The sequence below is a fragment of the Petromyzon marinus genome, chromosome 27 (assembly GCF_048934315.1).
Source record: "Petromyzon marinus isolate PM22_M1 ecotype Great Lakes invasive population chromosome 27, UKy_Petmar_22M1.pri1.0, whole genome shotgun sequence".
NCBI lineage: Eukaryota > Metazoa > Chordata > Hyperoartia > Petromyzontiformes > Petromyzontidae > Petromyzon > Petromyzon marinus.
Genome location: NC_133693.1, coordinates 3,507,961 through 3,628,413, shown reverse-complemented (window position 1 = coordinate 3,628,413; position 120,453 = coordinate 3,507,961). Strand labels below are relative to the sequence as shown.

The 120,453-nt window shown below is 50.5% G+C and overlaps 3 protein-coding genes and 1 pseudogene across 6 annotated transcripts; 1 reads left to right on the top strand and 3 right to left on the bottom strand.

Moving 5' to 3' along the window:
- Nucleotides 1-1,125: 1,125 nt before the first annotated feature.
- On the bottom strand, nt 1,126-15,451 carry BAALC (BAALC binder of MAP3K1 and KLF4). The gene is made up of 4 exons (XM_032961716.2): nt 15,231-15,451; nt 11,353-11,602; nt 7,663-8,027; nt 1,126-6,212 (listed from the first exon to the last, which is right to left on the bottom strand). The coding sequence occupies exons 2-4, from the start codon at nt 11,549-11,551 to the stop codon at nt 6,060-6,062; spliced, it is 717 nt and encodes a 238-aa protein (XP_032817607.1). The 5' UTR covers nt 11,552-11,602; nt 15,231-15,451; the 3' UTR covers nt 1,126-6,059.
- Nucleotides 15,452-29,476: 14,025 nt separating this feature from the next.
- On the bottom strand, nt 29,477-30,809 carry LOC116946710 (regulatory-associated protein of mTOR-like; annotated as a pseudogene).
- A 16,192-nt stretch (nt 30,810-47,001) lies between these two features.
- Nucleotides 47,002-101,150, top strand: LOC116946625 (solute carrier family 45 member 4-like). 4 transcript variants are annotated; one of them, XM_032961717.2, is made up of 10 exons: nt 47,007-47,106; nt 50,639-50,764; nt 61,712-62,690; nt 74,137-74,325; nt 79,836-80,015; nt 81,801-82,855; nt 84,304-84,453; nt 85,983-86,082; nt 88,203-88,414; nt 89,297-101,150. In XM_032961717.2, exons 3-10 carry the CDS (start codon nt 62,027-62,029, stop codon nt 89,870-89,872), a joined length of 3,126 nt encoding a protein of 1,041 aa, XP_032817608.2. In that variant the 5' UTR covers nt 47,007-47,106; nt 50,639-50,764; nt 61,712-62,026; the 3' UTR covers nt 89,873-101,150. The 4 variants fall into 4 exon arrangements, with proteins under 4 accessions (XP_032817609.2, XP_032817608.2, XP_075926133.1 ...); XM_032961718.2 differs by lacking the exon at nt 50,639-50,764 and having other exon boundaries at nt 47,002-47,106; XM_076070018.1 differs by lacking the exon at nt 74,137-74,325.
- On the bottom strand, nt 99,943-120,124 carry EPHX2 (epoxide hydrolase 2). The gene is made up of 19 exons (XM_032961724.2): nt 119,424-120,124; nt 117,436-117,523; nt 116,667-116,823; nt 115,254-115,444; nt 114,397-114,519; nt 113,139-113,219; nt 112,893-112,988; nt 112,285-112,363; nt 111,173-111,207; nt 111,008-111,034; nt 109,456-109,541; nt 108,224-108,338; nt 107,080-107,148; nt 106,509-106,551; nt 105,808-105,910; nt 105,216-105,285; nt 104,805-104,885; nt 103,897-103,955; nt 99,943-103,636 (listed from the first exon to the last, which is right to left on the bottom strand). Exons 1-19 carry the CDS (start codon nt 119,516-119,518, stop codon nt 103,552-103,554), a joined length of 1,683 nt encoding a protein of 560 aa, XP_032817615.2. The 5' UTR covers nt 119,519-120,124; the 3' UTR covers nt 99,943-103,551.
- Between the last annotated feature and the right edge of the window lie 329 nt (nt 120,125-120,453).

The following is a 120,453-nucleotide window of genomic DNA, read 5'->3' as shown; positions in this document are numbered from 1 at the left end:
TTGTGCCGTGTGAACGATGGAATTGCCCCCCTTCCGCTTTGGAAGCAACCCTGGGTTTATCGCATCTTTGGGAGGTGATACCATTTGTAGTCGTCCGGAGTGGGATACTTTTTTTTTCCGTCGTTCATTCTAATATTTTTTTTACCTCTAAATCTCACTGTAGTCGGTTGACGTTTTCATGTCCGTACGTTTGGTTGCCATGTATAAATAATCATTTTCTAATAAAAAAAAATACAACAACAAAAAGAGGAAAGGTGTTCATCTGCTGTCTCGGCGGCTGTCGGTGAACGTGCAGGGCCCGGGGCTGCTCGCCCCACGGGTTCGAACCGATGGCACTGGTTGCAGGCACTCTGCAATGCAAAAGGGTTCTCAAAGGAACTTCCGGTTTCCTGCTGAAACTGAGCGTCGAGGTGTTCTCGTCTCTTGTCTGCAGCTCTGAGCCAGTGATGGAAATTCCACAATCTTATGGCGGGGAGGGTGGTGGAGGGAGGCAGTCTGTGCAGAGGACAACGACTTTTGACGACTCCACAAAATCGTAGTTTTTTTTTATCGACCCGAGAGGGATGATTAGCTGAGTCAACAAGTTTTCGATTGCAAATTGCCGGCCCTGCAGTTGAGCCTCCTCGGCGGATACATTCATGTGCACACCCCATTGTATCGACTCGTAACCATTATAACTCATAAGCTTACATCATGCGTTGGTTTATTTTACTTTATCTTTGTTAAAATCTTTTATGCAATAAATGTTGCAAACTGATTTCATTAACAAAGGGACAGTGCAGCAAAATCCGTTTGTTGTACCGAGCCGTATCCCAACGTGTGTGCGGCCCACTTTCATTAACCTAAACAGACCAGCGTGGTGAAGTATGGCCATATAAACCACCATGACCTGTGGAGGGCATGGGAGGAGGCCCGCATCCAGCAGTGGATTGACAAAAACGACTGCTTACGCGTACATTACGTGATAATTGCAAACGGTGCCCTTGTAATGGCTTTCCATGTTACGGTGCTATTGATGTTGATTTCAAGATAACTCTAGACGAGTGGCATACGTTTCCAGTGAGTCGTGTTGCAAAAACCTCAGTAAAGTGTCCGCAATACTGAGCGAATACTCAAAATGCTCTGTGCGTTGAGAGCTGAATTTATTATTCTTGCCATCACCGGAGGGATCAAGGGGGGTGGAGGCGGAGGGTTTCCATTTGCACAGCTGAATTGGTTGAGGGCTGTAAATTGGCCGCAAAGGTCACACTGGTCCATGTGATTATCAGACACAATGTCATCGTCACGTGTAGCTGTTTTACATCAAAATATACAGGTTGTGGTCTGGGTGTCGTCTCCATACAAGCAAATAACGAGTGAAACGCTGTTCTGTTTATCCACACGCAAATACAGATGTGGATTAGTCCATCGGGCTACTCACTGGCTTATATAATCAAACCAATATCCATCTGCGTTTGCTTAAGCAAGTAAACTGTGGAATGGTTTCGACATTCTGGGTCTCGTCAACAGGTTTGTTAAACAAATGTTGCGGAGGTTACCAGCTGTTGTTGGCAAGAGCGCTCCACCTAAACTATTGGACCCTGTGCAACGCAAACGGCAAGATTGTCAAGACGGTGTCACGTATCTCTTCGCCGAACCGGGTACTGCTTACAACCATCGTTTTATCATCGTGCATGTTTATCCAGGAAAGGCTCAACTGAGTCTCCAAGACACATTTTCAGGAGGGTCGTGGCAGATTTTTCGCGGCAGTAAATCATGCCGTGCGTAATTCCAATCGAGTCATTTGCAAGTACATGTTTCAGAAATTTGGGATGTTGTGACCAATGCCAATTACGTTGCCTATTTATGTTCAGCTATGGGGAGCAAATCGGTAAACCAAGAGGAAACCCCACACAGCTCTACGCAGAAAGGCTCCCGAGTCGAGAATGTTTCACCCAGAAGCGTCTTGCTTTGAGACACGAGTGTTCGCGCTGTACCATCTTGCCTCGCCTTAATGTTCCACAATAGCGCATCATGCCCAGTAAATACGGATGAAGTGGTGTAGTGGTTAGGGGCACTGCGCTATTGATTCGGTGACCTGAGTTGCTACACTACCGTATATTTCACAAATACTCTTTGGTTCTTTCGGTAAAATCACGTAGGTACCTACGTATGGATTCCTGCAGTCATGAAAGCTTCAATCAAGATATTTCAAAAATGTAACATACCACAGAGATGTAATATACGGCATGAAAATGCTCGACATCTACAGTTCAACACTGCACATCTGACAATTCCCGTTGATGAGCGAGGCATAAGATTCGTTTGTGTCCATGCAGCATGACGATAAAAGCACCTCGTGTTTAAAAAAAAATGTTATTTGAAGATTTGTATTAAAATAGAAAATAATTAATGATTTAAATACGTGACAAGCAACGATAATTGAATTTGCAAGTGCCCAGTGTGTGTGTGCTCGCGTGGTGATTATTGTATTTGCAGAGTTGAACGCAATATGCAAAGGATTACAAACACGACTCACCTCTGGGTTATAAGCACCATTTGCCTTCGCCGGGCATGCAATTAAACCGTGCCTTTTGTGTGTGTGTTTGGGGACACATTGGGCTATTGTCCAGCTGTAGAATAATAAGAAAAGAGGCGGTGCTATTCTCAATGCGTAAGCTTATTGTTTCTTCTGCGCCGCGTTTTAGAGCCATCGAGTCATCGCGCCCGTGTGTCACGCGAAGATAAGTGTGTTTATGGGTGACCGCAGCTGTGTCGCCCCGGGCCTCATTTCAGGTCATTGCGCCGTCCCGACCGCAGGTGAGAGAAGTGTGCGAGCAGTGGTGACATCTTTAGAATTTTAAAATATATTCATATTTCTTCTAGCGTCTGTAAATTAACCGTCGCACGCGCTAGAGCCGTGTGAGTTTATTTATCCGAAGAACTATTTCACCCGATAGATAGCTCGTTGTAGCTCTTTTTTTAGCCGGGAGCCCCAGCTATGGTCACGTGTCCTGAAGCCACAAACTGCTCCGTTGTTCCTTTCTCAGCCATGGAAATACCCCCACCCATGCCACCTCCATCCAATGATAAAATCATGATTTACATTTATAAAGCGCATCTAATCCATAGATCCCACCAATGCGCCACCGTGTATTGAAAACAGAGAATAAACGGAACCTGCAGGGTAAACGGGCAGGACTATTAGGTTTAAAGAGGTGAGTGATCAAGACGGACTTAACATATCTAACGACTCTGATTGTCCTGTTCGCAGAGGCAAAGCCTCGTTCCAAAGCTTAGAGGCTGCACTGGCAACAGCCCGATCACCCTAGCGACAGAGCCTGTGCCGTGGAGTACTTCGAAGAACGACACATTTGTATTTATATTTACGCGATCTAACTCAACAAAAAAACCTGTATGATACTTAAGACGATCCGAAGATCTCAGGGACCTCGCTGGAGAGTGAACGTGGATCTGTGTTCCCTGTACATACTGCAGAGATGGAACCCAGTGAGTGCCTGCGCCCAAGTGCGCTCCTTAAAATCTGACACTCTCGTCCCACCATCCCATGTCGTGTCTCACACTCGTCTCCCCCCCTCCCCCCCGTCCTGTTGTTGGTTTTGCCAATCTCTCGTCTGACATCCTCGCTAGATTTTTCTGCACATCGCCATTTTCGTACGTGTCACTTTGCGAAGTCACATCTCTTGTCCGAGACTTCTAAAGATTGTCGATTATAATTTGTCCCACCTCGCTGCGTTCAAAAACACTTATAATGCTGCTCCATGGAATGCCAACTCACTTTTACTCTATAGTTCGCAACCATGTTTGTCCCCAGTAGGTCGTTAATTGGACAATACATTGCATGCACTCTTGGGATGCTCCTTTGGTGCAGTGATGGTTAGCACAACTGGACTTGCAATGCGGACGTCACCGCAGTTAGTCGACGGCAGAACATGCGATGTGGTCAAATTTGGGTACTCCCGCCTCTTTAAAAATTGCCCTGGCCAGCGTGGAAGAGTAGGCCAAATACCCTCTACACAGGGTCTCTCTCTCTCTCTAGAGCTCCCCTCTAAGCCAGTGTTCTTCACTAATTTTCAGGAGTGGGGGTCACTTTCGCCGACGAGACATCATCAGTGTGAGGGATGCCACATTTGAAACCATTGGGGTCAGACAGCACGATGAGGATGGGGGTTGTTTTCACTTTTGTGCATAGGCAGAGTTTTACTGCTATATTGGGGGGGGGGGGGGGCAGGGGGGGCAGGGGTTCGCTTTGTTTCTTATGATGAATTGCAGGTGCACATAATTTATTTTACATTTTAATCGTAAACGACTGAAAATAAATTAACAAAGGTGCCCATTTTGGTGGTGGAGGAGGGGGGGGGAAACACTCCGCCCATGTATTTGTGTATAGTCAGGGCGGGGGGGGGGCGCACTCAAGGCCACCAGGGGCCGCCCAGTGGACCCCCCGTGAGCCTTGCGATGAAGAACGCCGCTCGAGGCAGAAGGGGCCCCCTTCCCACCAGCGGTGGCTTTCGGCGAATACTTTTCAGGCGGCTGCAACATCGCGTCGAAAAGAACATTGCGAACGGTTGCCCGTCGGGTTTCGTAGCAATCGACGGTGCGTTTATTCGAGAATATGGTATTAAAAATAACTCTGAGCAAGAAAAAAAAAACAAAATTTTTTTTTTAGTTTAGGCCTGCTTGTTCAGTAGGCGGCCCAGGGGCCCGGCCACGTGGGGCCGTTTGGGACGCCGTCGCGGACGAGCTGGTCAAACGATACCAAAAAAAAAAGCGACTTTACAACACTGCAGCGACGACGACGTTCAACGACGCGACCCGAAATAAAGAACCTCCTCCCCCGTCATTGACAGAATACGTGACGACGGCACGGTGTCAAAAAAAAAAGAAACGACTCCACGACGATTCGAGACGGTGGGGGGAGGGAGGGAATGGTACAACGCAAATAAACGGTGGACTTTGCGAGTCCCCTGCTGGGCTTTGCGAGTCGCCTGCTGGGGATTTGCAAGCCACTTGCTGCTGTTGCTCCTGCTGCTTTCACACTTATACGACTAAATATATATGAATAACTTCGTGCCTCTAAAGATGTAAGCCACAACCAGAGTGGCTTTTTGAGAAAAAAATACAGAAATAAGGGTTGGAGGGGGGGGGGTTTGGGGAAATTCGTTTTTGGCAGTGAGATTTCAAGTTTAACCCCTCTTCTAAGTAACTTTGACATTTTTTTTGCATGAATGTCGAATGATCGACATACATCATGAGCACTTGGGAAACCTCAACGAGTGGAAACACCTCCCCTATTTGGCAAGGCAGTCGATCGCATTCAGTTTGTGCATTCCTATCATGGCTCGCCGCTCTACTTCACATCCCTTGTGCACAATCGGAGACAGTAAAATACTGCACGTGCTGTTCACGAACAGCACGTTTCTGAAATATTGCCTGCTGCTGCTGCTCAGGCCCGTCCCGTGTTAACACTTCATATAGTAGCCGTGAGACGTTTTCCTGTGGCTGGCGGCTTGTTTGGCAGTGTTTGCTTGGCAGTGTTGAACTCTGCGCGCGATGGTGCGCTAAGAAGTTATCACAGCATTGTGTGTGCATGCGAGCGAGCGAGTGTGTGCGTGTGTGAACGTGTGTGTGTGAGCGTGCGTGTGTGTGAGTGAGTGAGTGTGTGAGTGAGCGGGGGAGCGGGCAGTAGTGTAGCGGTTACGAACCTGGCGACCCAAGTTCGATTCCCGCTCGCGGCCAACCACCAGCGACTGGGTTCTGGGCCTCCCCTAGGTCGATTCGGCCTTAAATGAGTTCCTGGTGCGGTGTGTAAACATCGCCACTGGGGAGACAAAGGCGGTCGGGCGGTGGTGCTGGCCACCCACCCCCTCGTGTACCGTGCCGGCCTTCATAGGTGCTCGCCAACAGCACTTGCCCCAACAGTCTCTTAAGACGCTTACGCGAGTATCTTTGTCTTTGATGGATACCGAAGGAGGGGGGGAGAGGTCGACATTGCCGGCAGGATACAAATCGGACCCCCCCCCCCCCACGCCCGACTCCACTTCCCTTCCTCCTCGCCCTTAGTTCACGGGGCCTGCTTTGCTTGTCTGGAGCTTGGTGGCACAGGCGGCCGTGGCCTCGGGCTTGCGTCCCGATTTGCCGATCTGCCGGATGCTCTTGGTGATGGTGATGGTCACCTGCTTGGTGGACATGCGGTTCGCCTGCCATTTCGTCTGCCGGCGAGAGGAGGGCGCACATTGCCATTACAAACAAACCACAAACGGGACACCCCCTTTGTATTTTTATTGCAAGTATTAAAGTATGAAAAATAAGAACGCCTTTTGTTCTTGATGCCAATAAAACACAACGTGCGGGAAGCAGTGCCGGATTCAGCTCTTGCGGGGGCCTGGAGCATGTGCGAGCGGATTTCGTCCATCAACATGGAGCTCCGACCACTCATCAATAATCATGACCTTGCACCCACCTCCTCATTTAATCATCATGAGCGGGTCATTATTTTCGGTTGAATATTGCAGATTAACTGCAGTATACCCATCCTTGGACGGGCTATAGGCTAGTGTGCTATAAAGGGGTCCCAAATAAAATGAAAATTAAAACACAATTATTACTTGTATAGTAAAGTAATTGTATTTTTTTCAATTGCTATACGGCCAGATGATGCGACAAATCGCTAACCTTAAACACCCAGTTGTTCATAAAAGTTTAAAGCAGTATAGTACTATAGTAATAGAGCAAGTGCAGAATCACTGAACCGGAATTGATAGCTTGAAAGCGTTTAGCGAAGGGAGCTTGAAAGTGCGGGGCCCGTAGCTAGTAGTAGCTACTACATGTGTAGTAGTAGTCACTACTTTTGCTCCGAGGATAATCCGGCACCGGGTGTTAAGGTGTTCAGACACCAAAATAGATACTTTTTTGCAAGGAATCAAGATCGCACTCGCCACACACATGCTTATGGCAAACGCGCTAACAAATAATATTTTATATAATCAGAGCAGTAAATATTTTAGTTTTTTTTTTAACAGAACAATGGACATTGCCCCAGGGCAACTTGTTTTTCACGCGATGCAGCCAAGATCCCCGCCACCGCTCTAAGGGGATGGGAATGCAAAGAGAGAAAGCGGAGCTGAGAGCTGTTGCCCGACACCCGATCACATATCGCAGATGTTGTTTCCCGCTGTGAAACGGCCCCAGACCCGCTTGTATCTACACGAAGACGACCACGCGAGCGAGTGAGCTGTGGTTCTCAAAGTTGAGTCGTGGGCATGGTCCACACACAAAATAAACAACGGCCGATTCGAGGTGGGACTGCGTGCGCAAGGCGCTCTGAGATGCTGGGGGAGTTTCAGCGACCAGCAAATCCCCGACCCTTGCCTCGCCCGGCTTGCTATGCTTGATGTCAGCTACGGTTTTTGGGTTTTCGGTATTCGTAAACGTTCGCCCGAACACTTTTTTGTTCGTCCATTTCGTTACACCTAATCGCGGTTCACAAATTATTGCAGTTTTGGCAGTGAATGTCACGGCGGTGAATTGTTGCCGTGGTCAATTATCGCGGTGGCGAATGGTCACGGCGGTGATTTTTCACGGTGTTGAATCATTGCGGTGGTGAATTATTGCGGCGTTGACTTATCAAGGCGGTGAACGATCACGGCGGTGAATTCCCACCTCCTCGGTGCGGATGACGCTCTTCTTCTCGAGCGTGGTGATCTCGGCGCCCGTGCTGGCGTGGTGCGCGTGCGTCCTCGTGGCCGGGAAGAGCTCCACGGAGAGCGAGGAGCGCTCGGGAGAGCCGCCCACCGCCTCCGCAGCCACCGCAGCCGCCGCCTCGCCGGTAGTGGCGGCGCCGCCGACGGGGGGCTCAGAGGGGCGTCTCGACCCTTCGCCCGTGGCCGGCGAAGGGTCCTCGGGGGTGGAGGCGTCGGCGTTCTCCAGCGCGGAGTCCCTCGGCCCGGTGGCCTCGTGCAGGTGCTCCGACTGGCTCATCGTGACGTACGCCTGCGCCGGGTACGCCAGGCCGTCGTCAAAGATCCCTGCCGGTCGAGTGACGGGAGAGAGAGGCGCGGGCACGGCGCGTCAGTGTCGCGCGGGGCTGCGCGCTGGCGGATCCCGCTCCTTGAGACCCCCCCTCTCATTCCTTTCCAGCCCTCCAGCTTTCTGTCGCTCCCCCCCTCCCCCAGCTATGCCCAGGCCTATCCCAACCCCTCCTTATCAATCCCTGTTGTTTTTACCGCATGAAAACTACACCACCGCTTACAATGACCCCGTTTCTTCATTTCAAACGATTATCATGCGACGTCCAATTTTATAATTGCTGTAAAGCGCCTTTGGTGAAGGTAAAGGCGTTATATAAATGACAAACACGATAAGAGAGTTATTTTATTGGATCCCTGAGCGCGCACGGCACCCTACAGCGGTGAGCTTCGCCCTCGGACGGAACCGAATTCAGCGGCGAGTGGTCGTGGGGGCAGCAGGAACGCCCTGCTCCGGCTGCCCATGCGGAGCGGCCTCTCTCGGTAGTTCGTGATTTGAAGGAAGCGCGCAAAGTGTTCGACACGTCGCCGAGTTCCGAAGCCGAATATGGAAATTCCACATTCCCGTGACGGGTTGTTGGGGCGGGAGGAGGAGCGAATGTTAGATATTCACACGCAGCAGCAGCAGCAGCAGCAACAACAACAACGCCCTCCTAATGCGAAACACTCGGCAGGATCCTTCTAAAAATCTGGCTTCAAATCGAGTGAGGCCTTGCTGGATAGACAAGCGGAATTATACTAATAATGCTATTATTGTTATTCTTGGTTCTTTCGGTAAAGTCACGTAGAAAGGAAACAATAAAATAATAAAAAATATTAATATAATGTTTCCCTTCTACGTGACTTTACCGAAAGAACCAATAATATGAATCCCTGCAGTCACGAAAGCTTTAAATAAAAATGTAAAAGCTATTATTGTTTCGATTTAAAGCTTTCGTGACTGCAATGATTCATCTTCTTTGGTTCTTTCGGTAAAGTCACGTAGAATGCGAATAAAATAATAAATTGATAAAATAAAATAACACAATAATATTCTCACGACGTTTCGGCCACAACACAAGCGGCCTTCATCAGGTGAAAGGACGAGACGCCGCTTGTGTTGTGGCCGAAACGTCGTGAGAATATTATTGTGTTATTTTATTTTATCAATTTATTATTTTATTCTCATTCTACGTGACTTTACCGAAAGAACCAAAGAAGCTATTATTGTTGTTATTTGATAGTTAACGTCATCCAGAATAGAATTGATTTTAAGATTGGCACCCTAACAGGTATATGCTACACAGGGCCCAATAGGTGGAGTTGATCAGCACAGTTGTTCTAAGCATGTATCTACCGCTCATGTATATAATCAATCACATTCCTTTGTCAATCCACTGCTGGATGAAGCCAACTCCCTCCCCGCTGTGTCAGTAATGGGGTTGGTGACCATACTTCACCACGGCGGACAGTCATACAGGACGGTGAACGGGAAGGGTGGGCGGTATAGATATCACTTTACCACTGATGTTATCCATTGCCTGGAATCGAAATCGTGTTGCTGCTGAGTTTGAAAGCGCAGTGCACTAACCGCTGCACCGCCTCCACTCAAACACCCCCCCCCCTCATGTGTGTGTGTGGGTGTGCATGACCCCGCTGTGGTTTAATCTGGTGCTCTTTTTAGGGCTGAGTTGACCTAGGGGAGGCCCACAATACAAAGAGACAAAGACAAAGATCCCCCGTGCAGCCTTAACAGACTGTTGGGGCAAGTGCTTTCAGCGAGCGCCTATGAAGGCCGGCGTGGCACACGAGGGGTTTGGTGGCCAGCACCACGCCCGGTCGCCTTTGTCCCCCTCATGGCGATGTTCACTACACACCGCTACACTAAGTACTCATTTGTGGCCGAGTCGACCTAGGGGAGGCCCAGGACCGATTCTGAAAATCGTCACTGGTGTTGGCCATGAGCGGGATTCGAACTCGGGTCGCCGAGTCGGTAGCGCAGCGCCCTATCCGCTACACGACCGCTCCCCACATTACCCACACACCAATACCAGTACCTGACCATTCGCCACTTCGTGACGGTGACGTCACCACGGCGTCTGCCAGGCTAGGTGCACTTTGGGGCCACGTGAAGTGTCGAAGGCTAGCTGACAGGAAGAGGTCTCGGGATATCCCCAGCAGGTGCCATGGGTTGGCTGACTGATATGACTGGTAGATGCACCACCAGCTATACCCCATACAGTGCCAACTTGCTATATTTTAGCCGGCCCGGCGCTCCGCTCATTGTAAGCGTGGCTTCTCTGCCCTCCGTTGTTGCTGGAGGGCGACTGACCCACATCGACAAACGCACGCACAACGTGAGCTTGCAAGCCTTATGCAATTGCATATGTGCTCTACTCATGTCCATCGTGCGTCAATTGTGAGCAAGCGCGCCTCCGCCTGGTCTTTTTTTCTGAGTAAATCATTGTGAGTCTGTCATTGTCTGATTTCAGTATATAGTATGTATTGTAACACGGTGTTTGTGTGTAAATTATGGTCCTTATGTAACCATGGGCCACGAGAGCTCCCTCACTTCTCGCATTGCAACACATCAGCCAGCCAACTATCCAGTGAGCTTCCAAGCAGCCTGCCAGGCAATTAAGCCAATCTGCAAACCGCCCTTAGAATCAGCTGTCCAGCTAGTCAGTCAGAAACCCAGCTATCCAGCTCTCCAGCTGTCCATCCAGTCAGACAGCCAGCAAGCCATCTAGCTGCCCAGTTAGTCAGGTAGCCAATTATCCAGCCGGCCATTCAGCTAAACAGTCAGTCTGCCAGTGTGCAAGCCTGTCAGTCATCCAGCCAGCCAGTCACCCGGCCAGGTCGTCAGCCAGGAAACTGGCTTGTCCACCAGACAATCAGCCAGCCAACTTATCCATCAGCCAGCTAATCACCAAGTCAACCAACCACCTAGTCCGTAAACCAACCATCCAATGTCAAGCATTCTATCCGGCCTGTGAGTCAGCGAGCCGGAAATCCAGTGCAGTTAACCAGCTATGACTGTATATTCTTAGCTCTTTCGGTAAAGTCACGTTGAAGGGAAACAATAAAATAATAAGGTGACTTTACCGAAAGAGCTAAGAATATGAATTACTGCACTCACGAAAGCTTTAAATCAAAATTCAGCTATGACTGGTTTATCCAGTCAGCTAGCCACCTAAATATCCACTAATCCAACCAATCAGTCATTCATTCAGCCAGACAGCCACTCAGCCAATCAGCCGGCCACCCAATCAATCAATCAATGGACCATGCACGAGGATATGACAGTGATGATGGCCGCGCGGTGGTGCGGCTCCGGCTGACTCACCGGCGCTCATGAGGCTCAGGGAGCCGCCGTCGCCGCTGTCGGCGCAGGACGCCGCGTCGAGGCTGCCCGGCGCGGCGGGGATGGCGGAGAGGGGCACCTCGGACTCTGTGCCCGTGAGCCACGTGCTCTCCGTCTCCTTGGTCCAACTCTCGTGGTAGCGCGGCTCGATGGCGTCCGCTTTGCTCCCTCCGCATCCCATGGTGGACGAGCCTCGCCTCCCCCCTCCACTTCCCCCAGTGCGGACAAGTGCCTGCAGTGGGCGCGTAAACACGCGTGCTGCTGTTGTTGTTACACACGTGTGTGTGTGTGTTGTTGTTACACACGCGTGTGTGTGCTGCTGTTGTTGTTGTTGTTACACACGTGTGTGTTGTTGTTACACACGCGTGTGTGTTGTTGTTACACACGCGTGTGTGTGCTGCTGTTGTTGTTACACACGCGTGTGTGTTGTTGTTACACACGCGTGTGTGTGCTGCTGTTGTTGTTACACACGTGTGTGTGTGCTGCTGTTGTTGTTGTTACACACGCGTGTGTGTTGTTGTTACACACGCGTGCGTGTGCTGCCGTTGTTGTTACACACGTGTGTGTGTTGTTGTTACACACGCGTGTGTGTGCTGCTGTTGTTGTTACGCACGTGTGTGTGTTGTTGTTACACACGCGTGTGTGTGCTGCTGTTGTTGTTACACACGCGTGTGTGTTGTTGTTACACACGCGTGTGTGTGCTGCTGTTGTTGTTACACACGTGTGTGTGTGCTGCTGTTGTTGTTGTTACACACGCGTGTGTGTTGTTGTTACACACGCGTGCGTGTGCTGCCGTTGTTGTTACACACGTGTGTGTGTTGTTGTTACACACGCGTGTGTGTGCTGCTGTTGTTGTTACGCACGTGTGTGTGTTGTTGTTACACACGCGTGTGTGTGTTGTTGTTACACACGCGTGTGTGCTACTGGTGTTGTTGTTACACACGCGTGTGTGCTACTGGTGTTGTTGTTACACACGCGTGTGTGCTAATGCTGTTGTTATTACACACGCGTGTGTGTGTGTGTTGTTGTTACACACGCGTGTGTGTGCTGCTGCTGTTGTTGTTACACACGCGTGTGTATGCTGCTGTTGTTGTTACACACGCGTGTGTGTGTTGTTGTTACACACGCGTGTGTGTGCTGCTGTTGTTGTTACACACGCGTGTGTGTTGTTGTTACACACGCGTGTGTGTGCTGCTGTTGTTGTTACACACGTGTGTGTGTGCTGCTGTTGTTGTTGTTACACACGCGTGTGTGTTGTTGTTACACACGCGTGCGTGTGCTGCCGTTGTTGTTACACACGTGTGTGTGTTGTTGTTACACACGCGTGTGTGTGCTGCTGTTGTTGTTACGCACGTGTGTGTGTTGTTGTTACACACGCGTGTGTGTGCTGCTGTTGTTGTTACACACGCGTGTGTGTTGTTGTTACACACGCGTGTGTGTGCTGCTGTTGTTGTTACACACGTGTGTGTGTGCTGCTGTTGTTGTTGTTACACACGCGTGTGTGTTGTTGTTACACACGCGTGCGTGTGCTGCCGTTGTTGTTACACACGTGTGTGTGTTGTTGTTACACACGCGTGTGTGTGCTGCTGTTGTTGTTACGCACGTGTGTGTGTTGTTGTTACACACGCGTGTGTGTGCTGCTGTTGTTGTTACACACGTGTGTGTGTGCTGCTGTTGTTGTTGTTACACACGCGTGTGTGTTGTTGTTACACACGCGTGCGTGTGCTGCCGTTGTTGTTACACACGTGTGTGTGTTGTTGTTACACACGCGTGTGTGTGCTGCTGTTGTTGTTACGCACGTGTGTGTGTTGTTGTTACACACGCGTGTGTGTGTTGTTGTTACACACGCGTGTGTGCTACTGGTGTTGTTGTTACACACGCGTGTGTGCTACTGGTGTTGTTGTTACACACGCGTGTGTGCTAATGCTGTTGTTATTACACACGCGTGTGTGTGTGTGTTGTTGTTACACACGCGTGTGTGTGCTGCTGCTGTTGTTGTTACACACGCGTGTGTATGCTGCTGTTGTTGTTACACACGCGTGTGTGTGTTGTTGTTACACACGCGTGTGTGCTGCTGCTGTTGTTGTTACACACGCGTGTATGCTGATGTTGTTGTTACACACGCGTGTATGCTGTTGTTGTTACACACGCGTGTATGCTGATATTGTTGCTACACACGCGTATATGCTGCTGCTGTTGTTACACGCGTGTATGCTGCTGTTGTTGTTACACACGCGTGTATGCTGTTGTTGTTACACACGCGTGTATGCTGACGTTGTTGTTACACACGCGTGTATGCTGCTGCTGTTGTTGTTACACACGCGTGTATGCTGCTGCTGTTGTTATTACACACGTGTGTATGCTGCTGTTGTTAGGCGTATGTTGAACTTCCGTCGCACCGTAAGTACATAGCTAACCATGCTAATCACTGTCGTTACACGCGTGCTACTGTGTTGTTATACGCGTGTGTGTGCTGCTGTTACACGCTTATACTGTGTTGTGAGTGTGCGTTGTGTATATGGTGTTGCTGATTTGATGCGTGCGCGTGGATTTGCCATTGTTTATGATGCTCCCTGTGTGTGTATAGAGGTCGGCACCTGGCATGGTGTGTAAGCATCAGCATTGGGGAGACAAAGGCGGCCGGGTGTGGTATTGGCCTTCATAGGTGCTCGCTAACAGCACTTCGCTCAACAGTCTGTTAAAGGCTATGTGGGTTATCTTTGTGTGGATGTGTGGTGCTGTTTGTCTGTACCGTATGGATCGCTGCATGTATTTACACTGCATGGTGCTTACTGTGTGTGCATGGTGCTGTGTGTACGCTTGGTATTACACTGCATGGTGCTTACTGTGTGTGCATGGTGCTGTGTGTACACTTGGTATTACACTGCATGGTGCTTACTGAGTGTGTGCATGGTGCTGTGTGTACGCTTGGTATTACACTGCATGATGCTTACTGAGTGTGTGCATGGTGCTGTGTGTACGCTGGTATTACACTGCATGGCGGCTTTCTGAGTGTGTGCATGGTGCTGTGTGCACGCTTGGTATTACACTGCATGGTGCTTACTGAGTGTGTGTGCATGGTGATGTGTGTATGCTTGGTATTACACTGCATGGTGCTTACTGTGTGTGTGCATGGTGCTGTGTGTACGCTTGGTATTACACTGCATGGTGCTTACTGTGTGTGCATGGTGATGTGTGTATGCTTGGTATTACACTGCATGGTGCTTACTGTGTGTGCATGGTGCTGTGTGTACGCTTGGTATTGCACTGCATGGTGCTTACTGTGTGTGTGCATGGTCCTGCGTGTACGCTTGGTATTACACTGCATGATGCTTACTAAGTGTGTGTGCATGGTGCTGTGTGCACGCTTGGTATTACACTGCATGGTGCTTACTGAGTGTGTGTGCATGGTGCTGTGTGCACGCTTGGTATTACACTGCATGGTGCTTACTGTGTGTGTGTATGGTGCTGTGTGTACGCTGGTATTACACTGCATGGTGCTTACTGTGTGTGTGTGTCCATGGTCATGTGTGTACGCTTGGTATTACACTGCATGATGCTTACTGAGTGTGTGTGCATGGTGCTGTGTGCACGCTTGGTATTACACTGCATGGTGCTTACTGAGTGTGTGTGCATGGTGCTGTGTGTACGCTTGGTATTACACTGCATGGTGCTTACTGTGTGTGTGCATGGTGCTGTGTGCACGCTTGGTATTACACTGCATGGTGCTTACTGTGTGTGTGCATGGTGATGTGGGTGTATGCATAGGGGTGTATTATGTACGGGGCTGTGTGCACGTGTGCGTGTTTGGCTATAAGCATCTATGTTTACTGTTTGGTGCTGTGTCCGTATGTACGTACTGTAGCTATACAGTATATAAATGTATACTGTATGGCGCTGGCTTGTGTGGGAAGAGGCTCCGAGATGAATCCCCGTGGACGCGCCGCGGCAGAACTGCGACTCCCTCCTCACCGCTCCATCTCCGCGCTAACAGTTCCACGGCTCCACCGTGTCCACCGTCCGTCCAGTCACGAGCAGGTTCTAGGGCTCGAGCGCCCCCGCGGGATCCCCTTTAGTACCCTCTAGGTACCCCCTCCCTCCCTCCCCCCGATACTGGACCCTTCTCTGTACGAGCGAGGCCCTTGACATTCAATCAGAGCGTCGTCCCCTTACGCCGCCGTAATGGTCGCGGGCTGAATCGGCACCGCGGATTCTCGCTGCCGGTACGGAAGCCGCTGTCCTTGGTACCGATGCCGCTCGCCGACTGTCGCCTCGTCGTTGGTCGTGCAGATCTTAATGATGGACTGTCGACCGTGCGCCCTCTCTCTCTCTCTCTGTCTCTCGTTAGGAGCTTGTCCTTGGCTCCACGCTGTCTTTATTCCCACCGCAGCCCTCGTCCCATCTCATTCCCTACCCCCACCCACTCTGCCACACCCCACCCCCCCCCCAAAAAAAAACAGCTCCCCACCACTCACTCCAGCCTCCCCCCCCCCCGCCACACACCACCCACTACCCCCCTCCCTCCTGTGACGATCTGGGTACCTGTTGACCCACACGCGCTCCTCAGTGACGCACGCCGCGATGGGCAATCGCGTATCGAGGTTCCCTGGCCGGCGTGCGCGCTTTGATGTTATCCTTCCAGGGGAACGGGAAACATTGTCGCTGTGGAGAGGCGGGGCTGTGGTGGCCTGTGTGGAGAAGTGGGGAAGGGGGGCTGGGAGTGGGGGGCGGATAGGAGGGAGGACACTGCCCAGAGATGCGACGTCGATTCGCTGCCTCCGCGATCCACGTCTCGGCCGTGCATCTTCCTCCTCCCTGATTCTCTGCGCCCACGTCGACAAACGTCGACTGCACAGAGAGGGAGAGAGAGACTCCTTCTCTTTCTCTCTCCCACCCACCCTTTCTCTCTCTCCCACTCTCTCTCTCCCATCCTCTCTCCCTCCCACCCTCTCTCTCTCCCACTCTCTATTTTCTTCTTTTTTCTGCTCTCCTTACCCCTTCCCTCTCTCTCTACCCCTCTCTCTGCCCCTCCTCTCTCTCTCTACCCCCCCTCTCTGCCCTCTCTCTTCCTACTCCATTTCTCTCTTTTTTTCCCCACTCACCCTCTCTCTCCAGCTCTCACTCTCCCACTCTCCCCCCCCCCCCCCCAATCTCTCTCTCCCTGCTGAAATGCAACGTCATATTTCGTTATATGTTTACATGCGAGTAGAGCAGTCGTCCTGTGTTTGTTTCATGTTTCTTTAACGTCGTTGCCCTTAGATTTTTATATTCTTGGGTCTTTCGGTGAAGTCACGTCGATAGGTTCAAAGAAAATAACCTAAAAATATCAGTTGTACTCTACATCGTTTGGTGATTCTACGTTACAAGTGGTGCTCAAGCACCAATGACAACGTAGAAGTCAACACATAGGCCTTTAAATCAAATATAAATATAATGTGCGACGTATCGGACAATTACGTGCTAGGATGAAGGGCTATTGCCCGAAACGTGATCTATTTTATATAAAATATATATAAAAAATGTATCAATGTGTTATACCACAGTGTTATTGACGAATGCGTTGAGTCATTTAGCAATTGTATTATGGATCAATCTAAAAATAAATCAGCTGAACGAGCCTACAGAAACTGCATGGAATTTATTATTTAACAATGATTCACGTTTGTACAATTTGTTTCGATTTCTTATGCGACACAGCAGTTGTTTTTATCTCCGATTCCCACTCGCTTCGTTGCTGTGATTTCATGTGTTACTTTATTTATTTCTAGTTTCGCGATTATGGTGACCCAGGAGGCCACCCTTGCAAATGCGCCCTCGCCCTGCCCTCTCTCGACCTGGAACCCCTTCGCTCTCCCTCCTTCCCTCCTCTCCACCCACCCCTCCCTGCCTTTGTCTGCTTCCCTTCTTATCTCCCTCTCTCCTCCCTCCCTGCCTCTCACATCACCTTCGCTCCCATTCTGCCCGTCTCCCTACATCACGATGGCCCATCCACCCTCCCGTCATTATTCCCCATCACCCTATCTCCCTGCTTCCCTCGCTACTTCCCACACACGCTGCCTTCTTCACTCGAGTATTCCCTTCCTCGCCTTCATCTCTCCCTGCCTCCCCACCCCCTCCTATACTCCGTCTACCTCCATCCCTCAATATCACGCATCCTACCTACCTACCTTCATTATTCATTAGCATCGTATCCCCCCCTCCCGTCTACCTGCCACGTTCCTACCGCCAGTGGCGCCCTTGCGTTCATCCCCAGCGTACGCCTTTGCTGTTGTGTCTGTAATCAACTCAGGACGCCTCCACCGCCCGCTATCCCCCCCCCCACCCCCCGTGAGGGGTGGACGTGGGATCAATTAATATAGGCACGAGGGGGGAGGACGTTTCGAGGCGCCAAGGTCCGCCTCGTGTCACCGCGGCTGCGTGGATAATGAAACAAGGGGACCGCATTCAATTCGCGTTCACCTCCACTCATCAAACATGGGATAAGAGGGCGGGCGGTAGGGGTGCTTTGCCTCTGCCCATCAGCAAGGCGCAGCCCTGCAATTGCTCGCTCACGCCTCTGCTATCGGAAGGGGCCTCCTGTTAGAGGCTCGAGGGACGCTCGGGGGTTGTTGTTGTTGTTGTTGTTCTCTTCCACGCTGGCCGGGCGTGTTGGGAGAGGTGGGGTGTACCCACACTTTACCCACCGCACGCGACCTGCCGATCATAGACTGACCGTGATGTGCCCATTTATACTGCTGGGTAGGCTGGGGGGAGCGGGCGGGTGGGCATTGAAGGGACTTTGCCAAACCGCGTCAATTCTTGATCGTAATATTCTCACCTTTCTTGTCAACGCCATCTAATAAAAACAATAACAGCAATAGATGGATGTTGAGGACGCTCTACAAATTAAGACGCACCCAACACTGGTGCTCGCCGTCAATGAATCTATACACATCTCACACACACACGCAAAAAGACAAAGATTCCCCCGTCTAGCCTTGACAGACTGTAGGGGCAAGTGCTGTTAGCGAGCACCTACGAAGGCCGTCTCACACACAGACACACACACTCCGGATTGTAATACTCACCCCCCCCGTGTTGCTTTCATACACAGGGTGGTGGTTACAGGTAAGGGGGAGTGGGGCAGTGCGTCCTATAATCCGCACAACGCGGTAGTTCTTGCAATACACGATGCAGCGAGCATAGGATCACGAGTTTTTTAAAAAATCTATGTTTTTTTTTTAGATGTGTGCAAATGGTATGCTAATGTCACGTTTTCGTCGAAGCGATGAGCGAGCGAGGCAACGACGCGGATTTGACGAGGACCGCGAAAATGCGCCTTAATTGTCACACTTTACTGCCGTAATTCCTTCCGTTGCCGTGGCAACAGCAGAAGGTTGTGCAAGAGCTATGTGTGTTATATGTCAAAGATATCGGGTGTGTGTATGTGTGTGAAATATTGAGTGGGAGCCGAGCGGTGGCACAGTGGTTAGCGCACTGCGCTGCGATTCCCTGCCGACAGAGTTTGATTCCCGCTCACAACCGGTAACAATCTGTGACCGTTATCTGAACAGGTCCTGGGTCTCCCCTAGGTCGACTCAGCCTTAAGTGAGTACCTGCTGCGGTGTGTAATACAGCAGCACTGGGGAGACAAAGGCGGCCGGGAGCCTGGCGATGCCCCCCCCCCATGCGCCGTGCCAGTCTAAACGAGAATCAAAATATGTATTTGTAATTTAAGAATCCGATGAGCTATAAAGCTCTTTTGCACAGATGTCCAGTTGATGCTCACTAACAGCACTTGCCCCCAACCGTCTCTTGAATGCTATGCGGGGTTAGCGGCGTCTTGTACATCGCGTGTGCACGTGGAACACTGATTCATCCCACGAGGGAACATTCGCAAATGCGATCGTATCGAGTGTGAAGAAGAACCACTCCGTGAGGGCTTTAGGCAGAACCCAATCGTGGCTATAGACGAGATTGGTGACGGAGTGACAGCCGAAGAATAGGGCTTTGGGAGGAAAACAAAAACTAAAACCTCCTTTCAAAGTAACATCCTTCGCGGAGACGGAGCGATGACATTAGCTCGGTGGAAGTGTTGATTTCATCGCGAGACCGCAAGAGTCGGCGACGGATTCGGGGAGGCCATCAACCAGCAGTGGAGAGATCAACGCCGATGATGTTTGATGGCTAAGCTTCGGTGGGCTCGATCGGGGCTGTGACCGTGCTGGGGAAATTCGAGTCAACTGCAGGAGGTGTCATTGTTGAGCGTTGGGGTGCGTTTGCTAATCTCAGTTACTCGCATGTGCACGTGGCTTTTTGTCGTTATTAACTACGGGCAGAAACCGGAAAGCCCGGAGGAAATCCACGCAGACGAGAGGGGGAGAACATACAACGATGCCCCAGTCGGGATTTGAACCAATGATCCTCCTTGTTGCGAGGCGCAAGTGTGACTGGAATGACAATCGAGCCTGCATGCGATGTGACGGGACTAGTGGCCACGGGAGGTAGTGACAGGGAAGTCAGCCTACGGTACGAGTGCACTCGTGGCCACGGGAGGTAATGCCAGGGGTGTCAGCTGTGAGTGAGAAGGAACCGGTGGCTACGGGAATGATCGAGAAGAAGGGAGCGTGGTCAGGTGACGGAAGAGAACGGTGGAGTCTGCCGGTGGAGCAAGCGTCCAGAGTCAGCGAGAATGATCGAGAAGGGGGGGGGGGCGTGGCCTCGTGTTGGTATATAAAAGGTTGATGCGCGGGAGACTCGGGGCTGTTGCAGTCGGGGTCTCCGCCTGATGTCAAGTGAACGTGTCTTCAATAAAGTGCCATCTCCAGAGGAGTGTGTCGAGTCGTCACTACATTACCAACTGCAGCACGTAACCTGCTTCAGCGCCACTGCCAACGCAGCATCGTACTGCAGGATCATGAGAATAAGTTTTGCTGGCTGGCTGGAGGGAGGGAAGGAGTGAAGGACGGCCACGTGCAAAGGACGTGCAGGCTGCAAGCTAACCTTAAACGAATCATATGGTGGTGATGCTACTGCTGCTGCTGCGCTGTCTGTGGTGCACAATTCACAACAACACTCAACACTCGTCAACAGCACTGCCTTCAAAGGTCATTGCTCAGAGCGCATGCATGATGTATGTGCATGATGTACGTGCTACATGCATGATGTATGTACATGATGTACGTGCTACATACATGATGCATGCGCTCTGAAGAAGGACCATTGCTAAGGTCGTCGTCTTATAAAGATATATATGCCTACTATAATCACCCAGAAATGTCTGTCCGTCCCGCGCGTGACGTCACTTATTATGCAAAGTCCATTCAAATATTACGTTTTTTTTAACAGAAAGTGACGGTAAAAAATCAATCTACACAGCACAGTGCGACATCCGTGCGTGGCGTCACTGCAAAAAGCCGCCCCCGCCTTCATTAATATTCATGCCCGCGTGGAAATTTACACATCATTAATAATCATGAGCGGATGACGTCACTCCACATGCCGCACCCCTTCCCAATAACCATTAGCGGGTGCCCGACATAGGCAACCTTACGCAAATTTATAATCATGAGCTGAACAATTTCTCTATTGAACATTTCAGATTTACTGCAATATACACCCGTCCTTGGGCAAAAAAAAGAGAGTTCATATATAATTTGTCCTTTTAAGGTCACGGTGCTATTACTGACGAACCGTTTTCATTGAGCACCACAACAGCGCCGTTGCTCTGCACGAGTGCAGAGAGCGCGGCGAGCGTGCGGACGGGCGGGCGCCTTGACCGCGCGCTTTGATTCACGACCAGCGGCGATTATCTGAACCGGTCCTGAGGCTTGCCGAGGTCGACTCAGCCTCAAATGAGTGCCTGGTGCCTGTGTGTAAAAACGTCGCCGCTAGCGAGACAAAGGTGGCCGGGCGCGGTGTTGATGGCCACCAAATCCCATCGTCTGTCCCGTGGCGGCACCCTTCACCGCGCGCTTTGATTCACGACCCCCGCGAGTGGCCGTGGGTTGTCCGCGACCGCCGTTCCACGCGACCAACGACCCCGCCGCGCGTCGCTTCAGCCGTGGGGCTCGAACTTTTGCAGCTCTCTTACGCCGGGCTTCTTGTGACCTTGACATTTATCCCGTCCGGCAAGCGTTTTGTTGTTGTTGTTGTTCATATTCTTAGCTCTTTCGGTAAAGTCACGTTGAAGGGAAACAATAATATTTTATTATTTTATTGTTTCCCTTCAACGTGCCTTTACCGAAAGAGCTAAGAATATGAATTACTGCAGTCACGAAACCTTTAAATCAAAGGTGTTGTTGTTGTGCGTTGCTGTTACTGCCATATCGTCGTGCGGTTGACCTTTAATGGACTGAAATTATAGAGCGCTGAGTTGCTCTCAGCACGCTCAGAGATGATGCCGGAGTCGCTTAAAAGCCTGGGCAAGTGGTGGTTGGGGGGTCGGGGTGCTCTGGATTTCAGAAACGATAAACGGCCCCCCGGAGGAATAATAATAATAATGAAATGGGCAAATAAAGCGACGGAGAATGGAGGTCGAGAAGCGACGGGCCCAAACGAGAACCTGAGCTGACGAACCACTTGTCCATTGTTCAAGCCATCTCGCTGACCCCTGAAGCTAACCATAACCAACTCGCCAGTCAGCCACTCGTGAAGTCAACTAGCTCTCTCACTGAAGCTAACCCTAGCCAACTAGCCACGCGTACTAACACTACCCGTGACCATGACTAGATAACTCACCAGCCACTGGTACGAGCACTGAACCTAACCTTACGTCAACTAGTCAACCAGCCGATAATCTGACCATAAGCAAGCAGACACCTATCAGAATCAGAATATTTTTTTTATACTGGAGGAATCCGGTGAGCTATAATGCTCTTTTTCACAAATGTCCAGTAGGGGCGGATAAGAACGTTACAACAAACAATACAAAAAACACGACAGTTGTTCAAACTCCAAGAAAGGTCAACAAATCACTAAAACGCATACAAATACAACTAGACCATCCCCCATCCTACCAGGCGAAGCCCACTGAGGTATTAACTTATTTTTCAGAAGCGACCAGGCTACCACGAATGGTAGCTCAACAAAGTGCCCCATCGTTTGGACATTTATATCACCAAAATATTCTAAATAATCTCAGATTGCGTGTTTCTAAACGTGGGGTTGTAGGATTAGTAGTTCCACTCCAACTCACTGTGTCCAGCCCTACCCGACCCCTAAACCCCAACCCCCAGGAATCCCCTCCGCACGTTCTCATCTCTCTTCCGCTGTTCAGCATCTGACCCTCGCAGCGCTCAGTCCGCAACGCCCCCACGGCCCACGCCCAAATGTCCGGGGCCCGCGAGCCGATAGCAAAGACCACGACGGCAATCCAATCCCGACAGCCCGGCCCTTCCGATGACGATCCACAGGACCATGGCAGTGCATTCTGGAATCTCGTTCAGACAATGCTAGCTCTGATGATTATTATTATCGTCGTATAATATAATCATGATAATAATCACAATCATTTTATTATTGTTGAGTACGTTCGCTATGCACGTGCTTTTTACCCAAGTCAGTATTTTTTACAGGGATTTATTTTTTAACGCGGTATATAAATACTCTCTGGTTCTTTCGGTAAAGTCACGAAAATAGATCAAATAATAAAAGAAAACACGACGTTTCGGTCGCGACACAAGCGGCCGTCTTCACCTGGAAGCTTTCGTGACTGCAGGAATCCATACTCTCTGGTTCTTTCGGTAAAGTCACGTAGGTAGAAATAATAATAAAAGAAAACACGACGTTACGGTCGCGACACAAGCGGCCGTCTTCACCAAATTACGGTATATAAATTTGGCTCATTTAATACGGTGACGCCAGCGCATGCGGCTGTCTGCTGTGGACTCAACATGCGAGCGAAGCGCGGCTGGGGTTGAAGAAGGGCACTGCCGCATATTTGCCGGTCCAGTGGCACCACGGGCAGTAGCAGCAGAGCCGACGGCGCTCGAGCCGTTACCGTGATCGGGCCCGCGATAACGGCGATAACGACGATACGTGGGACGATATGAGGGCCACGATAATCGTATCGTCCCGATCTCGTAATTTATCGTGATATATCGAGGCCATCGTATTATGCTCTTCATTTATGTAGCAAGCAATGCGTTCATTAATGTTACGAATTAAACAATACTTAGCCTACTAATTAGTGGTTTGAGAATGTGTTGTGTTTTTTTTTTTACGTACGTAAATATATGTTGAACTTTTTTCGCACCGTACGTAGCCAACCGTGCTAATGGGAGGTGCGAGGGATTGGTGCCTTGTGTTGGGTGCATTGCGTTGGCTGTGTGTCTTTGCGTTGCTGTGGTGGTTTCAGTTTTGTTGCCAGAAACAAGGGGAAGAACCTTATTATTAAACCGAGGCTCTCTTAGCTAAATGAATTTCATAAACGCCTCGCTGAGAGGGGTGGGGGGGGAGAATTGGGATGTTAAGTGACGAACGCTAATGAAGTGGCCCCACGCTGTCGCTCTCCGCCAGTTCAACGAAGTCACAAACCCTCTCCCCGTCGTGCAGCATCGAAAGCCCGGGCCAGCCACGGCATGGACTATTGCCCCACTCCTTCTGTCCGCGTGTCGTCCGCCCTCTGTGTGTGTGTGTGCGTAACGTGGGGGAGCGGTAGTGTAGCGGTTATCCCGCTGCGCTATGAACCCGGCGAACCGAGTTCGATTTCCGCTCACGAACAACACCAGTGACGATTATCTGAACCTGTCCCGGGCCTTCTCAAGGTCGACTCAGCCTCAAATGAGTACCTGGTGCGGTGTGTAAACATCGCAACTAGGGAGACAAAGGTGGCCGGACGTGTTGATAGCCACCAATCCCGCTAACAGTACTTGACCCAAAAATATGTTCAGCTTATACGGGGGATCTTGTCTTGTCTCCTCTACCCCTGGAGGCTGCAATGCAATATCGCTCGGCAAACGGCGCGTTATTGCATTAGCGAAACGCAGCCCAGCCACGGCCACATTTATCCTCGCGGCACAGTGGCTGATGAGCTTTGCGAATTCTCTCAAGCGATACTGATTTGACAGCGATTGCTGTTTGTCCCCTCCCCCCATCTCCCACACCACCCCACATCTCCCGTGTTTATTTGGAGCCAGGGTCTGCGCCATATTCCATGCAGGTGTTGTTGTTTTACGAATACCCCTGATCATGGAGCGGGTATTGTTATATGTCTAATTTGACAAATGCACGCCACTTAAAATTCCAAAATACTTGTTCTCAGAATCATAATTTTGATTCATATTGGAGGAATACGATGAGCTATGAAGCTCTTTTTTTCATTCGCTACAAACGCGCTCGCTAACACTTGTGGTTTTGCCATGACGCATTATGACATAGCAGACCGGCCGTCTTGTTGAATTTGTCTGAGCCCATGGTGTGTGTCTGTGATAAGGATCAAAGCGCATTGGGTTCGTGTCTGACATCTCCCCGAGTGCCCATTGTGTCCCTCGTTATAGCAGTACAACAAAGGGTTTGCAGCTCAAGGTCTTGCAGTGAGTGTGTCTGGACCGACGCGCTAAAACTAAACCCGCTCCTAAGCTACGTGCGTGAACCTGGGTTCGGCTCGAGCGGCGGTGAATATTGTGAGTAGCGCAGCCTTAAAAAAACAATTTTCACTATTTTTGTTTGTGTTTAGCTTAAAACGTTTGAGTGAATTCTGTGTGGAATTACCGAGCAAGCACCGAGGCAGCTGCCAAACAAAAGTTTGGCCCAAGCCGTTTTGCGGTGCTCTCCAACGAAAGTATTATCCTTCCCGAAGCTTCCCCATATGGGTTCTCAATATTGGACCCATTGTAACTCTCCTCCCCGCATCGTTAAATTTGCTCACATCGACTCGCATGTGGCCCCAATGGTGTAGTTGTCGGTTTGGTTTGCATCCGCGGGGTTTTTGTTGTTGTTATCGTCAGAAGTACGTACTGCTAAACGTTCCCACATGAATTCTAATGGGCAGTGCATGTGGAGTCATGAATAACAAGAACAACCAAGATAATTTGAAACGCGCACATGTCTCGCAAATCGGCTCCAATACTTAATTCGAAAACTTAGAGGTGCAGAGCTGTGGTGGTCGTTTTTGGGTTGGGCCACGTGGTGGTAGTTTTTGGGTTGGGTCACGTGGTGGTAGTTTTTGGATGGGTCACGTGGTGGTAGTTTTTGAGTTGGGTCACGTGGTGGTAGTTTTTGGGTTGGGTCACGTGGTGGTAGTTTTTGGGTTGGGTCACGTGGTGGTAGTTTTTGGGTTGGGTCATGTGGTGGTAGTTTTTGGGTTGGGCCACGTGGTGGTAGTTTTTGGGTTGGGTCACGTGGTGGTTTTTGGGTTGGGTCACTTGGTGGTGGTTTTTGGGTTGGGTCACGTGGTGGTAGTTTTTGGGTTGGGTCACGTGGTGGTAGTTTTTGGGTTGGATCACGTGGTGGTAGTTTTTGGGTTGGGTCACGTGGTGGTAGTTTTTTGGTTGGGTCACGTTGTGGTAGTTTTTTGGTTGGGTCACGTGGTGGTAGTTTTTGGGTTGGGTCACGTGGTGGTCGTTTTTGGGTTGGGTCACGTGGTGGTAGTTTTTGGGTTGGGCCACGTGGTGGTATTTTTTGGGTTGGGCCACGTGGTGGTAGTTTTTGGATTGGGCCACGTGGTGGTAGTTTTTGGATTGGGCCACGTGGTGGTAGTTTTTGGATTGGGCCACGTGGTTGTAGTTTTTGGGTTGGGTCACGTGGTGGTAGTTTTCGGGTTGGGTCACGTGGTGGTAGTTTTCGGGTTGGGCCATGTGGCGGTAGTTTTTGGGTTGGGCCATGTGGTGGTAGTTTTTGGGTTGGGCCATGTGGTGGTAGTTTTTGGGTTGGGCCACGTGGTGGTATTTTTTGGGTTTGGTCACGTGGTGGTAGTTTTTGGACTGGGTCACGTGGTGGTAGTTTTTGGGTTGGGTCACGTGGTGGTAGTTTTTGGGTTGGGTCACGTGGTGGTAGTTTTTGGATTGGGCCACGTGGTTGTAGTTTTTGGGTTGGACCACGTGGTGGTAGTTTTTGGATTGGGCCACGTGGTGGTAGTTTTTGGATTGGGTCACGTGGTGGTAGTTTTTGGATTGGGTCACGTGGTGGTAGTTTTTGGGTTGGGCCACGTGGTGGTAGTTTTTGAGTTGGGTCACATGGTGGTAGTTTTTGAGTTGGGTCACGTGGTGGTAATTTTTGGGTTGGGTCACGTGGTGGTAGTTTTTGGATTGGGTCACGTGGTGGTAGTTTTTGGATTGGGTCACGTGGTGGTAGTTTTTGGATTGGGTCACGTGGTGGTAGTTTTTTGTGTTGGGTCACGTGGTGGTAGTTTTTCGGTTGGGTCACGTGGTGGTAGTTTTTGGGTTAGGTCACGTGGTGGTAGTTTTTGAGTTGAGTCACGTGGTGGTAGTTTTTGGGTTGGGTCACGTGGTGGTAGTTTTTGGGTTGGGTCACGTGGTGGTAGTTTTTGGATTGGGTCACGTGGTGGTAGTTTTTGGATTGGGTCACGTGGTGGTAGTTTTTTGGTTGGGTCACGTGGTGGTAATTTGTATGTTGGGCCACGTGGTGGTAGTTTTTGGATTGGGCCACGTGGTGGTAGTTTTTGGGTTGGGTCATGTGGTGGTAGTTTTTGGGTTGGGTCACGTGGTGGTAGTTTTTATGTTGGGTCACGTGGTGGTAGTTTTTGGGTTGGGTCACGTGGTGGTAGTTTTTTTGTTGGGTCACGTGGTGGTAGTTTTTGGGTTGGGTCACGTGGTGGTAGTTTTTTAGTTGGGTCACGTGGTGGTAGTTTTTGAGTTGGGTCACGTGGTGGTAGTTTTTGGATTGGGTCACGTAGTGGTAGTTTTTGGGGTGGGTCACGTGGTGGTAGTATTTGGATTGGGTCACGTGGTGGTAGTTTTTGGATTGGGTTACGTGGTGGTAGTTTCACAGCAAAATTATTGTGGTTTACCCTCCACTACCCGACAAGATTGTCACATTTTACAAATATATTATTGATACATTCATACGTTCCGGTGTATTAATGAAATTCTGACAATTGAAGCTCACTACACACCGGTGGCTGGAGCATTTTCACGACTGAAAAGGAATATTTATATCCATGGTCTCTGCATGTTTGCCATGTGTGCGTCAGTCGACATCCTTGACTACCCTCGTGAGTGGAGTGCTCCATCGCCATGGATTATCCGGGTGAAAAATTTTCGTCGTAATAATAAAAAAAGTCCAGTCTCCTAATCCGGATAAGATCACAGTGGGAGAAAAGACCCATAAGCTCCCAAAAAACATGTAAAGACGAATACAGTAATGGAATAAAAATGTGCGAGGCCTTGAACCTGCAATGGGAATGTACAGGCTGAAAGCAGAAACAACAACAACAATCCACATTGCATCGTGGTTGCATTGAAAAAGCCCGCACCTCCGATTATATGTAACACGATTTTTGTTCCTGTGTAGTAAGTGTTATCTTCGAACTGCTTATGCCTCAAAAGTATAGCAAATGGCTGTTAATCCCCACAAACTTTGTTTTTGTGACCAGGACTTTACGTGAAGGAATGACACAAATGCACACCACATTTTCTAATTGACAATAGGTACATTTCAAAATATCACTGTCCTTGTCACAAAAGCAAAGTGTGTGGGGAATAATAGCCATCTTCTATACCTTCGAAGCATAATAAATTAGAACATAACACTACCCAGGAACAAAAAAAATAATATATTTGTTGAATAGTTAAATCTTAACTTAAAGCTTTCATGACTGCAGGAATTCATATTCTTTGGGTATTTCAGTAAAGTCACGTAGATAGGTTCATTTACTTACTTTGAACCTATCTACGTGACTTTACCGAAAGACTCCAAAAATATTTGTTACATAGTGCTATTAACACCCCTCTGTGTGTGTTAAGGATTGTATGAGGAAAGAATAACAATAAACAGAGTGTGCCTCCTAAGAAGTTTACTCGTCTTTATAAACACTACACCATCATCACTGTGGCTATGAGATGTTAACTACCTCGCCTGGTATACAGGAGGCCATGGATTCGACCCGATCCTGACGCCTGCTGTATATTTGGAGTTTGTGTGTGTCTCTCTCTCACCATCATCACGGTGGCTAGGAGATGTTATATACCTCGCCTAGTATACAGGAGGTCGTGGGTTTGATCCCGACACTGACACCTGCTGTATATTTGGAGTTTGTGTGTCTCTCTCTCTTACCATCATCACGGTGGCTAGGAGATGTTAACTACCTCGCCTGGTATACAGGAGGTCGTGGGTTTGATCTCGACACTGACGCCTGCTGTATATTTGGAGTTTGCGTGTCTCTCTCTCACCATCATCACCGTGGCTAGGAGATGTTAACTACCTCATCTGGTATGCAGGAGGTCGTGGGTTTGATCTCGACTCTGACGCCTGCTGCTGTATATTTGGAGTTTGCGTGTCTCTCTCTCTCACCATCATCACTGTGGCTAGGACATGTTAACTACCTCGCCTGGTATACAGGAGGTCGTGGGTTTGATCTCGACTCTGACGCCTGCTGCTGTATATTTGGAGTTTGCGTGTCTCTCACCATCATCAGTGGCTAGGAGATGTAAACTACCTCGCCTGGTATACAGGAGGTTGTGGGTTTGCTCTCGACTCTGACGCCTGCTGCTGTATATTTGGAGTTTGCGTGTCTCTCACCATTATCACTGTGGCTAGGAGATGTTAACTACCAAGCCTTATATACAGGAGGTCGTGGGTTTGATCTCGACTGTGACGCCTTCTGCTGTATATTTGTAGTTTACTTGTCTCTCTCTCTGTCTCTCTCCCCGTGGTCGCGTGAATTTTCCTCCAGGTCCTCCGGGGTTTTCCCTCCACGTTTAGAAACATGCGCTTAGAGTATTCGGCCGCTATTAATTTCCACGTGATAAGCCACTTAATTGGACTATTATTTGTGGACAGGCAGCTTCTGAAAAAGAGCTATACTGAATAATTTAGCCGCATTTTTTTGAGCAAAAAAATAGTTTAGCAAAAAAAATAGTTTAAATTATTTCAGGGCGATCCGCATTGCAGCTTTGTCGGCGAACTCCGTACCAGGGAAGATGTCGTGGTAGAGTCGCCCCTGTAATCACTTCCTGTTTCCATACGACAAAAGAAACAACGGACAGGTTGAAGAGACTGGGTGATTCCGTTGCGTGCCACCGAAGTTGAGCGATGGCTCACCGATAGTTTTTTTTCATTTATTAGGTATAACCCTGTGAGCCATGCGGCTCTAGGCTCGGGTGCAACCGCAACAAAACAAAAACACGAACAAGAAAACATCTTAAAGTGACTACACGCAAGAGGAAAAATCTTTGGAGAATATGACAAAGCAAGAGGATAGGCTCCGACTTCTCGATGAGGTCCAGGGTGACACCAGGCACCAGCTTGCCACTGCTCTGGCAGCGCAGGGAGATCTTGACGGGCGTGGTGAGGCAGGAGGTGAAGAGGTCGACGGGCAGCTCGGGGTTCATGGGCAGCAGTTGCGACGACTCGCAGGCGGCCGGCTGGACGCAGCAACGCATCGACGTCGGGGGCATCCCCACCAGCGACAGCGGGTGGCTCGGGCTGATGGTCGACACATTACAGGAGCCTTGGGATGAAGAGTCCGCAGAGAGGAGAAAGCACGAGTCGCGGTGCGGACCGACAGTCTCGAGCTCCTGCTCCCTCTGCAGAGAGAACAGCAGGAGGGACTTGACGATGATCCTGGCATGGGAACAGTCGTACACGAAGATGGAGGGGCTGCCCATCCACGTCAGCAGGTGGTAGATGAACAGCGGGATGTACTGCGTGAAGTTCTTGTTGAAGACCCAGACCTCCCCGTTGGCGGTGGGCCGTGGCACACCGTGCACATTGTAGTGGAACAGCACGCGCTCCTCCTTGGCGTTGCGCCGCAGAGACATGCACAGCTTCTTCACCTCCTCCACCGTGGGGTCGAGGCACTGCTTGTACCGTGCCCGTGGCTGCCAGCACTCGTACTGCTTCTGCAGGTTGGTTCCGATGCGGGCCCAGCGAGTGGGGGGGGGGGGGATCGATCCAGCACTCGAGGCAGCAGCACGGCGTCGTCTTCACCACGTCCGGGGGATCGACGCCCACGTTGAGACACAGAACCAGCGACACGCTCACCGCCTTCATCCGGTCCTTCATGCGCCAGGTCTGCGTGGCCGCTCGTGATGCGGGATGGGCAGGGTTAAACACTAACAGAACTTGCCCCAACAGAGCTGTGTGGGTGACACGGGGGAGCTTTGTCTTCTGTGTAAAGTGTGTGATTTAGTTTGCGTTGCTATCCACGCGTGTGTGTGTGTGTGAGATCAGATTTGTGTATTGACACCGGAAACAGGTGTGGCTTGCGTCTTACTTTCCGAAGCGTCTTATAATCCAGAGCATACGGTAATCTTGGCGGAGTCAAACGCGTTTTGCATCTAACGGTTAACAAGAATCCAAGACGTTGTTATGGTACTGAAAACTGCAGGGGGCAGTGTTAGATTATAATGATGTCCTCAACGGTTATTAAATCGCGATTCGAGGAACTTCAACATGCATGCGTTCAAAGATATTAGCGTGGCATTAACTAAAAAAAATACGTTTGAACTAAAATCAACTAGTTTCGTTTTATTTTACCAGGTAAGGCCCACTGAGCGACGTAAATCTTTTTCAGAAGTGACCTGGCCACAAATGATAGCTCAAATAAGTGGCTTATCGCGTGGACATTTATAGCAGCCAACATACTCTAAACGCGTGATGTTGATTTTAAATGTGGAGGGAAAACCCGGATGACCTGGAGAAAAATCCACGCGACCACGGGGAGAGACACGCAAACTTCAAATATACAGCAGGCGTTAGGGTCGGGATCGAACCTACGACCTCCTGTATACCAGGCGAGGTAGTTAACATCTTCTAGCCACGCTGATGATGAGAGAGAGACACGGAAACTCCAAATATACAGCAGGCGTCAGGGTCGGGATCGAACCCACGACCTCCTGTATACCAGGCGAGGTAGTAAACAGCTCGCCACCGGAGTTATATATATATAGTTCAGTGGTTCTTAACCTTGTTGGAGGTACCGAACCCCACCAGTTTCATATGCGCATTCACCGAACCCCTCTTTAGTGAAAAATAAAATGTGATTTTTTTCAAATTCAAGACATAGATATGTTTTTTACTGGTACACAAAATGAGCCGTGCATGAACATTACCTTGTTCAAAGAATAAACCAACACAATGCATAAACTCACAACAAATTACATACCTGGAAATCAATGTGACTTCTGCTGTTGCCTTTGAGAGATCAGTTCAGATATGCGTGGCTTCACCTTGGCAAGTGCCACTCTCATGTCATTTTCACAGCAAAGTCTGTTCCTTTTCTTCGTTTTTATGTCCAGCATCCTCGAAAAGGATTGCTCACAAAGATATGTTGTAACAAATGGTATAAAAAAATCCAGGGCTTTCTTAGCAATAACTGGATACTTGTTCATTTGTCGACACCAAAACGTTGAGAGCGTTGTTGTTCTGAAGAGTTGCTGTTGAACCTGGCTCTGCTGAATTTCAATGATTTCGTCGAGGAATTCATCATTGACATCTGCTGTTTCAACAGCAAACGTGAACGGCTGTCTCACCCATGCTGGATATGACTCTCTTGTAGGGAAATATCCGTCGAGAGACTTTGCAAGCTCATCTAAGTGCGTGGCAATTGTTTGCTTCAGTTCCGTGGATACAGAAATATCTCCGATTCCAGACACATCTTCGATCTTACTTGCACAGTCGTCCAGAAGCGGGAAGTTTGCGAAGTTATTGTTCTCTGTTCGTCGTTTCCATAACGGTAGCTTTTTTTGAAAAGCCTTCAGGTGTTCTTCCGCTTCCATGATATTGACTCCACCACCCTGCATCTGCTGATTGAGATGATTGAGAGCTGCGAATATATCAGCCATGTACGCTAAAATGAGAATGAACTCAGGATTTTTGAAGCAATCTGCATGGCAGTGTTGGTGCTCTTGCAAAAACAGGGCTAATTCCACACGCATGGCAAAAACACGATTCAGCACCTGTCCCCGGGATAACCACCGAATATTAGAATGGAGCAGAAGTACCTCAAATTCAGAGCCCATTTCTTTACACAGCTCACTGAAGATGCGGTGCCTCAGAGCACTTTTTCGCACATAGTTCACACATTCCACCACAGTTTTTAATACTTCTGCCATTTTGGAGGTAAGGTTTTTGTTGCCAACGCATGCCTGTGCAGAATACAATGCGTCACAATGATGTGTGGTGCATCAGCCTTTACTAGCGCACCAAAACCAGACTTTCTTCCCAGCATGACTGGAGCTCCGTCCGTACAAACTGCAGAAACCATATCCCATGAAAGATTGTTGTCTCTGAAGAAGTCATCCACAAGCTTCTTCACATCGGCTGCCTTCGTTGTTGTTGTAAGAGGCTTACAAAATAAAAACTCTTCTTTTATCATGTCGTCTTTCACATAGCGTACAAAAACAGCAAGCTGGCTTAGATCAGAAACGTCTGTGGTTTCGTCGAGTTGAAGGCTGAATTTTGCCGGGCTTGAAATCAGATCCGCGACTACTTGAGCCAAGATGTCTTTACTCATGTCTTCTATTCTGTCACTGACGGTGTCATTTGAAAGGGGAATTTGGGATAATTTACCTTCGGCCGCTGTTCCGAGTATCAGATTCGCCATCTTTAATGCAGCTGGTTTCACAAGTGTTTCACCAATGGTGTGTGGCTTGCCCTGCTTTGCGATCAGGTAAGCAACTTCGTACGATGCTGTCAGGATCGGTTTGTTAACAGGTACAAATCCAAGAGCAGGCAGAGTGGCCCTTTCATCGAATCTGGCTCTCTTCACCCTGAATTCAGCAAGTGTTGTCTTCTTGTATTCCCCGTCTCCATGCAGCTTCAAGAAGTGTTCCTTTAGTTTTGCCGGTGCAAGACTAGAGTTGCTCAACTTGGCGTTGCAAATCATGCAGATAGGACGCTCACTCCCATCACGTTCCGTGATACATGAGAATCCATGTTATACATATTCGTCCGACCACTTTCTTCTTTTGCCCGACATAGTTAGTATGGATAAAATATTAAAGAAATCACACGACGTACGACAACAACAGTCACACGTTGACTACTGAGTACGCACTAAATTCCCCGCAGCGCTGATTGGCCAAGCAGTGTAGCATGATCATCTGCAGCCAGTGATGGCCAAGCGGGCCGTGTGTGTCATCACAAATTTACACAATAATTCAAGTGTGTCCGGACCTCCGTGGCGGGGGCTCTGCCGAACCCCTGAGATCGACTCACCGAACCCCTGGGGTTCGATCGAACCCAGGTTAAGAACCACTGATATAGTTATATATAGCGTCGTCCGTTCAAATTGCGTCTCACAATCGCCGTGGAACTACAGCCAAGCTGGGAAGGCCACCAGGCGGGAAGACGGCGCCAACAATTTTGCTCTGCAGTTCTTTACGTATTAAGTTGTTTCCAGCCAATTCGTGAGCGTTCATCCATCGCGAGGTTTACTTCCACACTCATCGCACCTGCGGTGGGGCGCCCAGTTCCAACCTCACTGTGCTCGGCCCCTCTCTCGCTGCGCCTGAACTCAATGTATAGCAGCGGGCAGTCACCCCCTCGTCCCTCTTCTATCGCTACTAGTGCTGGGTTCGTAGCGCAGGCCATAACAACGCACTCACCCACTCACTCACTCACAAACTCACCCACCACCCACCCACTCACTCACTCACAAACTCACCCACTACTCACTCCCTCACTCACCCACTCACTCACTCACAAACTCACCCACCACTCACCCACTCACAAACTCACCCACCACTCACAAACTCACCCACCACTGACCCACTCACAAACTCACCCACCACTTACTCAATCACAAACTCACCCACCACTCACCCACTCACAAACTCACCCACCACTCACCCACTCACAAACTCACTCACTCACAAACTCACCCACCACCCACTCACTCACTCACAAACTCACCCACCACCCACCCACTCATTCACAAACTCACCTACCACCCACCCACTCACTCACAAACTCACCCACCACCCACCCACCACTCACCCACAAACTCACCCACCACCCACCCACCACCCACCCACCCACTCACTCACAAACTCACCCACCACCCACCCACCACTCACCACAACTGCAGGTCACATCGCGCCTCTTCCTCCTTCTTCCCTCGCACCGCTCCACTTTGGAATCCCCGCGTCCGTCGTCTCTTCTATCATCGTTCTCTACAACAACCTCGCTGAATGTGACATTTGAAGCTAACTCCTATATAACACGGAGATCGCTGTTATGTAAACCAGGAAAGCCTCGCTGAGACTCGACACCTGCCAAGTGGAGCAGTAGGGGTCGATGTTGCTGCATTGTTTCCCCAATGGCGTAATGCAGAATGCGAGTGATATTTTAGCTGTTTGTTTAACGTTGGCAACACAACACACGCAAGGCCTCCTCTTTTCGTCAATATATTTCTTACCGCCACTTGTGAAACAGAGGGTACGTACATATATGTACTCTACATGCTTCCCCGGCTATTACACGTGCAATGGTAATGTTGTTTGTTACTAGCCGCTTAAAACTCAAAAACAATTTTTATTTTTCCAGGTAAGGCCCACCGAGCTGAGTAGCTCTTTCTTAGAAGCGACCTGGCTGTCACGAACGACAGCGCAACGAAGCGGCTCATCATCATCATCACGTGGACGATTACAGCAGCCAAATGCATTCAATGCACCTTGCTAAACGTGGAGGGGAAAAAAAAAACACGGAGGACCCGGAGAAAAATTCACGCGACCACGGAGTGCGAGAGAGACACGCACACATCCAAATACACAGGCATCAGGGTCGGGATCGAACCCATGACCTCCTGTATACCAGGCGAGGTAGTGTGGACCTTCGACCTTTTGCTCAGCACCCGTGATTGTTTGACATTCGCAAGCTTAACATTTCCCCAGCCCCCCCACCACCCCCCACATTTGGTTGTCCCGGCAAACCGAGGGATTAGGAAGGATGGGGAATGGATGGCGAATGGACGACCCTCCACTGGGACACGTGGGAGGAGGAACCCCGCGCGTATATTTTAGCAATGGACGAGCGAGGCTGGGCCCAGATCACTGTCGGTCGTTTCGACGGTAACTCCAATTTGAAGCTCATAAGATGATGCCAGTCGACATTGCTTCACTGGCTTGGGGCTTCGATTCGAAGTGAGTATGGGCGTTGAGGTGTCCAGTGCCCTTCCCAGGGCTAATTTTTTAAAAATATGATCCTCATGGCGGTATCCCGGGGTACCAAATAATACAAAATGGGCCAAGGCAATTAAATATGTTATTTCTGGGACACTATTTTTTTCCAGGGGTGTACTTAACTCCGCGACTGGGGTACCAATCAATCCGAAATCAGTGCCACACTCCGCGATGTCGAAACGCAGTGAAGATGATTGCGCCGAAATCCTGAACGCTCGTAATGCACCGTAGTGGTGCATCGTGTACAGCTCGTCGAGTTGAGTCGATTGCCGCATCGCCGACCATCAACAGACTAAAAATGACTGCATCACGGACATCGTGCGAGAGCCGGGCTACTATGGTACCCCGGGGTATCGCCATAAGGTTCAAATGTAGAGATGTGTACGTACTCTTTGGTTCTTTCGGTAAAGTCACGTAGGTATACAATAAAATAAATCACGACGTTTCGGGCGCAACACAAGCATCCGTCATCAGGTGGGAAAGCATGGTCTGCTGCTGAGGCAGACTGTTTTAAAATATGTTATTTCTGGGACTGTTTTAAAACAGTCTGCCTCAGCAGCAGACCATGCTTTCCCACCTGATGATGGACGCTTGTTTTGCGCCCGAAACGTCGTGATTTATTTTATTTTATACCTACGTGACTTTACCGAAAGAACCAAAGAGTATGGATTCCTGCAGTCACGAAAGCTTCAAATCAAGATATGTGTACGTGTTCAGATGGCCCTTTGAATAGCTCAAATATTATGGGATTGTTTACGCTGGTTAGTACAGAATTAAAACAATGTGTTTCACAAGGCAAAGCCCACTGAGCTTTTAGCTCTCTTTCAGAGGCAACCTGACCCACATATGGTAGCTCATCGAAGTGGCTTAAATCATCATCACACCGTTGAGCAGCAAAATAATCGGAAGGCATGTTTTTCAAAGTAGTGGGGGAAACCGGAGGACCCGGAGGAAAAAATCCACGAGACCACGGGGAGAAAACAGGAAAGTCCCAGCTCCGTCAGGATCGGTATCGAAACCCACGGCCCCCTGCAATACCAGTCGATGGAGTTACAGTGAGGGAAAACAAGTATTTGATCCCCTGCTTATTTTGTACGTTTGCCCACTGACAAAGACATGATCAGTCTATAATTTTTATGGTAGATTTATTTGAACAGTGAGAGACAGAATAACAACAAGAAAATCCAGAAAAACGCGTATCAAAAATGTTATAAATTTATTTGCATTTTAATGAGGGAAATAAGTATCTGACCCCTCTGCAAAACATGACTTAGTACTTGGTGGCAAAACCCTTGTTGGCAATCACAGAGGTCAGACGTTTCTTGTAGTTGGTCACCAGGTTTGCACATCTCAGGAGGGATTTTGTCCCACTCCTCTTTGCAGATCTTCTCCAAGTCATTAAGGTTTCGAGGTTGACGTTTGGCAACTCGAACCTTCAGCTCCCTCCACAGATTTTCTATGGGATTAAGGTCTGGAGACTGACTAGGCCACTCCAGGACCTTGATGTGCTTCTTCTTGAGCCACTCCTTTGTTGCCTTGGCCGTGTGTTTTGGGTCATTGTCATGCTGGAATACCCATCTACGACCCATTTTCAATGCCCTGGCTGAGGGAAGGAGGTTCTCACCCAAGATTTGACGGTACATGGCCCCGTCCATCGTCCCTTTGATGCGGTGAAGTTGTCCTGTCCACTTAGCAGAAAAACACCCCCAAAGCATAATGTTTCCACCTCTTTGTTTAACGGTGGGGATGGTGTTCTTGGGGTCATAGGCAGCATTCCTCCTCCTCCAAACACGGCGAGTTGAGTTGATGCCAAAGAGCTCCATTTTGTCTCATCTGACCACAACACTCTCACCCAGTTGTCCTCTGAATCATTCAGATGTTCATTTGCAAACTTCAGACGGGCATGTATATGTGCTTTCTTGAGCAGGGGGATCTTGCAGGCGCTGCAGGATTTCAGTCCTTCACGGCGTAGTGTGTTACCACTTGTTTTCTTGGTGACTATGGTCCCAGCTGCCTTGAGATAATTGACAAGATCCTCCCGTGTAGTTCTGGGCTAATTCCTTACCGTTCTCATGATCATTGCAACTCCACGAAGTGAGATCTTGCATGGAGCCCCAGGCCGAGGGAGATTGACAGTTCTTTTGTGTTTCTTCCATTTGCGAATAATCGCACCAACTGTTGTCACCTTCTCACCAAGCTGCTTGGCAATGGTCTTGTAGCCCATTCCAGCATTGTGTAGGTCTACAATCTTGTCCCTGCCATCTTTGGAGAGCTCTTTGGTCTCGACCATGGTGGAGAGTTTGGAATCTGATTTATTGATTGCTTCTGTGGACAGGTGTCTTTCATACAGGTAACAAGCTGAGATTAGGAGCACTCCCTTTAAGAGTGCGCTCCTAATCTCAGCTCGTTACCTGTATAAAAGATACCTGGGAGCCAGAAATCTTTTTGATTGAGAGGGGGTCAAATACTTATTTCCCTCCTTAAAATGCAAATCAATTTAACATTGTTGACATGAGTTTTTCTGGATTTTGTTGTTGTTATTCTGTCTCTCACTGTCCAAATAAACCTACCATTAAAATTACAGACTGATCATTTCTTTGTCAGTGGGCCAACGTACACAATCATCAGGGGATCAAATACTTTTTTTACCTCACTGTAACATCTCCTAGCCACCGTGGCGCCCTGTGGTGCCTTGTACGGCCGTGTTCCACTGTTAGCTCTAAAAAGAAATACGATTTTTCCGCCCCGGCGTATACGGTTATATTTAGAAGTTGGTTCTTAATGCGATGCGATTAATAATGCACGGGGAAGGCACTCTGTGTGTATTGCCGCACAGGAGAGAGAGAGAGGAGAGAGACAGAGAGGCCGTTTTGCGAGCGGGTGCACAGACCGATGTTTGTGTCACGCTGAGCGCAGGCCGGAATTCCCGTGGATGCATTCGCCCTCGCCGCCGTCGCGCTCAAACAGAAGGCTGCGGTGGGCTCCTGCTTCGCCGTAAATAAACAAATCATTTCAGTGACACTGCCGCATGGCCAAGAGGCGCAGCCATGCAAGTGTCTCGCTCGCGCCAACGTCGATGGAAGGTTCCTCCCGCTCGTGGAATCTTTACGCAAACCCCGTCCATAGCGTATTGTTGGCCTACTTTCACACTAAAACAGACCCTTTGGAATGTGTGAACTGCTAGAATGTTACCTGTGACACCTTTGTCTTGATATCTTTCCTAACCATGGGGACACAATCCTCAGTACATTTCACATGCGCTCAATAGTTAACACGGGTCTACATATTTCATGGCCACGCAAGTTAATTCGCTCGACTGGTACACAGGAGGTCGTGGGTTCGATCCCGACCCTGACCCTTGCTGTATATATGGAGTTTGCGTGTCTGTCTCTCACCATCATCACGGTGGCTAGGAAATGTTAACTACCTCGCCTGGTCTACAGGAGGTCGTGGGTTCGATCCCGATCCCGACCCTGACGCCTGCTGTATATTTGGAGTTTGCGTGTCTCTCTCTCATCATCATCACCGTGGCTAGAAGATGTTAACTACCTCGCCTGGTATACAGGAGGTCGTGGGTTCGATCCCGACCCTAACGCCTGCTGTATATTTGAAGTTTGCATGTCTCTCCCCGTGGTCGCGTGGATTTTTCTCCAGGTCATCCGGGTTTTCCCTCCACATTTAGAATCAACATCATGCGTTTAGAGTATGTTGGCTGCTATACATTTCCATGTGACGATAAGCCACTTCGTTAAGCTATCCAGGGGCGGAGCCAGGGGGGTGACAGGGTAGACCATTGTCACCCCCGAAAAAAAAATCAAAAATCAAAAATCTGAAACATTCTGCGTATAAGTGTACGATTCTCGGTCTGGCGAACTCCGTGCAACTGAATTGTCAGAGTGTGTTGCCAACCGATGGCGTCGGGTATAGCCGATTTCTTAGCGTGTCGTCCTTGGCCTGCTCCTGAAGCGCAAGACGAGCCTGCCCTTCAGCGGAGGCGTGATCGTTCGCCTTCGCCGCCGGATGAAGAACGGATTTCGCCTCGACAGCTACGGCCTGTTCGCGCTCTGGATCGCGACCCCGCCACGAGGCTACCGATGGCGGCGATGGCGTAGTCGGACGCCCAAGTATTGCGCTACGCGTATCTGCAAGCGGGACGGTTCGTACCGCCTCCGGCTCCACAACCTGGCCTGACCGGGACGTTGAAATACCCGTCCAAGTTCGTTGGCGGCGCTGCCCGCCGCCCGACGGCGTCTTTGTTTGTTCAGTTCGACCGGCTCGAGTACTCATTCATCAGCGAGTCTGTTTACTGCCTCTATTGCTACCTCTTCCCGCCGTCGTCAAGCACAGATAACGTTGCGTCGGCATTCATCTACTCCCCCGGCTCCTCAACCTGGAATAAGATCGGTGGCAAGAATTGCAGCCTACTCACGCATCAGGGTGGGCACAAGTCGGCACACAACATCGCCGTGAAGAAGGCCAGGGACCTTCTGAACGCCCGGCAGCACGTCGTCACAGGCGACGCTGGGCTGGCCCGACAGAATACCAAAACTATTGACGGCAACCGCAAGCACCTGGACGCCTCCGTCGACGTCATGCGCGTCTGCATGAACCAGGGCATTGCGATGCGGGGAGACGACGAGCCGCCTGGCTCTCTTAACCGGGGCAATTTTCTAGAGATTCTCAACATGTTACGCAAGCGCGACGCACTGCTGCATGCGGCCATCACCTGGGAGAACGCGCCGCAGAATGCGACCATGACCAGCCCCGACGTTCAGAAGGACCTGATCCATTCTCACGCTCAGCTGGTGCGCCGGCGCCTCGACACCGAGATTGGCGACGCGTACTATTGCATCATGGCGGACGAGTCGCGTGACGTCAGCAAGAAGGAGCAGCTGGTCGTCGTCAACCGCTTTGTCAAGGTCAGTACGGGCATCCTGCACGAGCGACTCATCGACATTCAGCATGTGTCGGACACGTGTGCGCCCACCCTCTGCAGCGCCATTGTCAACCCGCTCTCGAGTCGCCAGCGCCCTATTGAGACCTGCCGCAGCCAAGGATACGATGGCGCGTTGAGCATGAGCGGTGAGATCGCTGGCTTGCAGACCTTGATCAAGGCCATGAACGACATGGCCTACTACACGCATTGCTGGGCGCATAAGCTGCAGCTCACTCTCGTCGCTGCCTGCACAAATGGCGTCGCCGACATTGCCGCGTTCTTTGACCTCGTCCAGGACATAATCCACACTGCCACCGGCTCGTGCAAGCACAACGACCAACTGCTCGCCGAGCACAAGAAGCTCGTCGACGACCTGGTCGATGAGCTGGCAGTCTCCACTGGCCGCGGTCAGAATCAGGAGATGGCGTTGTTGGCGGCGGGCAACACGAGGTGGTTGTCTTTCTGGTGCTCGCTGCACCGCCTGATTGAGATGTTCAACGCGACTGCCGCCGTCATCCAGAACGTGGAAGAGGACGGCGCCAAGGCAGAGCAATGGGCCGAAGCTCATCGCCTTCTCAACGACATGTTCTCGTTCAAGTTCGCGTTCTGCCTGCACCTGACGGAGCGCTTGCTTAAGATCACGAACGATTTGCACGTGGCGCTGCAGAAAGAGGACCAGGACGTTGTCAATCCGATGCGGCTTGTCGATTGCACCATTGAGTCGCTGAAAGAGCTGCGCGAGAACGGCTACGACGATTTGCTCAAGGACGTCAACGCCTTCTGCGACGTCAACGAGGTACCCGTCGTCGACATGAACGCGATCTACACCCGCCCTGGACGTCCTCGGCGCTGCACCTACGTCATCACCAACGACCACGTGTTTCACATCGAACTCTTTAGCACCTCGATCGAGAAGATGCTGGTCGAGCTCGATCTGCGTTTCAGCACGGAGTTGATGAAGATGTTGCGGCTGGCGGTCCATTTATCGCCCCACAATCGATTTGAGTCGTTCAACGTCAGCAAGATCCTGGAACTGGCCTGTGATTTTTACAAGCGCGATTTTCCTGATCTCGACATGCTTCTTCTCGAGCAGCAGCTGCTCCACTTCGAACAGGAAATCCGGCGAGATGAAGAGCTGAATAATGTGAACACGCTGCCAATGCTGTCCATCAACCTGGCGACAAGCGGCCGCGGAGATTCCGGCTTTCACCTGGTCTACCGCCTGGTGCGCCTCGTGTTGACGCTACCGGTGGCCACCGCCACAGCCGAGCGCATCTTTAGCGCGATGAAGCACATTAAGACCCGATTGCGTACCACCATGGGCGCCGAGTATTTTACTGACGCGATGCTCCTGTTCGTCGAAAACGACGTCGCAAAAGGCGTCACCAATGACGAAATCATGGAGCAGTTCCAGTCGATGCGCCCACGTCGCAACCGTATCGTCTGAACTCTAGTTCATCAGCCTGACTCTCTAAATCATTCTTGAAATTAAAATTTGTTGAATGTCACCCCGGGCTGAAAATCCTGGCTCCGCCCCTGAAGCTATCATTTGTGGCCAGGTCGCTTCTGAAAAAAAAAAGAGATCCATTTAGCTCAGTGGGCCTTACCTGGTTACGTAAAAAGTTTATATTTTCAGTTTCATCGTTCAATGACACAGCGAGTGCGTCTCTCGCTGTTAGGGGCATCGCGGGAGACATTTGTCGGTCCCCGCTTGTCAAAATCGTTCACGACATGTTGGTTATTTGCGCCATTCGTACAGAGACTGCAACAAGACTCTGGCGAATGAGGTCCTCCTTGTCAACAGGCGACCATCGTCTGCAGGAGTTTCACAGTAGGTGAGGAGGTGAGGGCGAGGTTACAATAATAAAAATAATAAAAATGTAAGGCGCACAAAAAATTGTAACGCGCGCAATTTTCACTCTGCCCGACGACAGCGACCCTGAAAGTGCCCAGCTAATAGATCAGCTCAGTTAAAGTAAAAACAAAATATGTGGGGTGTGGGAGGGGTTAGAAGGCGCTTAAAGGTAGGTAAAGAGTTATAAAGTGGCTCGACTGCATTCAGCAACTGGAGGATGGGTCGTAGAGCTTTACTCGATATTCTTTTTATCTGTCAATATCAGCGGGTTTCTTGTCTTCTTATTCTTCCTCTTCTTTTATCGAACATAATCCCCTGGACCTGTGGTAGTGACGTGTGGCACTAAAGTCACAAGCACAAGTGAAATAAATATACAATAACGTGGTTTAACAATTCCAATGTTATGCAATAGCAAGAGGCAACAATACCGCGGGTTACATCGTGAGCCCTGCTGAATCAGAGAATTAGAATATCGATTTATACTGGAGGAATCCGATGAGCTATGAAGCTTTCTCTCAACATCTCACACCCCACCCCATGGATGCTCACCAGCGCATGTGGAGGCTGTGGCGTTGCTGTGGTGGACTTGTGGTGGACTCTGTCCCTCCACCAAATGTCCCTTTGGCTTAACCCAAGTTCACGCTCCTTAGCGGTGTCCCCACTTCTACTGGGTCCCCGAATCTGAGAGGCACTGGAGCCAGACTTTATGCCCACCATATCGCCCGCCCATACTGGACATGTGTGAAGAAGAGCTTCATAGCTCATCGGATTCCTCCAGTCTAAATAAATATTCTAATTCCGATCACAACCTCTCTTTATTATTGCTCATGTGCTATGAAGGGCCATTGCCCGAAACGTCGCCAATTATATATATTTTTTTTATTTTAAGGCAGTGTTGTTGACAAGTGCGTTGAGTTTTCTTTGTTTTGTTTAATTTACCCACTTAATTTTTTTCTTCTGTCATTTTGGTACCTCGGGTCACTCCTGCAAATAAGACTCATCCTGGTGTCTTGAGTTCTCACCTGGTTATAAGAATAATATTATGATATTTTATATTGCATGAGTCACGCTAATTACATCTCAAAACGCTGCTGTATAATCTGGTGCCCACAATTGCTCAAGATTCGTGGTCCTATATTTGGATGTTTGGGTGAACACATGGACTTGAATGATAAAAAAATGAAAACTAGTTTTACAATTTCCGGCAATAAAACAGGTGTTAAAATTTTGATTTAAAGCTTTCGTGACTGCAGTAATTCATATTCTTAGTTTTTTCGGTAAAGTCACGTTGAAGGGAAACAACAAAATAATAAAATATATATAAAACAATAAAAAAATTCTCACTACGTTTCGACCATAACTCAAATGGTTGTCTTCAGGTGTGAAGACGACCATTTGAGTTATGGTCGAAACATCATGAGAATTTTTTTATTGTTTTATATATTTTATTATTTTGTTGTTTCCCTTCAACGTGACTTTACCGAAAAAACTAAGAATATGTGTTAAAATGTTCAAACACCAAATATATTCCTTTTGCAAGGCAAACACTTTTTTTGTCTATTGCTTGAGGAACTGCCGAGTTTCGATTGGAATTGGCCATTATTGGCCATTTCATATCACACTTAAAAACTCTCTAGTTTACTGATGCTGCCATGCAGCGGGTAGATGCACGCACTTAATGGTGTCCTGCGTTTTGTGGTACCATTTGCACGATTGACTGCATAAGATCAAAGAAACTGTTATCAGGATCATCGTTTAAATATTTTTACTTTAGCCGCTATCAGGAGCTTTATTGTCCCGCCATCCGGTTTTGTGTTGGGTTCACCTCCGCACACGTGATCGTGTTTGCGTTGTGTCTCTCTGTGGTGTTCTCTCTCTGGCTCGTGTTGTGTTCGCCCTCTGTACTATTGGTCGTGTTGTGTCTCTCTGTGGTGTTCTCTCTCTGGCTCGTGTTGTGTTCAACCTCTGTATCCTTACTCGTGCACGTGCTGTGTCTCTGTGGAATGTCTCGTGCCAATTTTGATGTTAATGTGGTTCGTAATGTTCTGTTTTTGCAATGCAATTTGCATGAATGACGTGATATAAAATAAGAGTTAATATTATTATCACACGATACACACCTTAACGCTGAGTGATGGTGCTAGCCCATTGGGGACTTGGGGACCCATACATTATTTTGCAGCCCCCCGCCCCCCCCCCCCCATTTAAATGTATACATTTATTGTGATATGAACGAACATAGACAGGATATATATTGATGTATGTATGTATGTTGAGCCTCTTTCACACCGTACATAGCCAAACGTGCTAATCGGAGCTGCGGTGGGGGGGGGGGGGGGGGCAATAATCTAAAAACTAAAAGTAGTTTAAAAAAATACGTTTTCAATCTAGATGATATAAAAGTGCATAGCTCCAGTGGCTTTCTAATGTCGACAGGAAGAGCGTTCCAGACGGCCACAGAAGCGCATCTGAAAGCTTGCGACGATACAATGAGCGTCTTTGTTCCCTGGCTGGTAGTGCGATCAAAGAAATGTAGACAAACTTGGAACAGTAGAGTAAGACGAGAAGAGATACAGACACGATGGAGGTTGCAGTCAGATATGAAGAGAGATACAGTTGAGACAGAGAATCAGTGCGATGAGAGAGAAAATATACAAGAGGTAGATGTCGCGAGATGAGAGATATTCGTTGGCTTTCGTCAGTGTGTTATGCTTCTTAGGATTTGAATTTGAGCTGATATTTTATGCACCCCTAATTATTTTTTCTCCAATAATCCAGGGCCCCCTGGCTTGGATCCTTGATAATGGTCTCAACAAGGAAGCAAGGTCACCTCCAGAATGCGACGATTGAAATCAGCTGCTCCGGTGCGAAATAATAGAGCCAACACGAGTTCACACGTGATAACGTTCTGTTCTCTCTTTGAACCCCCAAAAAAGTCTGAAAAATAACCTAAGGGGCGGAGGAGGAAGACGTGGAGGTTGGGAGACATCGATTGACTTTATGCAACGTGTCACGCAGCGATGCGGGGTTGTTGGGGCGTGGGTTGGCGGGTAACAAAAAAAAATCGTGGAATTCACGTAACCCTTTGGGCTGCTAAGTGGCCAAGTAGTTGCCAGTCCAGAAAGTGGATTTAATCATGCACCTGTGCCTATACTGTGAGTGTTATATTACTATGACGTTTACAATTAAATTGGCCAAACCACCTACCTTTATTAATCATCGCACTCTAAAGTAGAGCTGGGATTGTGATCCGATTAATTAAGTAATCGATTACTCTTACAATTATTGAGCTCGATCAACACGAAAGTAGTTGAGAACGGGAGGCGATGGTAGGGGCTTGGCGATGTCGTCAGCCGCGTCACGCTGGGTGTGGCTTATAGGGGTTTCCCGCCTTCAGGAGACAGCGTGTTTTGTTAAAGGGGGCCCAAGTGATCAACCACAAGACGTTGGTCTATTGTAATTTTCCGTCAGTTAAGCAACCGAAAAGACAGTCCCAGCCATAGTCTTAAGACTCAGTGAGGCTTTCCTGCTTAGTCAAGAAGGCACTACTGCTATTATCATTATCACCGCGTAATATAATTCACGTTCTCCACAATGGCCATTCAGCATCGTGATGGAAGATATAAATAACGAAAGAGATAGGCAGACAATTGTCTCCCCCGGGGGGCCAATGGGTTGCGTAAGAAGACAAGCGGCGGATGGTCCTCACAAACTTGTTCTTCTGGCATGCATCAAGATGACGTCAGATCTGTCTTAGCCGCAGGCAAGTTCAGCCACTCTTGAACTCACCATCTATTCAATCTTCACTTAAAGCTTTTCGTGACTGCAGGAAGTATCACGCGCGGATCGGAGAACCACACCGCAGGTTAAACACGCAATTGTTCACGTGACGAAGAGCAAGTGAGCGTGGGCAAGGCACGCCGCTTGAAGGGACTGGCATGGTGGGTTTGGGGGTCGAGACTAGCGATGGAGTGGCAGCCTAATGACGGTACACGCCCGAGAAGGATGCTCGCCAGGGAGATGGAGCGATGACATCGGTTCGCGTGCATTCGCGTGACTGTTTCCGCGAGGGATGGCGGTGGCTTGATGGGATGCCTCCATCCAGCAGTGGAACGATCATGGCTCACGATGATGACCAGAGCGTCGAAGCTCGAGGCTATGTCTGGGGCGGAGCTTTGGTTGCAAGGGGGCGGGGGCTCGCTGAGTCTTTGTGGGCGGGGCTTCAGAAACTCGTGCGGATCCTTTTGCGCCGAAGGGGGCGGGGCTTCGACACTGGACGGGGCTTCAGCACTGACGGGGGCCGGGCTTCAGCTCTACATGGGGCGGGGCTGCAATCCTGAATGGGCGAGGCTTCAACACTTAAAGGGGCGGGGGGCTTCAACACTGAAAGTGGCGGGGATTCAGCGCTGAAGGGGGCGGGGTTTGAATACTGAAGGGGCAGGGCTTCAACACTGAATGGGGCGGAGATTCAGCACTGAAGGGGGCGGGGGCTTTCAATGGGTTGTGGGCGGGGCCTTCGGAGGCAGTGGGCGGGGCCTAATTATTGGTGGGCGGGGCTCGGGCACCGCACTGCGCCTCCCCCGTGCTTACCCCCCCCGGCGACTGAAGGAGGTTTGGTGGTGGTGAGGAGGTTTGTGGTGAGGAGGAGGAGAGGTGAGGAGGTACGTGTTCCCGTAGTCTGTGTGGCACCGCGGCTCGGCCGTTCACATCGTCAAAACTGAGGATGGATCGTGGTGGTTGTTTGGTGGTGGTGGTGGTGCTGTTGGTGTTAAGTGGGGGAGCTTACGCGGCGCTGATGCAGTCACCACCACTACCACCACCACACACGGGCCCTGTCATCGGCCATGCGGGTACTGCCAGTGAGTGGCCTTGAACCTTGGCGGCCCGGGCTCTTCCCTGCGGGTGGGGGTCCCTCTTGACGTCCAACCGGGCCTCTTGAGGCATCTTAGGGTCCTGGATCTGGGGGTCTCCTACAGCGTTTTGTTTCTTCCCTTGACCATGGGAATTTGAGATTGGAGTGTTGGCGGGAGCTGATGTGGTGGTCCTCACCTTGAAGGGCCTTTGGCGCAGGGGTTTTTCTGTCTTGTGGTGTTGTTGTTATTTGACTTGCATCCCACTGGGATTTTTGCACACAGCGTTGGTGTACGGTGCTATTTCAGGAATATTTTGATATTTTTTTCCTGTATTTTCTGTTTGCACAGTCACATAATCACTTTAAGATGTTTTCTTGTTCATGTTTTTTGTTTGTTGCGGTTGCACCCGATTCAAGAGCCGAATGGCTCGCAGGGCTATACCAAACAAATGAACTATGAACTATGGTAATGGGATGGGATGTCACGAGTTCTAACGTGGGTCCGTGACTTGTGGGGTCCACGTTTCACGGGGGGTCTGTGTTGTAGGGGCTCGTGTGGAGGTCGACTCTTGGTCTGAGCGGTCCAGAGGATTTGGGCTTGTGGGTTGCAGGTTCCACGCGGTTTCATGGTGGGATTCTGCGTGGGTCTGGGTCATTGATCGCCCCGTGGTCTCCTTGCACGCCGAAGACCCAGAGTCGAACCTGGACCACGCGGCCGTCCTCGGTTTGCATCGATCAGCTGCTGTAGTAGCTGCTTGGACCCAGGGCTAAGTGGTGGGCAGCTGTGTGTGTGTGTCTCTGTGTGTGTGTGAACTGTGTAATGTGTGTGCACTTTTTGTTAAACGTGTGTGGGTGCGTTGTGTTTACTGCGCGTCTTGCGTACGTTGTGCGTGTGTGTTAAGTGCTTATGTGTTATCCTGTTGTGTATGTGTAGCGTGTGTGTGTGCTCTCCATACTGGTTGTGTATTTTGTGTGTGTACTGTGTGTGTGCTGTGTGTGCTCCTCGTGTGTGTTGCGTTACTGTGTTTTGCGAGCTGTATCCGTGCGTGCTGCCTATGTATATTATGTCTAATGTGTGTGTATATTGTGTACTCCACATGTATAATTGTATGCCGTACAGTGTGTCTAATGTTACGTGTCAGCTGCCATCAATGAAACTACAACAAGTATACTGTCTAAGGCTGTGTGTGTTGTATGAAGCTGTACGTGCGCACTGTGTGTGCCTTGTGTGTGTATTTGTGTCGCATCAGGGCTATGAATTCACCATCTTATGTTGCTGTGCCGAGTCCAATAATTCTGTGTGGTGCAACGTGTAAGTGCAGAGCTGTTTGAATTTGTCACAGTATATTGACACCTGCATGCCATTCCTTATTCAATACTGCACGGCAAACCTTCGAATACAGATTTTCAAAATCTTAAAATAATTCCGGAACACTTCTGTTCAAAAACAACCTTGCCTCACTGTGCCTCGGCGCCCAATTGACATTTGACCCTTATGGTGGGACCCCGGGGTCCCATAAGCCCCCGGCTCTCGCATAAACATGTTATAATGTTAACACAAACTTTGCCCCTTTTTCACCAATGGGTTTAAAGGATGGTGGCAAGTGTTGTCTTGTTGAACTATGTCTTTAAAACTGAAAACTACTTACCTGCAGTTCCTCTATTTAAATACACTATCGAAAAAATTACGCCCCTCTGTCAATCATCGTGTTTCTCAGTGTGGATTTGTGAGCACACTTTGTACACGGTACGTAAAATAGTACGCGTTTTCTATGCGCTTTTCATATTGTAACAAGCGTTTATACCAATATTACTCTACAGAGTAGTGGGTCGCCGCTCCTCTTATCCGCATTGATATGAGCGGTATGTGGTGACTATGGCTTAACCGCAAAAAAAACCTATCTGCACAGATACATAGATGCATACGGACAAGAGAAGTGTGGATTATCAAACAGGATGAATTAACGGTGCAACGCATCTCATTTGTTAAATATCTGCAGGAAATAGGATTGTCAGCGGTTGATCCTTGCTGCAGATATTGGTAGGTCACAAATAATAATGAAGATAAGAGAGCAGTTTCACTGTATTATGCATTCTGTTATGACAAATAAAGGACTTCAGTCGTATCGGCAGTTTGAGCAGCTTTGGATGAGACTTATGATCCTTCCCATACCCGAGCATGGAGTGCATTCACTTGTTCAGCTCTTCTGCACATTCGTCCTCGCTGCTGCGCTTGGACACGACATGACAACAGAATGATCCGCGCCAGATGGGTCGCGGCCTTTGTGCGTGGTGGGACGGAGTCGCTCAAAATAAATAAATGAATTACGATTTAGACTTCCGTTTTATTCGGGACCCCGGGGGTCCCGCCATGAGGTTCATTTGATGATGATTGAGTACATGAATATGACGATGATGGTAATTCAAAGTCCTTTGTCAATCCACTGCCGAGTGAAAGTCCCCCACACACGTGTTGGTCTTGGGGTGGCGGGTGGGTGGGTTGCTTGACCATACTTCACTACGCTGGTCAGTGTGTGTTGGTCAACACACTTCACGTGGCGGGCCTTCGACACTTCACGTGGCCTTTAAAGTGCCGCTGGCCTGGCACAGGCGCCGTGGTGACGTCGCCGTCACTATGTGGCGGACTGCCGGTTGTTGTTGGAGAGGGGGGGGCCCAGGACTTGGTTAAAATGTCACTTGCCACCGATGTTCGCAGTGGCCGGGAATCAAACTGGGCTTGCCTGTTTCAGCGCACAGCGCGTCAATCACTAAAATCACCAAAAATACTGTACTGTATCGGATTATTTATGACACATTTGACGGTGATGATGATTCTAAACTTTGTGAAGATAACTCTTGGTGATTAAATAATCTATTTGTGTGAATTAATAACACTTGCCTTTGCTTCATAAACATTCTGTTAAGGTTTGCCAGTGGTAAGGATGTTGATGTTGTTACCTTTTTTCCATTCTGCAACCGAGCCGTGCCGTTGTTGTGCCAAACCTGCCTGGCATGGCACGGGAGACACGCCAGGTTGTTTTTCCACTGCAAAACCCAAGCCCTGCCATTGACAACACACGCAATGAGGAACTCAAGTGGCTTGTATATGTGTATTATGAAAATTATTAGCCCTGTATCCTTGCCCTGCGTAGCCAGATTCAGATGTCTTGTGAGGGCACAGTTTTACTGTTTGGTTCTGGCCCGACTTGGCAAATTTTCCAGTGGGAAAAAAAGCCACTCGTACTTTTGAGGGGCCCCCGAGCTGGCATGGCTCGGGATGTGTCTGTGGAGAAGGGGAATTTGTGTCTGTCGCTCTCTGATGCGTGTGCTTCAACTTGCAGCAGCAGAAGGAGAAGAAGAGGAGAGAGAGGCCTTGATCTCGAGCCGGTCAGTGGCGGGGGCTGATTATTTTACGGCCACCGAAACTTGATGCGGGTCACCTGGCTGGAGGAGGTCACACAAGCCAGGTGTGCTATACTCTTGCGTGGACCCAGCGGCAATGTCACCTTCGGCTTGTGGGCCGCGCAAAATGTAGCCGCGGGTCATATCCGGCCTGTGACTTTGTTTCATATGGGTCCTGTGGCCACATAAGGTTTAAATGGCCGTAAAATGACATTTTCCCATCGTATGCATCTTAGCCACACGAACTTGGCACTGGAGGGGAATATTTCATAACCTTGGGAGCAACACTATTTCTAAATTTAGCGCGGCTCCGTCACATGTGTCACTTCAAGGGCCTCTGTGCACTTTGTCAACATGGATGTTATGTTTCGTTGTTATTATTATTGGATTACACAAAGGTACGGGTGTTAATATTTACCCTGCCAAAGGTAACTGCCCCTCGGGAAGGAGAGGTCCCCTACCCGTGATGTTGACAAATTGTAGAGCCAAGGTGGAACATTGAGTCACGCTGGTGTTTGTCATCTTACTTACTCATATGTTTGCCATGAAATTAATTATGTGGCCGATGCTGCATTCTTCTTCTACTTAGTCGAGCGTGTGACTATTTACGCGTAAATTATTACGTCCAGATTTAATTATTGTGAGCCACGCAATTGCTTGCACTACGAATACTCTCCAGTCCACCGGAAAGCGGGCGTAGAATGCAGTCCTCCATTGTGTTGTTTGGGTGGCCGCATTCCCACTTTGGGTCGTCTTTAATATCCCACTTGTTTAAGAGGTGTGCGCAACCATCGGTCGCTGTTCAGGAGCGGTCGATGGAGCCAGCGGTTTCTTTCTTGGCAGATCAAAGCCAATGTGGAGCAGCGGGTGGGTGCGTTGGCAGTAGAGCACGGGCAGAATTAACAAAAAGCTCAACGCATTCGTCGGTAGAACTAAGTGGTCTTGCGCGTTATCATGTGCGTTGAAGAAGGCCCGTTGAACCAAATGGCGCCTATTATATATTTTTCATTTGAAGGCCGGAACGTTATTGACGATGGTGTTGAGGTTTTTGTTGTTGTGTGTGTGGGCCCTTTCTGGGCGCTATGGCTAATCTTTCCAGATCAGTTACACCATGGCTAGCAGAAAATTGGTTTCCTAAAGTTAAAGCAATGTCTTCATTTTAATGGAAAAGTTATTTTTTTTTGTAATGAGATTGTATTGGAGGCTGTCCCTATAATAAATATACAAAACAACACGTTCATGTATGAAGTCAGCTGCATGGCTTATTGTTCATAATATAGTGTTATGTAAGTCAGAATTCTAATTTTTGTTTACCAAAAAAAGGTAATTTTCATCTTTGACACTTCAGCATTGATCCATTGCCTACATGGGGATGAGACGACTTGCCTGTCAACTCCAGCCCAGAATCATCCGGTTTTGCTGAATTGCCCTTAATGTGCAGTATTCAGTTTCATCATCCATATGTAATAGTGTTGTTTCATCCTTCTGCTTGCTTTCTAAAATAATTTGAACACATCTTTGACTCTTTTGAGTTTGTGGTCTGAAACAAGGCTCTGTGCTTTATCCACGCAGTGTGGCGATATCACTGCATGCAAGGCATGATGGGACGACTGAACAGATGGTCATCAAACCACATTTTGCCGTCTAGAAATCACCTTATGAGTGCATTGCTTTTGTAGGTTTCCAGCCACATGCGCTTTTCTGTCTGACGAGTTTCCCATCATTTAGAGAAAGTTTATTTTGTTTACCCAGGGTGAATTTCATTTGCAAGGGTAACCTGGGGCATTAGTCTCCCAGTAGGAGTGATGATTGCTGCTGTGTATAATCACAATTGAGTAATTTGCAGGACAATTTTCGAATTTGGCAAATTTGGACTCGGACGCTGGTACACAATGCACTCATCTTGTAAATGACGTCGAGGAGATCTTTAACGTCCACTATGAAGCAGACAGCACGGAGTATTATCACCGTTAATTTCACTTGTGCTAATAACCAGGGCGGCTGCTGGTTTTGAACCACGAACCTCTGCAACAAGTGGCGAATGCGCTACTGCTGGGCCGTGCCACTGCCCAGAAAATTTGAATGTCACAATTTACTTTTCGCAGTTGCCTGCAATCCACATGTGGCTTTCCGAGTTGGTGTTGCATGTTTTAAATATTTATCTCTCTCGATTGAATTCAGGAGTTGTAATTTCAACTCCTTTTGACTTGAGTTCCTGAACATGCTGCATGCCATGGTGCGTGGCAAAAGCTTGAGGGAGGAATTTCTCAACATGCAGACCAACGTGGAAAACCAAACTTTGAGAATTAGAATTGATTTTCCACTCGTCGCTTTTCTCTGCCGACAAAATTGGCAAAATTGATTATCCTTTTTCATCTTACATCGTTGTAGTTTGATGCATCGATCAGTATCTATCGTTTTTGTCTCGCGTTAATTCTAACGCAAGAGGATGTCTTCTTCATCTCTAAGGCTCGTGCAATGCGTTCCTAAAAATAGCGAGTCCGTTATCTCCGTTTTCCGAAGGCAGTCTTTCCCGTCCGCGCGTTCGCGTGTGTGTAAGCACGCGCTTTTCGATCAGTCTGCGATTGTTGCCTCCGCGATGCCACGCTGCCAAAGGGCCCTCGTTGCACTCCGCGGTGGTATGACGCTCGCCGTACGTGCACAGCAATCGCGTGTCATGAAAAATGCATGCGCTAAGTGTCAGTGAGGCGGATGCATAACCAGTCACTAATGCCAGGGATTAAGTGTTATAGTCCCGTCACAATTGACCTCAAGATGGATGTCCGTGAAACAGAAAGCATTTATGGTTTATGTATGTGAGTGTTCGAACATCAATCATCTGCACTGCATCGTGTGTTTTTGTGCTGTGCACACATTTTTTTTTCTCTCGGGGGATGATTGAGGCAGCAGATACAGTGAGGGAAAAAAAAGTTTTTGATCCCCTGCTGATTGTGTACGTTTGCCCACTGGCAAAGAAATGATCAGTCTATAATTTTAATGGTAGGTTTATTTGAACAGTGAGAGACAGAGTAACAACAAAAAAATCCAGAAAAACGCATGTCAAAAATGTTATAAATTGATTTGCATCTTAATGAGGGAAATAAATATTTGACCCCCTCTCAATCAGAAAGATGTCTGGCTCCCAGGTGTCTTTTATACAGGTAACGAGCTGAGATTAGGAGCACACTCTTAAAGTGAGTGCTCCTAATCTCAGCGTGTTACCTGTATAAAAGACACCTGTCCACAGAAGCAATCAAACTCTCCACCATGGCCAAGAACAAAGAGCTCTCCAAGGATGTCAGGGACAAGATTGTAGACCTACACAAGGGTGGAATGGGCTACAAAACCATTGCCAAGCAGCTTGGTGAGAAGGTGACAACAGTTGGTGCGATTATTCGCAAATGGAAGAAACACAAAAGAACTGTCAATCTCCCTCGGCCTGGGGCTCCATGCAAGATCTCACCTCGTGGAGTTGCAATGATCATGAGAACGGTGAGGAATCAGCCCAGAACTACACGGGAGGATCTTGTCAATGATCGCAAGGCAGCTGGGACCATAGTCACCAAGAAAACAATTGGTAACACACTACGCCGTGAAGGACTGAAATCCTGCAGCGCCCACAAGGTCCCCCTGCTCAAGAAAGCACATATACATGCCCGTCTGAAGTTTGCCAATGAACATCTGAATGATTCATAGGACAACTAGGTGAAAGTGTTGTGGTCAGGTGAGACCAAAATGGAGCTCTTTGGCATCAACTCAACTTGCCGTGTTTGGAGGAGGAGGAATGCTGCCTATGACCCCAAGAACACCATCCCCACCGTCAACCATGGAGATGGAAACATTATGCTTTGGGGGTGTTTTTCTGCTAAGGGGATAGGACAACTTCACCGCATCAAAGGGACGATGGACGGGGCCATGTACCGTCAAATCTTGGGTGAGAACCTCCTTCCCTCAGCTAGGGCATTGAAAATGGGTCGTGGATGGGTATTCCAGCATGAAAATGACCCAAAACACACGGCCAAGGCAACAAAGGAGTGGCTCAAGTTGAAGCATATTAAGGTCCTGGAGTGGCCTAGCCAGTTTCCAGACCTTAATCCCATAGAAAATCTGTGGAGGGAGCTGAAAGTTCGAGTTGCCAAACGTCAGCCTCGAAACCTTAATGACTTGGAGAAGATCTGCAAAGAGGAGTGGGACAAAATCCCTCTTGAGATGTGTGCAAACCTGGTGGCCAACTACAAGAAACGTCTGACCTCTGTGATTGCCAACAAGGGTTTTGCCACCAAGTACTAAGTCATGTTTTGCAGAGGGCTCAAATACTTATTTCCCTCATTAAAATGCAAATCAATTTATAACATTTTCAACATGCGATTTTCTGGATTTTTGTTGTTATTCTGTCTCTCACTGTTCAAATAAACCTACCATTAAAATTATAGACTGATAATTTCTTTGTCAGTGGGCAAACGTACAACATCAGCAGGGGATCAAATACTTTTTTCCCTCACTGTAGGAGAAAGTTCATGCCTTTTGCATTCGAGGACTATCGCGCTGTCCCTTGGATGGCAATTAGAACAAATTAAGGTGAAACCGCATGTAACTGGTGCAAATTTGACACGTAAGCTTTCGCGACCGATATAATAAAGATTGTTTTGGGTTAGATGGCGAAAGTATAAATTTGTCGTTAACCCGCCACCATTCGACACAGCCAACCAGTAAGGTTTGTCACGAAAATAAAACGTGACAATTAGTTACTACTTCAGCCCACCGATGTGTTGGAGAGTAAATCCACAACATTTACAATTTGAGTACGACGTTTTGCTGGTAATTACAGCCAGCATCATCGGCCAATTCTGGCGGATAAACGACACATTTATATTTACGTGATCTATACACGAACATTTTTTATTAATTGGTTTAAAAACTAGGACTGTGCACCGCAATAGAATGGTGGACACGAAAGTGTTTTGGACACGGCTATAGGCATGATAGGGAATCCCCTGGAGAAAGTGTTTGTGTTTAGTGAAGTGAAAGTAAAATGGAGCAGAGGTAGATGGAGACGAAGATGGCCAGGCTGGATTGTGATTGTTACCGGGAGTACCACAGTAATGAAACAAACTTATAGCAAAGGCTTAAAATACCATTTATAAAACGTGCATACTTTTTATTTAGTAAACATAACTCACTCGGAGAATGCTCCCCAGAGACTCCTTGTTGGTATGGACAGCCTTGGTGGGCAGCCAAACATAAATAGAGCTGGGCAACTGCCCAATCCGACCGTGGCAATCGGTAAAGGTACAACGCTGCAATTGCTGGCTCACACCACTGCTGGTGGAAAGGACTGCACACGAGGGGGCGCCAGAGGGCACACGTAGAGGGTAGTTGGCCAACTGTGACACTGGCCAGACATCTTGACCTGCCTTTCGACTAACTGGTGTATCCGGTCATGCTGCTGGGTGGGTAGAGGCATGGCGGGGGGGCGGTGGTGATTTAAGAAACTTGCACCGTCATTTCAATTGCCGCGCCGGAAAATCAAACCCGTAACCTCATTGAAAGTTAATTTATTTTAGATTGAGAATAGGTTTTCCCCTTCTTTTAGAGAGCAAACTAATTTTTTAAAAATGTTTTTGCGTGTTTAGTTTGTTGTCCATCCTCCCGCACCTCTAATCAGCACGGTTGGCTACGTACGGTGCGAAATAAATTAAACATACGCACCAAACACATTACATTACACCAAGGCAGTGTTCCAAATGCTGCCCAGCAAAACATCTGACGCTGGGAGTAGCTGGGGTCAAGCGTTTTGTTTCTTCTTCTTTGAACAGCGGCAAGCGCTCTCCGTTTCCCTGAACCCGAACGGACGCAGGCGGCACCCGGCAAATGCCTTCCCACGTCAACGGGGGTGGGGTGGGGGGGGCAGTGGTTGGTTGTTTAACACAGAGGGTCAACGTTAGTAGCGAAACTGCCCAATTCTCATTGGGCCGGCGTGGCAGCGAACATGCTTAACTTAGCTCGCTTGCCTTCCTACGATATTTTTAGGACGCGGTGCCTCTATTTAAAAAAAAATGTAAACGAGGACGTGGTCAGGTGGTACGACGGGGAAGCTGTGGAGCCGAGGTGGATTTGTTTTGAACCGGCGCCAGTGAGTTGATCTTCAGAAGCTCGCTTGCCGCCTTCTCAGGAGTTTGTCCGCCAGGATTTGACAACGCATCCAGCAGCGCAGCAGCCCTACGGCTCTCCCATGCGCTTTCGGGTCGTTCCGCATGACGTTCTGCATCGTAACCGACATTTCGTTCCACTCGCTGGGGAGTTTCATCAGGGACTGACGTCTGAAACGTCGGACGTCACGTCGAAAACAACACGCGGTCACATCTTGAAAAAAACATCTGAGAGCTGTACAGCGCAACGGAGAAACCCGATGCAGTTGGTACCTAGATCTGCAAAGCAGTTTTAGGTTTCAGGCTTTTTGCGCTCAAGTTGGCCCACGATTGTTAATTAACTGCCACTGTTTGGACGCCGACTGTGCTGTGTTATTGATGTCCTGGAGCCCGCTTCTGAGAATGTCACTCACTCACTTTGGGATGTCAAGATATTTCACGTTTGCATAAGTTGCACTCGTGGTCACGTGCCCACATGCGTAGCAGGTGTGTGCACTATAAATGTATTTTGCATATTTCACAGATGTAATGTGCAGTAAATCTGGGTGGCTGTGCCCCTCAGTAGTCCATTGCCGTTGTACATACTGTGGTCGCACGGTTGGTTTAAAAAAAAAATGATTTGAATTACCATGTGCAATTTAGAAATTTGAATTGAACATAGACCTGGAAGTCGGCTTTTGATTTGCAGGTTGTGCTCGGTGCATTGTTTTGGAAAATTGGATTGTGCTTTGAAAAGAGATTGCATAAACATCGCAAAGGCCACATTCTTGGAAATTTAAGTTGGCAGTCGGCAAATTGATGTCAACACCGTCTGCCTCTGTGCCCAACTTACAATATAATAGCGGCAGAAAACCAAAAAGCAAAGCCGAATGCTTGGCCCTATGCACACTTTTGCTGTAGGACATTGGGAAAGTTTTTATTTCCCCTCCTCCATTGTAAATGTGCACCGGCAGCGCCGAGACATTTTGTCGTCTGACCTCCGGCGCAATTATTTTTGTCGTCTTGAGAAAGAAAAATCCCGCGGGCTCGAACGGTAGCCGTGCGTCGCCTGCGCAATCGCCAGGGCATCGGGCGTGCGCGGTCGACTGCGCGATGAATAAATGGTCTGGATGGATGGACGCCTTCGCTCTTTGACAGAGACTCGGGCATAATACATATAAAATAGTCCCACTGTCCATTGGTGATTGGACGGAGGTGCAGCGACGAGACCCGTCGTTTGGCACAATGGGATTTCTCTTCCGCGGAGATTTTTTCCGCGGTTGTGCCGTCTGGCTCTCCGATGCAAACATCGGTTCCTGAAGAAGTTCCCAAGGAAGTGGTGCGAAACGTCGGACACGCCATGCCTAATGGCGCACACGGTATAGGCCCAAGAACGCATCCGAAGAGATGATTTTCTGCATTTGTATGAATGGGATGCAGGGTGCGTGGGAACAATTTTATAGATGGAGGTGTGGCAGTGCAGGTATCGTATCCCGAGCGTTGATACGATAGCCCGGTTATTCCGCCATCAGCACATTTGTGTTGCAACCTCGGCACTCTCGGCTGCAGACGGCGGCAGCTACTTGTGATGAGTAATGAGACATCGGTGATCGTTACAAGTGCGGGATCACCACCGGGATAGGTTAGACTCCACGGGGTAAAATGGTAAAGGTGCAGCCCTGCAGCTGCCTGCACTTTCCACTGTTGGCGGAAGCCAACAGCCTCCACTAGAGAAAGCTCTAGAGCAGTGATTCTTAACATTTCCTGCAGCCTTATAATGTTAATAAATACATCGGTTTGATGAAACAAAGGAGTTGTACTCGCGTGCCCGTGCTTCCTTTGTGTTTCGATATTTACTTTCTAAAAAAATATGGTATGTCTCACACCAACAGAAAGGGCATCTTGCACCCCCTGGGGGGTGCATGCACCCGAGGTTAAGAACCACTGCTCTCTCGAGAGTCCCCTCCAGAGAATATTTAGTCTACTCTTTCCATGCTGATTAGAAATCATGGAGGAGGTGGGAGTACCGACACTTTACTCCAAAAACACACGCGTCCTGCCAGTTGATGAACTGCGGTGAACCCATTGACCCTGCTGGGTGGACAGAGGTAGAATTGGGGGGATCTAAGAAACTTGCCCTTTTGTTTCAACTACCGCACCGGGAGATCAAAGTGAACTGGCGCCCTCTGGATTGCAAGTTCATCGCGCTATCCACGTGAGTAGTGCACGTTACAACGTGCCCACAATTATTGCGAGGAAAGAGAGCACCCGGAGAAAACCCACCGGACGAGGAGGTAACATTCAAATCTCCACTCAGTTGTATTCGATAATTCATGGCTCTTCTGCCAAACTCCCGGTCATCTTGCAGCACAAGCCTGGTATTCCAGGACAATCAGTCTCCCATTCATAAAAGATCTGACGGGATTGGTCACATATCCAGCTGATGTGGTCATGGGCTTCGAGTGCCAGTGTTAAGTGACAGAATTTTTATGAGTTTGCATCGATTCGTGCTGGTACGCATGGGTCCGCCTGCCCGTTCAAAATGCGCCCGAGTACATTCCACCACTATAGGAGTTTCTGAATGGCTTGCGTTTGCTGACCTGCACAGATACCATGGGTGCCTTTATCCCTCCGCGTTTGCTACGATCCTCCGGGGGGGGGGGGGGTGGGGACGACACGACGACGACCACCACCCAAATACGTGCGTGTGCCTGCACAACGGATGGTCGATGGGCACCGCTGAATATTAATGCCCGTTTGAATTATTTAGTTAAGCCATTGATACCTGGTACTCTGTGTCTACAGGGGTTCCCCCCGCCCCCACCCGGAGCTTATGTTCCTCCAGACTAGCAGATTGTTTATCCCACACGAGCATTTTCAATATGTAAGGGCGGGCACTCTTGAGTTGTTAATAACGATCCCTTAACAAATGAGCTCGGTTTACGAGGGCACTTCTTTTTTCGTATGACGTTTGAGAAAATAAATTAACAAGGCTACAATTGTCCTTGATAACGTTGTGAGCCATTCCACGGCATCCGGGGGGGGGGGTGGCTGAATTGGAGTCCGCTCGTTCCACCAGATACTCGTGTTGCATTGGGCAATCATCAGTGATATGCGCCTTTAAGGTTTGCATTTCACTGCATTCGCAGTTTGACGAGTCCCCCGATCTTGCAAGGGGATGCTGCCATGATGTAATAGTTCGCGCATCGGACTTGCAATCCAGAGGTCGCCGGTTTGAACTCCCACCCCGGCAGTTAAAATAATGGGCGAGTATAAATTGACAGAGATAATATATTGACACTCGAAATGTATTGCTACAGAAGGATCCTTCATCTAAGCCGTACCCAAAGAGTGACCAACGTAGAAGTAAGAAAGGTTGCATAGAGAGGAAGATTTGATGCAGGCAGTGACGAGAAGGAAACTGGCACTATTTGGACACACACATGTAGGATGGACAACAACAGCAGCATTAAAAGTGTGTTCAGGAAAAATGAAAGGAACAGGAAAGAGAGGAAGACATGACAGAGGATGCCTTGACGATGACATAAAGCTATTGGTGCCCGAAAGATGTGGCACTACTTGAGCATATTGGCACAGTACAGAGGAAAGTGGAAATTACGAAATTTGCAAACAAATGCCCCGTGGATTGTGATATGATAATAATATATTGGTCGTGGGGTTAGGTGTGTGTGGGTACTCACGCCTCTTCTAAGACATGTGGCCAGCGTGTGAGAGTAGGCCGAAAACCCTCCAGAGGTGCATTTTTGAGCTTCCTCTATTTGGAGGACCTCATGCCAGCAGTGGTGTGAGCAGACAATTGCAGCGCTGCAACTTTGCCTTGTAAACACATAACGAGGCTGTGTAGGCTGCCTAATATGAGTTAGAAGTTTTGTTAACCAGAAAACAAAATCGTAAAAATGTGCTTTCCTAGTGGCGTCACGGTGGTATCATCCTCATGCTTTCTAATGCAACATTCAAGTAGTGTACACAAACGGTGAACAGAGCGTCATCGTTCCATGCAGTACTCTTACCAGTAACATATCGAAATCCACCAGCATTGTTTCACATGCCTAACTGTGCTGATGAAACCCAGAAGGTCGAAACTGTTCAAGAGGCTGTTGTTATATTGATCTGAAAAGCCAATACTTTATGCTTTTGGACTAAAACTAGTATTATTTGTTTGCAGAGACACAGAAAGGCACTCTGCTTACGTTTGCTTTGTCCTAGAGTTCTGCTGGATAATGAATTTAAATGCGTTTTTCTTTCAATAAATTAAATGTCAGCCTGGAGGACATCTAGTCAGAATATCCTCCGACTGGGCATGTGACAACACGTAGATTCCTGGATTAATATAGATTATTACACCCAAGATTTCCATGGAAGGCCAAGGGGAGGTGGTACGCCCAAGAGGGTATGCCCTCTGTGGAGATGGAGCAATGAGATTAGTTCGTGCACAGGAAGCTAGTTGCGTGACTATGAATGTTAGTGATGGCTTGGGAGGAGGCCTTCATCCAGCAGTGGATTAATCATGGCGGATGATGACGATTACTCATTGTGACAGATAGCTGAGGTCATAGCCTTGTTATGTAAATCCAGGAAGAAGGAACTACTTGTTGTTTGGTTGCGTCCTTTGTTCTCCGAGAAATCCTTTTGTGAAGTGTCCGTTATGTAAATATGAACATGTTAATTGCTCATCACTGGAGATTGCGATACCTAAACAAATGTTGGGTTACATCGCTGCGATTGGCCCCTGTTGCTCCCCCACCCTCAGCGCGCCAACGAAGAGTCGGGCTAACGGCTCCGTAAATACACCGGCCGATAATGAGCACGAGGGCTCGCGTGTGAGCGCAAGCGCTCATCAGTGTCTGCCCTTGTGTGATGCAGATTCAGCCCCGAGAGCCTCGGACAATCGATGGGGGTGGGACCCGGAGCGGAGGTCTTTACTGCTACGAGAACTGAGCCGCACAGCACGATCACCATCAAGGCAATGAAGCTGGAATTAAGTGAATGGATTTTTTATTTATTAACTTTGTCTAAAACATATTAGAGGCTTGGGGAGGGGGAAGTCTCGAAACAGGAATGCTCTGTATATAAGCTGCATACAGCACCCCCACCGCCAACCACCAAGCTGACCGGTGCGAGCAACAACAACCGGGAGAGCCAGAGAGAGGGACAGACACCGGGGCAGGGGTGTGTCCCATGACGGATTTAAAGGAACCGAACGCTTGGAAGTTCGTCGCTTACATCAAAGCTCTGCACGTCGGAGCAGTGGCTCCCGAGCTGCCGAGCCAGCGCGAGCCAGCACGTGTTGCCGACGGGGCGCCGGTCGATCCCGGGGGGGCGCCGGGGGAGCCATGCGGCACCTGCTCCTCCTCCGACGACAACGATGACGACGACGACAACGATGACGACAACAACGACGAGCGTTCGGAAAAATCTCCGCGCGAGGGGCTGGCGCGGAAGGAACGGCGCGCGGCCACCGTCTCGTTCAAGAACGTGAAGGAGAGCGGCGGCGGTGGTGACGGCGGTCGCGATGATGGAGGCGGCGGCGGCGGTGGTGACGGCGGTCGTGATGGTGGAGGCGACGGCCGTGGTGACGGCGGTCTTGATTGTGGAGGCGATGGAGGTGGCGGCGGCGGCCGTGATGGTGGAGGAGGAGGCGGCGGAGAAGTCGCGCTGCGGGCTAAAGTTGCTGCCGCCGACGATGACGAAGAGGAGCAGGAGGAGGAGGAAGCCGACGAGCAGAGCGAGGACGGCGCCGTGACGATCAAGCAGTGGGTGATGCACGGCGCCATCATGTTCGGCCGCGAGTTTTGCTACGCCATGGAGACGGCCCTGGTGACGCCCGTCCTCCTGCAGATCGGTACGTCGGATCTGTCACGCCGCCATAGCCAGTCTACGATTGTCTTCGTCGTCGTGAAACAAGTTAGAAAAAATCGTGCCCGTGCAAGGATTGTGTAATGCTTTCCAACATGGTGATTGTCTATGGAGGTGTTTGGTTAGCAGCAGTAACGGTAGTTGTCATGTCAGGTTTGGTAAACCCTTAGATCACTTTGGTTGGTTTTCAATAGGGTGAGTCACTACTAGCAACACAACGTTATATGATGAGTTAGTTTGAATCGGATCATCTGTATGAGATGTATTGTGCACCCGCCCCTCTGATAACAAACATGCACAAACACAAACAGACAAAATCTATACATTAACGCTTTTAACTTGACAGGGAAAACATTGAACGAGTATTTATGATGTAACTAGCTTTACTACCCGGCTTCGCCCAGAGCTTGGATTAACCACGCCCGGCCGCCTTTGTCTCCCCAGTGGCGATGTTCACACACCACAGCAGTTACTCGTTTGAGGCTGAGTCGACCTAGGGGAGGCCCAGGAGCGATTAAAATAATCGTCACCGGTGGTGGCTGTGAGCGGGAATCGAACTCGGGTCGCCGGGTTCGTAGCGCAGCGCGCTAACCACTACACTACCGCTCCCCCCACACAGACACACGCGTGCGCGTCCATAGGTACACATACACGCGCTTGCTGCAGACACACACAACTTTCAGGGTGCGTACAGCAGTAAACGACTGAAATAATAAACCAATGCTGCGCGAAGAACGCCTTAGACCTGCAACACATCTGTATGGCACTTTAATCATGCCGCGGAGGGTTGGGGGGGGGGGCGTGACATGAGCAGGCACACTGCGTTACGCTTCCACATGCGCGGGTCACATGACAGATGTGACGTCACAGCTCACTTGCCGTGCAAAAAAAATTCATTTTTGAGTCCCCCCCCCCAAAAAAAAGTTTATTTTTATAATGTTTGCATGGTGTACAGGCAGGAAAGTACCCACATGGCAAATTTCAAGTTTGTTGCATGTCGGGAAGTATGCTTAACATTTTGAACAGACACGCATGTTCACAAATTTCCCTTTTATAGATATATAGAGATTGATTATATTTATCCAGTAAAGCCTCAATGAGCCTCAATACTTAACCTGGCAGGGTTCCTGCTCTGACATGTTTGGCCAGTTTGTGTGTGTGGAGGAAACTAGATTACTTTGATAACCCCCTTGCGTAAGGAGGGGGATATCACTCAAAGGTGTGCACAGAGAAGATCGAGGCCCACTTTGTTGGGCTGCGATTACCCGGCCACCTGTCAGACCTGCGGGTCTGTGGGTTTGTGAGGTTCGCAAGTCAACGGCATTCCACCCACCCCTTGTCTTCGAAGCTGGGGCCACAGGGCGTGCCCCCGACATGACCGCCACAATGAGTCCCAATTTTTTTCTAGTCTGAAATTTCAGCCGAGGTCCATTGTGCAGGGCGATGTGCAAATACGATTGCTGTCAAGCCAGTGGAGCCTGTTCTCGGTCTGAAAAATAATAATTGGTGTTTACCCTTTTTGGCAATACAACAGGAGTTGTTAAGATCTTCAAACACCAAATAGATACCTTTTGCAAGGAATCAAGTCTGCATTAACCACACGTACTTGTGGTGAACATGCTCACAAACATTCTCTGATAATAATGCATGCATTGTCTTTGAAAACTGATTGGGCCTACACACAAAGACAGCCTTTTTATGGCCTAGTCTGACCAATGTCAGACCAGAGAATGCCAAAAGGCGAACAGCCTGTTCTCACTCACGGTGGTGCCGCTCTGAGCATGCCTGTGCTGTTTGGGTGACGGCTCAGACGATGGTTTCCTGTGCTTTGTGTGGCCTGATAATAAAATTTAAGAATGGGCAACAAAGGTGGGCCCCCCGGGTGGCTTGGAGGTCAAGAGTGCTGAGCTGGCACCTCTGGTGACAATCATGTGTGTGAGTCTAGATTTCCATTGCCGGCTAGATTCCATTGTACATAGGTTCAGGTTGGTTCTATGCAGCTCTTAAAAAGCCTCCCTTACTGTGTAATGCTCCTGTTACCTTATCAACCATTTTGGCCATTGCAAAAGAGCTTCTTAGCTCAATGGGCCTTACCCAAAATAAGCCGACTTACTGAATCCACATTATTAAACTTAACATTTTAGTTCTGCACTTAATTTGACAAAATTCCAGCTTTCATAATGAAAACAATGTCAGTTTGACTCTCGTGCGACGAACATTACACTTTCCGTGGCAGGGCACGTAGAGAAAGTGCTGCACACCAGTATGGAGGTCTTGTTGTGGAGAGATCTCAGAAGTTCTGTGAACTATGCATCCACGGACTCTTCTCTGTCTTAACACAGGGGGTTGGCCCTGCTGCTCAAGAGTTATGAATGCGTTCTTTGTCTCCTGGCGCGACGCCGATTGCGCGCTCCGAATGAAATTGGGGGAAAAAAAGACTTGAAAAATAACAATGGGCAGCCGTGAGATTTATACCTGTGCATCGGCTCTGCACTGAGTGGCAGAGATTGTGTTTCATCGCTGGAACCTGAACACAGAGCCAAGCAAGTTGCCCCGCATTCCCCGATGCCAATCTCAAGTCGCCCGCTGACGTTGGTGGAAGCATGGTTCTGTCCCTGTGCGAGCGCGAAAGATACTTTCTCAATTACTCGGAGTACCTTCGTGCTCCGAGTTTTGGCATTGACGGAGAATACTCTGAATGGGAGCTGAAAGGGGAGCAATAGAAGCAACACGTGGATTAGGGAATGCCTACGTGTTCGAAACATCATCTTGATTGTTTGGAAAGCAAGTGAGCTTGGGCCGGACGCGTTGCTGGAAGGGACGATGGGCGATTGTCGAGACTCAAGACGCAGTAGCAGCCGAAGGAGAAAAGGTGTCCGGAGGGACGTCCACTGTGGAGATGGAGCCATGAAGTCGGCTCGTGTGCTGTCGCCTGATGGATTGTTGCGCCGCAAGACCGTGGGTAACGGCGACTGTCATCATCCGGCGTTGGATAATGATGACCAATGTTGATAATGCTCTGATCTGGATATGGTCATGTGGGTTGGCAAGCTAATGCCAGGCCAGAGCACTGCAAGCACTGCTGAGACCCTGGGTTTGAATGTGGCTTTCGGCCACCCGTGATTAAATTGGGTTTTTTTAAATGTAATGAGCTGATAGTCTTAACTCGGTTGGCAATGGTTTCACACACAAAAAAAAACATTCACATTTAATTTAGTTTGTTACTTAGATCAGCTTATTCCAGCTGTGAGAATTAAATGATGGTTTGACGTGCGATGAACACCCTGCACGGGTCATATCTGAGACGTGTGCTCGCGTGAGATAAGGAGTCTTGTTGAAGATTGCATATGAAGAAGATTGGCTGATGTGGTGAATTAGAATCAATCATACACACACGGGGACGCTCTCATCCAGCAGTGGATTGACAAAACGACTGCATGTTACATTACAGAATCAGAATATTTGTACTGGAGGAATCAGATGAGCTATGAAGTTATTTTTCACAGATGTCCAGTAGGGGCAGGTCACATTTTGTGTTGTTGATGCCACGGTTCAGCAGGTGCAGCAGCGAACAGAGGTCCACTTAACTGGGAGCTGGCTGGCTTCAACGTGGTGTGGGGGCAAGGGCCCTGTGTGCCTGTACCATTGCCGTGGCGTGCCATGGCATGCCGATCGGAAGGCCGTTCCTGACGTCTATTTTCGGAGTGGTTCCTTTACGTCAGGCGTGAGCTGTGGGAACGCGTGCGGGTGCCTGCTATGCCAGGGTAGGTGTGAACAGGAGAACGTTCCGGTGCTAGAAAAAAACAATTAGTCCAAAGCCCAATAATGACTATAATAATAATTTAGAAGATTTGCTATATTTGTGCCAATGCACGGCGGAGAGGCCGGTATTGTGTTTTTTTTTTTTGCCACAGGTGTTGCAAACAGACAAGGCGTAAAAATGATTTTACGGTTTTACAAAGCCTGTAAATTTAATCTTAATCCTACGAGAATTAAAGCGCTTGTATCTATAATTGCAAAACGTAGTCATTGCTCGGCTTAATGGCTGATTAATGTAATGTTTATTTCCAGGCCTTTCTCAATCCGCTGCTGGATAAAAAGCCTCCCCTATGCCATGTCCGTCATGGAGATTGTTTGACCGTACCCTTAATGCAATGGTCGGTGCCGGGACCGGTTTAGATGTCACTCGTCATTGATGTCAGCCCTGATAGGGAATCGAATTCAAGCCTCCAGGTTTGTAGCGCAGTGACACTTAACACTGGGGAGTGAGGGAAGAGCACTTACTAACAAACCGGAAATAATCATCAGTGGCTTGGAAAGCATAAAATAAAAATCCCACATTACTCTGCAATTCGAGTAAGGGACTTCACTGAGATTCACCGTATAGTGTGCAGCCCTTTTCCATTCCACCACTGGATGAAGAGTTCGGTCGTGGAACTTTTTTTTACCTTATACGTCTGCACTTGAGTAACCACGATTGCAGCTAAGATCTGTGATGTATAACATCTTTACCGTTGCAGAACGCCCATTCAAATAGGAGCCCAACAGCTTGTTGGGACCTTCCTGCTGAAATAAATAAAATTTTTCCACTTCACCACACTGGTCAGTTCGGGTTTTAGGGTGGGAGCAGGGCGGGGGGTGCCCAGGGCTCGTCACTGACGTTATGATCATGGCCCGGGATTGAACCCAATGCGACGGGGTTCGATGCTTGGTACGTGAACAGACCGTGCCGCCTCTCCTCTGCGCTGCTTAACAACAGGAAGATATTTATACAGTGAGGGCCGTGCCAAATGCCAAGCGCTGCGTTTGTAATACGAGACCCCCCGCCAACTGGAGAGACAATCAGGGACCTCGTCAAGAAACGTGAGATTCTTGTGCAATGTGTGCGTACCGTGTCGGGTAGTTTGTAGAAGTCTGGGTCGTTGGACTGAGACGCGATATAAATCTACATAAGATCAGATAATTAACATCAATTCTATAGTGTGGTTGAAGCAGTGGTGCAGTGGCTAGCACACTGTGGTATGAACCTGGCCCTTTGAGTTCGATTCCCAGCCTTGGCGAATATCAATGATATCTGAACTTAGCCTTAATCGAGTACCTGGTGTGATGTGTAAGCATTATCACCGGGGAGACAAAGGCATGATTTTCGCCACACCGCTTGTACCCGAGGGGACATCTACCGCGGACTGTCCTGGGTCTCCGCCTGTCACCAACCCGCACTGACCAAACGTGGTGAAGTACGGTCAAGCAACTGCAACGACAGACACGGCGAGGTCAGGCCTTCATCTCGTGGCGGATTGACACGGGGGACTAAAATCCATCTACTCGTACTTCTCTTGCTATATTTTTTAAAGGGTCCCATCATCATCTTAAAATGCCACGGTAAAAAGGCTCTACATCAAAGGTTAAGCCACGTTAAATATTCCGTCTGCTAAAGCGAATTACCCTTTGGCTCCCGACAAAATAGGTTACGATTAAATATTCATGTTAAAATCCCTCTGCAAAGTAGCACAGAGAGGTCGGTCCGAGGCCTGGCATGGATGGCATGGATGTTATTTGCCTCGCCTGGTATATGGGAAGTTTGTGGGTTTGATCCCAACCCTGACGCCTGCTGTATATTTGGAGTTTAAATGTTTCTCTCCCCGTGGTCGTGCGGTTTTTTTCTCCGGGTCCTCCGTTTTTTCCTTCCACATTTAGAATCGATATGCGTTGAGAATATTCGGCTGCTATACATTTCCACACGATAAGCCATTTCGTTGAGATATCTTTTGTGGCCAGGTCCCTTCTGAAAAAGAGCTGTATAGCTCAGTGAGCCTTACCTGGTAAAATGAAAATAGTTTAGTTTAATGTGGCGGCGGTGGCAGGGTCGTCAGGCAGGGATGAAGTGATGGCTACCACAAATAATTATCTTTGCCCAATCAGCAACTTACGCTCGCACCCGGGAGAGCTCCTCACCGTTTTGTTGTTGTTTAGATTAAATCTTTATTTAACCGGGTTGTGATAGCTCAAGAGACCTGGATAGATTAATTTGCAAGGGGTGACCTGGGTTCACCGAAATGACAAAGAAAGGAATGAAGGAACAACAAAAAATGCGGCGAGGGGAAGAAAAAAAAATCCGAGTCGTGTCCAAAACGAGGGCGTTGCGGGAGGTGATGCACTCCCGGCCGTCGAGCCGCGTGGCTCGTCCGACGTGACGTTTTTTGACGTTTCTCTCCATATTCTAGGAACGATTTCAGGGACCAAAGAAATATCGGACTTTTTGCCAAACAACGCTGCCGGTACGACCCGAAAACAACGGAGAGCCACGCAGCGCACGTCCGCGGCAATCTGCATAGTAATTGATCATGTGGATTGCGTTTGGCATTGCTGATGATGTGGAGGGCTACTGCACTATGAACCCGGCGACCTGGGTTCCATTCCCGCTCGCTGCCAAAACACCAGTGACGAATATCTGTCGACTCAGCCTCAGCTGAGTACCTGGTGCTGCGGTGTGTGAACATCGCCAGTCGGGAGACAAAGGCGGTCTGGCGTGGTGCCGGCCTCCATAGGTGCTGCTCGCTAACAGCACTTGCCCCAACAGTCTGTTAAAGGCTATACGGGGGGGATCTTTGTCGTTGATGCCTCTGTCCTCTGCTCCCGACCTCTGACATCCACCTTGATGCTGCAGCGACGCTGACTGTAGTTTTGCCAATGATGGGAGGGAGTTTCCCACGCGTCCGTAGTGCGGGTGCCGGACAAGGTGACCTTGTAGCAATGCGGCCGAGCTAATTGCCGCTTCTGTAAGCAGAGCGGTGTCTTCTGGACAAATCCATCCCTGCTGATTGATTAATTGACATTCCGTCCCCTCCCCAGCCACGCTGCCACTGGCCTGGGACTTCCCTAGGTCGGCTCGGTCTTAAACGAGTGCGGTGCCTGAGCATCTCGGGGGAGACAAATGCGGCTAGGTGTGGTGTTGGCCACCACCTAGTGCACCATGCTGGCCTTAATACAGTGAGGGAAAAAAGTATTTGATCCTCTGCTGATTTTGTACGTTTGCCCACTGACAAAGAAATGATCAGTCTATAATTTTAATGGTAGGTTTATTTGAACATTGAGAGAGAATAACAACAACAAAAATCCATAAAAACGCATGGCAAAAATGTTATGAATTGATTTGCATTTTAATGAGGGAAATAAGTATTTAACCCATTTCCAAAACATGACTTAGTACTTGGTGGCAAAACCCTTGTTGGCAATCACAGAGGTCAGACGTTTCTTGTAGTTGGCCACCAGGTTTGCACACATCTCAGGAGGGATTTTGTCCCACTCTTCTTTGTAGATCTTCTCCAAGTCATGAAGGTTTTGAGGCTGACGTTTGGCAACTCGAACCTTCAGCTCCCTCCACAGATTTTCTATGGGATTAAGGTCTGGAGACTGGCTAGGTCACTCCAGGACCTTAATGTGCTTCTTCTTGAGCCACTCCTTTGTTGCCTTGGCCGTGTGTCTTGGGTCATTGTCATTCTGGAATACCCTTCCACGACCCATTTTCAATGCCCTGGCTGAGGAAAGGAGGTTCTCACCCAAGATTTGACGGTACATGGCCCCGTCCATCGTCCCTTTGATGCGGTGAAGTTGTCCTGTCCCATTAGCAGAAAAACACCCCCAAAGCATAATGTTTCCACCTCCATGTTTGACGGTGGGGATGGTGTTCTTGGGGTCATAGGCAGCATTCCTCCTCCTCCAAATACGGCGAGTTGAGTTGATGCCATAGAGCTCCATTTTGGTCTCATCTGACCACAACACTTTCACCCAGTTGTCCTCTGAATCATTCAGATGTTCATTGGCAAACTTCAGAGGGGCATGTATATGTGCTTTCTTAAGCAGGGGGACCTTGCGGGCGCTGCAGGATTTCAGTCCTTCACGGCGTAGTGTGTTACCAATTGTTTTCTTGGTGACTATGGTCCCAGCTGCCTTGAGATCATTGACAAGATCCTCCCGTGTAGTTCTGGGCTGATTCCTCACCGTTCTCATGATCATTGCAACTCCACGAGGTGAGATCTTGCATGGAGCCCCAGGACCGAGGGAGATTGACAGTTCTTTTGTGTTTCTTCCATTTGCGAATAATCGCACCAACTGTTGTCACCTTCTCACCAAGCTGCTTGGCAATGGTCTTGTAGCCCATTCCAGCCTTGTGTAGGTCTACAATCTTGTCCCTGACATCCTTGGAGAGCTCTTTGGTCTTGGCCACGTTGGAGAGTTTGGAATCTGATTTATTGATTGCTTCTGTGGACAGGTGTCTTTTATACAGGTAACAAGCTGAGATTAGGAGCACTCCCTTTAAGAGTGTGCTCCTAATCTCAGCTCGTTACCTGTATAAAAGACACCTGGGAGCCAGAAATCTTTCTGATTGAGAGGGGGTCAAATAATTATTTCCCTCATTAAAATGTAAATCAATTTATACGATTTTTGACATGCGTTTTTCTGGATTTTGTTGTTGTTACTTTGTCTCTCACTGATCAATTAAACCTACCATTAAAATGATAGACTGATCATTTCTTTGTCAGTGGGCAAACGTACAAAATCAGCAGGGGATCAAATACTTTTTTCCCTCACTGTAGGTGTTCACTTGCAGTCTAGCCCTTACAGCGAGTAGAGGCTACATGGTGGCTCTTTGTTTTTATTATATGCTGAACAAGGGAGAGACCTGGTGGCTCGGTAATGAAGGCACTGTGTGCCGCGTTTAAACAACGCTTTGCGCCCAGTGATTTTGAGCGCGGCCGTCTGCTCGGTGCAATTACTCTCCATGGTCGGTGACAGCTTTGCAGGAGCTGCGACCCAAATATTTTATTTGGTTTGTTAGTGTATTGTATGTTTTTTTTCACTTTCGGTACCGGATGAATAGCATTGGCATGCGTCGCGTGCAGTGTTTGAGCTTCTGCACGAGCAAGCACATTGGCTCCGCGCTGCGGGCATTGATTGCACGTCCAGCTGTTTCAACGGCGCGCATCCAGACTGGTAATTGGCTTAGCGGTTGAGTCCGGTGACAATAAGGGGCCTGTGTAAGTTTTGAGAGCGGATACGTTATGACCGTCTTTTACGGAGGGCTGGCAGAGGCCTCCAGCACAGGCGTCGGTGACCTGCGGCTCCGGAGCCACATGCGGCGGCTCTTTTAAGGACTGCTTCGTGACCGTTATTTACTAAGGACCACCGTCTCGTTATGCACGTGCATTGCGGCTCTTGAAATGTTGAGGTTATTTTTTTACCGAATTCGAAAATAAATGTCTCTTCTTTGTTATTTTGGTTGCCGACTCCCTGGTTTAGCACCCCCGTTACACTTATTTCTGTTTTCTGTCAGGGTTGCCACCCCTACGCTACAAAAAATACCGGGGCACAGCATGGGATGAAGCATATCTCGTAATCCCAGAGTAGACGAGAAATAGGCGTCTTGATTTGTGAATTTCGCAACTGATAAATACTGGGACTTTTTAATGTCGCAGGAAGGGTTACGGGTGCACTCGGACATTTCCCCCCAAAGAGGAGGATGCTGGGAAAGCCAAGACGGGTGGCACACCTTCTCCCCACCTCCGCCAGTCGCGCCGCATCGTTAATCTGCATTTCTGTGCATTCTCTTACGTCATCTGTCCCATCGCCTTCTCGGTCTACCCATGGCATCTCTGACCAGGTGTACATTCTCGTGTTAGGGCCCCTTCCTGGTAGGCCCGAGGCGGAATCGAAGCGAAACCTTTCGTAAATATGCAGAGCCGATGCCTCCCCCATCGCGTTGACGCAACGCGACAAGGCACTGGGACGCTTTTTCTGGAGAATGTTATTTAGTAAACAGCAGAGCACCGCCCGATCAAGGCCGGAGAGGCGCTGGTGATCAAACGGTGAGCCTTGGTGCTGGCTCTTGAGAGCGCCCCTGACTTGTGTTTCCCACGTCTGGTGTGCCCTCTCTGAGAAAACTTTGCTACGTCTTCCCACCGCACCGTTCTCATGTTTTCATGCTTGAGGAATGTAGAGCCTACCACCCACCGATGCGTTTGTTTAGCGGCTTGTGCCCCGTGTTGTTTGGCCCGAAGTCCCGAAGCATTCCTCTGTGGCTGAATTCAGATCATTAATTCATAAATGGAATACGCATCAGAGAGACGCGCGGCACAATCGCGAAAACCAACGTGCGTAGAACAATCTAAATCGTCACAACAAAAGCTACGAGGCCCCGCAATGTTGGCACTTTAACAAACACTGCCGCTGTCAGCGGTCATTCCGTCTGGCTCTGCCATGTGTGCAGCAATAGTGCGACACGCGGGGGAGCTGCGGGCAGGCGCGGGTGCCGAGAGTGGTCAAGCTGGGCATCCTTGATACGAGAGGGGCAATCATCGTGGGGACCGTAGGGGTGTGTGGGTGCCTTCGCGTCTCCACACACCCTCGACTTCAAAGCACCAGACTGGAGTAGCGCGTCGCCATGCCGTGCTGTTCGAGTCTGAATGTTGTACTGTGGTTAGCTCATTGTACTGTGAAACCGGCGACCTGAGTTTGATTCCCGGCCGTGGCTAATATCATTGGCGAATGGTATCAGAACCTCTCTTGATCCTCCCTCACATTCCACCAACCTGCACCGACCAGCATGGTGAAGTTTGGTAAAAGACCCGCCATGACCGACACTGCACGTGGATCCTTTATCCTGCAGTGGATTGGCAAAGGCTGTGGGTTACACCGTGAATCTTGCGCGAGGTCACTTAATGCGAGTGCAGGGTAATGCGAGTGCTCTCACGCCAATGAAACCTACGACCGGTTTTTCAGTGCTCTTTTGCCACTCAGCTGAGTGTTTGTGTGCCAATATTGGGAGTAGTGGTTAAGAGGTTAGTGCATTGCACGATAAATCTGTGGACTGAGTTTGATTCCAGGCCAAAGCTAATATCGTTGGTGAGTGATTTCACAACCTGTCCCGAGCCTACCCTGGGTGGTGTGTGCATATTAGCACTGCGGAAACAAGGCAGCCGAGCATGGTGTTGACCACACCACAGCCTCCTACACCAGGCCGTACACCCGTGTGGACGTATACCACAGAGATGGAGTGATGAAATCAGCTCGTGTATTGGTTCATCGACCCATCGATACATCGCAGGACCTTGAGAGATGGCGATAGCTTGGGGGAGGCCTTCATCCAGCAGTGGATTGATCATGACTGATGCTGATGATGATAAGTATTCATCGTGGCAGACAGCTGAGATCACACAGCCTTGTTGTTTAAATCCAGGAGAAGAAACTGTTAGTTATTTCTGGATTGCATTTTCTGTTAGCAGAGCGCTGCCTTTCTTGACTGGCACAATCGATGGGGCTGGGACCTGGAGCGGAGATCTTTGGTGCTACAATAATGAAGTCGTACGGTGCAATTGATTACAGCGGATTGATAGTGGCTAACGATGACGACGACGACGACGATGTGTGCCCAGGCCTTCCGGAGAAGTACTACAGCCTCACGTGGTTCCTCAGCCCCGTGCTCGGCCTCATCTTCACGCCACTCATCGGCTCGGCGAGCGACCGCTGCCGGTCTCCCTGGGGCCGGCGCCGCCCCTTCATCCTGGTGCTGTGCGTCGGCGTGCTGCTGGGCACCACCCTCTTCCTCAACGGCGCCAACATCGGTGCGTTGGGCGACACGTGGGCAAGCGCGGGTGGCGCAGCGCCGCCCCGCCGGAACTGTGCGTCGCGTGCGCCCGTTGGCGCTGCCCTGCTTGATGGGGGAGTGTCCCCCGAGCGTCACGAGTGAGCCAGGCCGGTAAACCCCCGGGTTGGTTTTGTTCGTGTGAAATTGCTGATGAAATATATTGAAATAATGCATTGAGATTATTTCGATTATTTTTTGCCGCTGTAAATTTCCACGCGATGATACGCCACTTTGTTGAGCTATCGTTTGTGGCCAGGTCAATAAGTTAATGCCTCAGTGAGCTTTACCTTGTAAAATTAAAAAAAAAATTGTTTGGTTTCATTTGTATGTTTTTTAAGTGATTTGTTTACCTTTCCTATACTTTGCACTCCTATCGTGTTTTTGTATTGTTTGTTGTTGCAACGTTCTCACCCGCCCCGACTGGACATCTGTGAAAAAAGAGCTTTGTAGCTCATCGGATTCCTCCTCCAGTCTAAATAAATATTCGGATTAAAAAAAAATGGCTCAACCGTGACCGTGAGATCGAGCGCGTGACGGTGTCGACCAACGAGCGAAGCGCGCGAGTGACCGCGGTGACATGGCGTTAACGGGATGAGCGTCGAGACGCAGACCGAGATGGCTCGGTTACTCCGTCAGAGACCACGGTTCACCGAGGAAGGCAGGGACGCGTTAATTGGCTGCGTGTGTTTTATACGAGAGATAATCCAATGATTGGCTGGCCTGATAATATTGGGAGGAACTCGAGCGCCAGTCGAGCCGACGTTCAATGACCGAGAGTGTTTGACTGCTTGAGTCGACTAGACTTAAGGGAGTGACGGAATGGAATCCACACACTAAAATTCCACAGTTTGTGGTCAACCAGACTAAGACCTTCTTTGGTTCTTTCGGTAAAGTCACGTAGAATGAGAATAAAATAATAAAATAGCACAATAAAATTCTCACGACGTTTCGGTCACAACGCAAGCGGCCGTCTTCAGGTGAAAGGTACAGACCTGTCGGGACGACAGAGCTTCAATGAACGATGTTAAGATTCGTAGCGACTTTTAAGCTGGTTGGGAGAAGTGAGGCACCTTGACAAAGGGGTTTAAGACCGTTGACCAATAAAACAATCTGACTAAATTAACACTGCTTGAAAAAGATGCATTGATCGGTCCATTTAATTGTGTACTGGCCGTCAGGATGAGTGTATTGAATGGTGCTCGTGAGCAATGATTATTAATGATTTGTAAAAATGATATGCCAATGCTATGCTTTTGCCACACTTAGGCTAATTGGTTGAATAGTTGCTAAAGATTCACGGAGAGATGCACGATTGCAATTACACCGAGAGACAGGAAAAGGATCACGTGCATTAGAGAACGCACGCATGTTAGTGACATAAGTGTCTTTGGCAGGGCATGTCACTAGATGGAATGATGGCCTATGGTCGAGACTTATGATGGAGCCTATCCGATGAAATAATCTAATATATTGGTGACAGATGTATTATTTTGTATCGTGGGGACCATGAAAGATGGCGGTGGCTTCACGGGGGGGGGGGGGGGGGGCATTCATCCAGCAGTGGATATATTACGGCTGATGATGAATTAATAAAAGCAGGAAGATCTACAAATAAGATGGAAAACACGAGGCAATAAAACCTTAATGCAATTTTCTGGTCGTATCGCAAGCGGGAATATTGACAATTCATCTTATCTCTGCGGGGGGTGCCACATCACCACATTCCTGCAACTAACCAACTCTTATTATTATTGAGATTAGGAAACTTAATACTGGCGGCACGTATACATATTAAAATATTCAATGAAGCAAATTCCTTTCCTCCCTGGCCCCGCCGCACCGGCTGGCTGGCTCGCGCGCACAAGGAGGGCTGTTCGCATATGAGGGGCACGCACTCTAACCGGTGGGGGGGGGGGGGGGCAGCGGCTCTACGGGGGACGGCTCTACGGTCGAGAGGCAACGCGCGCGGAGATTAACAGTCGCGCGCGCGCACTCTCAGGGTAAAGCTGTTTAATAAAACAAAGGTCTCCCTTCGCCTTTCCTTCCAAACCGAGGCATATTCAGATTATCGGCCGTTGTACTGTACCGTGGCACATACGTGCGCCCCCTGGCAGCAATGAGCTCCGTTCATTTCACGTGTCCGGTGTCGATAGCTGCGTGCCTCCGTGTAAACTGCAAAAAATATGATTTGACCAGGCAAGGCCCACTGAGTTATATAGCTCTTTTTCAGAAGCGATCTGGCCACAAATGTTAGCTCATCGAAGTGGCTTTTTCACGTGGGCATTTATAGCGGCCAAATACTCCGAAGCGCACGTTCATTTTGAACCTGGAGGGAAGAACTGGAGGACCCTGGAGAAAAATCCACATGCAGAACCCCCGACCACCTGCACACCAGGCGGGGTAGTTAACATCTCCTAGCCACCGTGGCGCCCCCTCATCCTCGAGCGCAGCTCGGGTAGGTGCTCGCGGTCGGAGGCGTTTGTGCCGCGCCGCATCGCAGCAGCGCGGCCAGCGTGCGGCGCACCCTGTGCCGTTTCTCGCGCGCTCGTTTGTGAACGTGACGCAGTGTTGACATCTCGTGCGACCTTTGTCGTGGATCGTGTTTTTTTTTACCTTCGCCTCGAGTGCGGTCGGCTGTTCCTTTAGCCATGCGGGAGGGCTTCCGAGTGCATTCTCAAAATAACTCAAGTACGCATTTAATGACGGCGTAATTATAACCGTTGCGCTTGTTTACTCAGGAAGAGCACCCGCCTTAACTCATTTTCAAAAGGGTAATGACATTTTTTTTTCTTCCAGCGGTGGCGGGGGACGATGATGATCAGTATGTATATTCCCAATGAATAATTTGCAGGTAATTTCGGCAAATTTGGACCAAGACGCCGGCACACAATGACCTGTTCTTGCGAATAATGTCACCATGAAGTAGATGGCGCTTTGTATTATTACCACGGTTAATACCACCCCGCGGTATTCATCGGGGTGATCGGTGGATTTGAACCGTGAACCTCTGCATCAAGTGGTGAATGCACGACTGCTGGGCCATATCACCGGCCGTAATAAAACACGTTATATCATTTTTGTATAATTTTTGTTCGTCCGGTATTAGCAGGCATAGCAGCCGAGCTGCATGAGTCATAGGCCTGAACGTCACTCACCCATTCAAACCGCCCCCGCATCCCGGCACAATGAGGAGGTAGGGAAGATGCCGACCTAGCTTACAATGTCCGAGACTCTAGCCTCATGTTTGCAAGGACATTATTTAAGGATCGGATGTACTTGATCAGTGTGGTGTGCCCTGTAAACTAGAGCTGGGATGAGTATTTGCCGATGTCGATTCATCGACTAAAAAATGCTGCCGATGATGAAAGATCCACGCTCTCGCACTTGCCACTGCACGCTTTCCACCCTGGCTTTGTTGGGAAACACCGCTGGCGCCTCCGTGATTGCGCTGCCGGACTCTGCGTCGTGCGGTTGGGAAGCGCGGTTGGCTTGGGTGGGAGAGCGTGGTCACGCAGGGATATTTGTGGAGCTTTCGGGGATTAGTAGCTTATGGGAGAAGAGTGCACCGTGCGATTACTGATCAGCGGCGCTCAGCGCTCCGGTCCACCTTGAGGTGTCATTGTCACCGCGACCCTTGCCGTGCACAGTAGCGTGCAACGCAGGCCAGTGCCAGGGCACGGCGGCTTAGTCGTGAATTGTTGGGCCCCCGCGAGTGAACCAAATAACACGCGGATGTTTGGTAACCTCTGATGTAACCTACCGTTGGGAGCAATCTCGTTGACGTTCATGGGCTGAAAACCAAATTAAAGTGTTTTATTTTTTTTGCGAGGATAAGGGGTTCACATTTCTCCAGCGCTTTTAAATGCCAATGCATCTCGAAACAATTTATAACGGCGTGTCATGGCATAAGTAGGGGAAAAGGAATAGATGTATGGACACAACCGATGCACAGTAGGGAAACGAACATGCTGAAAATCCCAGCACCAGCGGATTCCTTAGGAAAGTCCATAGAAAAAACGGGACAGAAAACAGCAACCATACGTACTTCAATCCACCCAACCACCAACCACAACCACTCAATACCCCCGGCCACCACCATCCCAACATCCCACCCATCCACCACCTCCACCATAACAACAACAACCGCCATTCGCCACTAAGTGGCGGTGATGTCACCACGACGCTTGTGCCAGGCCATGTGCACCTAGAGGCCACGTGAAGTGTCGAACGCCCGCTGGCAGGAGGTCACGGGGCAGACCCAGGTGCCACGGGTCGACTGACTGAGATGACTGGCTGATGCACCACCTGTGCCAACCTGCTGTGCTTTAGCCACCCGGCGCTCCGCTCGTTGTTGTGAGCGTCGCTCCTCCGCCCTCCATTGTTGTTGGAGAGCGACTACCTCCAACTGCCCAGTAGCGTCCTTCACGAGCCTCCTCCACAGAGGCCGATCTTGACACCGCTGGTACCAGTCATCGGCAAGTCCACTCAGCTCCACGTCCTCCTGTACCACATCACTCCATCTCTTCTCTAGCCCGTGCCGCGCCCATTTAGCCCCCTCGATCCGGCCGAACAAAAGCTGTTTCGGCATGCGGTGGCTGGGCATGCGGGCTACATGACCCAGCCAACGCAGCCTTGCCTGCCGGAGGAGCTCACCGTTGGGACCTTGCCCAGATCTTTCAAGGATTTGTGAGCTCACACAATCCAGCCTGGTTAAACCCAGGATGGATCGTAGGCAGTCTTGCCTAAATGTTTCTACCCGGCGAAGATGTTCCATTAAGGGGGTCCACGTTTCGCAAGCGTAGAGAAGGGAGGGAATGACCGTGGCCGAGAAGACCTGAAGCTTAGTGCGGAGCGACAGACCAGGTAGCTTCCACCATAAACCACCACCACCAACAACCCACTCGTCACCATCCCAACATACCAGCCAACCACCACAACCCCACACACCATCACTCACCACCACCATTTAAACATCATCTCACCCACCACCACCACCATGCAAGGATCCCACTCAACCAGCACCACCAACCATGATGCAGGCCTCTCCAAGCCCGCACCTCTGATTATCACGGTTGGCTACGTACGGTGCGAAAGAAGTTCAGCACACTACATGCACACAAACCGGTGCCAAAGGGATGTAATGATCCACCGTTGTTTTTTTACTGTAAGAATTTAAAAGGTAAAGCTGAGCCTACAGCAAGGGAGTATTTGGGGGCCCCCCTCCAGCGCCCGCGACGCTGAGGTGGCTGTTGGGTGGTGGTGGGCAAATTAGAAACGGGCGTTTAGAGTATTTGGCCGCTATACATTTCCACGTGGTAAGCCACTAGCTTGGGCTGTCATTTGCGGCCAGGTCGCATCTGAAGAAGAGCCATATATCTCAGTGGGCCTGGTAAAATAAAATAATGTTCCCTGCCCGTCGGGTAGTGTTGAATTGGTGAGATTCGGTGTTTTCCCTCTTAACTGCTTGTGTGTGCGACCGGTGACCAGGTCGGCTGTTGGGAGATGGAAATGGTGATCACCTCTACGGCATCGTGCTCAGCATCCTCGGCGTGGTCATGCTCGACTTCTGTGCCGACGCCAGCGAGGGCCCCATCCGGGCCTACCTCCTGGACGTGGTGGAGAGCGAAGAGCAGGACACGGCGCTCAATATCCACTCCTTCTCAGCAGGTGAGTGGGGACAGACGGACGCAGTGGAATGAGGGGATGCAGACACCATCACCCCCTTCCCCCCCCCCCCCTCACATATTTATTTGTAATGCTACCGCGTAGGTTTTCACAGTTGTGCTGTATGTATGTTATTTGCGTACCGTATGTAGCCAACCGTGCTAATTGGAGGTACGTGGGGAAGGACAACAAACTAAACACAAAAAGCAGTTGTTAATAAATTATTTTTCAATCTATATTTACAAGTGCATAGCTCCAGTGGCTTCCTAATATCAAAAGGAAGAGCATTCTAGGCGGTCGCAGAAGCACATCTGAAAGCGCGCAATGCATTGACAGTCTTTGTTCGATGGCCAGCCAAAAACCGCTGCGAGGATGCCCGGAGTTTGCGTGATGGTTAATGCTCCTTGATGAGATCAGCAAGAAGTTCAATGTACATACATACAGACGGGAGGGACACGTGTTTCCTCAGGGGGTTAAGGAAGAGGCGGAATCCTTCACAGGCACTCAAGCGTTGTAAGCTCTATTAAACAGTTCGGTCATGGATCGTCTACAACATTAGTTCAATGTCTGCGAAGCATTGTGAGCACGCGGCAGTGGCAGCAAATTTCGGGTCAATGGAACCGGCGGCGGCGAAGTTGTGAGGTCCGAATGTCACCGTCCGAAATGCGCGGAACGCCGACACTGGCTTTTGAAGTGCGCCTGTTCGTATCCGTGCGAGAATGGTCAAGGCAGGCGGAACGACCCTTGACCTGCAAGGTCGATGCGATGAGTCGTAGGAATCTTGGGGGGCGGGGGAGGGAAGATTGAGTGTACCATGCTGGCGACCCCTTCTTGGTTGAAAGCCCACCAGCCCAGCACGGCCGGGACAAAGGTCACGATGTCGGGGTTCATATTTAGGGAAGCAATCGAAGTTGGCTGACAGCGCCAGAGTGTTTTTGATGGTTTGTGCCTTCACTTAAATGAATTATAATCGGCTTTTTCTGCACGGCAACATGGTCCGTAACGAAGTCGGGAGAAAAAAATGTCGTTGGAGGAAAATGAACAGGGAACGGCAGGGTCTCGGATGGAATTTTGTTGTTAGGTGTGTTCAGTGTTACAACAATGTGTTAAGATTACTTTTGACGATAATCAGAATTATTATGTATCCAGGAAAGCCATAATGAGTCCAAAGACTCTTTTAGGAGAGTCCTGTTGCATTGGGGTTTTTTGTAAAGAAGTATTCGGCCAATTACGATTTATTTCGCCAAAAAAATGGAATCCCCAATCCACATTATTTTGGGCCCTTGAACCTGGCTAATGCCAATGATAATGAAATCTGTAAATGATGAGAAAATCCAACAGCACAACAGAATATATTTTTTTAGGCAGGGAAAACTTGCGTTGCAAACAAAAATCCTTTGCCGCACCGTCATCTGGATACCTCTCAGTGAAAGCCTTGAACGGCTGGCCATCCAAGGCAGTCAACCAATCCAACCAGTCTCAAATCCTCCTTGGTGTCCCACATCTGACAAATGAATGTGCAAGCAGGGTGACTTGGTTACAGGGATCGTTCTGTCTTTGTGAATTTAGTTTGATTGTCGCGTCAACCTTTACAGCTGGGAAGTGGCACGGCTTACCGGTGGGGCTGACGGACGTTTCTGTATACCCAACACGTCCCGTGTGCATTGGTGTCTTGTTCACGTCGGTGTATATATGTATGTTGAACTTCTCTCCCCACCGTATGTGGCCAACCGTGCTAATTGGAGGTGCGCGGGGCGTCTTGTCCGCGTCTTCCTCGTTCGCTCTCAGGCCTGGGCGGGGCGGTGGGCTACATGTCGGGTGGCCTGAACTGGACAGGCACCTTTCTGGGCCGCATCTTCCACTCGCAGGAGCAGATCCTCTTCTTCTTCACGGCGATCATCTTCTCCTGCTCCGTCGTCCTGCACCTGCTCAGCATCCCCGAGGAGCCGTACGTGCCGTTGCCGTGCAAGCAGGACAAGGAGGCCGGCGGCTCCGTCGGCGGCGCCTCTCCCACCAAGCGCGCGGTCCCCTCCCCACGGCTGCTCCTCCGAGAAGACGACGAGGGTGGCGGTGGCAGCGGTGGCGGCAGCGTCTTCGCGGCCGCTCGCTTCTCCGACGAGACGCGCTCCGAGAACGAGCTGTGCCTGAGTGTTTTCAACGCGGACCTCGTGCGCAGCAAGAGCGACTCGGCACTGCACATGTCGGACTCCGCCACGGATGTCGATTCAGAGCACGGCTTCCTGTGCCGCATCGAGCCGTCCATCTTCGACGACAGCCGTGACGGGATTGCCGGACGATCCGTCACGGGCAGTAGCGGCGGCAGCAGCGGCGACTTGAGCATCCGCTGCAGGCCCAGCGGCTTCGAAGAGACCGCGTTGAGCCAGACGGAAACGGATAACGCCAACCGGAGCGGCCCCGGGAAGATGTGCGAACAATCGCTGCCGGAGACCGACAAACAGCAGCAAAGCGGCACGGCCGAGGGCGCCACGAGTCATTCGGGCGACGGCCTGCCGGGCAGGAGGGCCCGCCGCCCCGCTTGCCGGGCCCGCGGCTCCAGCTTGCGTCAGCAGGGCAGCTGTCGCCCCAGTCAGCGCCGGCGCTCGCGCCACCAGCAGCCGCACCACCACCGGAGGGCGCACGCCGGGCTGCTCATCAAGCCATCCCGCTCCACCGGGGACATCCGCGAGCTCGCCAAGCGACAGAGGCTACTGTGCTCGTACGACCACCACCAGCACTGCCGCCTGCAGCGCCGGCACGAGGGCCAGTCCCCGAGCGACGGCGTCAGCAGCAGCGGCAGCGCCGGCGAGTCGGACTCGGATGACGAGCGCGAGACGGTGAACACGGTGAGGGAGGGCGCCGAGCCGTGGCGAGCGGCGGTCTGGGTTAATGTGAAGCGTAAAGGAAGACGCACGCAGCCAAAACAACCGACGGCTCTCGCCTTGTGGATGCATAGTAGCCGGTAAGGGGTATTTCGCGGAAATTTTTAACTCACCTTAAAAATTTAAAATTCGGGGCCCGAGATCCGAAATTTTGGATGATCGGAAAAGTAATTTTTTCTTTTTTGGATCGATAGTGAAGTCTAACGCCACTAGAGGCGACATCACTTCCATGACATCTCGTCTGCACTTCTCTTGACATCACTTGTGTTCCTAATAAATATGAAAAAAACGATCATTTTTTTTCTTTATCTGAAACTTGCACCCTGGTACCTACGTTGTGTGTGTTTAACAAGCGATTAAAGCTTTGTTAATGAGAACAAAACAACTTCTAAATCATGGCCAGATGCCGAGTTATGGCTCGCTTGTGATGTCACGGCAATATGTGCATACTGTACGTTGAACTTCTTTCGCACCGTACGTAGCCAACCGTGCTAATCGGAGGCGCGGGGGTAAGTACAGTAAACGTCCGTGTTGTGACGTCGCTGGAACGTCGCGGTGGGACGCCCGACCGTAACCTTGCTCGAAAATTATCTCGTTTGTTAAGCTACATGCTCAGTGGGGTATGTATCTTATCTGTAAGATACGAGCTATTGGATTCTTGGGTTGTGCCCTACTTTAGAACATTATTTATTTTGTTGAAACAACATCTAATAACGGTGCAGATGCTGACTCTTCAATTGAGTTGCTACCTATTGAGGCTTTAAAAATAAATAAATAGACGGGCCACATTATGACAATACCCGATAAGGGGAGAATCACGTGTGAAAGTTATTGTCCTGAGTGGTGTATGATTAGACAGCTGGCAAAAAACGGGACTTTTACTATCTCAGGAAGACTCCATGGACATTCCTGGGAAAACCAGGACAGGTGGCAACTCTTCCACCTCCGGCAGTCTCGCCGCATCGTTAATCTGCATCTCTGTCCATTCTCTAACGTCACCTGTCCATCGCCTTATCGCTCTCCGTGGCAGCCCTCGTCTGCAAAGCTTAGGCGAGAACCATCACCGGTGCTGCTTGGCGAGCGTGTGAGGTGGGCCGGAGGAGGCGGGTGGGCGGGCGGGCGGGCGGGTGGGTGGCACAGCCTGGTGTGTGCGTGGTGGTGACGATTATTTGAACCGGTCCTGGGTCTCCCCTAGGTCGACTCGACCTCAAATGATTACCTGGTGCGGTGTGTAAAAATATCGCCACTGGGGAGACAATGGTGGCCGATGGTGGTGCTTTTCCGCCACACCCTCGTGTTCCGTTCCGGCCTACATAGGTGCTCGCTCAACAGCACTTTCCAACAGTCTGTTAAGGAAATACGGGGGGGGGGGGGGGAATCTTTGTGTTTTGTGTGCCCGCGTTGTGCCGCAGGTGCGCCTGCTGTGGCTCTCCATGCTGCGCATGCCCCGTGAGCTGCGCCACCTCTGCACCTGCCACCTCTTCACGTGGTTTGCGCTCATCTCGGCCGCCGTCTTCTACACCGACTTCATGGGTCAGATGGTCTACAGCGGGGACCCCACGGTGAGAGGGAGCGCCGGGGAGGCGGCGGTACGAGGATCGGCGTTTAGTTACGCGACGCGGCTGCGCGTGGATTCCGCAAAGCTTTTAGACACGCGTTCCTCTTCGGAAGCTGCGAGATGTTAACTACCTCGCCTGGTATACAGGAGATCGTGCGTTCCATCTCGAACCTGACACCTGCTGTATATTTTTGCCTGTTCTCCCCATGGTCGCGTGGATTTTTCTCCGGGTCCTTTTAGAATCAACACGCGTTGAAAGTATTTGGCTGCTATACATTTCCACGTGATAAGCCACTTCCTTGGGCTATCATTTGTGGCCAGGTCGTTTCTGAAAAATAGAAAAAATAGCTCAGTGGGCCATACCTGGTAAAATAAATAAAAAAAATCGTAGTTTAATTATATCGGTGTGGAAGCTGTAGGGTAGTGGTCAGGGCATACTTACGAAAAGCTCTCTTTGCTCTGGTTTAACTCGTGCAGTGGGACCGGTTTTCAACTCTGTAAGTTCCTAAGAGAAATAAAGAAATAATAACACCCGTGACATTATTAAAAAAAGAGTAGGACATGTGGTGCGGTTGAAAATTTTCAACATATATGCAAAAAATTCGTAAAACTCACCTACTATGCTTAAAGCCACGAAGCAATATGGCCTCCCAAATGTACTCACTTGTGGAACGTAGCACCTCCCCGTCGTGGTAGCCGTGTGCCATGGAGCGAATGAAAAATGCGTTGATGAATTGACTCGATATGAGCAGGGGTCGGCAAGCAAAGGAACAAGGCGACCATTTTTGTTCCCCCGATTTCGAAAAAATATATATTTCACAAGAGCCCGCGATGCAATGCGAGCACGAGACCATTGGCAGCGGCAGGTTGCCGACCCCCGGATATGGGTTTCCTGAGCCAGGCCGGGGAGAGCCGGCGCTCTGACCTTGCGTCCTGCCCACGGGACCTCTGCGAGCGCGGCGGCGCGAAGGCGCCACGCTCGCGCGGAGTTTTATTCACTCTGACAGCAGCTCGCTGTTTATGTGCCTGTCGAGAAGAAGGATGACTCCCGAGTATGGCTCATTAACAGAATCCGATGAGACGTACCCCACCCCCACTCCACCGTCCTCCACCGCTTCCACCAATGAGAAGACAGATTCCATTGCTTTACATGAACTAATAGGAGAGTACAGACGAGGCGTGGGCAGCATAAGAGCATGCCTAATTGCTCACGAGCTGAGCCCAGGGCAGGCAGGGGATACGACCCCCCCCCCCCCCGCACCCTCTCGCAGAATCGTGCCTTGGGGTCTTGGGAGCCAAACCCGTGGGAAAGTTGATCATCAAACCTACGTCGCGTTTTTTTTGTTTGAGCTTGTGCTGTACAGCTCGTGCCGAGCGACGCGCAGTACAACCCGGACGGAGAGCGCTGTGAACGTACGAGCATTGCTGTTCAACGTGCGTGCGTACGTGCGAACGAAGGAGCGGCCGAACCGCCGCCCCTCGCAAAGGCGAGCTCACGCTTCACCCGTACGTTGTTGTCGCTTTACCCGGCAGGCTCCTGCCAACTCGACCGAGGTGCGTCTGTACAATAGCGGCGTGCAGATGGGCTGCTGGGGCCTCACTGTGTACGCGCTCACGGCAGCAGCCTTTTCAGGTACCATAGCTCCTAGGGGTTTTCTCCCCTCCCCCCACCCCACCACTCGTCAAGGAATGTAAACCATCACGTGAGCTCCGGTCATCCTCGCAGCAGCGGCTTTTGGCTAGTCACCGAACAAAGACGGTCGCCGCATCACGAGCGTTCAGATGCCCTTCTGTGCCCGTCTGGAACACTCTCCCTTCCGATATGATGAAGCTACTGGGAGCTGAGCACTTTTAAATAATCTATATTGAAAACTAATTTCTCTAGAACTGCTTTTTGTGTTTTAGTTTGTTGTCCTCCCCCGCACCTCCGACTAGCTACGTACGGTACGAAATAATTTGAACATACGTACATAAATACACCTCTTGCCCCGACCCCCCCCACCTCCCCCCCCTCCTGGCCCCCCACTACTCGTGAGAGTCCCCTTGACCCTTCCGGCTCTGTCCCTCTGCTCGCCGCGATGGGTTGCCAGTTTGATCTCCCGCTCATTTCGCACGATGCCTCGGGAGCGTGCTTTATGGGTTTCTTTTTTTAATTAAAGCTCGTCCCTAATTTATTTTGCGAGGGAATTGTTCTCTGTTTTTTTGTGTCCATGGGGAAAGGCACGTCCTGTTTCACGTGTGCTCATGAAAGTGTAATTGAATGAGTTAATGCTTTTTTTGAAAGCGGAGCGTTGGATTCCGACACTCGCCCCGGTCTCCCAAAGCGGCACGGTCCTTCTGCGCTCACACAGAACATTGATTCCTGAAATCTTGCACGTAACCATGTGTGTGCATGCGTGTGTTTTTGCGCGCGTGCTTACAAAGCACCGCCATGTGTAAAAGCGCACCTGCTCGTGGTTTTATGCACGCTCTGCTGTGCTAGCGAACATAAATTGCACGACTATCGATTGTTAAATTTACTCCATTGACGATGTTTCAAGTGACGCCCGTTACAATCTGTGGGCCGGCGCTCATCTTGTTAATTAAACTGCAGCTTAATTCATTTGGCGATCACTGTATCAGCCGGAGAAAGTAAACGTCGCTCTGCTTTTGCCACGTCCGTGTCACCGCACGCTCTCCGCCGCTATTACTTGACCCCATTATTACTTTACCCCATTACTTGACCCCATTATCAACCTCACGAGCTATTCTCCGGTTCTCTTATTGACGGGAGCGACTGTAATGCCAGAAAAAATGTAGCTGCATTGGTTCTCCGTTGCACCTCCCTAATTCACTAGAGTGACCATTACTCATCGCTACGCTGAAATTGGCCAATCGTGATCGTCGCCACCGGTTTGTTTCTTCGGGAACGTTCTGCAGACCGCCATTACGTATTTCCCAAAGCTCTCGCGGGCATTGTTGAACCCAGTGCTGCTACCGCCCCCTTGTCCCCAACCCTGCCTGTTGTTTTCCTTAAAATTGGACGGGTTACATCGGCCGTGAATCAAGATGGCCGGGTCACACTTCATCAGTTAAAAGAAGGAAGATAGCGATGATGTGTTCAAAAGGGGTGGGTGGGGGAAAGTAGAAAAAAGGAGCCTTTTGCATCCAGAGATAGTCTCACAGTTACCGTCACAATACCAGAGCAGCACAGCTGTGCAGTGGACGTCACAAGGCACAGAGCAATAGGATTGCGCAGACGAACCAGGAGGGATGCGATGGTCCACTCTGTGCTGTCCGATGAATTATCACAATTTGGTGTCACGATTTGATTTATGAATCAATTATTTGTTTGTCCTTGTGGTATACGCAGAATCTGTGGTGGCGTGAATCACCATGATCTGTAGTGGCATGAGCATACATGAATCAGAAATAATCAATTCTCACACACACGATTTGATGTTGTGTGGCCAGCGTATACATTTCTCGTGTTACAAAAGTTTATACAAAAAATTGGCAATTTTTATTTTATATACGACGCCCATCGCACTTGGAATGACAATTGCATTGACGACGCTGCATTTTGTCTGCTTCTTGGCTGGTTTTGAATAAATACCATGTGCACGAACCATACCTGTTAATCTATCTATCCCTCTAAGAATCGGCTTTACAATCTGCTGCATCTCTGACAACCAGAGAGTGCGCCCCGTTTGTGCGACCGTCCTTGTTGCTGTGCTGCGCCGACTCTTCCCCCCAACCCCGCTCCCGGCCCAGCCGTGCTGCAGAAATACATGAGCGAGCAGGAGCCCTGCGTGAAGGGCGTCTACTGCCTGGGCACGCTCGGCTTCTCTGTCGGCATGTCCATCATGGCCGCGTTTCCCAACGTCTACGTCTCCATGGTCATGATCTCCACCATGGGGCTGGTGTTCATGAGCATCGCCTACTGCCCTTACGCGCTGCTGGGGCAGTACCACGAGCTCAAGGAGGTGGGTTCTCTCTCGCCTGACCCCCTGGGCAGCCGCGGCTTTTTTTTTTTAAACAACAACAGTGGCACGGCACGCACTGGACTAGAGGAACGCTGGGGGAACTCGAGTAAACGAACCCCAAAAAAACCTGTATCGTGAACGAAACTAAACGTTGGCTTTGTGCCGTGCGGACGCTGACAAGCTGCTGCGCGGGAGAGGAGGACCGCTCTCGGCCTCCTGCCGCCCGAGAGCGTCGCGACGGCGCGCGCGCTTTGACCTTCGTCGCACAGCTGGAGCCCGCGGTCGTCGTTTCGACGACGGCAGCCGTCCCGACACGTTCAAAGGAATCGACGCGCGTTCGTCAATATTTCGTCGCGCGTTTATTGTTTGTGCTCGTGCACCACTGGCAGCGCAGTCTCGCACGGTGCGTACTTTGTGTTGTGCTTCTGGCATCGTAGGGGATTTTATTTGGCCCGATCGCCAACGCAGCCACTTGGTGACCAGGCTGAGAATATCAGTTCGTTACGCTTGAGAACCTGGTTTTAATCACAGATTGTTGCCTGGATTTGAAACCAAGGTTCTCCCAGGATATCCCTTTATTTTGAAGCTCGCGTGATTAACACGGAAGTAATTTGACTGTGCAGTGCAGCTACAAGTTCAGTGTGCTAACCATTAGGCCACGGCAGCATCACAGTATATATATAGATATAAAATATGATATTTATATCGGTCGTACAGATGGCAAGCTTTTGGCTCATGTGTAATTAACAGCCCTTCTGTTCATTATACATGAGCCAAGCATTTGCTTGAGCGCCCATGACCCTGGGGAGGAGCTGTTGCTTTGCATGTCTCCCATCACCTTAGCCCCCCCCCCCGTCTCCCCCCACCCGCCCCCCCACACAGTTCGTACACAGCAGCCCCGAGGGGACCAAGCGTGGCTTTGGCGTGGACTGCGCCATCCTGTCGTGCCAGGTGTACATCTCGCAGATCCTGGTGGCGTCGGCGCTCAGCGGCTTCATCCAGGCGACGGGCTCGGTGCGCGTGGTGCCCATCGTGGCGGCCATCGCTTCCTTCGTCGCCTTCCTCGTGGCGGCCTTCCTCGTTGTGTACCCGGCCGGCCACGCCGAGCGTCGTCTCGAGAAGGCCAGGGCCCAGGGGGCGGCGGCGGCGGCGGCGGCGGCGGCAGCGGCGGCTGACGACGACGTCGGCGCCGCGACCCCGACCCCGACGGCCGTGACGACGGCGGGCTCGAGCGCGACCGCAAAAGCGGCGCCGGCCGCGGGAAAGGAGGAGGAGCGGCGGACTTCCCCACAGGAGGCAGAGCTGAGCAACGGGCTGCTCAAGGGGCGGCCGTCGTTGCCGCCGCTGCCACCGCCGCCGCCGGCCGAAGTGGAGGCGCGGGAAGAGAAGGCCTCGGGCGAGAATTGGCGGATTGGGAGCAGCGGGAAGAATCGTGAGGAGGCGGAGACTTTCCTGTGAAGCTCCCGCTGATTAATAGATTCTCCACCCCCCACCCCCCTTTCTCCTCTTCCTTCTGCCGCGCCCTTCAAACGAACGAGTTTCTTCCTTTGCGAGCAAGAAGCTTGCAGTTTTTATTGTTTTGTTTCGACGTCGTTCGTTTTCAACCTTGACGAGTTTCAACTTTGTTTCTTTCAACCTCTTTAATTGTGATGCCTAAACGATGGGCCGGTGACAGAAAAGGCGAAACGAGTGGAAAACAAACCCCCAGCGGTTGTGCTTGTTGATTGGGTACCCTTGCAATAATAACAAGAGTGAGTTTCTACAAGACAATTATTAATGATTGTGCGTGATTTTTTTGTTGTTGTTACAATCTTCTTCCCTAATCCATTGACAGGTCACATGCATACACACTGGTACGATCGGTAATGTGTGCAATCTGTCGGTGAGTACGATGCAGGAGTTGTGCGGTATAAATGTCCGGGGGTGGGTCGGGGGGTTGGGCGCTGGTGGGGGCTGTTTCTGGCGATTCAGAAAGGGCACCCAGGAAAGGCTCTGAGCGACGAGGTGGACGTTTCGCCGAGACTTAGACTGCACGGCTCTCCGCTGCCAGAAGCGGGATACAGAAGCTGCCGTGAATTGACCGTGTGGCAAACGTTTTTTTTCCTTCATTGATATTTGTTTCACTTTGTTTACTCCAGGAAAGTCACGTGACTCTTCCTCGGGGGGGGGGGGGGGTGTGGGGTTGCTGTCAAGTTTTTTTTTCAGTACTAGGGAGCAACGATTGCTTTTTGTAATCCCAGTGAATTAATTATCCCGGGGACATTTTTCACATTTGGCACACGATGGCACTGCTCATTGCGAATTAGCGTCGAGGGATCTGTAATGTCCGCCGAGAAGCGGGCCGGCATGCATGCGTGCGTGTTTTTTTTTTTACGGCCGCTAGACACCGCCGCAGTATTAACCAGGGCGGCCGCTGGATTCGACATCACGAGCCTTTGCCACAACGAGCGGCGAGAACGCTGGGCCCCGTCACTGCCCCGAGGCGCCAAGTTAAATGCATAGTATGCATAGCGGTCATTAAATAAATGGGAGTATTTTGTTTACCCTCGGTTTAACACAATATAAAAAAGGTGGCCATTCTATGCGAAATTTTCTATCAATCACCCTCCACCACCCCACGAGATTGTAACGTTTGTCGGGTGGTGGAGGGTTATTGACGAAATTTTCGTCCCAAAACTATAAATTTGGCCCAAAACCCCCAAAAAACATCGATCAATGAAGTAAAAACAATTACAGCTAAAATATCGTCTTTGATAACATCCGCCTATTGTATTCGCTATGGGAAACCAACGCTTTAAACAAGTTACCTAAAAATTTGCAAGCCGTCCAGCGCACCGCATATCAATTATCAGCGGCGCGCGGTACGTGTTGATACATACGCACGGGCACAAACACGTACCGCCGTACCCCACACGCCCACGAGTGGCATTGCTCGATCGATGACATCAGTGAATCACGATAACAATCGCCACGATGCCGTGATACCAAATCGTACGTTTTGTTATTCGTTGTCGGCCGTTAAGCAGGCTGACGCTAATAGCGTATCACGTCGGTCTGTGCGCGGAGCATTGAGCGCTCGTCAGCGGTGTCTTGTCCTGAGTGCACGTGGCTTAGGGGTCGGCGTTAATTAAAGCGAAGGACGACTCAAAAGGGCTCATTTCAGACACGCACAGCTCGACGTTGTAACATTAGGCCGGGCCACGTGCGTTCAACGCCACTCTAGAGCATCTAGCTGCCCAACTGTCCTCAAAAGGGCAGGATATGGATGAGTGCTTCACAGGAAAGTGAACTCCCTTACCTGGTGTTCCCATTGTCTGGTGCAACCTCCCATGAGTCAATCTGCACTGCTGACTCTCCCCCCCCTTCCATCACCCTCCCCCCCCTCATCCTCCCCCTATCTCCCTTACTTCAACAGTGGGAGGGAGTGGGCAAGTTAATGCTTGAGACTTTTCTAAAATGCCCTTAATCCGATCGGCCTAGAGAGCCTGAGATTGGATGCTATGAATAGAAATGTAAAGTTTCCACTCTTGCCGCCTGGGTGCCAATGGAGATGTGCACCGTCCCTCATTGCTCATTGACGTGGCAATTTACTTGAGTAATGCCCGCTTGATATATCCCGTGTGCTTGCACTTCGTGGCAGATTCAAATTCAATTCCTAGCCGAGCGCCAAACTGAGCGTGCACCATCCTCATTACCCCTGCGGGGTGAATTAAAATGGGCACTGCTGTGCGGGGAAGTCAACTTTGGCCAGATCCTGTGAATGTTTCAGTCAACAGCCGACCTCCATGACCAACTCTCGCTAACCTCGTCCGTTGTCGCCTATCTTTTGGGCATCCACCCCCTTGGTCGCCGCCGACCTCCGGCTGCCACTCCGGTGCCGGTGCTCGGTGACGCTCCCTCCGTCATGCTGCACGTCTCTCCTCTCCACCGCACACCGCCCCCCCCGCCCCCCCCCCCCCCCATTGATTTAATCCGCAATGTTCTGCATTCAATTTCAAGTTTTCTTAAACAGTCCTGTCGTGAAATTCCTAGCATCCTGTGAATGCGCGTGCACCTCAAGGCCAGGGGCTTCTTTACCGGTTGCTTTTCCGAGGCGTCCCGCTCGACACAAACCTCGCTTGGATGTTTTAATGCAAACAATGCTCTCTTTGCCGCTTCCAAATTCCATCGTTCGAGCTGCTTTATCCCTCCTGTGCCCCTAGCGCGAGAGTGACACGCGGGGGAGAGGGAATGAAGCACACTCCGACCGAGTTCCTGGTGCGACTTCACCACCCGGCGCGAAAGATGGTGCCAGTATTCGGGGAGCGGAGAGCGCCCGGCCTTGGTGCTCCGTCTCGCTGTGCAAGCGGTCGGCCTCTGCATTATTCAACCCGATGGTTGGCACGGTTGGGCATTTCGCGGCAAGCTCGGACCGAGGGTGTTTCCCCTGTACACCATCTCCCTGGTGTCATGGGAAGGGGAGGAATATGTCACCTTAGAGGCAGGATGGAGAACTACGTTGTAAATGCATTGTCTCGAGTGGTGTATTATTACGCAGCTGACAAGAAAATATCCCGGTGGGAGACTAAATGCCCCGAGAATGCCGACAGATTGCCCAGGACAGTTTTGATCCTGGGAAATCCGGGACAGCTGGCAACCGTAGACTCGGCTGAGGTTTATGCAGCGTTGACTGATGATGAACCGTTCCGCTGTTCGGATCACAGTTGATTGCAGCTCGCGGGACTTGGGAGGACACGGTAAATGCTTCGAGTGGCTCTTGACGTTCCGCGCGGTAATTGCTGGTAATGGTCCGCGACTTGTCCATGCAAAAATGGCACAAGGTGGGAAGGAGTGACACGGGGTGAATTGCTATTTTGCATATACCCACCGACCGCTTCCCCCAATTGGTGGCAGCGTTTCCATGGACGCGGAATCTCCCCCGCGCGATGATCTTTTTTTTTTGGCAATCATTCGAATCCTCCCAAAGCAAAGCGGCACTTTCGACCTGGACGTGAAGACAGGCGAGCGGTGTGCCTCACCGCAGCGTAACCGAGATGCTCAACCACACCCAACGCTTTATATCTGTGTTTTTCTGCGCGTGGTGTCCCGCGGGGGCGGTCGCGGAGGGAACCGAGTGTTTCAATCCTGCGAATATCAATTCTTTTCCTCGATTCCTATAGTCCCGTGCGACTCTGTGTGACGTGCGTGGCTGTCTCGTGCACCTCTCCTCTCACTCCTACCCCCCCTGAAGTACAACCCACACCATTACAATTCAATTACCCCGAATGCACTTTTCTGGTAGAACGTACGAAAGCAAATATAGACACGAACGCACGCTGCTGTGACGTGGTGGTGTAAATAGCTTGGGGGGGGGGGGTGGGGGGCGTTGTGTTTTACGGCCCAATGTTCGGTCTCTCTCGATTTAATTCGCTCCCCCCTCTTCCCTTGTCGGCGACTTGCAATACTGACACACGGGTCAGAGTGCCTGCAACCAGCAAATGCAGACGCGCCTACTGCCCAGCAATAACACTGTATGGCTTCCAAAAGACTTAAGCGGCGGCGGCTGCGGCGTGCTTGCGTGCACGTGTTCGCGATCGCGCCCCGAGTATGCTGTCCGTCGTGCTATGTGTCAGGCTGATGCTACTTGTCACAGGTGTAGGGCAAGAAAGTCTTAAATGCTCCTGTCTGTAACCCTAACTTCTAGACCTTAAACCCCCCAACCCTTAAACCGTAACACCAAAACCCTAACCTTATTCCTAACCCGTAAACCCTATGCGTAAATCCTTAACCCTCACCCCTAAACCATAACTCTCACTGCTAACCCTGAACCCAGTCCCTTTTCCTATTCCATAACACTTTAGCCATAACATCGAAACCCTAAACCATAACCCGTCATTATAAAACCATAGCCATAACTTCTAACTCCTGAGCTCTAAACCCTAACCCGATCCCTAACCCATAAACCTTAACTCTCACTCGTAACCCCTTAACCCTTTAACCCTTTAACCCTACACCAAAAAAAACCCCAAAGAAAGAACATCCCTTCATTTCATCAACTGAAATCTAAAGAAGTGGGCATTGTGGAGGACCGCCGCTGTTGGGTAAACGCGACCCAACGATGGCCCGTGAGTGATCGAACATCTTCTCGATGTTTGGATTAAAAAAAATCTGCGGGAATAGCGAGCGGGGAGCGGGTTGTGTCACGCACCGCGAGCGGTGTGCGGGGACCCCGTACCGCTCTCGTTTTTGCACTTTACCGCCCTGCGCCCTCGGCCCATGGGGTGGGGGGGGAAGTCGGTGGGGCGGGCGATGTGGGTGGGGGGTCCCGGATCCGGCCTCAGTCCTGCTGATGAGCACAATGTCGCCGCCTCCGCGGGCAGCGCAGCATCCCGTTGAGATTGGAACTTTATCGGTGAGGGAATCCCAGGGGGTTCACGCCGGGATCTCCGGCGTGCCTTGGCAGACGACTTGAACCGTGCTGTGGCACCGCGGCCGGTCGCTCACGGGTGAAACTTATCCAGCACATGTCAGCTGCGTACGTTGGTGTAAAAAAAAAAGAATAATAATCATGAGAATGTACGAAACATAAAATGCTTGTTTGCGTATATCACGTAGAGTATAATTTTAAGCAAACGGTTGCATATATTTTCATTCTACTGGCACAGGCTGCTGAGTGATATAATATACAAAACGATACACGGGGACGTGTGCGTGCGTAACGACGTGTACCGGTTGGCGTCCGGCGACGTGTACACTTGCTTCGTAGCGTAAGTGCGTACTGCCGTGTGCTTAGCCAAGCGGCTGCATGCGACAACTCAGGCCAGGGGCGCACTCCAAACGTTGCTCGTGCAGTCGCGCCGAGCCGGGCCACGTGCTGTGCGTTAGGTGCGGAGCGGTCTGTTGGGACCTCTGCTCCCTCCTCCCTATGGTTTGACGTCACCGTAAGGGCTGCTAGCAGCAGCCCACACATTTGCACGCTGTCTCTCTCGCCCGCGCGGACAGGCTCGTTTCCCCCGTCCCTTTAACGTTTCATCGTTGCAGCGGCTGCGGTAAGCTGCGATGATTTGCATTTCAGCGCACTGCAATGCGTTGCGTCGTCCGATGCAGCGTTCGTTACTGCAGTAAGCAAACGCATTCTGCTCAGGGCTTAATTCCTCGCTGAATATCTTCCAGCCCCGCAGGTAGGTTGACTGGAATAGATGCCGCATGATGAATAGTCGCCACAACGAGAGGTATATCGGATGTGGTGTGCCGGGTGCTGAAATTATTTCCGGGTCGCTCACCCGGACAGACCCGGTTGTAATCAAGCCCCGGTTGTAATCAAGCCCCGATTCTGCTGCAGTATTGTCGCTTACCAAAGAAGTGAGAAAAAGACTCAAGGTGGTAGAAATCACAGAGAAGATGAGAGAGAAAAGGCTAGTGTGGTTCGGTCATGCAGAGAGACAGCAGGAAAAGTATGTGAGTCAGAAGGTGCAGGTGATGCAAGTGGAAGGAAAGAGATCAAGAGGAAGGCAGAAAAAGACGTGGGGCGATGTAGTGCGATCGGACCGTGGTGGCCCGAAGAGCGGAAAGAGAGATGGCGCAGGAGATGGAAGCGTGGAGAAGGTTGGCAAGGACAGCGGAACACCCCACGTGAGTGGGACAAACGTGTGGAAGAAGAAGAAATGCATGCCGACTTGCGGGTGCCATCGGTGGGGGCACCGTATCTTGCGCTCCGTATGGTCGGCAGCTGCCGGCGCAGCGGCTGGGTGTCGTGGGGGGAGGCGTGGAGCCAGAGACCATCCACAAAGTTTCGGCCCCAAACACAAAACAAAAATTCGTGGTATTTTTTTGAGTCCGCGTATTTCTTCTCCCTTCAACAAGGTGACGAAGGCTGATTACGATGGTGGTGGAATCTTTAACTTCACGGTAGCGCACGGATGGCAGGCTCGGTGCTAATTCAATCGCGCGTAGTTGTGTGGCGTTAATATGACTATAGTGCAGTAGAATTGTTCCTATCCGTGATGAATTAGAGAGCGAACTTAGCAGATCCCATCGGTAAATTCACCAAGAGCCACCAGGAAACATTTACTAGTTTACACCACCAACTCCCAGAGAGTGACTACGCCCCTGCGTAGAGATATGTTAGCTAACGTGACCTCCATTCCCTCTCAAAGATATATGTTAGCTAACGTGACCTCCATTCCCTCTCATAGATATCTGCTAGCTAGCGTGACCTCCATTCACTCCCATAGAGATCTGTTAGCATTAGTGGTGTGAATCTGTATTTTGACCAATGACCACCAGGGGGACTCCTCCCAATACAAATAGTTGCTGCGCCCCTACTCAACAATGCCAGCTCCATATAATAACAAATAATAATTCTCGTTATTGCAGAGAATATCAATTATAACGGCTGCGTCATACTGTATCGTTTTTAGAGCACATGCGACAGTGTGACTGCAGGGACATACAGAGAGCGTTATTAATAACCGTTGAGTCCGGGCTAAAACCTAAATAAGAGTTAACATGATTGTCCAGACAGAATGAGCCTCAAAACGCTGGGGTCTCCTTCTGCCACACTGTTGGTGCTGCTGTGCGTGGCCAGGGAATGAATGAGACGTGGGGTATGGACTGGACCTCCGTGTCCATAGATCAAGTCAACTTCACACGGCATTCGACAAACGCAATTGGCGAGTTAATCACCATACGGTCAAGTGGTGAGTCGAGGATGCGTCCCAAACCATGGTGTCCTACACGAGTCGCCTCGTAGTTCATCTTTGCCATCGAGCGCTGCTGGCGGTGGCGGTCAATCCCTTGAAGCAATAATGCCACGTCCATCTGTACGTCTGTACATAATGTACGTTGAACTTCTTTCGCACAGTACGCAGCCAGTCCAGACGCCACCGCCGCCGTTCTTTCCCCATCGTGAATGTATTTGCTTTGCGCGAGGCCAGCGAGTCCGGGCATGCGTTGGCCTCTGTGGGCGGCGCGGGCCCACCGAGCCGCACCGGCAGGCGTTGTCCCGCGTTTGTTACTTTTCGTGATTCGAATGTCTTCGGCCAGTATTGCCGTTGCACTACCTTCCGGTGTGGCCCTGCCCGATCGTCGATCGCCAGGGATCGCGCGCCGCCTCCGAGGAGTGCGCGCGAGCGTTCGGAAGCGCAAGGTTCGCAGCGCAAAAAATCGGCAAACGGATTCCCGGCGCGTTCACCTTTCGTGCAGGCGAAGGCTCCAGGAAACCCTGCGCAGGGTGCGGCAATAAAGTCAGGAACCATAGCCATGTCAATGTGGGTATGTCGACCACTTTTCCCCCCCTCCTCCCCCCCATTTCCTTTCCACCGCACAACACCGAGCCGTGCCCAGTCCGCGCCGAACAACAAGGCTTAGCGGGGGCGCTAGGTTGTATTTCCTGCCCCTGGAATCCGAGCAGTGCTAAAAATATCAACCCGGCCCACATCTGGGCCTGCTATGTCTTAAGCCGCAATTCAAATGTCTCGCGTGGCCGGAGTCGTCACAGCCTGGTCTCGGCTCGGCAAATAGACGGTGGAAAACTGTGAGAGCCCCGCGCTGGCACGGCTCGGATGTGCTGGTGGGAATTGGGGGGGGGGGGTGGTGTGTGGGGGTAGTTGAGCAACGTTGAAGTGTCCTGTGCGGAACGGATTGAGTCGCGCGGTGCGCGGTTCGAGCGTCCGCCCACCGTTGACCGAACAGGCGATGGCTCCTGACTTTGCCCGCACCGTGGTTTCGCGCACGTCCTGACGAATGAACGAGCGGTGTCGCAGCTCGGTACTTCCCGTGTACGTTTTTACCGGTCGCCGCTGATGCAGCTCTTCTGATGTGATTCCTGGTTGTGCCCGCCGGTGTTGCCCGGCACGATTGTCGGACGTACGCCGTACGGGAAGAAAGCTCCCAGCGCGTGGAGCGAAACGTCGGACACGATCCGAAATCGCATCGGGGAGAGAGCGTAAACTATGGTGTTGGAAAATGACAACCAAAATGTTTGAGGCGCGGTTAATTTAACAGTTAAGCGGTTTCATTCTGTTTGCGAAAGGCGGGAACAGTTATGTAAAGGCCTTAACGTGGATTGTGTTACTACGTGGGGTTGCCCTGGTATGCCTTGTTTACTGAACGTTCTCGGCATTTGTCTCCGTCTGCTGCATGGCTGACGGTTTGCGTTTTTTTTTTACAGACGTGGTTCGAGCAACAAAAAAAACCATGAGCTGTAGGGGGAATGTCTTGAGCTGCACATACGCATGGGAGAACTTGGTGCTCTGTCGCCCGCGCTTTATCTCATCGCTGTGAACGCCAACGTTGCAATAGACTGAACGGACGATGGCAAAGTTGCACTGTGATATAACCCACGTGGATGTTGACGATTTCTGTCTCGGATCGACCTTCCTTGATGCTCCGCGTCTCCTCCGGAGAAGTCCAGAACAGCAGCGTCTGCCGGGTCGACTTGCCATTTTGGCCAGGATTAAGATCAGAAGCCGGGAATGACCACAATCAAATTACGAACCGAAGCCCGTTTTTTTGTCGAGGTAAATTTTATTCATGCTGTCATGAACCCTTCAAAACGAAACGTTTATTATTGACGATTGCATTTGCTACGGACTAGAGGGCACTGCTAGGCCTCGGCAAGGTAAGGTAATTTACCCTTTTTACCGGGTAAAAGGGTAAAGATAAAGGTGTCGACATGCCAAGGGGTAAGGTAAAGGGTAGCGTAAAGGTAGCGCAGAATAATTACCCGGTAAATACCTTGTTTACCGCTCGCTAAAAGCTCCGTGGTGCAGTCCGTGGCCTCCATTTCAAATTGGAATCATCGAGAGTATTCTATATGAATAAAGCGCTCTACCTAGCATTTACCTGTTCTAAACCTTGTCCATGTATAGTAGTGCCCCAGTAATTACTCTGTAATCGGGTAATTTGTATGGGGTAAGGGTAAAAGGTGTAAAGGTAGGCTCGTTGCATTTGACCTTTTACCTTACCTTGCTAAAGGGTCAAAGGTAAGGGGGTAGAGTGATTGTATTGTGGTAGGGTAAATGTAGGCTGGTTGTTTTTACCTTTTACCTTAACTTGCCGAGGCCTAGGCACCGCACTGGTCCGGCTTGTTGAGAGTGTGAAGACGGGGAGCTGTCTGCTTCGAGCTCGAATCTCCCCTTGCCTGGTCTGGTGTGCGCACTGGGCAGGATGCACATGTTGTCACGTGTCATCACGTGTGCTCAGGTGGCCGTCACCTGCAGTGGCGGTATCGCTGTGTCCTCGAAATCCTTGGGTTGTGCGTACCCCAGCATCTATTCGTGTTCTTAACAAAATCTACATTATTTTCCACGGAGACCAAAATGTTGCACTTTTTCAGCTTGTAATGTTATTTCAATTTGCTTACTTAAAAAAAGGTTCAAATAATTAGCACTAAAGCCACAGGAAATGTTAATACAATCCTTGAACACGGCCCAATGCCACGGTTGTCGCTGTCTGGCACGTGGTGCGGAGTGGAAATGCGGCTGGTGCTAAGGTCAGCATGGCTCTGCGATGTTAGAGCGTCGGGACTGCGATTCGATTTTTGTCCCCCCCCCCCCCCCATTCTTTTCACGTTTTACGAGGCTCCCTAAAAAATCCCGTTATTACCTGACACAGTATATATATGTTCACATTACTTTGAGGACTCGGTAATTGTTTGCAGACAGCAGCACGCTCTCTCTCTTGCTCTCTCCGTCTCCTCACCGGGCACTTGTGGGTGCCCCCTACGCCGCCCAGGTATTGCGTGGGCCCCCACACGCCTGGTGTTTTATTCGTCCGTACGGTGCCACCACCTGAGACAGCGTGACATTGGCGGTCCCAGTTTCACGATGTGGCCACAATAACAGCCGATTGTGCGATACCCGTTTAAAATGCGTTGGGGGTTACAGCGGACGTGTTCGCTATATAAATGCGTCGGTAGGTACGACTCAAGTTGTGCTTTTCGCCTATGGTGGTTACCGATTTATACCCCCCGCCGAAATTTACCGAGATCGAGCAATCGAAGAATAGGGTTTTCCCCCTTTTTTCTGGCAACAAAACAGCTGTGTTGAGATGTTAAAACACCAAACTGAAACCTTTTACGAGGAATCATGTCTGCATTAACCACAATGCTTGTGGTCAGAATGCAAACAAAAAACATACTCTGATAATATATGCATTGTCTTTGAAACTGATTGGTCCACACCAGAGGACAGCTTTGTCCCAAACGGTGTTCGACCAGAGGACGCCGTCCAGAGGACACCTTTTGGTCTAACACCGTTTGGGACTAGGCTCAAATGAAAACTATTTTGGTACTGGCAAAGGTCCCATCATCCAGTAATCGCTAAAAAAAACCTTGCGAGTCGCAGCCCCGCCGACCAGCGGAGGTGTCTGGGTATTGTTACCGACTGACGTCTTTCGGTAACTAACGAAACGTTTCGAGAAGGAGACGATGTTTTAAGAGAATATTGCTGCTCAGTTTTCCCGACCGATGACTATTTAAACGCCGGCATCTGGCGAGTCGTCTCGAGCGAGCACGCTGCCCAGTATGGAAGTTCGCGTGCTCCGTCGCTTGAACCGCGAGGTTCAAGAACAAAACAACAACAACAAAACATCCCGATCAAGGTGACGGCACACGCTTCATTTCATCGCTACGCCGTGTTAAAATATGCATGACGTACTTTCCGTGCAACCGGTGATATTGCAGGACATTCCTCTTTTTGAGTCGACGTTGTTTCGAATATGCAAATCAACACAATAAACGTACAGTTGCATGCGATTACCGCGATTCTGTCTCGTTGTTTTCATTGCCCGCTTCAATCGACGAAATTATCGGCGACTCGCCGTCGTTGCATTGGTTACATTTGCGCCGTCCTCACCATTTGGAGCCTGCGCCGTTCGGGATGTTTACCCAGCAATGTTATTCATGCACTCGCAATTCACCATACATTTTAAGACTAACACTAAAGACATGAATGTTGTTGGTTTTTTTTTTCAGATAGCTTAACGAATAACCCGAATTATGCGGACACAAACGAGAGTAGTCTGGAGCACATTTAGCTTTCCGAATTTAGTTCGTGCTCGTTTGCGGTGAATTTTATTTCCAGCGTGTTCTTGTGTTGATTATGACCTCGAATTTCGTCTGCAGCCACTTTCTTACTATCTCGAGTTCTGCTATACTGTATGGCAGGCTTAGTGGTGTAAATAATAAATGATGCTGCCGCAAAAAAAAAAACATGATTCCTTATTAATGAGTTAAACTTACCGGGGGGGGGGGGGTGGCACGTGGCCCACAAAGGGGCACTTGGAGGGACGATTCGTGGGTCACACAGATATGAGTTGTGAACAGGGCTTAACTTCTCGATATTATCCGGAACGCTGCTAGGCTGGCTTGGAATAGGGATTATCGGCCTAAGGCATTGCCACTTGAGTACCAAGTACTCTGTATGAAGTCCTACATTATTGTATACCTGCAGTTCCTACGCACAAGGTTTAAAGATATTGAAAACAATAAGGTGAAGGTGGATGCGGTGTGCCAAGATAGTTCCGGGAACAGTGTTCTGAACTTTTCTGGCTAAAATTAAAGCACCGGTTGTTAAAACTCCCCATAACTAACAGCGATAGCCCAGGCCCTGACGTGGCTCCATCTCCACAGTGGTGGTTCTACCAATCTCTGCCACTGCTCCATTGGCGACGTTAAAACTTTTCTTCTCAAAATACTTTTTTCGTACTATGCGCAGCGTCTGCAGATATGGGTCAAATTTGGATATATAAATCTACGTTGATGCCGAGATGGCCAGAAGATGACGACACAGCGAATGGGACCATGAACCCAGCTGGTGGGTTTCTTGTTGTTCCCTCCAGACAGTGGTGGGATGTTAACTATCTCTCCTGGTATACAGGAGGTCGTTAGTTAAATCCCGACCCTGTCGCCTGTATATTTGGAGTTTGCGTGTCTCTCTCCCTGTGGTCGCGTGGATTTTTCTTCGGGTTTTCGAGGTTTTTTCCCCTCCACATATAGGAATATGCGTGTGGAGTATTTGGCTGCTATACATTTTCACACGATAAGCCACTTCGTTGAGCAATAATGTGTGGCCAGGTCGCTTCTGAAAAATAGCTTTATAGCTCGGTGGACTTTACCTGGTCAAATACAAAATAGTTTAGTTTTACATTAATTGGATATCTGTGAAAAAGAGCTTGATAGCTCATTGGATTCCTCCAGGCTACTAAATAAAGATTATGATTATGTTTAAAAGCAGTGGGACGGTAACAAGATAGGCCTGAATAAAAAAATACTCAACCCTTCTCAAGCCACCTCAAGGCCTCCCCACGTGGGTCATGATTTTTTTTTTTACCATACTTCTCCACGATGGGCAATGCTGGCTGGTTAAGGGCTTGTGTAGGGGTGGGAACCCATTCTGTCATCGCTTGTCACCGATGTCAGCCGAGGTGGCCCGGAATTAATAAACTCTGGTCCCGCCGGGTTCAGAGCACAGCACGCAAATTACTTCATCGCCAACTCCACTCTCATGGACACCTGGAGGACATTTATTGATGGAATGTTTATTGATTGCTTGGATGTATAACCACCACCAATTAACCACTGCAGGCACTCCCGCTTCGCTTGCTCAATGTGTAAGCCACCAATACCAATATACCAATAGCCGCCATTCGCCACTAAGTGACGGTGACGTCACCACGGCACCTGTGCCAGGCCAGGTGCGCTTTGAGGCCACGTGAAGTGTTGAAGGCTCGCTGACAGGATGTCACGGGATAGACCCTGGTGCCATGGGTTGAATGACTGAGATGACTGGCAGATGCCACCACCTGTGCCCCATACTGTGCCAACTTGCTGAATTTTAGCCGCCCGGTGCTCTGCTCGTTGTTGTGAGCGTCGCTCCTCTGCCCTCCGTTGTTGTTGGAGGGCGGCTGCCTCTAACTGTCCAGTAGCGTGCAAGAGCCTCCTCCACAAAGGCCGATCTTGACACTGCTGGTACCAGTCTTTGGCAAGTCCATTCAGCTCGACCTCCTCCCGTACCCCATCAGCTCCATCTCTTCTCCATCCCGTGTCGTGCCCATTAAGACCACCCCCCCTCTATCTGGCAAAACAGAAAGCTGCTTGGGCATGCGGTTGTTGGGCATGCAAGGGAGCTACATGACCCAGCCAAGGTACGCCTCCTTCAGAGCTTGGCTTGCTTCTGGTGCGCGCCCAGCTCGTGCACCTTTGCCAGCCACTCAACCAGGATCTTGTTGAGCTCAGCAGGGCTGCAATATAACAAAAAAGAGCATTAAACGTGGCAACCTCTTTTGTCAAACCCTTCCAAGCGAGTTCCCTTTCCAAAGGGTCCTCTCGCTGGCGACGACCCCCCCCCCCCACGCGAGCCCCCTTCCAAGTCACGACAGTAGCGGTCGATCGGATGCAGCCACAAGTCTGTGGCGAGAGAGAGTGAATGTAATGAGTCGGTAACGGTTGTTTGCCGTGCCCCGCACGCCACTCGAATTGCACGAATCCGCGACACCCTTACCGCTCCATCTGAGTCCAGTGGCCACAGTTTGCGATGTGGGCTCGGGTCAAGTTCAGCACCTGCGGAAGCAGCGACGCGATCAGCATGGTTGGCTACGTATGGTGCAAAAGAATGTCAACACACATACGTGCGCATGTACGTACATGCGTACAACATGAACGTAATCGCCAAACGCGATAGCCGCAGAAGGTAACGGCGTCAAGTTAGAGCTTCAGGGACGGTGGCCGATGGTCAAGAAGCGTGGCGGCCAAGGAATGAGTCTCGTCTCTCGCGAGGTGGAAACGTCCGCCGATGAGATGGAGCGATGAAATCCGTCCACGTGCAAGTGCTGGTCGGATTGTTACACCGTGAGTTCAAGGGAGATAGATGACAGCGGACAGGAGAGGCCTTCATCCAGCAGTGGATGGACCATGGGTGATAATGATGATTAAAGAGTGACTACAGTTAATTTAAATTGTCATCTCACATGAATGGATGCATATCGTACTACTTTTATATTTAGATATAAAAATATATTATTAGCATAATACATTTACATAAAGCAATATTCTATGCGCGTGTGTATCAGTGTGCATTTGTCTTTGGGCAGTGGTTAGCGCCCTGCACTGCGCTGCGCTACCAACCCGGCAACACGAGTTCAATTCCCCACCAGGGCTTCACATCGGTGGCGAATAATGGAACCGATTGTGAGCTTTATACGAGCACCTGGTGCGATATGTAAGCATCATAACTGGGGAGACAAAGGCGGCCAGGCGTGGTTCTGACCACACCTTACCATCGTACGCCTGTGCAGGCCTTCATAGGTGCTGCTCGGGTAACAGCACTTACCCCAACAGCCCTGTGCAGGCTACACGGGGGACTCTGGTCTGCGTGGATGCGAGCGTGCGTGTGTGCGAGTCTGTGCGTACCCAAGACTCCATGCCGGTGGTCATCAGTGGGGACAAGACAGGGTCCTTTTCTGCCGTGACCATCAGTGCTGGGACTCGCACCTAGGGAGCACGGCACCCAACACCAGGCCTACACGACGCCGTCGGGACACCCCTCGCCACACTGGCGACGCGGCCAGGGCACGGTCAGACCGGCGGTGGCTCATGCCGAGGGTTGCCACAGCGGTCGCGGTAACCGCCACTGCTGCTGTTACCTACAACCACCGTCGCCACTACCACCACCACATCCATCGAACCACCACCACGGCGCTATCACCATCACCACCGTGTCACCGACACCGCCCCCACCGTCATCGCAGCCACCACCACCATCAGCCGTCACCTATCACTACCACCACCACCTGACAATGCAACTAGGCACCCATAACTCACCTTCCACTTTGCCGACAGAGGGAGCCACTTCCAGTTGGCCTGCATGTTGCGGTACCAGTTTAAGGGCCCCCTGTAGTCGCACGGCACAAGGGACTTTTGTGAACGTCAGCAACACGCAGGCCACTTCCGCTGGGCCACGTCTCCGCCCGATGTCAATCGACGACACAACTCAATAATATTGTCCGTGACGCAGAAAGCCCCATTCAGCCAGTCACCCGGCTCCTTGCAAAGGAGATCCGTGGTGCATCGGCCCGGAAGAAGCGCAACAACGTCAGAGTGATCCGTACGGAGGAACGGGCAATTAGCACGGTGCGAAAGAAGTTCAACATACACACACGCATGCAAAATCAGCGCTTAAAAGAACAAACGTTCACAATATTGGAGTGCCCAGGTTTGGCGCTTGTGCTGCAGCTGCCGTACAATCCTGGTGTCAACATTGCCACAGGGAGACAAAGGTGGTCGGGTATGTAGCTGGCCACACCCCCCCCCCACCCCCCTGTACCAGTCCGGCCTTCATAGGTGCTCGCGAACAGCACTTGCCCCAACAGTCTGTTGAGGCTAAACGGGGCACCTTTGTCTTCTTTGTACGAACCTGAAGCCCGACTTGGTGAACTGCTGCACGTACACCTGCAGGGACTTTTCGCTGAGCAGCGAGCTCATCGCGGGGTCTTCCGGCAAGCCGACGAAAATACCCCCTGCGTAGCAACGAGTGTCGGAATCAGATTAGCGCGTTCGGCTACGTGCGGTGCGAAAGAAGTTCAACACACGCAGTCGCTCGCTCACTGGCGGTCAGTCGCCCCCCTTAGCACTCTTCCATCGCTGCTGCTGCTGCCGTTGTTTCCACTTCCCATTAACTTCCAGATACCGAATGTGTTCATTCACCGCACGGCAGGTCACAGCACACTCTACTCACCTACCAACGCATTCACTCACCCACTCACTCAAACACTCACCCACCCACTCACTCAAACACTCAACCACTCACTATTTCACTCATCCACTCACTCACCACACTGCCGGTCAAAACACCACTTATCTTTCTGCTTCCTTCCACTGCACTGCTCCGATTTGGAATTCCGCTCAACTGTCTTATTTACCCCAATCTCTCACAATAACCTTGCTCAATTCAAGAAGAAGCTGGTTAACTCTCATCGATTAGAACTTTAAAACGTGAGTAAGTAATTAGTAACACAAGTGCCTGTTCGCACCCGAATTCGTGGTTTGGCTCAATGTTTGTACGTGGTACAGTGTTTTTTTTTACGTGTATCTAAAACCGACACAATTCCACCGTACCTCTCTCCCTGACGTTGGACGTGTTTTTTGTAGGGTCCGCATCCTGTAAAGACAGCCACACACAACATCAGACGTGATTGCCTCCGGGCCATGTTAGCAGAGTGCACAATCATACGTGCGATTAATCATAGGCGAGCTCACAGCGGCTACGAACGCATCAGCCCACCCAGGTCTCTGCATTGATAAAGACGCTCTCTGGGGGGGGGGGGGGGAGGGGCTCTCTCACACACTGCCCCCGTCTTGGTGCGGCAAATTGCGGTCACGCCAAGTGGCGGGCGGTCGACGTTCGGAGTGGCCCACAACCCTCAAAGGAATGGCGCCGGCCCTACCCCCGCCCTCCCCCCCCACTCCGTGATCCATGGATCAAACAAATCACTCGAGACACCGGTGTATGGCACCCAAGAGCAGGAGGCTGAGGCACAAACGCGACAGCACTCTGCACAGATGTTTAGATATCATTGACGTTGGCCGTGGCCGGGAATCGAAGCCAGGTCACCGGGTTCGCAGCGCACCGCGCTAACTGTTGCACTACCGCTCCACATGCACGCGCGCACACATGACCCCTCCTCACCTCCGGGTACCTGAAGAAGAGTTTGAACGTTCGCTCCAGGTTCTTTTCGAACTCTGCCTCGGCCACTCCCTACGCGTGGCCACAGAGCGAGCGTCAAACATCCAAATTAACACGCGACCGTTCGTAACAATAATAATTGTTATTTAGCACATTTGGCATTCGTGTCATTCTAATATCGCAAGGCTATCACACAAAGGCGCTGCGTTTCACAGACGCAGTCTGCGGCAGTTTCGCAGGGTGGCTATGTTGCTGCGCACGATCCCAAGTGAGTAATTTGCGGTGTTTATTTTTTCGATTTCGGCCCTTTTGGACCATCGCGCCGGCAAGCAATGGCTAGCTCGTCTTCAGCGGCACATATTCTACGGTAAAAGCACCCGCAGTAGTAACCAGGGCGGCCAGCCCAGTTCTAAACGCGAACCTCTGCAACGCACTACCTCTGGCAATGGACACCGCCTGCTCCTATAAACGTCTTTGAAATTAATAATAATAAAAAAAAACTTCCAACAGATCTGGGCAGTGGTGGAGCTGTGTGGCGAGTTTCATAGCCACTGGTTTATGGGTTTCATAGTTCTTTGTAAAGCAAGTGAAGTGTCCTCAGACACAAAAGACAAAGAGACTGTTGGGACAAGTGCTGTTAGCGAGTAGCACCTACACGAGCGGCTGGTTGGCCAGCCCCATGCCCGGCCGCCTTTGTTTCCCGTAGTGGCGATGTTTACACACCGCACGAGGTACTCATTTGACGCCGAGTCGACCTCGATTATCAACACAGGTGTTAGCCCCGAGCGGAAATCAAACTCGGGTCGCGGGCTTCATAGCGCAGCGCACTGACCGCTAAAGTGCCGCTCCACACACACACACGCGCGCGCATACACACACACACACACACGCGTGGACAAACTTTTATCCTGGGCATAGCCACGGTCTGTTGGATCCCCTTGGCCATGAATTCCGACATTGCTCCACACACCCGCTTCTACAACCCAGTGAGGTTCTCAACGGCCGATGGGCTAATCGACGACTGAAGGCGTAAGACACGACCCATGAAGTAAGGACACGACCGACCGATGTCGGACACGAACGACGGGGCGAGACGCGACGGCGACGGCGGCGATGGGCGTGCGCCGTCGCTTGTTGGTTCACTCGCCGGCTTCTGAAAGTAGAGCATGTAGTCGAACACGCCTGGTTTCTTCGCCATCTTCTCCGCGGGATTCTCGCTCGGGTTGGTCGGCAGAAACGGGGTGTTGATGCTGCCCACCGCCCTGCCGCGTGTGACAACGCGCAAGAGGGGGTAGGGGGTGGAGGTGGGGGGGGTGAATTGCTCGGGTGAAAACTCGGAGAGGGGCGAGAGCCGCGCATGCCGTGGGTGTTGGAGGCTGCTGCGGGGCTGCGTGGTGGGCAGCCGAGGGGCGGTGCAGCAATACCCGATCTTCATTACGATGTAAAATACTCATTGGCTGAACAAAATACTTTTATGCACTAGAGGACTGCAGAGCGAGGACAATTTGTTGGCGCCGGTTCGCTGCCTCTCCGGCTCGCCTGGGGTTCTTCGGGGAATGCGAGATACAAATTTGCTTGAAAGACGTGATAGACAATTTCGCATGTTTATTTAAAGCAGACGATATGCCACATTCCCAGATCTGTCCACCCGCATTAAAATTCTTAAATATTTTTCACACATCCCCATCAGCCGTACGGCCTCATGGGTGCGTATCATATTCTTTAAGGCGTGATGTCTCCACCACGCACTTTCCCGGCTGCGTGCCAACCAGCAAAACTTGTTTTCATATATATACAGAATGATGATCATTATTACCAGGTAAGAGCCCATTTTCTCGGATCAAATCGACCCGAATGCGTCACTGAACTTATCAGATCTCAGATGCTAAGTAGGGTTAAGCCTGGATCGTGCTTGGATGGGCAACCTCCATGCATAACAGGTGACCTACCAGCTATGATTAAGGTGTAATCAGTATCCAGCCGGGTTGCTCAGCAGGAGAGTGAACGGCTCGCAATCGGAAGGTTGCGAGTACAAATCCTGGTTGGTTCAATAATATGAAACGACTTCGTGGAGAAGTTAACACTGGTTGCAGCGGTTAGCTAATCGACATACTCGTCCCCATCCATAGGAATGTGGACTTTCCTCCACTGGCTCAGGGCTGGACACAGGAGACGCGCACCGATGCCTCAACGCTCAATTAAGAGGGCAGTATAAATCACGCGTGACTTTGAATTCGTATTCACGCAGCTCGTAAAGTAAAATGTGACTACGCATTTGAAAGACAGGTTTTCCCACCGCCGTCGCCGCCACCGCCGCCGCCACCACCACCAGCAGCTGGAGTTTGCCTCAATCGTCTGCAACGGCCATACGGGTCTCACCGAAGCCTCTCGGGGAATTTCTGCGCGAGGTTCCACACGACCACACCGCCCCAGTCGTGGCCCAGGAACGTGGCCTGAAGAATCCCCTGGGTCAACACACCCAGCCAGAGAAACATTTGTGGTCTCTCTCTGAACTGTTATTTCAATTTGTCCGACGTTTCACGCCACGTGCTCGGAGGTCCTTCATCAACCGAAGGCTGTGTGAAACGTCGAATGCCGTGCCGAACAAGTAAGCGGCACAACCGGAAATCACATCGTCCGCTCGAAACTCCTCTACGGCGCAGTGCGTCACCGTGCGCGTTAGAGAATGGCACGTGGAAGGATACGTCACAGAACTACTTCTGAAATCCGTTCAAGTGACCTTTTGCTTTATCCACAAACGAGAGGGCGCGCTTTCCCGCACAGCTCACTACGGAGAAATGTTTGTCGCACAGCGGCGAAACCGATGTTCATCCTGATCACGAACCATTCACCAAGAAGCTAACCAGCAATGTGGAGCGAAACGTCAGACATCGTGCTGAACAACACGCGGTATACAACTTGAGCAAAAAAACGCAAATCGGAGAGATGTGCAGCACTGCCACGAACAAACAAAAGACCCAATGCAGGAGTGACTGGAACATGCCTCGTGATGACATGATGGGGACACAATTAGAATTAATTTTAAAGCAGTGGTGACGGTCATTAGGCTTAACATGTAGGCTTTCGCGACCAATATCATCCATAATAGATGTTTTTCTGGGTTAGATCTCGTAAATATATAAATGTGTCGTTAAACCCGCCACCACCCGACACAGCCAACTAGTAAGGTCTGTCACGTCTACACCTCTATGTAAGGAACGAAACAGGAGGACTTCTCCACAAATCTGGCTGTCGCCTGATGAAGCTAGTTGTAATTACTGGCGAAACGTCGTACTTAGATTGTAAATGTTGTGGATTTTCTCTCCAACACACCGGTGTGCTGTACTAGTCACGAGTTGGCACGTTCTGTTGACGTGAAAACCCTTACTAATCGGCTGTGTCGGGTGGTGGCGGGTTTAACGACACATTTTTATAATTACGCGATCTAACCCAACAAAAACCCTCTATTATGGGGTCATTCGGTGTGATCTGAAAATAAATAAATACTTTTTATAAAACACCATTGCAGACTCACACATTATGTTTTAAAAATAGATATCAATACGCGCAGAATGAAAACATATAGGGGGTTAAATCTTGACTTAAAGCTTTCGTGACTGCAGGAATTGGGTCTTTCGGTAAAGTCACAAAGAAATATTTTTTTTTTTAAAGTAATCAATCATATTTCTCCTGCCTCAGCAGTTCGCCTGCTGTATTTTTTCACCTGAAGACGAATGCTTGTGTCGCGATCGAAACGTCGTGAATTTGTATTATTATTTTTCTATCTACGTGACTTTACCGAAAAAACCCAAAGGGTATATATATACAGGGTGTCAACACAAGGCAAGCGATAGTCACCTTTGCAACGTATATTGTCGTCCACGCAATTCCACGTGCGTGTGTGTGTTTGCGCTTAGACATATGAACTCACCAGCTTGTTCAAAAAGCTTAAAATTCCCTACAAAACAAAGAGCATGCATTGTTAACACCGCCTTTTGAACAATCACCGTGTGTGTAAACATGTGCTTATGTTGCTCAACGTTGTATCGACAGCTTTATGAAAAGGCAACATTTCTTGCTGTAAAATTTTAAATACCTTGCAGATATTTTCCTGCGAGTATTCCTCGATATCTGGAAGCATAAAAGACCGCGACGACTCATTAGTTTCCGAAACGTTACATCAGACCTGTCTCTAAGAGCCTCTTTTTCCACCGCACAACCGAGGCCGTGACGGCCCCGCGATGAGTCAGGCCCCTCCCCCTCCGGTCGCGGCTCAGGAGGCGCCGGCATCGTTTTTCCACTGCGGACGCCGAGGCGTGCCGAGCCGTGCCGTGCCGCCAACGAGCGATTTCGAGACGCGAGCGGACGACGAATGCGCGGTGACGTCGCGTTCCCGCGGTGCACGGACTGTCGTGGGCACGCCCCGATGGACGCGTCATCAGCTCGGGTAATCCCGAGCGGGTTTCAGATGTCCCCCGTGAAACTGGCGTATCACCGTTTGGCTCTGGCACGGCAGGCTTGGTACTCTGGTCATACATCCAGTGGGGAAACCGCTCGTTATCGTGGGGGGCGGGGGGGGGGGAGCCGAGCTGGCCTGGCCTCAGAAGTGCCAGTGGAAAAAAGCAAGTATAGGGGTCTGTTGAGTAACCACCCTTGAGTAACTGTCGTTGTGCAGAGTTGGATGAGGGCTCGTTCTAACTGTAAGGGAATCATGAACCTATGGTATTGACCTAGTTAATGAATAGAAAATAACCCACAATCAACAAGAGTTTTCACCATGCTATTAGTATCCAGCAGTGACCAAGTATGATCAAAACGACTAATCATGAGTCTATGGGGAGATCCTCATCCGTCGGTGGACTGACATAATAGGGTTGATATAAAGCAAAATATAACAAAACACTTAGGGGATTTATGAAATGTATAAACTGTCTTCTCAATTATCTAACATTTCTAGTTGGGAATCGTTCGGTCAAAAAAACCCCCACAAAATATGGGAGCTTAAGCCATGAAATTTCACAAGCGTCTTCAAGTTTGCAATTAAACCCCTCAGCTGACCAAGACGTATGTCCCTTCCGTTGCTGATGACGCAGCACAGTGCGCACAATCGCTGACCAAAGCGCCCACCCACTCCCAAAGCACTCCCACTTACAACCACGCATTTAATTCCCCCCTTCGACCTGCAAAACGTGGCATCCACTGCGTTACCTTGTGGATGGCTCGAGTCTCCATACCCGATCATGTCGAAGGCGATGACCCTGTAGCCAGCGTCAGCCAGACAAGGGATCTGCACACACCGCGGCGCAGCCACTGTCTCAGCGTTGCGGGAATGCTATTGTCACGAATGACGCGATATAAAATGAAAGTATTATTATAACAACGGGGGAGGGAGGGAGGGGGGGGGTCAGAGAGGTCACCCCAACCCAATTACGTACGCGTGTCCCTTAAATGTGGCAAACTTTGAAGACATACTGCCGCCGGTGTGCGAAATGTTGTTGCCAACATTTTATTGAGTACTTGGGACTGTAACAATTTACGGTTATTCAAGGCTCGGGATCCCGTGGAAAGCGAGCCCCAGGGTCGACCCAGAAGAGCTGGGATGTTGACGACGCTGCACTTGCTTGCACAGGGCTCGGTTGCGGGGTGACTGCTCGCAAGGACTGCCACAGGCAGAACCCTGTGGCGTCGGGGAGCTCCTCTCGCGGGCAACCCTCAGATCGAGGGAGCCTTCAGCAGTGGGCGAGGGGGGCACAGCCCCCCCCCCCCCCCTCAGGCTCCCCCACAAGGCAGCGGGGTTGCCACGGCACGGCACGTACCTGGTACCTCCACGAATACCAGCTCTCCGGAAAGCCATGGCAGAGGCACACGACCGGCCCCTCTCCCATCTCCACGTAGTGCAGCTTCACACCGGGCTGCGGGTTTAAAACAACGTTGTTACGCTCCGTCCCGTACTACTTACTCGGGTCGATCAAGCGACCCAGGAATTATATCCGCACCCGGGACACCGCATCCAGTACATATATACATGTAGCTCAGGCTGCAACTACGACTATAGCACGCACCTTGATGTCGATGAAGCCGTGAGACACATCCTCCGGTTCGCACGGCACGGGAGCGAGGGCGGTGGCGCTGTCTGGCCCCAGCTGCACCCGCGCGGGACGACACTGAGCGATTCGCTCCGACTCGCTCTGATCGCTTGCTCAGACTCACTCCGACTCACTCCGACTCACTCGCTCAAACACGCTCAGACTCACTCCGACTCACTCCGACTCACTCGCTCAAACTCGTTCAGACTCACTCCGACTCACTCCGACTCACTCCGACTCACTCGCTCATGCTCGCTCAGACTCACTCCGACTCACTCCGACTCACTCGCTCAAACTCGTTCAGACTCACTCCGACTCACTCCGACTCACTCCGACTCACTCGCTCATGCTCGCTCAGACTCACTCCGACTCACTCGCTCAAACACGCTCAAACACGCTCAGGCTCGCTCAGGCTCGCTCAGGCTCGCTCCACGTCAGGGCTACCGCGACGTCGACTCTCACGATATGAAGATAGTCGCGATGTCAGTTTTCCGCAGCTTTGTTTTTGTTTCATAGCCGACTTTTGGGTTGGGGCACGTCAACGATCCGGACACATTTGTGTCTTTAAGAGCCCTCCACCGCCCGACACAACCAAACAAATTAAAATGTTTACAAGAACAAGCGTTTCACGTGCAAAGTATTATTATTTTCAGCTCACCGGAAAATTTTAAAACAATTACCACAACCAAAATCTGAAATTAGATGGAATTAGAACCGTAATTGTGTGCTGTATTTCCAGCTCTAACTAAGGCTAATTAGAAGTTCTTCCACTACAGTTTGTTTAAGATAAAGCCTGCCGTAAGTCTTCTAACCATTGGGACTTTACAATCCGGAACGGTTGTAATGCGCACAGTGTTAGTTACACTCGGACGGAGTGATTAACATGCTCTCCGCTCTCGTCTCACGGCGCATTCCGCTCTGCCTCTCGCCCACCGAGTGTTCGAGGAAAGGCTGCGGCCGCCCCATAGATTCATTGGTCGGATCATATTGTACTCGCCTCGTGCATTTCGCCCGGGCCCCTATCCAACTATCACAGACAGTTTGTCTCTCGTCATCATCATCATCACGTAAGGAGTCATCACGTGTGGAACACAGACAGTGAAACGATAAGAAGTGAGTAAGAGACAAGAGGGGGGGTGGAGAGGGGAACTCATCCCCCTCTACCCCCCCCAGCCCCCCCAGCCTCCCCCCCCCCCCGACCCGGGTGCACCACCGCGCGACGGACGCCGCTTGCCTTCACGCCCGTGACGGCCTCCAGCTCGCGCAGCGCCACCGCGGTGTCCTTCACCAGGATGGTGGCCATCCCCATCTCCTTGGCTGGCTTCAGGTTGGCGCCAATGTCGTCCAGAAACACCACCTGCGCGCCACGGCACGGGCAACGCGTCTCAGCCCGCCACGATGGATCGATCGTTTCTCGGTCGACTGACGTGTGGAACGTGTATGGTGCGAAAGAGGTTCAACGTACATACACGCACACGTGTGCCCCGTTTTGGTCCAGTCGTGGCGAATTCAGAAGTTGTTCTGACTTAAAATTTCCAGGTCTGCTTTTGTAGCACAATGTGGTGCACTGCTTACCAATATTCCAAATGGAAAACTATGTCGACGGTCCAATAAGCATATATTGATAATAATAACTGTGTTTTATACTGCGCGATTCATGCAAATTGCAGTTTAAAACGCTGCAGAACACGTGATGCACACGGTTTTTCGCACGGGGAGGCACAGGTGAAAGCACAGACGGAGCGCTTGGCAAGGCAGACGGAACAATTGCCCAAGCTCCTGTGTTCCCTTATCGGCAATTTTTGGCCAACTCCATCAATACGTGCGGGCGGAAACCCCGAGTACCCAGATTAATCCCGTACCCACGGGGAGAGAGTTTCGTGAACCCGTGTGATCCGTCCTCCAAAGTGCTGGCTTTACAGGAAACAAAAACAAAAAAGTGACTTGTCGCGTCCGATTAACCGAGCGCCACTACGCCGCCCCCGGCGTTCGCGTGCGCCCAGGCCTCGCTCGGTTTCGGGACGCGCGCGAGCACGCGCCAGCGCATTTCTGGAACTCCGTCAAGCAGGCGGAGGGGAGGGGGCCACAGACCTGCTGCGGAGTCGCCTCCAGCTGCCGCAGGGCCAGCGCGTAGATGGCGACGTCCGGCTTGCGCAGGCCCACGCGGCACGACTCGATCACCAGGTCGAAGCTGCGACGCAGGACCGACATGAAGTTGGAGGTGGCGCCGCGGGCCGCGCTGTCGTCCACCCAGTTATTCGTCAGGACGCAGGTCTTGAAGCCTGGCACCGTCGATGGCGGGTGGGGGGGGGGAGGGGAGGCACGGCAGCGGTGGTGGTGTGAGCGACGCGTCTCAAGGAGGATCTCTGCGCCGACGAAAACGTTGGACTCTCCGGCTCATTTACGGTTTCGACATGAAGGTCCCCACCCACCCCCCCGTATAACCTCAAAAGGCTGTTGGGGCAAGTTCCGTTAGCGAGCACCTATGAAGGCAGACACGGTACACGATGTTTACACACAGCACCAGGTATTCAATTGAGGCCGAGTCGACCTAGGAGAAGTCCAGGACCAAGTTCAGATATTTTCATAACCAACGTTGGTCATCAGCGGGGAATCAAACTCGGGCCCGCTGGCTTCGTAGCGCAGCGCGCTAACCGCTACACAACCACTCCCCAAATACATGCAAGGACAAAGAAGATCCCCCGGTATAGCCTTAACATACTTTTGGGGCAAGTGCTGTCAGCGAATAGCAACACCTACGCAGGCCGGCACGGCACACGAGGTGTGTGGATTTTCGAGCACCACGCCCGCACACACACACTCACGCGCTCACACACACACACGCGCGCATGCTCACACACACACACGCGCGCATGCTCACACGCACACGCTTAAACACACACACACGCTCACGCACACACACACTAGCGTAAACACACTCGAACGCACACGCGCTCACACGCACACGCGCTCACACGCACACACGCTCACACACACACACTCGCACGCTCACACACACACGCGCGCATGCTCACACACACGCGCGCATGCTCACACGCACACGCTCAAACACACATACGCACACGCTCAAACACTTCGCTCACACACGCTCACACACACACTAGCGGAAACACACTCGAACGCGCTCACACGCACACACGCGCACACACACACACGCGCACACACACACACGCTCACACACGCTCACACACACACTAGCGGAAACACACTCGAACGCACACGCGCGCACACACACACACACGCGCACACACACACACACGCGCACACACGCACATACTAGCGCAAACACACTCGAACGCACACGTGCTCACACGCACACACGCGCACACACATGCTCACACGCACATACACGCTCACACACACACGCTCACACACACACGCGCACACACACACACGCGCACACACACACGCTCACACACACACACGCGCACACACACACACGCGCACACACACACACATGCGGGACAAGAGGGAATGCGGCACCGTGGCTGCGCAGCTGCTGTGCCGCCCTTAGCATGGGCTCGTTGAGGCTGCCCGCGTGGAACCTCTCGAAGAACCCCTCGGCCGTGAAGCCCTCAGGCACGCTCAGGCCCCGGAGCTTGGCTTCCCGGTGGCACTCCTCGTTGAACTCCGGGTAGAACTGCGCGGCCAGGCAAAACGCGCATCGTCAACCGCCGTTGGCACCACCGTATTAATGATGCGTGCACGTGCCCGTGTGGATGTGTGCGCGCGTGTGTGGGGAGCGGGGGGTTGGCAGTTAGCGCGCTACGCCACGGACCTGACGACCCGAGTTCGATTCCCGCTCGTGGCCAACGCCGGTGGCAATTACCCGGGCCGGTGCTGGGTCTCCCCTAGGTCGACTCAGCCCTTAAATGAGTACCTCGTGCGGTGTGTAAGCATCACCACGAGGGAGACAAAGGCGGTTGGGCGTGGTGCTGGCCACCCACCCCCTCGTTACCGTGCCGGCCTTCATAGGTGCTTGCAAACAGCACTTGCCCCAAGTCTGTTAAAGGCTATGCGGGGGATCTTTATTGTCGAGGCATGACGGTGAGCAGCATATTGAATTTGCAATCCAGAGGTTGCCGGTTTATTACCAATAACCTCCACTACATTTGCGACTTTTTTTGTGACTTGTGCCATTCCAGTTTCCGCACAAAAGCTCAACTTTGGCTCGGCCAAACTTCGGCACGAGCAAAAACATGCCGCCGATAAGAAGCGTTTACAGTCGCAGAACAAATGGTAAATAATTCACCTGTTCCAGAGTGAGCTCTCCCCGCTCCAGTTTGTGCATGGAAACGTCCCTCTCGTTCTTGACATCGAACACAGCCTCCAGGAGCTCCCTACCGGTCGCGAGAAGACAAAAACATGAGCAGAGAACGAGGAAAGTGACGATGTGGTTCAGGGCTCAAGAGCGCCAAGCTGGAAACCGCCGAGATCCTGGGTTCAGACGCATGCGGTAAACAAAAACAAAAAAAAACGTGCTCATGGTCTCAGCCCAGTCACCGCTGATTGAAAACTCACTTCTTTGAAAACTGCTTTTTGCGTGTTAGTTTGTTGTCCTTCCTCAACCAACCCCCCGTACCTCCGATCAGCGCGGATGGCTACGTACGGTGGCGAAAGAAATTCAACGTACATGCATAATCTGATTACATGAAAATATAATTTTTTACGTGAAAACGTGGTTCTAAACTCTAATTTTAACAAATTCCAGCCTTTGAGAATTAAAAATGGCAGTGTGACTGCCAACATATGATGGACACTACTGTCTGTAGCAGGGAAGGTGGGTGGGAAAGTGCACCCTACCCCCCTCCCCGACGATGTGAACCAAAGGTCACTTTAAAGGCTCAGGAGTAGTTCCATGAAATCTTCTTCCACAGACCGTGCTCAAAGAAAATAATTGCATTCCACTATCGGAGTTCCGAGTGGATTCCTGGCCTCATGCCCATGATTGGTGACAGCCTATTTCAAACAAAATTTGGAAAGAAACAAACCACGAACAGAAGCAAGTTTTTTTTGTAATGCTTGTTACAGTAAACGCTGTGTGTGTGCTTAATGGAAGTCTGCCAAACCACATAGAGAATGAGGCACTGAAATGATTGCGCAACCAAGCGACTTAGAGTGTATGTTGTTGCTGCAAGCGGCTTCTGCTGCATGCTGAACATGAACGTGTGTGCACTCTCAGTACGAATAACTCATCATCAGCCATGAGCTATGCACTGCTGGATGAAGGCGAACCCAAGCTGCCCACACACAACCGCACCTCCGATTCGCAGGGTTGGCTTCGCGCGGTGCGAAAGAACGATCCGCCACAGCTCGGCAAAAATTGCGCACTAAGCTGATTTTATCACTCCGTCTCCCCAGCGGAAGACACTCGGATGCATCCCGCCAACACTGCGTCACGCTGGTCAGTAGGGGCTAGTAGAGGGTGGCGCTTACCAAGGACTCGCTCAGATATTTGTCGCCTCCGACGTTGCCCACAGAACAACGAATTTAATTCGTGGCAAGCCGGGCTCAGAGTTCAATTATCGGCTAAAACACCGCAGCACAATTCCCCAACTCCAAGACGAGGTGATTGTTCCGGCCACTTAATAGAACGGCGCACAATCACTCTTCGCTCTCGTGTCACGTTCGTGAATGCTGTCATGCGTTTCTGTTTTTTTTTAAACCTGAAACCTTTTAAAAGAGCCACCTCACGTCCACGACTGCCAGTGTTAGGGTTTGTGTGCTGCCGTGAGCCTCTGCACTTACAGTGCCCTGACAGAGGTCAATTATGCAACTCGCTACTGCGAGTTAGGATCGCATGAACAGAGCCAAGTCAGTGTCTGTTGAGCAACCATGCTGAATCATCATGCACATCCTGCAATGCAAAATCCTGCACGCTGACAACAACAACCACTCAAAAAAGACATCCAGGACCCAGGGCATTCAACCTGAACACCTAGAACATCACACACACGCACAACCATGCACACCTGTACCACACCATCCCACACACCCTAAACACACACACACACTACGGCCAACTTAACAAAATACAAAGAACCACCGCATAGCCTTAGCATGATGTTGGGGCAAGTGCTGTTAGCGAGCACCTGTGTTAAGGGCGGGAATGGCACACGAGGTTGGTTGGATGGGTGGCCAGCGCCACGCACGGCCGACGTTGTGACACCTCACCACACCGCACACCTCACCACACGCAACTCATTCCGTACACCCATTGCTCACCAGACCACCCCTCACCTCGGCAGGCTGGAGGCGCTTTGGTGCAAGAGGTCTGGCGGCGGCAGCTTGACCAGCACCCCTCCGAGATCGAACATCGCGGCGCGCAGAGACATAGCACCACCTTCCTTCGACGTGAAACTCCCCTCGACAATCACCCACACACGTGTCCTGGCCACAACTTACACGCAGAAGACTCGGGCACACACACATACACACGGCAGGCACTCGACGCTCCCTATTTATAATCCAGTACGCTGGCACACCACCACGTACTGATTGCTGGCTGTAGGCGTAACCATAACCACTCCCACTCACTCACCAGGTGAACTCTCACACACACACACGCCTCGCACACTCACTCGCGACGCCTGTCACAATGTTCCACACTCAACTCACACTCGCCACACTCGCTCACACTCGCTGAACTCCTCACACAGACTCTCTCTCTAGAGACTCACTGACCACTCCACTCGCACCCCTCACACACACATCACACACTCACCACCGGTCGCACACTCACTGTTCTCACACTCGCAACACTCCTCACACTCTAGCTCGTTCAGCGTACACTCACTCGTCTCACAATCACTCGTGAACCTCGCACTCTCTCACGTGCCTCACACTCCCCGCAACACTCTCCCTTCGTCTCGCCACTCTACCTTATCCAACACACTCCCCGCAACGCTCTCCACACCCCCACGTCTCCCCGCAACACACGCGGCCCTGCGTCTCCCCGCCACCCCCCCACGCCTCCCCGCGTCACTCGCGACACGGAAGGGTTTCCCCTCGTCCCGGGGCCAGGGTCCGTCACGAGGATGTCGGGGGTCAGATCGCGGGGGACCCCCGTCCCCCTAGAGCCAACTTCCACCACGGGGTTCAGCGACGACGACGATAATGATGATGGTGGTGGTGGAGGAGCTCTGGCCATTTGAACGTCGACATGAGCAGGCTGTGAGCGTGCGGTGTGCGGGTTGTGAGAACTGCAGCCCCTTCCGCTAACCCTAACGAGTCATATAGACTCAGTGCTGTCACTAATCCACAACGAGAG

Excerpts from the sequence above, each read along its gene's own strand:
- LOC116946625 (XM_032961718.2), top strand. The coding sequence starts at position 62,027 with ATGACGGATTTAAAGGAACCGAACGCTTGGAAGTTCGTCGCTTACATC. Across the intron at positions 62,691-74,136 it reads GCCCGTCCTCCTGCAGATCG|GCCTTCCGGAGAAGTACTAC; the intron begins GTACGTCGGATC and ends ATGTGTGCCCAG. Across the intron at positions 74,326-79,835 it reads CCTCAACGGCGCCAACATCG|GTCGGCTGTTGGGAGATGGA; the intron begins GTGCGTTGGGCG and ends ACCGGTGACCAG.
- EPHX2 (XM_032961724.2), bottom strand. The coding sequence starts at position 119,518 with ATGTCTCTGCGCGCCGCGATGTTCGATCTCGGAGGGGTGCTGGTCAAG. Across the intron at positions 109,542-111,007 it reads TAAGCTTTTTGAACAAGCTG|GGGATTCTTCAGGCCACGTT; the intron begins GTGAGTTCATAT and ends GTGTTGACCCAG. Across the intron at positions 104,886-105,215 it reads CTCTGTCGGCAAAGTGGAAG|GTGCGAGTCCCAGCACTGAT; the intron begins GTGAGTTATGGG and ends CGTGCTCCCTAG.
- BAALC (XM_032961716.2), bottom strand. The coding sequence starts at position 11,551 with ATGGGATGCGGAGGGAGCAAAGCGGACGCCATCGAGCCGCGCTACCAC. Across the intron at positions 8,028-11,352 it reads CCTGAGCCTCATGAGCGCCG|GGATCTTTGACGACGGCCTG; the intron begins GTGAGTCAGCCG and ends CTCGACCGGCAG. Across the intron at positions 6,213-7,662 it reads GCGTCATCCGCACCGAGGAG|ACGAAATGGCAGGCGAACCG; the intron begins GTGGGAATTCAC and ends TCTCGCCGGCAG.